The following is a 121,896-nucleotide window of genomic DNA, read 5'->3' as shown; positions in this document are numbered from 1 at the left end:
AGCGCCAACATTTAGGAAAGCATCTTTTATATACAGTCTATGATTTTACCCCCAGCCAGACTCTGAGGTCTGATTTTTGGCGTTATGATCGAATAATAGACCTAAATTATCACCAAAGACAGACCGCGCCGTTTCGTTTTCCTGCTCCTTTCTGTGCAGTAATGAAACCCTGTGCGTCGGGGCCTCGTCGCACGTTTTACGGCATCTGAACCGGAGCCTGCAGAAGGCGTCAAACTCAAACAAGCCGTCTCAGCACAGGAAGGACGTTAAGTTATGAATTAATAATGAGAATTAAACGAGCTCCACGAAAACACAAAACTGGCATGAAAGACAAACTTCAGCTTCATCAGAAATACTCCATGTTTACTCACATTTTACTTTTATGATTCACAATTTAAGTCTCTGCAGGTTGAAGAAATCAAAACACAATTTTTTCATTCAGCTTAAAAAACCAAACAAACCAAAAAAGCCCCCAAAACCCACTGCGGTGAGGAGACAGACACCTGCGCGTGTAAACGTGAAAAATCCAACAAACACAAAACATTTAACGTTAAATCGGTCAAAATATACTGTTTGTGTATGCAGAGTATACAGAGAGGCGTATAAGTACAAACAGGAAATAAAAGGATCTGAGCATCAACTCTGCTCCCAGCGTATGTACAGGTCAAGGCTTACAAAGCTCATAAGTTCAGGGATGAAATCACACGGCGACAGTGAGCTCTCGCTCCCATCGGTTCCCTCCTTCATCTCTCCCTCCTCCTCGTCACGTGGGCGTACCTCTCGGTGATGCCAGTCTCTTGTTTTTTTTAAAAAGCTTCTCTTTTGTGCTTCACTCCATCTTGGACATCTCAAACTTGGTCGTCATCGTTTCCTGCAACAGAAAACACAGCAGCACGTTTATAGTTTCAGGAGCTTTAACCCACAGACTGTTGAAGCGTCCACCTTAGAGCAGACGCACGGCCTCAGAGCTCCTGAAAATCATCTATATCATATCTTACAGAAAGACAGATTTAGGAAGGATTTACATCCTTTTGACTCGACGCTGGAATATCGTCTGCAGGCTGTTCCACTCCTGCACGGCCACACGGGGAATTTTGTGTTTTTGTTAAAATTACTGGAGTTGACCTCACTGAAATTTGCACCTTTTGCAGACTCAGCCCGGCGAGCTGAACTGGACCCTCTGGTGGTTCTGGTCCCACGTGACCCCTGCTTTACATTCTCAAGCAGTCAAAATGTTTCCACAGCAGGACAGTGGAGCTCAGCGTGGACGTAAACAGCGATGGTCCTGAGTGGATCTACAGCCTAAACCTTCTGCTCAGAACCGGCCTTTCTGACAGCTCGGTGCACTCTCTGAGCGACAACCTGCAGAGGTCAGCACCATTTACAAATATTAAAAAGCTCTTTTACATCAGGTTATTTCAGGCTCGGGGATTAAGGAAGGTCAGAGAGCAGCTTCTGTCTTCACCTCCGTGTTTTCATGAGAGACACTGAGGAGCGTTTCAAACAAAGCAGGAATCTTCACACGCCGGCTCAGCTGCCAGAATCCAGGTTAACAGGATTTATTCAGGTAGCAAAACAACACAAAGCGTCGGGGTGACGGCAGGTGAGGCAGAATTTCCTCCTCGATCGTGATGAATTGCGTAATTTACCATAACAGGCAGGTTGGGTTCAGATTCAGCCCTCGTTTATCTCTTAAATAACAAGAACGCGTTACATAATCTACCAAAAGGAGGTGACGAGCAGGGAGTTAAAGGCATTATTTCCCCTTAATTTAACCCTTTGATGAGCCGGCTTCGTTACGTACACGTCCATTATCCTCGCTGGCAGAACGAAGCCCGCTCGCCCTGCGGGGAACAGAGCGTGTGCACACTTCATATCTTCTGTGGGTTTTAATACCCCTCTGCGTTCATATGGCCGCTTATGTAAGAAATTGATTTTACATAAGAGGCACTTTGTTGATTGCCGGACGCCTTAAAGAGGCTCGGTTTGGAGACGAGAGAGTACATAATTTGGAAAATGGTTTGAATGAACAGCCAACAGAGGACACGAGGAAAAACACAGACGGATATTAAAACGAGCGCGGCGTCTGCTGGACGTCAGTCTGAGGCCACGGGAGCATTTTTACTGATCACACAAACAATGATGAGAAAAAATACAAATTTGTTTTTATTCAGAGGATCATTAACAGCTGCAGCACACACACGCACACACACACACACACACACACACACACACACGCACGCGCATCTGTCGCGTCACATCTTTCTGCTCACCATGACAACATAGAGGACGATAAACAACAGTATGACGTAACCAGCAGCACAGGGTGTCTACTGTGGATCTGCTGCCCCCTGCTGCTCGTAAGCTGTGTGTGTGTGTGTGTGTGTGTGTACCTGTCTAGAGATCTTTGTGGGGACCAAAAATTGGAACATTACTAAACTTACGAGGACAAAAGTGGCCGTCCTCACGAGACTGAGGGCATTTTTGAGACTCAAAATGTGGTTTTAGAGTCATGGTTACAGTTAGGTTATAGCTATGGTTCAGGCTGATGGTTAGGGTTAGCAGCTAGGGAAAGCATTATGTAAATTAGATGTCCTCACAAACAAAACATGAAAACGAGAATGTGTGTGTGTGTTTCTCAATAAGTTCGAGTTCGTTCACTGAGCTCTCCGAGTAAACTCAGTAAGACTGCAGGTGAGAACAGTTTGACGCTCTGTGGTCTCCAGAGGGAGATCCATCCAAACCACCACAGCTTTACTTCACAAATGAATATAAAGTGATAATGATGATAACGTGGAGTTTCAGGGTGAATCACAGAAATGAAAACACTATTTAAACCCTGCAGCTTCGTTCCACTGGTTCAGTTTCTCTTTTAAATGCAAATATATTTAATATGTTAAAGTTGATTTTTTTAGCCCTCTATAACAGAAACATAGTTTATAATAGAAACATCTGCTTGACTTTGCACCTGATCCCAGAGGAGTTGGGCACCTTGTCCTCTAAAGCATAAAAGATGTGACCTTTAAAAATGATATATTCCTGTGGATTTCAAAGTTTTACAGACTTCAGAATTTCAATTAACTGGAAAAGAAACAGTTTATTGACATTAAATGAGCTCTGATGGCTCAAATGCGATACCTCGCAGCCCATGAGGGGACCCCACACTCTCTGGGGACCTTTCGGGACTTCTCATGTCCAGAGACACTTCCTGCATTTCTCTTTAACGCAGATAAACAGACTCAGGTGATAAAGCTGCGTGCTGCTTGATTTTGTCGTTGTTACCTGCAGGTTATTGTCAGTAACGATGACGATCTCATTTATTATTTATCTGTTAGCGGCCTCAAACACAATTTTCAAACTGTGATAAAGTTTAAACTTTAATAACTAAACCATCAGCTGGTCAGATCCCAGTGAGTCTACTCCGGGTACCATTTGTGCCTTTGTGCTCTAAATTCTCCACAGTGTTTCAAAGTTTCATTTTACGTTTGAAGTGATGTCAATTTTTTCCAGTGAAGTGAAAGTTTACCTCGTCAGAGTCCAGCAGGGGCGGCAGGGCGCTGCGAGGAAGGGAAAACACGTTCAGTGTCACGTTTGTGATTTACAATAATCAGCAGATTCACACTGATTAACGCTCGTCACGACTTACACATCTGCAATAGATGACGGGATGTTCTCCTCAACCCACTTCAGGTCCTCATCCTAAGGAGATTAAACATGAGGGATCATGCTGCATGATGCAAATAGAAGATTTTCCTTTGAACACTAAACATGGGTTCATCAGCTGTTACAGAAACTGTGACTGAATGCAGTAAAATAAGCAGCTACCACGACTGAACAATAATCAGTTTAGTAAAAACTTTAGTGAGTAAAGTTAAAAAAAGGATAGAAAAAAAGAAAAATAAGTTTTAGTTTCTAATCCATTCAACGGATCCAAAAAAATTAAGATAACGCTGGAGCACCAAAAGCTGCAGTTCCTCTGACGTCCACCGGAGGCTCCAGCTGCTGACAGTCATGTTAAAACGTTACAGCACAAATGAAGCACGTTTACAGCCTGATACAAAGAAATACGCTTTTGTCTCCTCCTTTATTACTGTAATTTTTTTAAATAAATCATTAGTTCACATTTTATTATTTTATTTTTGTATTTCCTTCATATATCTGTACCTGAGCTGAGGTGACGCAAAAATTTCCCCGTTGTGGGATCAATAAAGTCTTATCTTATCTTATTGAGCAACTTTTCTGGACTGTGTTTGTGCTGTTGGTGCCTTTAGGACCATTTTAATGCCACAATCTGACCAGTAACACGGCTGCTGCGAGGTTCCTGTACAAACCACTAACACGGGCTGATGTCTGGCGGTGTTCAGATTCCTCTGACTCACCACTTTGTTAGCTTTGGCTGAGCCGTTGGCCTCATTCTTCACGCCCCTCATCTTCATCCCCTCTGGAGACACAAAGGAGTGAAAAACAAACAAACCGTGAGAAAAATAATAAAACGTAGATGATCGTTTACCAGAGGTACCTCACACATGTGCAGCATGGCTCCTGTTTCAATGATGGAAACGTATTTAACATCGTTAACGTGTTAAAAATGAGTTTCTAATAATGAGGTCACAGCTGCTCCTCAAAGCTCTTGTTAATGAGGGGCATCCAATCAGAAGAAGGCTGGTTTAAAGGGCTAAAAGCTAAAACGGCTCGCCCTAGACGGAGGATGGACTGAGTATCAGATAACGGATTATTATGAAGAGTGAATCATGGAGCTGAAGAATAAACCGAACGAATCCACTTTAATGGATTCATTTCATCTCAGGCTAAACAGAAAGAGGAGAGAAGTGAGGCGGGTGTGCATTCTGACCAAAAGCCTCGTTCATCATGGGCTCCTTCTCCTCTTCATCGCTCTCTTCATCCACCAGAGGACTGAAGGCGTACCTGTTACAGACACAGAGGACACGGCTTTACTTTACAGACACAAACTGGAGACTGGGGATTAAAAAACCCCAAAACAACATCCCACCTCTGGTTATTGGCTGACGGTCGCCATAGAAACATAATGACCAATAGGATGATGGAGAACAAGAAACGCCAGAAAGCGTCATCTATCCACAGCTCCCTCCAGTCCTGCAGAGAGAGAGAGATTCAGCAGTGAGGAAGAAAAAACAAACTCGGTTCAGAGAATAAATCGAATTAATCGTAATTCTTCTCATTTTTGCAGTTAAATATTCTCCAATGAAATTTACCAACCAAATGAAAGCAAGAAATGAAAGAGAGAGAAGCTGGAGAGCAGCTTTAACTGAATCCAAGCGCTGAAGCACTTACAGACTGACATTTGGACATCCTGAAGGTCTTCGTGGTCCAGATGATGAAGATGACCGACGCTGAAAAGCACACAAACATCCTTAAAACAAGGACATGAAAATAAAATGTTAAACACAAAGAGAACTTTGAATACCTATGACAGCAAAGATGAGCGTGTTGGTGAAGTGTCTGTAGAGCAAGAGCTTCACCACGTTCCTCCTGAGGCGCAGCAGCTTCATCGTCTGAATCAGGCTCACAAAGATGTGACGACACGGTCAAGGAACTTCACCAAGAGGAAGGCTGAAACTTGTCATGCAACATTCACTTCACACGCAGGACAATTTAATACTTTAACTCTGTCCCACTCAGCTAACATCCACTCCCTCCCTGCCACTGCACAGGTAGGAACAACCCAACAGCAGACGCACCTGTCGGATTTTCTCTGTGCCGATCATGCTTTGAGTTCTCCTGGTGCTTCAGGGTAACTCTCAAAACGGACCCTCTGATGTTTAAGGACACCTCTGATTCAAGGGTCCATGTATCAGTTAGCTCTGGCTAAATATGTAACAAAGCAGCAAGGTAGAAACAAGTGAAAAAGAAAGGGAGAGAAAGCCAAACTTTCACTAGAAAGGGGGGAAGGTGCAGCGGCGGATATCCACCAGCAGAGGGTAGAGTCGAGCACAGCCAGAGGAATAGCAGCCAGGAGCACTACATCATCTTCAGCCTGGAGAGGGAAAGACAGGAGAAGACACGGAGGATGAGGCGAAGGAGACAAAATGAAGAGGAAGAGGAGGGACGCAAGAAAGCAGGAAGGGAAGGAAAAGAACGGAGGAAGTAAACAGAAAAGAGAAGGGTGAGAGGAAGAAGAGAAATGCACACACAGCCCACCCACACGCAGCACAGCGAACAGCTTCTGTTCAGTCTAAAAGGTTTGTTTTGCTCATCAGGGTGCAGCAGGTGGGTGGAGTTTATTCAGCATCCCTCATGTCGCTCCATCATTGGATATTTTAGTGGGTCGGATGCATTTACATCCCCCAGCAGGGAAAAACAAACAGGAAGAGACAAACAAGAGGACCCGGTGTGTTCAGAGATGTATCGCCCTCTGGTGGCTGCAGCTGAAACAGCCGCTTCGTTTGGACTTTAAATTTAGACTTAAATGTGTCATAAAATATTAAGTCAGTTGAATTCTGTGGTTTTTTTGCTTTGCTGAATTTTTTATTATAAATTCAGTTTTTACTTTAATTTATGCTTATTTTAGTTTATTGGATGGTCCATTTTTACCTCATTGACGTTTTCATTTTGCTTATTGTTATTTTTATCTGACTGGACTCGTTTCAGCTATTTCTTATACATCCGGTGTGTTTTACTTCATTTTGACTGCTGTAACTTTCCCCCCCACAGTCGAAGACTTTTGGTGACCTGCCACTGACGAGGGCTCAGGCTTCTAAATAAAATAAAATCTTGTAAGCAATGTGTTTGTCCAAGAAAAGGCATGAAACAGGAAAAAGAAACCTTCACTGCCGATGCTCCCTGGATGCATTTGACACCTAGTTTAGGTCCGTGTAGCTCAAATGTGCAGAGCAGAAACATTTGGGGCTCAGCTTTAAGCCTGCAGAGATTTACAGGACCGAACCAAACCTTTGGCACGGAGCTCGCAGCTTTAAGCCGTCCACTCAAACCAATTATGCACGGACACCTCGCTCTGGCATTTCAAATAAATTAACGCCCCTAATGGAAGCTAACACAGCCACAACAGGTGCAAAAGAGACTCTTGTCTGCATTAAATTAAGAAAAACCCTCGGTATGATTCATTTCAATACTCTCCTCCCAAAACGATGACTCTGAGAGGAAAACCCCTACAAACACAAAAAGATGCCTCCCCACGCCGATGCCTCTTTATTAAATCCTGACAGTGTGGTCATTAATACATTCTTCAGTGATTTATGTGCACTTATGTGTGACGGATTTTATTTAGTTTTCAAAAGATTAATTAAGCGTGAGAGGATGATTCTCTTAATACATGTTAAAGGATATCCACCAGACAATACAGGAATCAGTGAAGGCCAGCACTATGTCACACAAAACTCTACTGCTGGTGTCCCCTCGATCCTGCAGAGAAAAACATGTCAGACACACACACACACACACACACAGTACTGCAGCGCTCTTGGGACTCACAGCGTTGACTCTTAAGAGTCCCTCGATGATGGAGAAGATCAGGTAGAGCAGACCAACGCCAACGACTCTGTGCAGCAGAGCGCCGAGTCTCGGCCTGCGGGAGAGAAACGAGAAACGTCACTCTGTGTGTGTGAACTGTACCTGGAGATAATGACCGCTATATAAAATGAGTTGGATCAGGTGGCAAGGGATGGCGCTGGACAGACCTGTCACGCTAAAATGTATAGTGAGGGTGTGTTGGTAACGCCTAGCAGAGGCCCAGTCCGCGAGATCTTCAGCTTCAACAGCATTCTGAGGGAGACTGGGGACATTGAGTCCGGATGGACCATGTTCAGCATCTCCACTGTCGAAGCCGCTGCACTGAGCTGCGGCCGCAAGGTGGTTGGTGCCTGTCGTGGTGGTAACCCCCGCACCAAATGGTGGACACCAGATGTGAAGGAGCCACCAAGCTCTGATAGGAGTATGAATGCATCGGAGAGCAAGTGGGGAGCAAGTGTATTCGGCATGCAGACAGGAGCCAGGGATTGAACCACCAACCGATCAACAGATGACCTGCTCTACCTCCTGAGCTACCCCAGTTGTATTCCAACTACAGGGGGAATCACACTCCTCGGCCTCCCTGGGAAAGTCAGGGTGCTGGAAAGGAGAGTTAGTCCATTAGTCGAACCTCGGATACAGGAGGAACAATGCGGTTTTCATCCTGGTCATAGATCACTGGACCAGCCCTTTACCCTCACAAGGATACTTGCGGGTGCATGGGAGTTTGCCCACCAATCTACATGTGTTTTATGGACTTGGAGAAGGCATTCGACCGTGTCCCTCGGGGGGTCCTGTGGGGGGTGCTCAGGGAGTATGGGGTGTCTGGCCCATTGCTACGGCCATTCAGTCCCTATACAACTATTGCAAGAGATTGGTCCACATATCGGCAATAAGTCAGACTTGATCGGGAGATCGACAGACGGACTGGGCAGCGGCCGCAGTGATGCAGATGCTCAATTTCCCGGTTGATCTACGTCCCTACCCTCAACTATGGTCACGAGCTGTGGGTAGTGACCGAAAGAACGAGGTTGCCGATACAAGTGGCAGAAATGAGCTTCCTCTGAAGGGTGGCTGGCCTCTCCCTTAGAGATAGGGTGAGTACGGCCATCCAGGAGGGGCTCAGAGTAGAGCCACTGCCCCTTCACATCAAAAGGAGCCAGTTGAGGTGTTTCGAGCATCTGACAGAGATGCCTCCTGGGTGCCTCGTTCCGTGCATGTCCCACCGGGATGAGGCCCCGAGGCAGACCCAGGACACACTGGAGAGATTATATCTCTTGGCTGGCCTGGGAACGCCTTGGTCTTCCCCCACACAAGCTGGAGGAGGTGGCTGGATGGAATCAGAAACACTTTCAGTGGATCTCAAAGTTCTTTCAGTTCGCCGCTTGACTGCATTTCCACAGTGGTGATATTAATAGAAATCTATGGGAGGATTCCCCATCTGCAAACATGGCGGTTATCCCTTAAACCGCGAAACACAAGCAAGTTCTGGGATCTGCTACAGAGACTCTTATCTTCCTCCTTGTTTAAAGCTGGAATCAAACTTTTTTTGTTTAGTGAATGAAATTTTAAAAATGCAAAGAGTATGCTTTTGACATGACATCGATTCTGAGCCAGGTAAACAAACAAAAACCTGTAACCCAATCAGGTAGCCGCACTGATCTGAGGATGGAGTTGTGCGCCATTTCTTTTTGGGTTTTCTAACTTTCCTTGATGCATGATATAAATTTTAATGGAGTCCGTTCAGTCCTCTGGTTGGATCAGCAGAACTGACGATAGCATCAGCGGTCTGCATTTAAAAGTAATGTCATGTGACGCTGCACAGAACAGAAAAGGGAGGAAATCGTATTTTTGAGCAAAGTCAGCAAAATGTTTTGATTATTTTATGAGACTTGACTGGAGACTCGACACAAGCAATTTTTATATCCTATTATTATGTAACTAAAGGTAAGACTTTCTCCTTTATGTCGAGGATTCAAAATAATACGAAGCACTCTGGACCCATCCAGGACTTCATAGATGTAGTTTCAGGGCTGAAAAGTGACACCACTAAAGACCAGCAGGGGGCTCCTCTGGTTCCAAAGACTTCTGATTACATAGAACAGCGTTTCCCAACGTTTTGGAGCCACAGCCAGTGTTGGGACTAACGCGTTATTAAGTAACGCGTTACAGTAACTACGTTATTATTGTGGTAACGAGCACGGTAACTAGTTATTATGCCAAAATCAGGAACGCGTTAGTCGTTACTGGGATTTAGATAGGCTCGTTACTCGTTACTTCGTGTGGTGGCATCGCAGAGCTTCCACAGATTCAGTAACATTAGCAAGTGGTGGAGGCCAGCAGGTGGATGATGGAAAGGGGACACAGAAGGAAAAGAGACCCGAGGCGGCCGCTGGTCCAAGTGTGAACTGAACTTCAGGTAAGAAGTTATGACCTGCAGTCTCTCTGGGTCAGATATGAACCAAGCTTAGGTGGAGTTTATTTTCGTTATTCTGACTTTTTCCGTACTGCGTGCTAGCTAGCATGACGGAGTTTCTATACAGCTGGGTGGGTGCTATGTTACTGATGTTGAACTTTATTTTGTTCATAAGTTATTAGAGTTGCCAACCGTCCCGTCTGGTATTCAGAGAAAATATTACGCGTTTCTTATTGAGGTGAAAAGGAACAGTTTGTCCCGTAATTCAGTTACAATGAAAAAGACACAAAGCTGGAGTTATTCTGTTTTTGCTGCACAGCTGCCTCTTCTTCTCTCATTCTCTCCCCTCCCTCTCCCGTTTCTACTTCAATCATGAAACTGATCGATGATCAGCTGATCGGCTTTTCTCTCTTGTTTGTTTATCGCTCACTTTGCGCCGAAAGAGGAAACCAGCGGATGTCGCGCTAAACAACAGCAGCACGTTTAAGCTTGATCAGCTGTTGTTAGAATTTATTTAATATTAATTTCTAGTATCAGCTGATGTTTGCTGGAGCCACAGCTGCAAAGCTGCTGGTCATGATGTCGGTTTGGATATGTGGTGAGAGGGAAACATGAGGATGAAACCAGGAGATGTCCTTACTGGATCATCAGAGCTGAACAGGTGATGGAGAAACAGGTTTACCTTTTAGGTGACATGAATGAGTTGAAGGGAAGTTATGAACTGTTTCTGAGAGACAAATAACACCAGGATCCTTTTTTATGTAGCTGACAGCTGGTAACTGTGCAGGTGCGGGTCTAGCAAAGTGTTGCCAGGGGGGCAGGTAGGGCATTAACAGGGAGAGGGGGGCACAAAGAAATACTTTTCTTTCTTATTCTCATTTAAAATGTCTCGCTTTTAAAAAATAATTATCTGAATCTTACAACAAACGATTGATAGATTGATGCATATATACCATCAGAACAGTGAACATCACTGTCATAGCAGTGTTTATTTTCATTCAAAGGCTTTATGATTTTTCCTATATTGGTGGGCCGCTCTCTAGTCAAAATGCCTGGGCCAATTTTCTGTCCCAGTCCAGCCCTGTATGCAGCTCATCTGCAGTCTGGTGTTACCTACATCTTCCTATTCAGAAGGCAGAATTTCCGAGTTCTGAGTACAATCGAAAGCACCACGACTGCAGTTTTTGTGTTGGATGTAAAAGGCGCACATGACGCTGTGACGTAGGCTAGAATCATGGCAGCAGTCAATGACGGTCCAGGCGTGGGATTTCTCTCGTGGAAATGTGCACATTATCTTTTCCTTTCTATTGGTAGGTGGCACAGTGCACTGTGGCAAGTAAGCAAGCTAGAAGACTGGCAAAGTTATGGAAGCAACACATTAACAAGAGAAGTCTGAGTAAAACCAAAGTTACTTTCCCTAGTAACTAGTTACTTTGAAAGTAACGAGTAACTTGAAGTAACTGAGTTACTTTTGAGAGAACTAGTAATGTAACTAAGTTACTATTTTAAAGTAATTTACCCAACACTGGCCACAGCACATATTTCACATTAGTAAAATCACATAGGACACCACCAGACAAAAATGTCACAAAAAGCATTTTTGTTTCCCAGTACACCTTTTTTGCAACAACAACAAAACAATTTCCAGGCCTAAATTAACATTTATGGTATTTTTCTACGATGATGCTGGGCTACAGCTCCATCTGGTGGCAAACGGGTGCATAACATTACCGGCACTAGGCTCGTAAATCTGCTAACTGGCTTCAGCTAAGCTGCTGGGTTTTTAACTGCACAGCTGGAGGTTTTCAGACACATCAGCCTCAGAGTCGGTCCTTCCTTCTACTACAGAGGAGGTTCTCACAGTGGAAACATATAAAGCACCTGCCAGCCGTCAGTAACAGCTGTGAAACTCACTTGACGATGCCGTATCCCAGACTGGCGATGATGACCAGCACTCTGGCCAGAGTTCTCTTCACTGCAGAGAGCACCTCAGCAAACACCACCGCCCCGGTGACTGCAGGAGGACACGTGACACAGGATATTCATCACAGCTCTGTCACGAACCACGTGGGCCACCACCTGTGTGCGTCTTTGTCTACCTGACACGCCTTCATATCTGAGGCTCTGGAACTCGGCATAGTAAACGGCTTTCTCCAACATGCCCAGGAAGATGACACCTCCGATCCAGAACTGAATCCGGAGCAGGTCCCTCCAGTAACACGCGGACAGAACCAACCAGAGCACGGCGAGCAGCACGTACACGATGCACATCACCATGTAGAACTGGAAGAAAGGAGCGACAGGAAGTAAATGACTTATTGCTGCATTTTAAATACCAGAGCAAATAAATATCATTTTAATTTCTCTGCGTGCACGTGTTTGCTCTTACCATCATTAGAGGCCATTCGGACGCCGATATAAAGCCATGTGGACCCTTCATACTGATCTCGACTGCAAATGCAAACAGAGTGGGTATCAGACGGTGACTAAAAGCATTATATAAAGTAGCCTCTGCTCACTGAACATCAGAGCAGACCATCCAACTCCTCTCAACATAGCTCCATGTTATAGTCCTCTACTCGACCAATCAGCCTCCTTTAGCAAATGCTAGCTTTAAACACAAACAAACAAACAAACAAACAAAACCCCAAAAAAACAGGCAGAATCAGCCTCACTCTAAAACAAACTGAAGGACATGAAAGTCATTTTATTTCAGTTTGGACGTGTTATGGATGCTGGATTTGAGAAAAACCAAATCAAAGATGTTCTTTTGTTGTACAGAAGCAGGTTTAAATGGTTGTTTTTCACCAGTTTAGTTTCATTTACACCAGGGGTGTCCAACTCCAGGCCTCGAGGGCCGGTGTCCTGCTGGGTTTAGATGCGTCCTTGATCCAGGATGTGGATTTAGATGTGATTCAGGAGTGTTGACCCAGGGTGAGATCTAAAACTTGCAGGACACCGGCCCTTGAGGCCTGGAGTTGGACACCCCTGATTTACGCCTTTGATTGAGGACCAGCTCTCGAGCGCCCCCTGCAGCAACACCAGGTGAACTGCAGTTGATGTTTCTCAAATTCGCTCTGATTAGACTTCACTGACACGCTGGTTGAAATGTTTTATTTAAAAAGCCTGTTATTGTGATTTTGAATGATTTCATTATGAGACACAGACTTAACATATTTTAATTACAATTGTAAATCTCATTGATTGTTAACTAATCCTGAGACTAATGCAGACAGCTGTCTGTGTTTGTGTTTTATGTATGCGCGTGCACTGACGCTTCAGGTTCCATGGATTTTTGGCACTAGACTGCTGGTTCTTGTCTTCGATTTTGAGGATGAACATGTAGGGTCCGTCATCCCAGCTCTGAGCCACCGCATCGAAACCAGGATTCCCAGCCTGAGCAACAGCGGAGAGAGAGCAGCTTTTACATCAATTTAAAGAAGCCTCCACCTGGATGTCCTGGGATCACAAGATAATCTTTCAGGAATAGCAGCTGACCTGTTTTTGATCTTTGACGGTGTCGTTCGTCTTTGCTGACTGTGAGACAAAGAAGAACAACATTAGTTAAACTGACTCAAACACTCGACTTCGTCCCATGAAGCGTTTCGTAATTTGGTCCAAAACATGCACAACAATGACATCATTTCCTATTCTTCCATTAACTGAAGACAACAGATAAGCAAACACACAAATCAGAACATCACAAAGCTTTGTTTGCTGCCACAGCAGAGAAAGTAAAGGTACTTTCAGCTGCTCCCACAATTATTTAAATTTATTATCAACATAATTTCCTTAAATGTTAAGGAGCCCTGGTTCCAGACCGGGCGGAGACAGAAGCCCAGGCTCAGAGGGGCACAAACTAGTGTAGCTCTCATACTGATCCTAGATGAGGAACAGGAGCGTGGGGTTATAAAGGGCGTGAGGTAGGGTGCACAATCTGTGGAGGGTGAAGCTGAGAGCAGCAGCTGTTTTTACGAGCGTGGAAAGAGCTTATCTCAGCTTCTGCTGTTCGTTATTTTACACATTAACGCCCTGAAATTCAACTGTTGGTCTGACACTGTGTATTTATGCAGGCATGCAATTACATTTTCTGCATGCTCCCCTTTATGCTCAGTGAATGCGCATTCATATCTTTGTGGGGACCAAAATCCTTGTCCCCACAAGATATGAATACCCAACGCGTGTGCATGATGTGCTCACCTGTGGCTTTGGAGCCTCTCTCTTTCGTCTCCCTGAAGCGTTTCCTGTGCTTGGCTGAAATACAAACAGCAGCTTAAACCAACCGGACAAACCAGAAAAGGTGTGTGAGCAAAGCGGCCATGATGATTCTCATCAGACACGCAGAGCATGTAAAACACGCGCAGTCTGAGACACACCTCTAAGGGTCAAACTGGGAGTACAGTCAGTACACAGAGCTGAAGCTAGCTGCCGAGACAAAGGGCCGTAGTGCTTCGGGTGTTTGGCTTTTTTGATTGTGAAGAACAGAAGGAAAAAGCTCACCTGTGCCTGCAGTGGTTTCAGTGGATGTATCGCCTCCGATTGATTCAGGTTGAACTGAGTCATAAAACAAACACGCCCGTCTTAGCGTTCAATCACCACACAGACACTTCATTCAGTATTTGCACTGTATGTGCGCGTGTGTGTGTTCACCTTGGGGTTCTGATGGTCACAGTGGATTATATCATACGTGTGTGAAGAATAGGACCCAGTTCCTCCTTCTCTCTTGACGCTCTCGGACACGGAGTACCCTTTTGCCAGCTCTTCCTGCAGATGGCACACATGTGATCATTTGACATGTTGGATCCTGAGACGAGACTCAGTGTTGTCACACTTATAGCAGTCCGAGGATTATGAATTTAAAAAAACAATTAAAACTGTGATTGTTGTTATTGCATTCAGTGGGAAAGCAACTAGATGACAGAAAAAAGAAAATGAAACGTGAAAACTGAATCCTGATTGTTTGGGAACGCTCCTGTGTGGAGTGTAAACAGAAGGAGGACAGACGCAGCGAGGCCCAAAGGTTTGGGGAAGGGCCGCCATCTTTGTAGTCTTTACCCGCAGACCATCAGATTACACGTATATGTGGGGTGTGTGTGTCAACTCAAGCATATCAACATTCTCTGAGGTTTGCAACACTTCCTGTTGGAGAAGTGTTGCATCAACTCGTCTGCAGCAGAGCCAAAGTTTTACTGCCCTTCAAAAAAAGCATTGTGTTTGTATTTTAAAATATTAATGCAAATTAACTAATAGAATATATAATTTCACTTTAAGTCAGAATGTTATGACATCCTGGAAAGAAATATGGTCTTATGCACCCCATGCCCACCTTTAGATTCACCCCTGCTTCTTGCAGGTATCACTGCCGTAGACAGTTTATCATATCAGAAGAGGTTTACAGCTCATCTGCATATTTTAATGCAGCTTCTTTTTTCTCTGTGTGGATGAAGCATCTACAGAGTTCTCCTTCCTTCACGCTGAAGCTTGTGGATCAGGTGCTTTGCTTTAAAGGTGACTAGAGGAACAAGCACCGCTCGCTTGGATCACCTCTGCTTCCTCGCTGTGTTCCTGTGTGTGTGGACAGACTCCACATTAACCTGCTTGCTGATAGGAGGTCATATAATTGGTGGGTTTTTCTCTGTACATATTACTGTAGGGTCGACCTTAAAATATAAAGCGCCTTGAGGCGACTGTTGTTGTGATTTGGTGCTATATGACAACATCATCCTCACTGCTGATGTTGTGTTATCAGTGTTGCTGTTAAGAAACTGGAGCCTGTGTGGTCAGAGCCGTAAATAAAGCACAAAAAATGTGCATTGAAGATCCTTTTTTTTAAAAGTCAAGTTATACATCACCTCCTTACTGATCCTGTCCCGTTATTTGTATTATTCAATGAATAATGGTTGGAGTTAATACGTCTGTTAAACCCTTAAAGCTGAACGTCTGCACTTCACGTGACTGTCTGACTCGGGCTAGTGCACAAAGGCAAAACTGTCCACAAACTTCCAACCCTAACTGTTAATCAGTAATGATGTTCGGACTCTGTGTTTTTGAGCGTCTGTGTGCGACAAAGTTACAGGTTAAAAGAAAATACTCAGATCATCTGTAGAAGTTTGCAGAAGTCCAAAACATGGAAGTAGTGAATACTCCAAATAAGCAGTTTCCAGAGAAGAAAGCAGAGCGTCTTACGTTCAGGTTGAAGACTTCGTCGCTGCAGCGCGAGCTCCTCAGATACCAGGAAATGTTCAGGATCGGGTGAGAGGTGGTGCAGTCTTTTGATACAACTGCACACACAAACAAACCAAATTAACTCACTTCTAGGCCGCAATGCTGTTCCACTTGTTATTTTCTTTATTTCACTTCATAATTTTAACCTGACCCAGTGTTTCTAAACCAATGCTCAAAGTCAGCTTTCTTCTGATTGGCTATCCTTCATTAACAAAACGTTTGAAGAGTGGGTGGGTGGAGCTTCTGTCCTCTCAGACAGACACACAGGTAAACCTGAAAGTGTCTGCCTACATTTAATATGAACACGTGATATGTTCTGTAAAATAAAGTTTAATAAGTCCACTTTAAGTAAGCTTTTTCTTTCAGAATGTGAGACATTAGTTTCTGCTTCTGCCTGCACAGCAAACATAAACTGGACTTTTTGGACAAACCCAAACGTTATTATCCAACTCTGTAAAATAAAGATTTAAGAAAGAAGAAACATCTGCTTACATTTGATACTGATAAAGCTGTTATTGAACAGAGTTTTACTGTAGAAGAAGTACGTCTGGTCCTTCAGGACAGCCTGAAACAAACAAAGAAAATCCATTTTTATTCTCTGACAGTTAATTAAGTCACAACTAGGGCTGCCACAAACGATTATTCTGATAGTCGACTAGTCAGATCATCATCCATTGGACGTACAGCTTATTGCACCAGCAGCATCTGCTCTTATATAACTATCATTAGCTTACAGCTTTAAGTGTTTAAGGTCTGTGCTAACTAACAATAAAGACAAGATGATGGTTTATTAAACTTTTAATGACATTTGCAGATTGTCTCAGTGGAGTTTAATAAATTTGTCCGTCTGTTCTTTCTATCTAAATATAACAGGACACAGGAGTAAACTCTCGACCGTCTCACACTTCTGTTTAATCAGTTTTCTGTTTGACGTTTATTCAGCTGTGTGAAAATTAGAACTTTAATCTCAGCCAAACAATAATATTTTTAAGTTATCTAAGTGACTTCTATATCATGTTTGAGTAGGCACAGATCTGAAAACCATGTGCCGGGATGTCGCTGTTCTCGCCGGCTCTAGTGAGGCTTGAACCTGAGCTAGCTACGAGCTGGTGGCTAACAGACGTCTCCGTGTGTTTCGTGGACGTTGTCGTGTTTGTCGGGGAGAAAACTTACAAACTTACAGTACAGCACTACAGAGTCACACTGCTGGTGATTGATGTACTGTACAGGAGAGACGGCACGGAGGAGATCGACAACGATCTACAGCCGATCGGGACGCACAACACAACCTCACAGCTAACACAAGGTGGGCTTTGTTTTTACATGACTTGTAAAATGTGTTGATTAATTATGATCTTTACTCATCTCCTGGGAGACTAAAGCCTGTAACCTGCAGGCTTATTGTTTGTAAGCGGTCCCAGTCCGATATTTCCAGCTGCCCACACAAACACAGTGCCCTCCATCCAGCCGTGGTCCCTCCCGAAAGTCGATAAATTCAGGGTTTTTCTGCATACAAGTTCCACCAAAGGAAAATCACCAGGACTGTGATAAAACTATTTCGCTATACTCCTAAAAACACTCATTTGCAGCCCCGTGTGTGAAGCATTAAAGGAAATACAAATTTCAGCCCCTGAGCTGGGAGATGCCTGTTATCGTGTTACTCTGTGTTAACCGATGATCTGAGGCCTTCGCTTTGGCAGTTGATAACAACATCAGTGGTTCATGTTCCTGTTTTTGGAAAGGTGGCTTACAGTGTTCGGGAACTTTGTGTATTTAATTCCACACCACTGCTGGTTGTGCAGATTAAAAACAGTGGTACAGTGTCAAGGCTCGCAAAATTTCTAAATCCCTGGCAGCCCTTTGGGCCGGCACTCTGCAGTTTTTAGTAAAAATAAATTCAAGTAGCCCGAATAAAAAAAGAGCATTTTTTTAATGTTTTGTTTCCCGTTTTGTTTCCGTTGTAACAGAAACAAAAATTAATCAAAAAATTGTTACAATATAAATCACAACAACTGTATAAAAATGACAAACATCAACTCAAATACTTGGCTCTCATTGAACAGAAATTTCTATGAACTTGTAAGAACTGCGTAGGACATGAATCTGACATTTCCACTGGAGTCACTGGTAAGAGGCAAGTGGAACCAACATCTAGGACGTTTGCTTTTTGAAGTTTGCTAAATCTGGCCAGTGGTAGGTCACTCTTTGCTACACAGCACGCGGCTCTAAACAGCTTTGTCAGGACTTCTTCTTGTGCTCGGTTCATTTTTAGAATGTTTTTTGCAATTGCTGTTTGTTCTGGGAAAGATACTGCAGACTGGGCAATAATGCATTTCTTGCATTTGTCATGGGTTCTAATGGGGTCTTTCTTAAAATTACTGGTCCCAGTAACAAAGGCGCTTGTCGACTCACAACACACCTGCAGAACATCATGTTATTTAGCTCGTCATGTTCCAGCCACAGAAATTATTTTGTCCATGAAACCATAAAGCTGCACTTTCTTTTTGCCTTATAGTCTGATTTGTCATAACTTCTCTGTTTTGTGGTAAGCTTTTCTTTGGCTGTCACTTCTTCACCCTGACCTGTCTTATTTGGCTCAGCAGAACTGAAATACCGGCTTGAATCCTGCTGCTTTTACACACGCACTCACATAACGCTCAGCGATTCTCTGCGCGATCAACCTCTCACATGTTTAAGCTGCGGGAGATTTCACTTGTCATGTTTGCGTAGTAAGCTAATGAGTGATAAGACGATGTCAGAGGAATTGGTGCACAATTAATCGTCACTCACCAATCAGTGCTGTCGCTCTCTACACGCCGTTCGCGCAATCGCAAAGTGAAAGCAAAAAACAAGCGCAAATTCAAACGCGATTTCAATATGTCACATAGTGACAGTGGCTCACCGATGCCAATGACATAATTACTCAGATACATTTTCCAAAGAATGCAAAAGCACTGACATTTTCCTATGATAGGCCGGGACGTCGGGCTAGCGATTTTGCGAGCCCTGACAGTGCTGTCTTTGTGCATCAGCTTTGATATTTAACCCGCAGCATTGATGACTCTGGTTTATCATTAACCTTCATACTGTAAGTCTGGGTTTCCAGTGCACAGTCACAGCTTTACAGTCTTCTGCAGACTAATGCATGTAACAGGTGGACAGACTGTGCTTACAGCCCAACCAATGCAGGATCTCAGACCCACAGCGATTAAAAATCTGATCTATCAGCAGATATTGTTTCCTTTAAGACACACAAAACTTCGTCTCCTCAGACATGTCCAACATCCTCTCATACTTCTCTGTCACCTCCTCATTCAGGTCTTCTGCATCTGCTTTTCTGGCTCCACAGACTCAAACATCACATGTGTGGAGCTGTTTCTCAGCATGAAGCCATACTGCTGCTCGCTGATTATCACCTCTCTTTAACCTGCTCACGACTCTTTCCCACACTTTTTATTGGTTTGCTCATCAGCTGTATTCCACTGTAGTTACTGCAGCTCTGTACATCGCGCTTGTCCTTGAAAAGTACCAGCACCGCTTCTGCATTGCTCAGGCATCTTCTCATCCTACAGGACTGTGTTGAACAGTCCGGTTAAAAAGCCTGCTGGCCTCCACGTGTGTCATCTGAAGCGTCCACTTGCAGTCTTCAAAGCTGCCGTCACTGTCTTTCTTACCAATCCTCTTCCTGATTCACCAACTGTCCTCCAGTCTCTCTTCATTCACGATAACTCAAAGTACTCCTTCTGTCCTCTCAGCAGTATTTTTTTTGCCTGTCCCGTTTGGCTCTTTTGCCATCAGAATTATTGTCTAAAGGCAAAGAAAGATGCCCAACGGATTTCTCAGCAGAATCTTTAAACAAGGCTTCAGCATCAGACGAGCGGCTGGTATCGGCCTGTTTCACATATACGCGAGTAACTGGTGATTTTATTGATATCAAACGTCTTCATGGCGCAGCTGGTTATCACAGGATCGTTCGTGTTGAGTGACGCGCCACTTGAATACTTTCACTTTAGCTAACGTTAGCGGCGTAACGATTATGGCGCAGGGCAAACAGAGCGGTATTTTAGCGGCTGCTTCGCAGCTGAAACACGTTTTATCTGCTCAAAGCTCCTCTCCGCTCCAACCCGTCCATCACAGAACCTAAACGAACCATCACAGAATCACAGCGGGAGGTACGAGCAGGAAACTCACGCTATTGATGTCCAGGTCCCACTTCCCCGGTTCCGACACGGCCGCCACCGGCCAGCTCGCTTCCGCCAGCATCAGCAGGACCAGAGCCCAGCACCAGAGTCCCGGACCCGTGAAGCTCGCCATTTGAGCCAACAGGAAGACGAGACCGACAACAGCAGCAAAGCCTCCACGACAACTCACAAGCTCCTGAACACTTCCTGCTTCCGGGTGACGTACACGTAGCGCAATGACTCTTCAGGGGAGACTTAATAAAATAAACTTAAATAAAATAAAATAAAATACATTTGCATTGTTTCTTTTCAAGAACGCGTTGTTGTTTAGGACAGGGAGAGATATTTTTTTTACTTATCCGAGAACATTATTTATGAAATCGTAATAAAATTAATTAATTAAAAGTTAGAAATTAAGAGAAATGACTACAAGAGAACGTAAAACATCCCAACTAACTGGTAGCGACGAGCACTACAGGGCAGCCTCAGGCATTGTTGCTGTTGCTGTCTTACACGTGCAGTTCTTTACTTTCACCACTGGAGGGCAGTGAAAGCTCTTTCATTACCGTTTTGTTAAACAGCCGATTGGTTCATTTCCCTTACAGACACTGGATTGCCCAATCAGATCTCTATAATTCGCTGTGCGCTCAGCAACTTGTAGACAAAGTTTGGTGTGGAAAAAGTTGTGAGAAGGTGGAGCTGAAAGCTAAGAGCAAACAATACAAAGAAACTAAAAATAGATGCAGTAAAATGTGTCAAATTAACGACACGTTAGCTGTCGGTGCGGCTGCACCCTGAACAGCAGTACCAACAACAACCAGTAACTGATGGCAACCAGGCCTCCCAGTGACAAGAGGCTGGAGCTGCACCGGCTCTGGAGAAGCGAGAAACATCCGGTTATACCGCATGAAGAAATCATTTATGCGAGGTTTACACTTCATGTTATCACCGCCAAAGGATACAGACATAGTTTTAAACGCACAATCATAAAAATGAAGAAAATAAATGTGATAAAACATAATCAATTTATTAATTAAACAGAAAATACAATTAAATAAATAAAATGCTATTTTCTGCTAAACTTCCTCCTTAAAAACCACAAACTTAGATAAAATAAAACAAATGCAATCAACTATCAACAATACAATAATATAAAATAAATATTTATAAAATACAAACACAAAGTAAAATAATACAAAATAATTAAATTATAAATGCATTAAAAATTAATAACTAAAGTCAAATGAAAAGAACAAAAATAAATCAAATCATAAAACCTTATAAAATACATAAACAGCAGAGGATTCATCTAAAGAACTGTAGAATAATTCAGTGCAAGTTATTCCAATCCACACTTCTCTGCTTCAGAGTAAATAATGATAGTGATGCCTTTAATAATGTCTCTGTAAACGTGTGTTTATGAGGAAGTCTTTGTCACGATGTCAGCTGTAGTAACATCAGTAATGATGTGATCTTCAGTTCTCGAAGCTGAGACACAAGCTGAGCTCCACAGAGAGGCTGGAGCTGTCAGAGGAGGCGTTTAAAGGTGGGAGACGTAAAACAGGTCAGCCAGCTCTTTAACAGACACACCCACTGAAACAGGAAAGATGGAACATATCTGAAATATTTCTGGCAGTAATCAGCTGATGGATCAGTGGCTAGAATGTTCCTTTTACGTCCCACCTTGTCCAACATGATCTTTTTCCTGAAATCTGAAAAGTTCCAGGTCTGAAGTCTGTGAGTCAAAAGAAACGCAGACAACATTTACCAGGTTATCAGAGGATAATAAACCACCCACATCATTTCACATCACGTCGAATATAAAAACATTAACGTGTTCATCTGCCCCGGGCAGGAAAGGCTGACCATGTCCACAGCAACACTCAGGTAAGCTGTGGACGATGCTCAGTTGGACCCAAAGTGTGTCAGGATAATATCCCCCACACCACCAGCAGCCTGACGTGCGTTTACAGACAGGCTGAATCCACGCTTCCAAACTCTGATCGTTGAAACTCATCAGAACAGCTAATATGAGGTGAGGTCTCCTCTGTTGGTGATGAGTCATTTGACCTGTGGGCCCCTGAACGCACCACGTATTTGAACTCTAGAGGGCGCTATGATCTGGCGGCCTGCCCGTGCATATGTGCGTGTGTTTGGGGAGGGGTTGATGACGCATTGAAAAAGAACGCTGTCAGTGGGCTCGCCCTGCAGTTCCTCCGTGTCCGTGTTCCCCGCAGTCCGTGATCGTCTCTGTCGCCGGCTCCGCGGTCTCTGCCTCCGTCTGTCCTCAGCTGAAGCTTCTGTAAGTACCACAAAGCTCCTCTGTGTCCTGTGTGCTGGCTTTGCCTCAGCTGTGTAAAAGTGCAGAATTGTGCATGCTGTCCCACCCACCCGGTGGAAATTTACAAAACAAGGTTAAAGTGGAGAAAACAACCCAGCGCGGCCAGAACACGGAGGCATGGAAAGATTACCGAGGGTGAGATAAGACAGGAGCTGTGAGCCTTCAGTACCGACGGAGCCTCCTCCCGCCGCTGACGCTGCGCTTTATTTAAGAAAACATGGCACAAAATGGACAAGTGTGTGTGTGTGTGTGTGTGTGAGCGTTACTAATATGTTTAATACTCTTGTTTGAATGAATCCAAATACACTTAAAGTACAAGTATAATCGTTACTACTACATAAAAGTTACTACATGAATTACTGATTCATTCATATTTGATTATCGGTTAATTTGGTCAGATTACTCAGACTGGAAAATTGTGAGTTCCCTTTAAAAAGAAGAAAAATGTCTTTTACATTTGATCAATGAGCTGTGAGTTTAATTCGTCTGAGAAAGCTGAATAAAGCGAATCCAGCGGTGGGAGGGATGCTGGGCTGAATGGAACCTGAGAACTGTTCCAGACACAATCATTTCATTTGAATAATAATCGTTGAGTTTGTTGTTTTAATAATCTCTGAGAGCCAAAATGAGCTCAGTGGATAAACTACATTTACTCATGAACTGCTCCAGCTTCAGGTATAATAATAATAATAAGCACTGTGTCTTTGCAAGAGTCAGCAAAATAAGAAGTAACAGAAGCTTTAAAGTAGAATAACATAGAAATACTTGAGTGAAGTACACTAAAATATTAGATCAGTAAAATGCTTGAGTACATGTACTTGGTTAGATTCCAGCACAGGTCGTATTCGTAAGACTGACAGTAGCGTTTCATGTTGAGTTCATATTCATATTTCAGGAGGGGTGGTGCCACCACGTGTCCCCTCTCTGGACACGGCCCTGCCTCTGAATGCAGTTTGGAGCCTGATGAGTTAGTTGAAAATATTTAAAGCATGTAGTTTAATGAATCAGTGTTTGTTCTCTTTATATGATTATTTCTCCATGATGATGTTATTAATATGAAAACGGGCTATTATCAGAAGTATATAATCATATTATCATATTATTATTATTATAATAGTTATTATCTATGACATCATACTGATCAAAGAGTATAAAAACGTTAACTTTAATGAAACGTTCGTTAAACTTCTGCGTGAGTTCGTCTGCAGTCGGCGGTTTCTGTCTCGACCTTGGTGTTCAGGTCATTTACAGCCAGTATGGTGAAAAACCTCCCGCAGATTTCACGTATCAGTGTCGATTAAATCTTCGGTCTTTTTCAGATCGACGCCAAAATGTTTCTGTTGAAAGGAGTGATCGGGAGCGTCATCAAATCTGTGACGTGAGCACACTTTTTCTATCAGTTTCTACTCGAGTGTTTATGCTGAGCTAGGCTAACCGAGCCTGTGATTTCTTCCCCACAGCGACATCGACCCGTCTCAGTTCATGCCGTCAGACCCTGTAAGTACTCTGTAAAGTCTGTCCTAATGCAGCCTCCAACATTTCTAATGAAAGCACAGGTAGATTTGCGTCAATGAGAAACGGGAAAAATAGATCCCAGATCAAATTTCTGCTTGTGTGCAGCACCTGAATGTCGATGAACAAGTTTTAATATTTAATGTAGCAGAAACAGAAAGATTTTTTGTCTTGTTCCTGTTAACAACTGATGACACACAGTGGATAACTCTGAGCTTATGTGCATCGCTTGAACCTTGAACTGTGTGACTGAAGCGACGCCCTCTCAGTGGAAGATTTTATGTGCAAACAAACACACAAACTGTCCAAACACAGTTGGAGGGAGGATGTGTGTGAGTGTGTGACCTAACAGAAGCTTCTTCTGTGTGCAGCCTCCTCCCCGCAGACCTCTGCAGTTCGCTGAGGCCAATGAGAGCGAAGAGGAGAAACAGTTTCGGAGGGTTTTCAAACAGCTGGCTGGAGATGTGAGTGCACCTGTGTCCTGATGCTCTTCTCTTTAAACCAGGCTTAAAGCATTATTGGGGGCGTGGCCTCTTTCACTAAACTTTTAAAGTCACTGGGGTGTCTGCAGAAAGATCAGCGGCCCCTTAAATCAGCTTGTTCTGGTGGGTAGAAAGTGTATTTAGGCTCATCTGCATAGACTGGGTAACACCTGTGCACTCTGTGTTTGTGCTCTGGTGCCTGTTTGGAGCATTTTTAGTAGAAACGGTGAAGGAGGACCTGCAGAGGGTTGGCGTGACAGAGGAGGACGGTAAAGATGGAGCAGATGCTCTGCTGTGGTGACCCCTCATAGAAGGCGTAGAAAACCTGAAGGGTGAAGTATAAGTAGTCAAGGTGAGAAAATGGACAGGGGACCGGACAGACGGGATGAGGGTTGGAGTATGAAAAGCAGGCAGACAGGTGTGGTGAGGTGTGATGGCTCAGGTGAAGCACAGACACTGACTGAGAGAGAGAGAGAGGGCCTACAGCTGCCGACTGTGCACAGCTGTATGTTTAGCATCTGTGCTAGCAGCATGCTACAGTACGATGCGCTGCTTGCTGTGAACCAGGAAGAGCTCCTGTGTATTTTTACTGGCTTGTAAAGCTGTGAAGCAGCCTTGTTGACAGCGGTGTGAGAAAAAGTGTGACTTTCAGAGCTTGTTCTGTTCATAAATATCTCATAACATTGTAGAAAGGCCTTTTCTGGATATCGGACCTTTAACAGAAAAATAAAAACTGTGCGCAACGAGCTCGAACCAGCTCAGCAGCTCTGGAGTTTCCACAGCAGTGAACTAACTGTCAGTTTGCACTTCTAAACTTCAACCGCCTGTTTTTGACCCGTGAAACGAGAAACTCCTGTAGCAGGGCGCGGCTGTACGCTCAAGTATCATCCCTCACAATAAGGACAGACATGGTTTCTGTGTGCTCTGCAGGTCGTATACAATAGAAGGATGTGTGTAGATGGGTGCATGCTTTATCTGTGCATTTACACTAGAAAATACTAAATGCACTTACAGTGCTTCCATCTGTATTGCTGACTAGAGGGTGCAGTATAGAAGCAGGAAAACTACAATATCAGGAATCAATTGTGTGTCGTGTAAATCTGCAGTCACAGAGTCCAAAGATAAAAACACAGAGCTGGAAATCAGGAGCTTTAAAGAGTCGCAATTTGGTCGTCTCAGGAGCACAAGGGGAAGCCGACTCTGTGCGGTTGGTTGTGTGTGAGTCCCCGAGTCATGTGGGCCCCTGACTGTAAACCAGGCGCAGATGTGCTTGGATGTTACAGCTGCAGGTTGAAGCCCTGAGCCACAGAGTGCAGCGCTGAGACGTCCTCGCACCATTACAGCCAACCGGGAAAGATCGTTATTGGTCAGATAATGTCATTAAAAATGCTCCAACAGCACAAACACAGTGCAGCTCAGGGACTCCAACTAGCAGACAGACAGCAGCTACCTGTGCCGCCATCCACCTGTCAGAGGCCACGCCCCTAATAATGCACACTTTAAGCCTTAATACAGTTTAAATGGGTGAACTCTAAATACATTCAGCCCCTGTACCTGAGGGGGAAATTATCTGTGGAGACCAAAACTTCCAAACCAAAGAATCAAAGATGACTGAAAAAATAAAGAGAGCTGGAGGAAACTGAATTACCCTTAACATCAGTGACTTCAACGTGATGAGGTGAAGAGTGTTTCCTACTTTTTTATCGAAGCGAATGTGTGTGTTGGTGTGTTTCCAGCCACTGACCTCACCGTATCCATGTCAGAGAGCCTTAAATATGATTTGGAGGTTTGTAAATGAAGTTAGTGAGAGCAGAGAAAGCTCCAGAGCTGTTCTTATTGTGCACTAGTGATTGTCTTTAATGTGCTTCTTCCTGGCCCTGCTGTACAGTCTACACTTCCACTCTGAGATGTGCTTTCTTTGGTTATCATAATTTTGCTGTATTATATTTTAATCACAGTGGAGTGAAAGCTCCCTCTGGGACTGGATCAGGAAATGCCACCGGTGTAAAATTCAGCCAAATCAAACATGGAGCCGCACTCTGTGGAAGGCCTGGTGAATAAAGGAGCAGCTTTTTCCTGCTTTTTAATTATAGCGTGCGGTTCTGTCGCAGACATAAACAGTGAACTCGTTCGGTGAATCCTCTGACAAACATGTGGAAACTGCAGTTCGCTGCAGGGCGTGTTACACAGAGAACTCCCTCTCTGCATTCCTGCCATTGTCTGGCACAGCCGCAGTCATGCTGTGTGTGTGTGTTTCTTCTACTCATCTGATGGGCGTGCGCACCAGTTAGACCAGAACACAGCCGGTTCTCGGCTAAACCAACAGCAGTGATAACTGCTGTGACAGAGGCTTGTAGTAAAGTATGCTCCTCCCATTTGCTTCAGGCGGGTGGAGTCAGGAGGCTGTGAAAGGTGAGTACTTTGTGGAAATTTCCAGGAGTTTAGTTTACCCTTAACATCACTAAGGGGAGCCCGTCAGGTGACCGGGGCTGATGCTGTCGATGAGTTTGCAAAGCATGAAAACTTTGAGAACAGGCCTGGTTGTATCTGAAGAGGAGGAAGACCTCGACTCAGAAAGGAAACGGAAGAAAGGATTTCTGTTCTGAAGCTTAACGTTGGGCCCAGATGTGATGAACACCTGCAGCTTTGTTAGGTCTGCAGGGCCACCTTATAAGGCCCAGTATACTTGCTGTAACACATACTGGGCCCACCTAGTTATCTTTGGCTCACAGAACAGTTTTTAGTGCCATAAATGCTCCTTATTCAGTACAGTGTTTGTCACGTGTGGCTTCTTCGTACTTTTTTACAGTTAGATGTAAATAGTGGAAAAATGAAGTAAAAAGAAGAAGGAAAAGAGATTGAAGTGACTCAAGTGGCCGTGACTAAGAGTTTAGAGCTTCAGAGAAAGCTCGGGAAACATCCCAGCTCACTGCCGGATGAACATTTGATTCGAAGTCGAGGTTTGTGAGCCGATCGGCCAGCATGTGAAAATAAATCTTTCCCGCTCACCCCGTGGCCTTGGAGCCCAGCTCACAGCTACAGGCTTTCATCGCGTGAAGAAAAAAAAGAGTTTTTGAGGAAGCCGCGTCCGGAACTTTTAGCGCTGCTTCTGTGTTTTGGTTGCGTGTTGTTGGCAACAGTGACTGCAGTGAGTCAGACGCTCGATCGAAGGCTTTGGTTTGAGTCATTCTGTGAGGCTGTGAGTAACTCAGGGGACTTCCTGTGTGGAGAACTAATACGCTGTGTGTGTGTGTGTGTGTGTGTGTGTGTGTGTGTGTGTGTGTGTGTGTGTGTGTGTGTGTGTGTGTGTGTGTGTGTGTGTGTGTGTGTGTGTGTGTGTGTGTGTGTGTGTGTGTGTGTGTGTGTCTGTCTCCAGGACATGGAGGTGAGTCCCAATGAACTGATGAACATCTTGAATAAAGTGGTCTGCAAACGTGAGTCCGGTTTCCTTCTGCAGCTCATTAAATCGTTCTTATTGTTATTTTCTAGTTTCAGTGTTTTGTGTGTTTGCAGTAAATTTGTATTTTAACTAAGCTGAACTGAAGTTGTGGATCTGTCGTTCAGATGGGAAGCTGAAGACCGACGGCTTCAGCAGTGAGTCCTGCAGGAGTATGGTTGCTGTGATGGACGTATCCTTCCACAAAACATAGTGCAGACTGAACACAGTAATCTCAGTGGTTGCAGAATTAGTAGCAGCAGATCAGAAAATCAACCGTCACGGTTCTCAGTGAGTTCTGCTTGTGTTGCTGAGTTTGACCTTTGACCTGGCTCCCATCAGAGTGACAGCACAGGAAAACTGGGCTTCCACGAGTTCAAGTACCTCTGGAATAACATCAAGAGATGGCAGGTCGGTCGGGAGCAGCCGTGCAGACGCACTCTGACGGTTTCCACGCTGGTTTTATGTTTGTGTTGTTTATTATTTGTTGTCTTGTTTTCAGGGCATCTACATTAACTATGACACCGATAACTCAGGTGTGATCAGCGCTAGCGAGGTGCCTGGTGCCTTCAAGGCTGCAGGTAAGAAATGCTGCTCTGTGTGTGTGTGTGTGTGTGTGTGTGTGTGTGTGTGTGTGTGTGTGTTCATACATTTGTTGGGACCAAAACCTGGACGTTCACTGTACTTGTGGGAACCAAAGACGTTTGAGTGTGTGTAGTTTCATACTAAGTGTGTGTGTGTGTGTTTTGCAGGCTTCCCGCTGAATGACCAGCTCTACAAGATGATTATCCGTCGCTATAGTGATGAGAACGGCGATATGGACTTTGACAATTTCATTGGCTGCCTGGTGCGACTGGACGCCATGTGCAGTGAGTCTCTCTTCACCCTGTGATTTCAGATATGCGTGCACTCGGCTGTCCGACCGTCTTATTTTCAGCTTTACGTTTCTGAACACGTAAAGTTTGTATAATGATGTGTTTAACTTTCCTCACCTGTGAACAGCTGTATTGATTGATTGATTGATTGATTGATTGGTAATTTATTTCAACATGTGAACAATATACAAGTACATTTAGAAAAGAAATGAGAGAAAAAAAAAATATACTATACAAATTACATACAAAAAAACATTCTGATTAATTTACATGTTGAAAGGGAGTGGGAAGAAGTACATGCTGTACATGACGTGTTGTCCCTACTTCTTTGTCTCTCTTATGCATAATAGAAGTAGTTAGTGTATCTCCAGTGTGTTGCCGCGTGGGGTGTGGTGAACCCATTTGCACGAGTCTATTCTCAGAGGAGAGACAAACCCAGCCTCAGGGGGTCAAAGCTATTGTAGCTAGTGGACCAATCCCAAGCCCAGATAAACAGGAGGGCTGTGTTAAAGTTCAAATCTGTGCTACACCAAAACATGTGGATCCGTCCACTGTGGCAATCCCCTGGGAAACAAGGGACCAGCCTGAAGCACCTAGTTCATCTCTAACCTACACCAAACTCCTCCTCCCTCCTCATCCACCCAAGAAACAAAAAGCACAGAAGAAAATTTTTATATCAATTTAAAATGCACAACGTGTGTGTGTGTGTGTGTGTGTGTGTGTGTGTGTGTGTGTTGCAGGAGCGTTCAAGACGCTGGATAAGGACAACAGCGGCACCATCGATCTGGACGTCAAGGAGGTAAAACCCAGACTGGTTCACTTCAGAATGTTTTCTAATTCTCTCGATTCTGAAGTTTAGACACTGAGTGGACGAGTGTGGTAAAAGTAGGAACGTGTGTGTCAGCTCACAGGGGAAAAGATCCAAACACAGGAGACGAGGGTGCATCAAATTCATCAAGGGGCAGGCAAGCAAAATGGGTGGGGGTCGGGTCAAAGGCCAAAGACGAGAACGAGATTAGAAATGCACGGAAACAGTCTGAAGTAGGAAAAGAAAACATGATTAATATTTTGCAATGATATGGAGCAGAAAAAACATGAGGTGGAGACGGATTTACTGACTGTGAACCACAGGAAAAAAACAACTAGTGCCTTAAATCTGTATTTTTTCTAATATCCACTAGGGGGCAACATTTCTTCTTCTTCATTGACTGCGTTATGGTCTCAATCCCTAGTTTCAAGTCTTTTTGAGCAAAGCATCCTTTGATTTCGTAATTCTGGCCTGATGATGAGTGCACAGTCTCCCTCAGTCAGAAATGCTCAGCTCGAGGCTCAGCGAGCAGTAATGGCCACATCGTTCTTTTCTATACAGTCTGGTCTGGTTGGAAATGAACTTGAATCGCACAGAAGTCTGTAGGAAAACATCGGTCAGCTCCTGGGGTGACAATCAAACTGAAACTATAAAACCGAGGAGGACAGAGGACGGCTTGTGGTCACATGTAAACACTGACGGTCTCTTTCTTCCTCACAGTGGCTTCAGCTCACGATGTATTCGTGAGGCGACGGAGGGAAGCCTCTCCACAGCTTCTCACTTCTCACACCTTCTCCTTCCTCTCACTCAACCCGCGATGCGCAGTTATCGTCTTCATCTCTGTAACGGGACCAAAACGCCGGCACTGAGCAGACACGAAGGGAAAGCTCGTGCTGCCGTTGCACTCTCCGGCGCTGCGGCATCTCTGTGTTAAAGATTTCTGTTCTTTTGTCTCTAAATGAATTTTATTAGGCTGAAAGTTTGATGACTCTGAATGTTTGAAAGAATAAACTGACACAGCTGATGCTACAGTTGTCCTTTTCTCTGAGTTTTCATGCACGCTTTGTCCTTGTTCATGCACGTGACCACATGTGATGTTACACTCATTCGTCTGATCAGGAATATTTTTTACTGCATCAAATTTCAAAGCTCAACTTCAGCCTGCCGAGGTTCTTCTGCAGCCCCAAACCTTTAGTGGCAGCTCTGCTCGTCTCGCAAGTGAAAGATGAAATATTGCTTTTACGTTTTCATTCATTCATTTTGACTTTTAAAGACACTTTACAACACCTTACTTGTTGAGCTTGATTCTTTTATCTGAATGTGAGACATGAGACAGGCTTAAAATCATGGCTGTTTTATTCTTTCCCTTAAACTGTGAAGATTTTTGGAAAATTTTAAGCGAAGTTACAAAACCTGAGTTGAAATGTCCTTCAGAAAATGTGTTGACGAATCCTAAAAGATTTTATTGTACAGAAACCAAAAGGATGATCGGCTTATGGATCCTAATGGTGTAACTTATCCTGCAAGTTTAACCTGTGAGATGCAAAACATTCAAAAGGTTTGACATTTTCTCTTCAGCTTATTTGTTACCCAGTGCAGTACCGTCAGGGCCCACCAGGGGGCTTCAGTTCATAAGCGGTCACACCAGGCATGAGCGGCTGAGAGCGCCTCTGGCAGATGTCTGAAAAACAAAAGCTTAATGAAAACTGTTTTTACACAGTCTTCAACTTCAGTTTGAATTTGGTTAAAAGTGGAGGGTCGTCTCTGTCCTCGACACCTGAGGTCCGCACACCTCGTTAGGAAACGATGAATTTGATGTTCAAAGAAACACCATGTGAACCAGACAAAAACTGGTTCACCCAAAAGGCAAAACGCCAAAACACAGACTTAACAATGTGGTGTATGCTGTACAGTGTAGCGAGGAATGCCCAGACCTCTACATTGGAGAGACCAAACAGCCACTTCACAAGCGCATGGCACAACACAGAAGAGCCACCTCCACAGGACAAGACTCAGCAGTCCATCTGCATCTTAAGGATAAAGGACACTCTTTCGAGGATGCCAATGTTCACATTTTGGACAGAGAGGACAGATGGTTTGAAAGAGGAGTGAAAGAAGCCATCTATGTCCACTGTGAGCGACCATCTTTGAACAGAGGCGGGGGTTTACGACACCAACTCTCTGCCATCTATAATCCAGTTTTGAGATCCTTCCCAGACGCCTTAACGCCCACTCACATCCTGGGCCATCTGACCTCAGGACATCACATGATAAGGTGGGGCCAGGTTTCACAATGAACACACCCGTAACTCTGGCTGATTGTGACCCACACCCAGTTTCCCACCTTGGCTCAGGCGGTTAGAGGATCATCGGGGGTCCTTTTGTCCCTCTGTGGGGGGTCAATCCCACTAGGTTTATATCTGGGACTCTCCACCATTTGACCTTAGAACTGAAGAAGCTTCTCGGATGAGAGGTGAAACGTCTTCAAGCAACTTAAAGAAGTCCAGACGCTTTTCTTTGCAAGCTCCTTTGACTACGATGACCTGGATGACTGAGAACCTTCACAGACACCATGTGACTGACATTTAGACAAGTATAAAGACTTTTTCGGTCATGTTTAAAAAATGATGAGCGCCTGTGTGGCTGTTTGATCACAACTATTTTACAAACATGTCATTTAAAAAAAGTCAAATGTTTGACACACCGCTCAAACCACTGAACGTGATATACGTGTCTGCTAAACTTTCACCTTCTAAACCACCTTCATCCCAGTTTTAGGCTTCAGTCATGTCCAGTGTGCCATTTAGACACCTTTGGACAGGGTTTCAAATGCTTTGTTCAGCGGATAAACGGATAAATGAGAAAACCACCATCACTATGACGTCACTAAGAGAGCATTAACACATGTGTTTGACAAACGCAGGAAAGATGCAGATTTCATGGCGGCAGCTTCAAAACAATCAAAGCAGGATTCAAACTGTTAATTATGAAAATATTTTTTTGTAAAGTTTGCTAAACTGTCAGGATGCGAGCAGAGCTTCCTGCTGACCAGCGCTGAAAACACGCCCATCGTTTACCCTTAAACATGTCGCTGGTTCCTCCACCTTCAGCTGCGTCCTTGGGTGGAGAGAGGCGTTCAAAGCCGCTGCTCTCTGACGTCACGCTCAGGAAGAAAGTTTGGGTTGCTGTTTGTTGGGGGGCGGGGCCTGTGCGGAGGAGGGGAGCGGTGATGCTGAGGAGGAGTAACCGAGGAAGAGCAACAGGTTTCAGTGTGCTGATGGGTTCACGAGGACAGAGCACGAGCGTATGAAGAGGACCGGATGAAAGGTACGGAACACAGGTTCGTATGGACGTCATCTCTGAAAAGAGGCAGCTTCAAAAAAACTGTTTTTATTTCAAATGTAAAAGTTGGTCATCAGAGTGACCCAGAGGTGGGAAGTAACGAAGTAGAATTACCAGGTATCTCTATTTAACTCGAGCGTTTATTTTTCTTGTTACTTTTTACTTTTACTCCCCACATTTTTAAACAAATATCTCTACTTTTACTCTTTACGTTTTAAAACAGACCCGTTACTTTAAGTTCATTCATATTGTGTGTGCTCGGTGTTAAACAGGGCCGGTGTTCCAGATTAACTGGTGTCACAGGTTAACTGGTGACGGTCAAACAGGCAATAAAAAAATAAATATTTCATCTGTGAGACTCCGTCTTTTTGCTCTTGAACAATCAAATACTAAAAACTGTCGCGAGTGTACCTGGTGATATTCTCACGCACGAGTTGACCGCGAAAACGGCAAACAAATATACGTCACCACGCCGATTCACAGGGCAGCACGATGAGGAGAATCCTGTCTTTGTTATCATCCCCATCACTCCGTGTCAGCCTCACAGCTGAGGCTGCAGTTTCACTCGTGTACACGTAAATGAACTGCCATAGCCTGTGACCAGGTGAGCCTGTGACGCACACCTGCACCTGCTGTCACTACAGAACCAGAGGTAGCCAAGAAATCACAATGCGGTCAAAAAACAGTAGAGGAACAAAAGACAGCATGGTACCCGGATGTTTGATTTAAAAAAAAAAAATATCCAAAGAGCATTTTTGTGGTAAACTTACAAGAGTGATGTCACTATACGACGGAAGTAGCTGCTCAGAACAGGTTGTACCATATGAAAAGTCTCCTTTTACCTAAATTTGATCCCAGGCTCATCTTCTAAAATAATTTTCTAACGTGGTCGTGAAAAAGATTTTGAATTGATATTAATGCTCTAAACTGACCAGAACAAACAGTCGTAATGAAGAAAAGAAGATTTGGCTTTAAATTGTGACACTTGGAGTGGGTGTAAAACAGATTTCAAGTTTTCTACAGATCCTGAAACTGTCACACGACTATCTCATCTACATAAAAGTTGTAAATGGTCAAAAATGTTGGGAATAATAATTAAAAAACATTAAATTTCAGCCCGCCTCTGTCCTCTGAAGGCTGTTAATGCAGAAATTATGAAGGTAAAGTCTTTCATGGCTTCATTAAACATGTTAAAGCTGATTGTGACGGGGTGAGGTGGGCAGCACTGAAGAGCCAATATTTAAGGAGGAATAATTCGTTTAGTGTCGAAAACAGATTTTCAGACTCATCTGGAGCCCAGGACAAAAACAGATTTACCACATGAAAAAAGATCTGTGCTAAATTTCAGTTTTCCAAAGTGGTAAAACAAATATTTAGACTCTTTAGTAAAATTCACAATCCCCCTTTAAATAATAGTAAAAAGTTGTAATATGAAAATATGGATCATAGTTGTGGATTTGAGCTGGAGAAGATTTTAATGACTTGTATAGTGCAGGTATCTATCTATAGTAGTACTGTGTAGTACATTAATACATCATATTTTGGGGGATGTGCCATGTGATGCCCCGCCCACTTTTGGGCACTCCTGAACATGAATGCTCATTATTATGCCTGTGATTAGGAAGCAGTGCCAAAGCCTGCATGTTTGTGTGTGTTGGTTATTTGTCTCTGGTCACTCTTAGCTAAGCGTGCATCACTTTAACGTGACAGCTGGAGGAGATACTGGTGATGATGTCAAGCTAAAGGAGGTGACTCTTTTCTATACAGTCTGGTCTGTTACAGAAGTGTTACAGAAAATCTAGTTTACAGTCAACCTGATGAACATCGGCCTTTAAAAGCCGAACACAGTCGTTTTCTTCTCTGTGTTGTGTCCCAGACTGAATACCTCTGTCTATTTTAGCAGTTTCATTTTGTAGACTAAAAGATTTATCAGTTTATGGTGCATAATATTTAAAACTGATTTTTTTAATATCAAGAACATCGTGGCTCATTTGTTCTTTTCTTCTTTCTTGTTGTTCCTCTTCTTTATTCCAACAGGTGGTGATTAGTGGTTGGGGCTAATTATGATGCTGCAGCCTGATCACACAAAGAGAAGTGTGTGTGTGTGTGTGTGTGTGTGTGTGTGTGTGTGTGTGTGTGTGTGTGTGTGTGTGTGTGTGTGTGTGTGAGGACTCAACACCTGGTTAGAAGCTGACATTGTGTGGACTCCTAATTACAGAGGAGGCAGTTGTTGTAAGAGTGAGGAGGGATTCGTTTTAGGCGCTTGTGAGAGCCGACGGCCGCACTGCATTCATGCAGATACTGTAACACTTTATAACTGAATTGTGGTCTTTTCTAAAGAGCCTTTGTGGGAGTTGTGCGAAGACCGTGTGTCTTGCCATCACAAGAATAACATCCAGTGAAAGAGGACGAAAATTCCTACCATTTCATATTTGAATGATATATGCAGAGAGAACGATCTGAGCAGGAAACAACGGGAAAGCAGGTTAAAAAGAATATGTGTGTGATGTCATCACTCTGCAGGGCAAACTGAAACTGGAGGTAAAAAACAGAGATTCACTCATATGAGCTTTGTTTTAGATGAAAATAATTTTGACTTGATATTAATGCTCAAACTAAGTCGTGCTTAAGAAAAGCAGATTCAGAGTGGGTGTAAAACTGAGCACTTAAACCTGAAAATGTTGTGTGAATATATCTCCTCTTCTTCAAAAGTTAGAAGAGCTCCAAAGGCTGAAAATATAACTAAAAAGCAGCCAGTTTCACACCCACCCCTGTGCCCTATAAGGGCCTGTATCTGTGGATATATAAGTGAGTAATGACTCTGATTAACCCCCGGATTAATCGGAGATGGTGGCTGGGGAAAGGGCGGTCTGGGTGTCTCTGCTCAGACCTGCGTGATTTGGACCTGGATCAGCAGCAGAAACTATGGATGAATTTAAGAAGAATGACGACAGGGACAAGAAGGAACCCGACAGTGTGCTTCAGTGCTTTTTACTGGCACACATTAAATGACTTATTCAGACTAAGCTAACCTGAGAGTTCATCCTTCTTCCTGTTTGGCCATTTGAATTGCTTGTGGTTTTAGCTGAAGATGATTTTAGTGTAATTTAGTGTGTTAGGTGTTTATGAAGAGCAGTGAATCACAAATAAGCTAGCCTTTAAGGCTGGAGGAAGGAGCTAAGAGAGCTTGTTTTAGACAAGAGACGCTGTATCAAAGCCCGTGCTAGACAAAGAAGGATTATTCTGAACTGTGGATGTTTCAGAACTATTCTTTTGATAGGAAATGAGTATTATGGGTCCCCTTGACCTTGAAGTATCACATTCATGTGTGCAAAAGGCTGCTGCAGCTGATGTTTTGAGTGCTAACTGGATGACCGTTGACAGTTACAGTAACTGCCATTAAAACGAAACAGTCTGTTGGATATAAAAGTAACTGCTTCTTAAAAAATAAATGTGGTTATCCTGAAGCGTGTTTGTGTAAGAGCCTGTGCTGCGTGTCTGCCTGCCTGGCGTCTATTGTCAGTCATGAAAAATAATCATGGCCTCGCTCTCACCCTCTCCAGCTGTTAAAGACACCTGATGCTGCAGTCTGATCCGCTCACCTGGGACTGAACACACACACAAACAAACATGGCTGCTAACGCACGTTCAGACCCGCCCATCCTCACAGAGCAGGAGGAGTTACAGAGAAGAGCCAATCAGGTCACAGATGAGGTAAGAGGATTATGATGGTAAATAAGTGTTTTATTAATTATTAACAACCACACATAGAAATGGCCGTTTACTTGTTACCCTTGTATCCAGTGCACATTAACCTGATAACAGCCGTTGACTCACCTGTTTGTGTAATTTACCTACTTTTCTCATGCCTAAAACCCTCCTGTGATTTAAACCGTCAACGACGGTCCTTCACCATTTTCAGTCTTAAGCCTTTTCTCCCTGACTGAAAGAAGATTTTTGGTCATCTCACCACGTCCTTAGTTTCCTTTGACTGGACAAAACATGTGCTGCAGACATGAAATATACTTCCCTCTTGTAAACGTTACTTACAAATTTGTGCCATCTCAAAAAAATTTCACAATTCATGTCCATGAGCATGAACAAATAAACAATATATCTCACGACCCGGCTGTAAATCCAGGAGCAGGAAGTCAACAAACGTGACAACATAAATGAAGGTTTGGAGGAAAATGGAAGCGTTTGGAATTCTGGAATTTTGTTGTTTATAAAAAGTGAAATAATTTCTTGATATCTTTTAACCTCTTTTGTCCCAACGTAAAAAGTTGTTGTATAAGAACTAAAGGACCAAACAAAGTTGTTCTAGTTGTGTCTGTGTAGCATATGGCTAAAACACAACCATATCTGTGAAGTGTATAACTCGAGCTGTGGTCTCTCTGTGGAGGCGAAAGGACTTCCTCAGCTCCACTAACCTCTAAATGTGGACACAGATTAGTTCGTATGAGACGGCACATCTGAAACATCAGGTTCAAGGACATGAAATTCATTTCCAGAATCACAAATGAATAAATTGGATGTTTGGAGTATTTCATAGACTGCCTTGAATCAGCAGGGGGATTTAAGTGATTCTACTTAAAAATAAAAACGTATTATTTCTTTTTTATATAGTGAATTTTATCAGGGATGCCAAATATTTCCTTTCAGTGCAGCCCACCATAGGGAGAGCAAAAACTGCGAATAAAGAGGGGCTATAATACACTTTACACTGTATTTTGCTTAAGGAAACATTATGTTGCAAGTCATTAATAATGAATCAGACTGCATACCATGACCAGTTATGGAGTATGGAGCTCCATACTGAGCCTGGGCTGTCTTTGGGCTCTAGGCTGGCTTCAGAAAAAGAAAAAGTTTGAATAATACATACAGAGAAAAACCCAACAATCATATGAACCCTGTGAGCAAGCACTTTGGCGACAGTGGGAAGGAAAAACTCCCTTTTAACAGGAAGAAACGTCCAGCAGAACCAGGCTCAGGCCATAAAAAGACATGGATAAAGACATGCTGTGGAAGAGAGCCTGAGATTAATAACAAGTATGATTCAATGCAGAGAGGTCTGTTAGCACATAGTGAGTGAAGAACAAACACCCAGTGCATCATGGGAAATTCCCCAGCAGCCTACACCTATCCGGTTGTTCAGTGATGACGTGACGAATCCTACTTCCGGGCCTAAAGTAGTCTGCGTTTAATATGGCTTTTGTGTTGTTAACATGTTTAATGTTTTGTATTTTCTTCTATTTGATCTCAAAAAGCTCCTAAAACAGTCAGTGATCACTGTTGACCTCCCTCGGCTTTTATTACCGCTAATCATTTATTTAAGCTCAGTTTTTAAAACCTTAGGATGTAACTACAGCCCAGCCCGTGCAGCAGTATATGAATGACTAACCTCGTATTGTGGATGGATTATCTCAGTTGTTCTCCTGGATGAAGTTTGGTCCTTTTACAGCATCCTGCCATGCGATTACATTTGTTCCTGACCACCGACAACACTCACGTTAACTTTTATCGAGTGGAAAAAAAGTTAGCTTGTTTATATTATGCTAACATAGCTGTGTCGCTAGCGGTCACGTAGCACATCATTATATACCAGCTAGCCCAACTTCAGTAACCCTACAAACGTCACTGCTTTTTAGTTTTCTGTCTTCATTTATGTTGGAAGTGATAACAGAGCTGTACGTTTTAATTTGTTTCCAAAACCCCGCAGTCAGGACATGCTATATTGTATTTAGATAGAAGCTAGCGAGCTAACTTCCTGCTAACTTCTAACTCCGTTAAATGTCATAAATTCTGTTTTCATGGATGCCTGGATGTTAAACTCAATTGTTACACCTGGTAGAGCAGAACGCTGATCATTTTATTAAAGATGAAAGACTTTAGACAGTTTTTCAACTCAGTAATGCCATAGTGATCGTTTGATATATGGACCTGCAGCGGAGTTTAGGTCCAGACACGGCTAGTGACGTCAGACTGAACAACTGGATTGCAGCATAACTAAGGGAGGATTCAGGGTCACCTGATTCAGCCCTAACTATATGCTTTAGCAAAAAGGAAAGTTTTAGGTCTAATCCAACACGTTCTCATCCCAAAGCGTAACATTTTACGCTAGGTGACAAATCGTCAACATATTACGTTTTCGGCCACCCAACGCGTTCCTAAATGACGACATTAGCAAAATGAGGAAATATGAGAACTGTTTGGACACAATCTACACATGTTTGTTCATTTTCTTAAAAACGCTTCGGAAAACACCATTTCACGTCATTAAACTACTGGTTAAGGTTAGGGAGAAGGTTAGATTTATGGATTTCATCCATAACCCGGCACGTAGCATTAGAACGCGGAAGGTCTCCTTTTGCGTTCCTCAGGAACACCGCAGGATGTGACAAAACGTCGGCATGTTACGCTTCGGGAGTGAAAACGGTCTGTCTAATCTTAAAAGCAGAGATAGTTTTCAACAGTTACCTCACGGAGCATTTTGTTGCACGACCTTCCAATCCTACACTATATCATCATGACTACAAGTAACAGACTCTGAATTCCCAGTTCCAGATGTTATAGCTCCTCCCCTTTAAGGCCATCTTCCCTTTCTTCTGACTGGCTGCTCCTGTAAACAGAAAACGGGAGGAGGATATTGGGCCATATCCACTTATCCCCCGTCTGCAGTAGAAAAACGATGTGAAACTAAGCCAAGCCTGAATGTTCGGCACATGGGAATTACGCGGATTCATCTTCTCCTTTGACACTTTTGCCATGTTTCATATGAACATGGTTTTACATGTTCGTTACCCTTCAGCTAACTCGGCCTAAAGAACGGATTGTGAAAGTGTCAGACCAGAACAGTGTAGTCGGGTATTTCCTTTGCCAACACATTTTTGAGGCTGGCAAGGAGCAGAGAAAAATACAATCTAACAGTGGTGATATGGACGGGAGCGAGTCACAGCAGTATCCTCAGCTTATACCCCGGAGAGCGTGTCACACTCTGTGTGTCAGTCAGAGAAACCTAATGAGGATAATTATAATTAGAGCATCTCAGCAATAAAACCAAGAATTCATAATAAACAAACTGGCAAGAAGAGTGACGCAAACTACTACACAACCTGCTGAGCCACAGAGGACACAGCCCTGCCTGAGGGGAGGGCCTCTTCAAGGGCACCTGGCTCACCTGGTTGCCTTGGAGACAGCTGGTCTCCATGTGCAACTGTCTGGCACAGATGAGCTCACAACACACACAGACACACACACACGCACACACACACACACACACTCCCTGGTGTTTAAAGGCTACTGCAGGTCAGAGACATGTGTCACCCCATCATCCCATCAGTGGGGAAATCCCAGAGGACTGACATGATATTTACACAACACACACACACACACACACACACACACACACACACACACACACACACACACAGACCTAGGGGTAGATAAACAGGCAGCTAGCAGTTTCTGCACATAACTGATGTAGACTGTATCCTCCTACTATAACCTATAATAACTCCTTAATGACACAAAGACGATTTTGATGGAAAGTTAAAAGTTCTTTTAACTAGAAATGACTTTCTAAACACATCAGATATCTTACTTGTTCCTGCTCCCATGTGTCACCCTTTACATTTGGAGCTGAAACTATAACACATTCCACAATACTGATGCTCAGAGATGGTTACTGAACAATAGTGAGGAGCGAGAACAAGTTGTAGTTTTAGATTTTCACACTTGGTGCGAGTGTAAAATGAGTTTGACTGCATTTTTGACAGAGCTTAAATGTGTTTTTACACCCTCAAGCTTAATATTAAAATGTAGAATATTAACTTACTACCAGCTGCTGTCATTGTTCAGATGATGATAAGAAATTGCATCAATATCTGGTATAATGGAGGACGAGGTCTATCTCGCCCCTGTAGGCGGCCACGGGTGCGCACGGACCGGTTTAGGTCCGACAGTATTTTCACGGACTGGCCTTTAAGGTGTCCCGGATAAATACAACAAAATAAAACCAGTGCTGGTACCAAAAAGAAATAAGATTTAGTCATAACACACGGGAAAAGACCCAGAGAAACGAGTTAACGATAAAAACCTGGTACCAAACGACTCATGGACCGGTACCGGTCTGTGGCCCAGGGGTTGGGGACCACTGCCCTACCAGAGGCCTGGAAGCTTGAGCTTCCTGTGTAGTGTGTGTTTAAGGTGGTGATCCACACCACTGACAGGACCATTAAGACCACCCTCCCCACTTTGCAGGACAGCTACATGAAATGATTCACCTGCATCGTCTGCTGAATGAGGAGCAGCTTCTGACCTCACACCATCACACTGCTAAATCAGACTGAAAGACCTCCAAGACTCAGAGTCACTCTTGCACTTCTGTTACTGTCGCACCGTTTCTTATGTTGGTTGGATGCATTTAATGTATTTCTTTAACTTATGTGTAGCTGCAGAGGGGAATTTAAAGACTTCACTGTAGGTTGTACTAAACTTTAACTGTTTGTATAACTAAGAACAAAATTAAAGCTACAAAAATGACTTAATGGGCACGCAGTTCACAAGCTCATGTAATGTGTTGAATGTTAAATATTGAAGCAGTGATTTTGTGTCTTTCAGTCACTGGAGAGCACGCGGCGGATGGTTCAGTTGGTTGAGGAGGTACACACACACACACACACACACACACACACACACACACACACACACACACACACACACACACACACACACAATATAATCTAACAAAGACCCCCACAGTGATGGAGTGATAAAGCACAAACCTCACTGTGAACTTTGTCATCATCATCTGTAAATTAGCCTGCTGTGTTTCCACATGAGGAAATGGCCAGAGATCCATGTCAGGATGACTCTAACAAAGACGGATGCAGTGTTATGATTAAGTTTAAGCTCCTGGAAAATGATTTTGGACAAATGACGGCCGGGAGAGCAGAACAGTGAGGAAAGCAGGAAAGGATGTTTTTTCATTACTCCATAATGCACAGCATTCATGTCAAGTGCTCATACGTCCTTTATCCATAACAGCCATTTGTTTACTTTTAGTCACTGTGATCAGGATCGAGGTCATGTGATCTTACTGCAGATAAACAGTTCAAGCAGTCTTACCTTGTTGGCTTTTTACCATAAATCTAAAATAGAAAGAATTTAAAGAAGTGAGCATGAGCTCAGTGGATCGCCACGTGGCGTCTGCAGCAAACGTCTTTAAATCGATTTCCATATGTGCAATAAGAACCTGTTTGGAAACGTCGCTGGGGCTCCTGTCAGTAACGGGTTGTTATGTGTTCCATCCTCCAGAGTAAAGATGTTGGGATCAGGACTGTGGTGATGTTGGATGAACAAGGAGGTAAACAGGTTTTTCTTGGCTTAAATGTAAAGACTTGTCTTGACCATGAAATTTGAAATTTGCTGGGTTTTTTTGTTCCTCAGAAATTTGTGTTTATTCTTAAATTTCTCATTGTATCAAGTTTTTTTCTCATAATTTAGCCTTTTTGTGTAAATATCTCTGATTTGAGCTTTTGGTTTGGAAGCCTTGCCAGTACACATTGTGTAAACATGCCCATCTCTGTATTGATCTCTGCTCCTGCTGTGGCAACACCATAAAACTCCCGTTCAAACAGAGCAGTTGGAGCGTATTGAGGAGGGTATGGACTCCATCAACAGGGACATGAGAGAGGCAGAGAAGAATCTGACAGACATGGCCCAGTGCTGTGGCCTTTGTATCTGGCCACTCAGGAAGTAGGTCCAGGAACCTGCGTCTTTATCCAAACAGGCCCTAAAAAGCCCCGTACTGGTGCCCAGTTCCATTAAATGTGTTGCAGTGTTTATCAAATGTGATTAGATTATCAGACTCCTTCAGCAACGATAATCGTAATCAGTCGTCATCATCATAATAATCAGGGGCTTAAATTACTCGATAAGCCATCCTGACTGAATGATGTCACTCTCTGCTCGTTTCCTTTTGCCCAAGTATTAAACTCAAAGTTTTTTTTTATTTAATAATTAGTTTTAATTGATCCATTAAGAATAAAATAATCCCAAAATACAAAGAATGCATGTTTTTACTAGTAGATGTTCAGTGAATCAAGATCTGAATGATATATATGAACAAACTATTTGGTAAAAGCCTTCAGGATGTGAATAACTACACGTTTGCTGTTTCTGAAGTAGAGATTTTTTGGCTTGAAGGATCAGAAAAATCTAATTTATAGACAAAGGCCTGTAAAAATGAACTCGATATAACAGATAAGCTCTGCATCTCTTGCATCTGATGTCTGTTTATAGCAGAACGGTGACAATGAAGAGTTTTCTAACTGCATGTGACTAAAAATACCTAAATTTGGATTTAGAAGACATATTTGTATAAATGTTCCTTAAAATCTTCTTTAAAAGAAGCACAGATGCAGAAACATCCTTCGTACATAGCCCGAGAGAAGAAAACAGAATGGAAGTGGGCACCGAGGTCAAAGGTCGTTGGCTCTGCACCGTTTGGTCCAGTGTGCTGTTAGCATTTAGCGCAGCGTGGTGGTGTTCTGTTTCATGTTTCTGGTGGCTGGTTTTTCAGTTCATAGTGCAGCCGCGTGGAAATACTTTGTGATTTTTTTCTTTTATTCCACCTCCCTCCTCCTCTTTCTGCCTCCATTCTTCTCGTTACGTTCCTGCTTTCTTTCACCTTTGCTCTTCCTTCATCCTGCTCCGCTGCATCCTCTCATAGAGCAGTTGGAGCGAATAGAGGAGGGCTTGGATCAGATCAACTCTGATATGAAGGAGGCAGAGAAAAACCTGACTGACCTGGGCAAGTGCTGTGGTCTCTGCTCCTGTGATAAGTAGGTGGAGATGTGTGTGGCGTGTGTGTGAGTGTGTGTTTGTCTGTAAACATTATCCAGAGGTAAGTATGTGAGATGTAGTCATAAGAATCTATTTGTAAAAACCTAAATTATACCTGATTCACAGCCCTGGGCCACGTTTACTGCAGCGGCTTCACCACAAACCTCAGATTTATACAAAAGGCACTTTTCCACCATATCAAAGCGATCTGTCAGCTCGGTCCTGTTATTATAATGTTAATAGAGTTGAATTGGTCCTGTAAGGTCAGGCTGCAACATTCAAACACCATCACAATGAGCAGCCATCTTATTCACCAGTTTTTTCTGGCGATTTCACACTTTCAGGGCTCGGCGTTGGTGTTATGGCTGCTGCCGTGTTGGAAGTGACCATATTTGTAGTTTTTGGCACTTCTATGCCCAGACGTTACTCACAAAGACAGAAAACCAAACATAGCAGGAAAGCTAAACTGAGTGTTCTTCTTAAAGAAACCACTCTGAAGTGCAGATCTAAATGTGATATAGTTCTTGTTCTTCCCCAAACGCACTGATCAGGATGATCCCAGTGATACCAGTGAGCACTGGAGGTAAAATAGATGTTTCCAGTAAGGTGCTTTAACATACAGTGCGATGCTGACAAGGAGCAAATAGCCTCGTGAGATTTAAACATGAGAAAACTCTTCAGATTTGGTTCATTAGTTGCTTTTAGCTTTTGCTGTCGGCTTGCTTTGCTGCTCTGATTTGCTCTGAAGTCGTCCAGCGCCATGTTTGTCGTGTTTTATGGTATAAATGGACCCTTGGTGTACCCGTACTGTAGCTGCAGGAGCAGTATGGGTACGCTGTGGTTCTCACGTTTCACGTTTAACAGACTTATTAAATTGACATCCATGGGGTCATCACTCTTTCTCTTCCAGACTAAAGGCTTTTGAGGAGAGTGGGGCATACAAGGCAGTTTGGGGCAGAGCCTCAAGCCAGGATGGCGTTGTAGCCAATCAGCCGCCGTCATCTCGGGTCGTGGATGAGAGAGAACAGATGATTATGAGTGGAGGATACATACGAAGGTAGGGAGAGAGTGACACACAGAGTTTAGTGGAGTGTGTTATTGTGTGAGCTGAGAGACGGCAGCTGCATACACGGTTTGTGTGTGTGTGTGTGTGTGTGTGTGTGTGTGTGTGTGTGTGTGTGTGTGTGTGTGTGTGTGTGTGTGTGTGTGTGTGTGTGTTTGCTCTTCTTTACAGCAAACTGACATCTAATACTTAAGCCATCGCACACAGGCAGCTGGTCAAACACAAACACAAAAACTTGCACACATCTTTGCAGCATTAATGTTTTCCTGCTTTATTCCTGCCCGTGTCAGGGCGACCGGCGACGCCCGCGAGGACGAGATGGAGGAGAACCTGGCACATGTGGGCAGCATCGTCGGAAATCTGAAGAGCATGGCCCTGGACATTGGCAACGAGCTGGAAACACAGAATTCCCAAATCGACCGCATACAGGGAAAGGTACCGCCGTCCTGTTCTGCATGTACACCTCAGTGTGTACTAATCAAATAAAATTCATTTCACCAGACTCTGTTAAATGTAACAATTTAAACCCCTGGAGGGTCTTAGAAAAATGCATACACTATCGGTCTTAGAGCCACAAATCGACCACGCCCAAAAAAGTGCTATAAAAAATTTATATATTAATATTTTATTCCACTTTAAATTAGCCAATCTTTTAGACCTACTTCTCCTTGAAATATTCATGTCAAGTTTTAATTACATTTCGCGGATTTTAACCCTTTATATCCCGGTTTCGTCACATGAGCGCACTGCTTTTTTTGCCCCAAAAACATAAAACATAAAACATAAAATATTTTCCAAAAAAAACATTTGAAGTAATATTTTATTGTTATTATAATTAGGCCTTTAGATGGACAAAAGATTGGCACCAACATTAATTTCGATCCGGTTTTAATTTTTTTTCCAGAAGCCAAAAATGTCCCCAGGCGGCGCTGCTGCTCCTGCTCCCCCGGGGAGGAGTGCCTCTGCCGCGGGTGTGTTTCGCGCAGCGCCGGAGCATATGGTTCGGTTCCCGTGTCTGCAGCACACACTTCCGCTACCACGTGAAAACAAATACGTCATTTCCTGTTGATTAAAAAAAATTAATGCACCCTCAAATGATCCTAAGGTCAGAAAATGGTCCGGAACGAGCAGCGGGCCAAGCTGCTGCTGCACGCGGGAAATTAGTCTGCCTTTTCCGGGTATCTGTCTCGAGCAGGCCGCTGGAGAACATGTGTATGTTCCAGCAGGCGTCACATGTGGAGCAAGGGCGCCACCCGGTGGACAAATAAAAAAATTACAACTCTAAGGCCAGTACTGCAAGCGGAAGCGGAAACATAACCGATCACGATCGATTTGACCGTAATTTTTTTGCCGTGAAAAATAGCGTTTATAATGGGTTTCAATGGGGCACAAATCGACCACTAGGACCAATAGCGTAAGTTTATCGCTAGCTTAGCCACTGAAGCTAATTTCCGGAAGTCATACTGAAATTTTAACAGTAAATGTGACCGAACTTTTTTTTGCAGACTTTCGCTATATTCCATTCAACACTGTGCAAATGGCAGGTAATCAAAATTTGAAAATAGCCACAAATCGACCCAAGACTCTCCAGGGGTTTTAAGGGTGCTGGTTTAGCTCGCTGGGATGAACGTGCAACCATATGCCGGGTTTGAATCCGACCTGTAGCCTTTGCCGCATGCCTTCCCCTCTGCTTTCATGTCACTCTTTGATATATCGCTCAAATAAAGCCAGATAAAGAGTAAATAGTCGATGATTACTTTTACAAGATTCTCAAAGCACCTTGTAGTAAACTCAGGTAGGGATTCGGAAGAGTAGGAGGCCAAGGAAGACATTAAGCGCTTAACTCCCACCAGGTCAGGGTTAGAGTTGGATTTTGTTTTAGCCACATGATGAATACACACATTTTACAAAACTGGAGGACTTTACATAAAAGCTTTTCCTTTGACATGTTCTAGACCGGTGAAACTCTGTGAAAACAGCCACACCTAGAACATGCCAGCAAACCTCAGACTCCTGTATCTGGTTTTGCATCCAGTTCTCCAAGAACCCAGTTAAAAAAATAGCATGGAGCTCATGTAAAAGACAGCGTTATAAAGAGAAGAAGCACTAACAATGGTAAACAGTCAAACAAAAGAGCAATAGCTTCTCAAGACTATACCTGAATAAAAGCAACTGAAAATAGGTTCATCTTCAAAGTTGATTTCACAGGTTCTTATGTAGGAGGGCCGACTATTCCAGAGTCTGGAAGCAATGAGAGCGTGGCCTGGTCACCGTTAGGAGAGAATTCCCAGAAGTTGTTGGGATAATGATGGAGGCAAAATAAGCAGTTAACAGACCTGAGCAGCCATAAACAGGAGTGACGTGCTGTCTTTTCTTTGTACCAGTTAAAAGTCAAGCTGCTGTACACTGAACTATGTGAAATAGAGAGTGAGAGTGGAATTAGGCAATCTTATATACAGAGTTGCAGTAGACCAGCTGAGAGGTAGGTAAGGGGGGGAGAGCTGTTTCCAGATCCTTTAGTCAGACGGAGTTCCGTGAGTTTCACACGGATCCATCTGGGATCTTAGTGAGGAGAGAAATGAGGAATTATGGCAGTTCATCTCAGGCTTGTGCCCAGAGAGGGAGATGAATGAAATCAATAATGTGGCTTCTTACCTGACAGAAGCAGTTTGTGCTCTTCCCTTTGAGTCAGAGATGAAAGCAGCACAGGAACTTGTGCTAACAGCACTAAAGCTAAGAATTCTTATCTATGAACAGTTCCTTCTGAGCAGGAGGTGTTTGATTATATTCACCCTACTGTGTGTTGTTGGACTGTAGAGCTTGCCGAGCTCTACAGCCTTCCTTTGATTAACCAGTGCAATTAAGCAAACCTGAAAGTGAAAGATAGATGGAGAGCACAGCTGTTTGTGCCTGCCTACCACATTCTTGTTAACACTTCCTTGTTCTTTCTTTTTTCCCATCCTCTGCAGGCTAATCTCAACGTTACCCGAATCAGCGCTGCCAACCAGAAGGCTACCAACCTCATGAAACGATAGAAGTGCTCTTCCAGTCTTTTTCTATTAAACTGTGCTTTTGCGTGCCGTGCCAATATGCTGACCCTGTTATTTTAAACCTCCCATTTCTCACTTTTGACAGTGAAATGTGCTGTAAAACTCATCTAGAGGCCGTAAGGGGTTTAAAGTGGAGCTCTTTATTCCGTAACCCGTATTTTAACATTCCTGTTTGTTCCCCAAATATCATAATAGAAAGTCGTAGTTTTGTTTATTTGTATAAAATGTGACCTATGATTATTATAAGTCAGTTTGCAGTGCAATGTACGCTCTGTTTTACCCCTCAGCGTGGCCTCCTTTAGCTCTTGGGAACCTTTAATGGTCCCTGTGGGGAAAAAATGGGTCACTCCAGCAGCACCATCACTGCCAGCAGTAGCAGTAGAGAGCACAATCACACAAATACGTCAATTTGTGTGAAGAGCGGCTGTCCCTGCTGTGGTGTTATGAAACATGAGCCCATACGTCGCCTTTTCCATCTGCCGGACGGACAGGGGAATAACGGCATCTGTGCAGCAAAATGTTCTGAAAAGCAACCAGTAACCAAATTACACAACCCTGTAATTCCACTTTCTCCAAAATCTGCCACTGTGGATGAAACACGTATGTGACGGCGCCCTCTGTCGGCCCAGTCGGGTATTGCCCAGAAGAAGGAAATACGTATTTCCCCACAATGGAGGATCTCTGGCGACACCAAGCGGACGCAAGCGGAACATGCATTCTTCCTGGCCTCTCCCATCTTCCTTCTGTCTCCATGTTGATAGAAAATGGTGGTGACACCAAGTGACGTTGTTGCTGATTTTACGACCCTGTCTCTCAGTCGTGCACATCAAAGGTTTGCTGACAATGCCAAAAGTCACCATATCCTAAATGATTTGTACTTGATGTCTGTGTTTGTAATGTTAGCCAATCAGGGAGATCCTTAAGTAAACTATGCTGTCTTTTTATTAGCTGCTAGGTTTGAAATCGTCCATTGGGTAGAAGCTGTTTTTTTGTTTAATTATGTACTGATGAGTAATATAGTACAAATCATAGAAGTGTAGATGATGCTGACCTATGTTGACCTTAAAAGGCCTTCATGTGCGTAACTACAAGGTAACTACTACAGCTGAGGCTCACTTGTGTGTTTGCTACGATGAAATGTTGAAATGTGAACGTAATGAATAAAAAAATGTGCGCAGGAATATAGCGTACGTGATTTTGGGACTAATTAATTATGTGAGGCGGGAGGAGGGGCTGTGAGGGTGATGGTAGTCATTAAATATTCACCGTGTGGCTGAACGTGCAGACTTCGTGAGTTTGGTGACTGGTGTGTTGGGAATGGGAGTGACTGGTGCATACGCTTCTGCGGCACATGGGGGCGCGCAGCGGCCTGAAAATGTTGCGCGTTCGAGGAAGAAGAAGGAAAAAAACCACACGCGCTGCGTGAATAGAGTCTGCGCAATTCGCTTGTTCTCGTCACTCCGAACTTTCGGGAGAACCACGAAGGAAGGAGGGGAGAACAGCGCCATTTGCCTGGTAATTATTTACAGCATATGCGGCCTTTTAAAAAACACTGCACGTCACGCGGAATCCGCAATAGCAGCCCGCACGGGCGGCGTTTTCGCGCAAAGCGTACGAACGTGCTACAGTGCGAAATAAAAGCGTATCGCCGAGCTAGCAGGCGTCTCCTCCAGCTCTGACACCGACAGTTGGAGCGCAAAGACACTGCACAGCTCCGCTTGTAATGTTCGCGATAATCCGGCTCGTGGTTACGGAAATTCGCAGGATTCGCACGTTTCGTCGTTTTCACGCAGCACCGGTTCAGCCCCGCGTAGCTAACAGACGCGGAGGAGTCTGGTGGGCAGCTCCCCGTGTGAACCATCAGGCACGAGCTCAACAAAGACACAGCACGGTCGCAGCTGATTGGTTCGCTTAGGTCACGTGGCCTGGTAGAACGCAATGTTTATCAGGTATTTAATGAGATCTGGAACATTAGTACGCTCTCGTGGATGTTTACAGCCAGCCAATCAGCGCCGGTCCGAACTCCGTGACGTAAACAGAATTCAACAGATTAACTAAAAGAAACAAAGTAACTAATAAAAGCTGCACTGACATGGTTACTTACTTTGTAACTGCTTGATATATGGATACACACATACATGTGTATGTAGAGGAATTTCCTACACACACGTGTGGGTGTCTTTAGGTTTCCTCAGAAAGTAGAAAAAGAATAATTTCTGAAAGACAGGAAAACAGTCATCTATCAGTGTTCGTGTATGTTAAAGTCCAGCCAGGAGGGGGCAGTATGGGGACACGAGCTGAAGGAAAAACGAGATGTTCTCGTCCACAGCCATGAAAGCGGCCCCTGTCCAACACTGCAGGTGGTTTTCCTGAAATCTGCACTGGCTGTTTATGGTTCAGTCACCCTGAAAACAGTCCACAGTCTGCTACGCATGCAGCACTTTTTGTCTGTGTTGCTAATTAAAATTAAGTTTTCACAACATAAAATCCAGTTCTCAGAAGTCTTGTGTGTCAAAGGAGGAGACGTAGGTTCAGTTCAGCTGCACAGCTGTGGCTCAGGTGATAACATCTGTGAAGTCCAGTTTTATATGAATTCGTCGCAGTCGCTAAATTTGTATTTTTTTTTTTGAAAGTATGTAGAAGGATTTTTGAGAACATAATTTTGTAACCTTTAAATTGTGAGCTGCGGGTACATTTAAAAGTGCCAGTGGATGACTGGACTACCTGCTTCTGCAGTCATTTTTAAAATTGGGAACATACTTGAAACATGCATGAAATATTTATGAAACTGTATGAAGAAAGTTTTGTCTCACAACTTGTAAAAAGAAAATGCCAAATTCTATATTCATCACTTCAAATATATTTGTTTCAGTGGATCAGTTAGTGCCGCTGGGACCAGAAAATTGGTCCAGTGAATAAAAATGTTTTGATTTTTTTCTTTTGTCTGAAGAAATTTAATGGCTTCACAGACTTAGAAGAAACAACAGCTCACAATAGGGGAAAAAAACAATATTGCTCAGATTCCTACAGAAACTACTCACTCCACAGCTTGGTAGCTTGTAATATGAACGTATTAGGTGTACCAGTGCTCTAAATGCTCACTCTAAACTTAAGTTTAGAGTGAGCCGATGGCGCGATATGGCAGCCTCGCTTCTGTCAGTCTGCCCCAGGGCAGCTGTGGCTACAACTGTAGCTCCCTCCACCAGTGTATGAATGTGAGAGTGAATGAATAGTGGTATTGTAAAGCGCTTTGGGTGCCTTGAAAAGCGCTATATAAATCCAATCCATTATTATTATTATTATTATAAACTTGAGTGGGCAGATATACTTGGCTGGCCATTAACATACAAAGCTTGGAGGAATGGGACTGCTATCACTTCCCGTGATCCAAGACAGTAGATACGCCTCTTTTCCGCTGGTATCTACTCGTCTTAACTCTGTTGTTAGGTTTTTCCATTAGGTAGTAGTACCTGGTACTGGTTACTGTTTTAGTACCTGTTCAGTGGGGGTTGCAAGTAGGGTTGGGTTTAAAAAATAGATTTTCCGATTCAAATCGATTTCAGTTTGAATAATGCGATATGGATTCATTAAATCCTGAGTCGACTTAAATATAAATGTATTTTTCCAGAAATGCCAGAATCTCAGGTTAAAGCTAACGAAACTATTTCAACAACCACCAACAGCTAAAACCGCAAACGATTAAAAAGCAGGTAATCCGATAAAGACGTGAACCCGACGGCACGCACAATTCACTGAACCAGCAACAAAGGAAGATCAAAACCGCTTCACGTTTAGAAACATCGTCATGGATACACTCTTGTTTTGGCAGTTTTGCTTCCACCACGATAAAATTACACTTCCTGCACAGCTCTCTCTCTCTCTCTCTCTCTCTCTCTCTCTCTCTCTCTCTCTCTCTCTCTCTCTGTACTCAGAGACCAGTTTAGCATCAAAAATCTGTTTTCTGGATTATTCGCTAGCTTACTACACACCAGTCTACCGTTGTGTACAGCGCTGTCTGCCACACGTGACCTCCGACAAGAAGCCTCGTTTGTGTTCGATCCTAAAGAAATGTAAACTTTTACAAATGATGTCAAATTGCAAAACCCTCAGTTGTGTCTCTCATCAAACCTCTGTAACTTTGCTCTGCTTCACTTCAGCAGCATCAGGTCATGTTCAGATGTTGATTCATGGTTTTCTTCAGTTTTTTTTTCTACTGCAGAATATTTTAAGGTTTTCTGCTATAAAAAGCCAGGACAGGAAAATCTGCTTCATGTTTTTGTGTTTTATCCTCAGTTACTTTGACACAAAGGCATCTGCTCACACCTCTGATGAAGTCTCACAGTGTCAGCCTTGTTTTTATACATAGATATAAAATATGGATGTACGGATAAATGATCAGAATTATAATATTTCTGACTGTCTGAGTCAAAATCAAATTGAATCATATCGGCACCTTGTGAATCAGAATTGAATCGGTCATGGAAATCCTTGACGATAACCAGCCCTAGTTGCAAAAATGTGACGTCGACAGACTGCATGCTGGTGACTGGCCAGGCTGTGGCGTTGCTCGCTGAGTCATGAGATTGTCTCCTTCAAAGAAATCAAAACTGCTATTTTTGAATCTCGGCCACAAATAGCCACACAACATCCAACACTCTGGTCCCCGAGTCTGACAGAAAGCCAGAGACTGAGCAGCAGGTGTAGCATCACCTCGAAATCCTCTTTTTGTGTTTGTGTCATATAAACATGGTATCACAAGACTTTCAGCCACGTTACTTTGATGACCACATGCACATTTAGGTGGTGCTCGTTTGCAGTGTAAATCTGATCAGTCAAATCGAGTCATGGAGTCCATCCGACCCAGGCCTGCATCACAGCATGGGAAAATATGAGACAGGAAGCAGCACAACTAGCTGATTAGCAATGACTGAATTTTCAGAATAAGAGCGAGGGTTAGGAGACTGTTGAGTGTAACTCAATGATGTTATTATCTTACATGGATTAAATCTCACATTAGTCAAAATGTACTCATCTGTTTATGCTGAAATTTAAAGTTATTTTGTATAAAATGAAAAGATAAACTTTGATCTGCACAAAAGCTTATTAAGGAGCTTATTTAGAGCAATAATAAGGAATAGTTTTTAAACAGAGGGAAATATTTTGTATGCTTATGAAGCAGAGATGCTATTTCTGCCTGCTTATAATTCATTTTATCCTCCATATTTCTTTTCTTTCATCGTTTTTTCCTTTGTGTTTTTTCTGCAGGTCCTGTGCAGTCAGCCAGGCGTGTCTAGTCCCGACTGGCAGCTGGATCAGGATCAGCTAGTCGTGGAGGGCGGTGAATTTGGACTCGGTCTCTGTTTTAGTGGGCCGTCCGAGGCAGCGGTGGAGCCATGTCAGCCACGTGGCGTGAGGACGATGAGGAACTGAGGGTGGGAGGAGTAAAAGGAGCATTGAAAGCCAAAACGAGGTTCTCCTTCACTGAGGTCAAGCTGCTGCTGGAGGCGGTGAAGAGGAACAGATACATCATCCTCAGTGAGTAGGAATAAAAAAGTAGATTAGTTCTTTTCTATTTAGGAGGAAAGTCTTTGAGGAGCTGTTCGTAATAAAACGTGTGCCGTTGAGGCCATTCTGGTACGACCTACTGACCGTCCTGTTGGTCGTGTTTATCATGCGAGTGTTGAGCTCCTCAAATCTCTCATCACATAGGCTGATGGATGCCAGCTTCGCCACCTTGGGCTGCATTTGGTGACAGTGATCTGTATTCTGCTGCAAAATGCACTCCAGCCGACTGGCAGCAGGTGGAGAGCTGCTTCTGATGCTCCTCTGTCGTCCTGCTCAGAGAGGCTGCAGTCAGAATCCCTCCATCCTTTTGTTTTTGTCATCACGGCGTTTGGGCAGTTAAAACACAGAGGGACATTTTTTAATATTGTTTAGTTCAGGAACCCCTGACACCACTGATACAATCAGTCAGATGTCAAACATAACATTTGATTTTATTGTGAAGTTACAGGATGTTTTACTGGTCAGTCTGCCCTCTCTCTGTTTTTAGTGCACTGTGCTTTTAAAGATCCTTACCAGCAGAGGGAGCACGTGGGTCACCTTTTACAGCACTGCTGTGATTTAATACTTGAGACTGATTCGTTCTCTCTGTAGGGAAGTTTAACCAAGGTGTGTCGGCTGAAACGAAGAAACAGACGTGGGTCGAGATCACCAATCAGATCAACGGTCTGGGAGAGAATCACAGAGAGGTTTGTTTTACATCATTCTCAGCTCCAGAAAGTCCTTCGAAAGATGATTTGTGAAGTTGGCACAGTTCAGAGAAGCCCTGATCTGTCCTTCAACGTTTTGTTTTTCTGCATTACGTTATTAATTTATTCAAAGTCATGTAAAAAGAATCAGTTCTCCCAGATGAGCGAATTAATAGATAAGGCCATTCAGTCCTGCCACACCATGCTGCCCTCTGCTGTTTGAACACAAAGGCTGTATAAAACCTTTGCAGTTATACTCATACCAAACTTAACAATCACATAAGCTGAAAGTCTTCACTTCAGGATGCGATAGATTTATTTTTTTTATCGTTTGTGCTTCATAAACGACCGGCGGATTGTCGACAGTAGTTTAAGAACTTGCAGCAGTTGCAGGCAGTGTGATGGATGCGATATGTCACTCAGCACTCCTCAAAGGTTTTGTTTCCACTCAGGTGCGTCAGATCATGAAGAAATGGGCAGACCTCAAATGTGATGGGAAGCGACGCATTGCAGCGCTGCGGGGTCCCAACGGCACAACCCTGAGGAAGAAGAAACTGGGCCCCGTGGAGAGGATGGTCCATAAGATACTGATGATGAGTCCTAGAGGAGGTGAGGCGAGGCATAGAGCAACACAGGGTTTTTTCAGATTGTCCATTTTCTTTCTTGGGAAGGTTTCTAAGTGAGTGAAGTGACCCAGAAGTATCAGAGTTTCAGCCACAATAACAGCTGTTCAACTCTCCAAATCCGAAGGAAAGGCGCTTCACTGCTGCCTCCTTTCGCAAAGGATGCACTAAAATCCATCCTTTAGGAAAGGAAACAAGATGATGCCATCCAGCCCGTGATGAAAACACGTGTTAGTTTAGTTTCACTTCACTGCTTTATAAATTCTTTAATGTAATAGTCCTTTTTACCTCATAAAAGGCTGATGTTCTTCAGAGATTAGTCTCACCCCAAGCTGCCGTCATGTCACTGCACGCGTTGGCGTTTCAACCAGACCTCATTTTTGTTTGTTTTTCAGAAGTTTGTCTCGACTTCACAGGTTTCTCCTGGTTTTTCTCACTGTGCCACTCAGCTGTCAGTGACCCAGCACCTGCTAGTGAGGTGATCTGTTGTTCGACAGCTTCACGGCGCATTAACGCCACCTTCTGGCAGCAGAGATGCTCTGCATCCTGCTAGGTGGCTGTAAAAACTGGTCTAAATTCGTACAGCTGATTTTACAACTGACTCGAGTTACAGCGTCGTGCATCACTGACACTGGTGTATATTTCATATTGCTGTGGCTTCAGTGTGTGTGTTCTGTTGTTTATTTTATTACAGATTTAATGTGCTGTGTACACAAACTGTGGTTAGAAAGTGTTTTTATCAGCCTGCCGGGGGCTGTGTACTTCCTGGGTCAAGTGCTGAAAGTCTAGAGAAGCGTTGTACTCAGCACTGCCCCTAGAGGCTAAGGAAAACACTGCATGCACAAACTGACTTCCTGAACTAAGTAATCTGTCTGATGTATTCTTTGCTGCTGCAGCTGGAAGCTGATCACATTACTGGCAGCCAATCAGCAGATGCGCTCTGTCCGCTGCCTCTCAAAGGCATTTCACTTTGCAGGATGGTGCTGCATTGTTAGCGTGGTCAGTGTAAAACTGAGAGAGGAGGTTACAGTGATATTTAAAAAAAGGCATCAGATATATCTATGAGGATCCGTCCAGTCAGAGTATCAGAATTTACTCAGATTTCATGTGTTGGTTTTCAGACGGCGACAGCGACCTGGACCTGGGAGAAGACGACGACTTCTCAAAGATGTGCAGTAAAGGGCTACCCTCCAGCAGTTCCCCCTACTCCTACCTCAGTCTGACAGACGGCACTCACACTTTATCAGGAGGACCCTCTTTTGAAATTTCACCTCTCTCCTCACCTGAAAAAGAACTTGGTGGTGAGTAAAGAAAAAGCTCTGGCAGCTCGATCGAGGGTTATTTGGACCAGACTCTGAGGTGTAAACCATGGAGCTTCAGGGTCCTGTTTTACATTTAATATAAATATGAAACGGTTGGTTGTGAGACTGATCTCCCATCGTCACCGACGTACAAATCGATTGTTTAAGAAGAGAAAAAAAAGTTCTTATATCCAGTTCAGATGTCAAAGCCTTCTTGAGGCCTTCTTGGACATTTTCATGACGTTCTCATGTTTTTGCAGGAGATCCTTTCCACTCCTCGTCTGACTTTGACCTGGGTGACGATGGAGGTAAGGACACTGTTGATACTTATTTTTTAAACCATGCAGTCCAACGTTTGGCTGCAAGTGTTAAAAATCATACATAATGTGCATTAAATGAATATGAATCAGGCATGACGTGGGTGTTTGAAAATGTTGTGAGGTCCTGTAAACTTCCTGCTTTCATTTGGCACAAGCATGAATGTCATACCTGAGCCTCGGCCATAAGCTGATGGAGGCAGTGAAGTGAGGAATAAGAAATGAAAACCCTGAACATTCATCTTCTAGATTTGTGCGTTTCTTAGAAATTCCTGTAAAATGTGGAGAAACAAAGATGGTTTACTGCGTGTAGAAACACGATGTAAACATCTCAACGGTGCGGTTTCTTCTGTCCTCGTTTTAATCTGGTGACAGCATCAATGACAGTAATGAGAGTTTGCATCACCCTGCATGTTTCAGTGCTGCTCCTTTAAAGAATAAACTGATCCTCCTGTGGCGTTTGTCCTTCACAGAACAAATGATGGATTTTGATGAAAACGACGACTCCATGTTCTCCTACCCTTCCTCCGTCCGGCCACCCCCCACCTCCCTCGATCCTCTGCCCGATAACGCCCTGATGAGGGTGAAGCCCGTCTACACGTACTCCCGAAGCAGCAACGGCCAGAGCCAAACCATCCAGAACTCCTCCTCCTCCAGCAGACCTCCACCCGGACCTTCCTCCTCCTCAGTGGCTTCCACGTCCTCTGGCTTTCCTTTGGCTTCTGATTCAGAAGCTGCTTCATCCTCTGCTGTCCCCCCACCATCACGGTCCCCCAGCACCTCCAACAGACCTGGCTCCGCCCTCCCTGCTCCCTCTTCATTCCCTCCTCCATCATCTTCCTCTGCACCTGCTGCAGCCAATGGTGCTTCCTCTCACCCTCGACCTTCTACCTCAATTCCACCACCTGAAGCTTCCTCCGCGTTCTCAACAGTCACCTCTGCCACTATTTCCTCTTCTTCTCGAAGCCAGCCTCCTCCCTCCTCCTCCATCTTTCCACGCAGTGCTCCCACCTCAGGCTCAAGCCTATCGGACCCTCTCCCAGCTGGAGCGTCCTCACGCAGGGCACACGAGCAGGTCGCCCAGGTGGCGTCTCAAAGCCTGCAGCAGCAGCGGGCCAGCAGGATGCTCCTGACCTCGGTGTCTCAGTCTCTGGAGACGTTGGCTCAATCGGTCCAGCTGCTCGTGGAGAGCCAGCATGAGTTCGTGCAGGAGTCCCTGCAGCTCCAGCGGGAGACCGTGGACATCCTGAGGGATTTCTCCAACACTGCACTAACCATGCTGAGAGACAAGGCCAGCAGCGGGCAGCTGGCCCACCATCACCACCGACATCATCCCGCCTCGCACTTCTGAAACCCAGAGGGAGAAAGGACAGGTTTGAGCAGTGCGAGGAGCTTCTCATCAGTCGGGAGTCTTTCTGGTGGGTGTTCCTGTTTGCTGCACACAAAAGCTGCTTTCCACTGGTGACTCGAGCACACGCAGATTTAGGCCCAGAGCTCAATTTTATTTATGTGCCTAAATCCTGTTTTGTTGTTTTCCCTTTTTCTAGTTTTATTTGTGTCAAATTCTAAAAGTTTTCCACACTGTAATAATCAGCATTTCTAAAGGTGCTGAGCTGCTGTAGTCTCACAACCGCCGTGAACATTTCCACACAAACCCAGAGTGACCGAGCGCATTTACAGGAGATGATACACTACGTGGTGCAAGGACACGATCTGCAGTTTGATAATTCTGCTTCCTGTGTGGACATGAGAGGAGAACACTAACCCTGCATCTGATCTCCAGAGCCAGGCTCAAGAGTCACGGCGCTCTTAAACTCAGACTGGCTCCATTTCAGTTTCCTGAAACACCAGAGGAGCAACACCTGGGGACAGGTGGGACAGGTGCTTCATGTCTGTAGTAAATTAGGATAAATTGTTGAGCAGAAGGAACCTTTTTTTGGGGGTTACTGCTGAATTTCGCTGCTGCTGATGAAACTTTAGCTGTAATTGACCAATAGATGAACTGAATCTCTTTCCCTCATTAAAAACAAACAGTTCTCTTTTGGTAATCTGTGTAATCTGCTTACAGAATGCATTCATGCACAAAATCAGATAAACTTCACTGTAGACACAAACAACACACCCAGAGCGTGCAGCATAATAAAGTACCTAAAACAGGAGGCAGCAGATATTAACGACTGATTCACAAACTGGTTCCCTTTAACCCAGTCAGGGTCTAAGCAGCCGTGCAGTTTTCAATAGAAGCTCCGCCTTTTATTGAACAAAGCTATAAAATTGCAAATGTGCAACCCAACAGTATCCAAAGTTTCCTGACTGTAAACCATTACAGGAGGATTAACTGCTGCAGGTGACCGTGACACCGCATCATAATGTAAATGGGAAAAACAAATGTGAGCTGACAGAGTCTCTTATATCTTTATAAATGTACTTTTGCAGCCTGGGCACCTTCTTTGTGTGCTTCCTGAAACTAACATAAATCAGATATTGTAGCTCTGTAACTTGTGCTGTGGCTCACACGTGAATCTTTAACTTATTTGCCTGTTTTAAGGACGGAGAAAAGCAAAGTTTCACAAAACGTTAAGAAGTCCAGTCGCTTTTCTTTCGAGGCTCTTTAGAGTACCGTGCCTTGCACTTAGGGAGGAACACCCTTCGACTGGAGTATGAAAATCAAGAATCAAGGAAACTAGCAGATTATAGAAACCATCTCCGTTTCCACCTAAGATGCACACAAAGCAGACTTATTTCCAAGAGTTTGCACCTTGGATCCACGGTGAGGCGACACAGAATGGCGTTGTTTCTGTGGAGAGCACAAAACCAACTTCTAGGTGAAAGGATGGGACGGGTCACTATAGATGCACTCCACAACAAGATCAGATTCTGCAGGAACTCAAACCCATACTCTCTCCTATGTTAGAAGACATTTTTGGGTTTGTGGACAAGGCTAAGCTCACATTTAAGGAAAAGTAAGACAACTCCAAAAATTCCATACTTCCCTAACACAAACTTATATTTCCCAGTCTAGACAATACAAACAAGAACAGGAAGACGTCACAGCCGAGGACAGTCAGGAAAAATGGGTGACGAACTTTTCAGGCAGGACTCTCACTGAAGCTGAACAGGAGATGCCAGCCAAACGACTCAGTTTTTGCCATTTCTCCACAACAGCTGCCCGTAGTGGATGACATCACAGCCACGGAAACCGCCATAAGGATTAATAAAGTAACAACCCGAAGCAGCGAATCAGGGTGAAGGTTTCACCCACCCTCTCCACTACAAAAGTTCCTCCATCTAACCTCACGATACAAGAAAAGAAGGCCGTCGCTGAGCAAAGATCAACTTCAAGAAACTTTAAGAAATCCAGTCACTTTTCTTTCCAAGCTGCTTAAAGTCTGTTTTCTAAATGCTGGGTGTCCCCTCTGTAAACCTGCACCAGGACGTGGCTGTAGTCCATTTATATTTATAACTGCTTATAACAAGCAGAAGTGGGCTGAGGACAGAACCCTGTGGAACACCTGTCAGAGGTTACTTTTCATTATTGGAGAACAACATCACGTTTCCCAATTAGATACGATTTAAACTTATTTTTTCTAATAAAATCCTGCAGTAAGCTTAGAAAGTTCATGTCATGGTTTAATGTGTCAGATGCCTTTTTAAGACGGAGAAAAACCAACACACGATTGAAGTTGTTCAATCAGAAGTGACCGTCTCTGTGGAATAATGAGCTTTCTGATTATTCCACTGATTCCCACTTTAGATGCAAAGGTTAGGAAGTTGCAAAAAGGAAGGCTTTACTTCCTGTGTCAGGGCACGTTAACGCTGTAGAGACGGTGCCCACAGTGTTTTCGCTGTGGGGTGGTTCTCACCTTTACCTGTCATTTAAAAGGTGGAACTGGGAGGCATCAGCAGCACAGCTGCAGCTTAAACAGGGGAGAACTTGAGCCTCCTCGTGCCAAAGCTCACTTCCTGTTAGACGTCTACTATCAACTATTCTTCTAGCCCAGATTTAATTTAGATAACAGCGCAGTGTCAGTCGTGCCCAGTATTTAGATGTTTCCTATGGAGTTATTGTGGATTTAAATCCCAGCTACAAAGATTTAAACGTCTGAATGTCTGCATTTCCAGCCGGTTGTTGGCAGGTGCTGTAAATCTTATTTAATGTAGTTCAAAATCCTGCTTTCTTTAAACTTTGCATTCCCAGGGACTGTTGAAACCTTTACTCGATTTTCTCCTTGACATAAACCAGTGAATAGAGTTGAGTTGATAAACAATATTAATAAACTGTCTTGTAGCAGTATTATTACTCTTCCATTTTCTGGAAAATAAAGACCGAGCTTCCACCTTAACCATCACTTTAAAGGCTCAGTCACACATCAGCACTGAATCAATGCTTGATGAATGTTCCAGGCAGTCAAACATCTCTGCTAAATTTCTCGTCAGCCGTCGTGGCCTTTGCACGAAGAAGTGATTCTCTCTTCTGCAAGAGTTTATTCCACTAACACCAAACTTCTTTGCTTATACTGGTTTTCATTCTCCGTGTGATTATAGTTTATTCTGGTGTCCACTCAGTTTTTCAAACTGCTGCTGTACCAGAACAAAACACCTACTGCGGCTTTTTAAGTGGTATAGATGTAAAATAATGTCGGCCACAAGTAGAGTTGATGGACCAAAAAATCCAAAATGAATGAAAGCAAAGAACAAACAAAACAAGAAATTCAAGAAACATCCAACAGAACCAGGTCAATAAAATAAAATCTATAAATGAGTAAAAAAAATTGCTCGTTAAACGTTAACATGTTAAAATATTTAACTTTACAGCAGAAATAAATATTTACAGCCAACTATAGAAAACAGCTTTTATTTTTTAAATAGGTGACGTACAGCTGGCTCTGCAGAGGAGACCGACTGAGACGTCTGCTTCAGTTTCAGTCGGTGAAATTCTTGCATTTTGTAATTCTGTTGCTCATCACTAATCAGCTGGTGTTTGTCTTTGCATTCTCCAAAACAACAAATCTTGAAAATGTGGAGATCAGAAAGCAGCGAGCGTGGATGTGACTGTCCTGAATATTCAGTCTGTAGCAGGACATCAAACTTGTTTTACACTGTGGGCCACATGAAGCCCAATTTGATCTAATCTGGCTTAATAACCTGTAAAAAAAGATTAAGGATGAAATTTGTAGAACTACAGAAAAATCCCAGTCAGCTCGTTGCCCAAAACACAACTTCTCTCAATTTTTTTTTATAATACTGTGGACCAGCTGCAAGAAATAGAGGCTTTATTATTTAATGAAATATTGTCAATAAAAAAACAAACAAAAGAACTCTATCATATAATGACTTGTCTTTTACTTTAGTGTATGGCAGGCTATCATCTTTGTCAGTAAGACGATTTAAAACTAACCGAACTTTATCACCTTCTTTGGAATTTTAGTTTTTTGGCAGCTTCCAGGCGGGCAGATGAGGCCCTGTGCTGGTCTGGTACTGTGTGTTTGACATCCATGTCTACAGTATGCAGCACAAAGTTCAAGCAAAAAGTTTTTAAGGACGAAGTTGTTGAACTAGAGAAGATTTAACAGATGATCCGGGCAGAGGGAGTGGGAGGAAGAAGAACAGCAGAGAGTCTGAAGCAGAAATAAAAAGAAACACATGGACTCATCACTGAACTACAATAAAACTCGAGCGGTAGTCTTTTAGTTTTCAGGCTGTGTTCAGTACGATCTCACCTGGATGTCACCAGATTACAGACGGCAACAACGTCAGGTGTTTGAAATCAATTATGCTGAACCGTTTATTTTGACCTTTGTTTCTTTGCATTATAAGTGTGGACCACTGCTGTCCTTGTATTTATTCATCAGAGATCTGTCTGTTAGAGCCTGAATATTCAAATCAGTTCAGACCCTACAGTAATGCAGAGAAAACTGACCCTCCACGTGTCAACAGTGGGAAGGAAAACCTCCGTCAGAACCAGGATCGAGGCGAGGAGGCCATCTGCAAAAATCTGCCTTGATATAAGAAGGAAATAAGTTCTAACAGTGACCAGAAGAAAACCACTCCTCTCACACTGGAGTTATGCTACACAAGAATTGATCTTTTCCAGGTGGATTAGTGGGCTGGGAGTGGGAAGCCCAGGACACCACGGAGTTATCAGATCAGCTTGGTTATAGACGAGAAAAGGTGGGTCACTCAGAGGAATGACATCATCAGTCTTGCATCTTGTTAAGAAAAAGTTTTCAACCACTGTAACACTCCGCTAACACAAGGCCCAGCGTTAGCGGGGAGAGACCTTCCTCCTGGGAATGTTCCTCCTCTCCAGGTCCTCCATGCTTCCACCAGGCTGGCTGCTTCCTAATTGCACAGTGAGCTTTTCCTTCTGAGACCCACACAGAAACAGGTTCCCAGTGCACACATGACCTGATTAAAAATGGATCCTCCTTCCAATGATGAGTAGATTATTTTAAAAAAACAGAAGCAGTGAGTCTCAACACCGGTTTCCTGTTTCCCCTTTCTAGAGAAGGGCCGCAAACCCACAACATTCATCTACCCCGGTACTCGACTCCAAATAGCTAGCAGCTGGATTAGAGGAGAATTTTAACTCCCACATATCTGAAAACACGGATCCAGTGTTTTGTAGGAGATTGGGAGATGGCTTAGTGGGTCAGCATTCAGCAGTGATGGAGCACTGGTACCAGTACAGACCTTACTGCACGCATCGGTAAATGGCAGATGTGACTGCTGTAACCACAGATTCAGTTTTCAGTCAGTGAACATTCATATATTCTCAAACAGTTTTTAATTTTCAGGGAGGTCCTTACAGAGTGTGTACAGACATGCAGCACGTTAGCTTCTTTTCCCGATAATAAATCAATGTGCACAAAAGCGCAGGTGAATGATCAATCAGCTTCCTCTGAAACATTTGTAGAAGATTCTACGGAGCTCAATTGGATAATGAAAGGGTTTCTACAGAAGCCAAAAACAGTTGCTGTGAAAATAATTGTTAAAACTGCATCCACTTAAACCTACAGACCAGTCAGTGACCCTGGCAACCACTGGTTGCTGGGTATCAGTAGAGTTAAACTGGCTGTTGACAGGTTGCTGTGCTTTTATGTCTTGTCTGCAAATACTTGCAAACTACTCACCAAGTGTTAGTGAAACTGTGAAAAGTACAACTCAAACAGGAAATGGAGAGTGTGACCTTCAAAGTAAAAGCTGTGTCCTCTGGATCATGTTAGATTAGATTAGATAAAACTTTATTAATCCCTCGGGTGGGTTCCTCTGGGAAATTTGGTTTCCAATAGCACAGCACCGACAGAAGTTACAGAATGTGAGCAGAAATATACCATATATACACATATGTAACTACAGAGACATATATAAATACAGTGTACAAAAGGAAAATAGAATAAATAGGAGTAAGAATACAAGGGAATTGCACATTTCAAGTATTGTGAGTCTATTGCATCGTTAGATATTAAAAAGTATTCCACAGTGAAGAGGCACTACAGCTTAGTTGTTCCCCCCTCCTTTGTCCTCCTGTCTCCCCTCCCTCTCCCCTCCAGAGAGGAGTTAAACAGTCTGATGGCGTGTGGGACAAAGGAGTTTTTAAGTCTGTTGGTTCTTGTCTTTGTGAGAAGCAACCTGTCACTGAACAGACTCCTCTGGTTGTTTATGGCCGTGTGCAGAGGATGCCCAGCATTGTTCATAATGTCCAGCAGTTTCTTTAGTGTCCTTTTCTCTGCCACTGTCACCAGAGTGTCCAGCTTCATGCCGACCACAGAGCTAGCCTTCCTGATTAGTTTTTCCAGCCTGGATGAGTCCTTCTTTAGTTTGTTAGTTGTTAGTTTTACATTGAAGGCGAACGCTCTCCATTTCTTGTTTGAATTGTAGTTTCTTGGCGAGCAGTTGGAGAGTGTTTGTAGACAAGTCAACATCTTCCATACAAACCACAGGTGACGATGACTGTTTGCTATTGACCACACCAGTCAAAGAGGGTTTCTGTGTAGCAACCAGTTAAGGTTATTATTCCCTAGTGACCAGTGGTTACCAAGCAGCACCTAGGCTTGTGACACTGAGGCCTTAAATTAGGGGTGAGGGAACTCCAGGCCTCAAGGGCTGGTGTCCTGCAGGTTTCAGATGTGTCCTAATAGTGTGAATGCCTCACATTCTTGAGGCCTGGGGTTCTCCACCCCTGCCTTAGCTGTTGGATTTGGGAGGGAGGATGTAGTTACCATTTTATTTAGTGGATTCGCTGAAAAAATACTAATACCCCCATGGTTGTATTTTAATCTTTTGCCTTAATTACTGCTAAAAGTAGTTGAGCAGTCAAACAAGAGCACTGGGGACCCGACCCTGTAGAATCAGTACCATCAGAGTGGGGCGCCTTTGTTGACCATAATTTCAGAATTTATACAGGAGATAGTTTTAAAGGATGCATCATTGTAAGGAATCCCAAAGGGCATCAGAGAGAAATAACCTTATAAACCCGAGGCTGTACTGGATTAGAACTAGATTCTTTTCCTTTGATGCAAAAACTTGATGTATTACTGATTTGATTGGGGAAAAGTGTAGGAAAGTGGTCCAAGTACGTAGTTCTTCTCTTTAAACTTGGTGACAGATTCTGTTTCTTCTTTGCTCTTTTCTGCAAAGTTGTTCAAATGAGTTCCCTGCAGATGAGTATTTTTGGAAAATTGGGGGGAAATAGGGACCCAGAAGTCAGTACTGGGGATATGAGTGTTGAGGCAGATGAACAGAAAAGTGCTTTAGTAGCAGCTTTTCCCAGTACGAGCGGTTAGATATTACTTTTCCTTCAGGAGGCACACAGCGGTCGAGATAACAAGGCAGATTGATGCTCGTGTAGAAGGGTCAGCATATCTTTCATCATGGGTCCCATTTCAGTGCCCGAGGAAGCTGTCGAGAGCAAAGAGGCGTTAGCCGGGGCTGAGAAGGAAGATTGTTTTATTCCTGAAATGAATAACTCTAATTTGGGTGGTTGGAGCTTCAGAGGAAACCTGCAGTAGGTGTTTATTGAGAAATAAGAGCCCCGAGACACATGGATGCTCCTCCGGCTGTTCGGGAGTGTCAGAGGCAGCAGATGGGGAGTCTCTTTCTTCCAAGTACTGATCCAGTTGGAATGAGGGCTCATCTGGTGGCTCAACCACACCTGCTGAAGTGTGATAGAGCTGTACTGATTAAACATGCATCTACACACATTTCTGTCAGAAATCTGGTTTTGTGTTAACGTAAAAAAGCAAACAGGGCAGGAAACTGTGTGGCTAGGGTTGTGAGGAACATGCATGAGTTTGTGCAGCTTGCTAGCTAACAGCAAACCACAGGCTGTAACTTTTAAAAGTTCTTAGCAAGACCGCCGTTATTGTTCTCACACTCGAGATAAAGAACCCAAGCAGAGAAGAAGCACTGTGTGTCCTGTATGTGAGGTCAGCCTCGCCCACCTCCCTGCCTGAACGGGGACCCAGTGTGGGCCGGGCCGTCGGTCTTTAATCCGCAGAAGATTATAAACAAGATGAATCAATGGCTCTGTCTGAAGATGCCCTCTCAGCTACTCAGTGACTGTGTTAAAGTTTTGAACCACACAGGGACAAATCTTACATATCCTCAACCAAATCCTCCCTTTTTAAAATCATCAATCAAATATCTAAGGTTCATATTAAACATGGCCACAGTTTCAAACGATGGTGTCAGTGTATGTTCCAGTAATCCCAGTGAAACGACTGCTCAGGCTGCGGCACTTTTTTCTAGTCTTGGCTCTGTATGACGCAGCAGCCCGTCCACCATGTGCCAAACCTGCTTGTTATGGGCTGATCCAGTGAAAGCTAGCTTACAGAAGCAGCTAATGTTTATATAATAAAGATTACAGCGGGTTTTGTTGGATTTGTAGTGCACATATGTAACATTTTTGCACTCATGTTATAAGGCCCTCACTATGTGCCTGTGATTCTGTTCATGTGGACGTAGCGTTTTCAGTGGGAAAAACGTCACTGACAGAGGCCCCTCCTCCATTCAGAGATGGTCTTTCCCTTTTCACGTAAATGGCCTCCTTGACTCCGCCCTCAAACCAGCGTTCCTCCCTGTCCAGGATGTGTACATCCTCATCATTGAAAGAGTGTCCACTGGCCTGTAGGTGTGAATAGACTGCAGAGTCCTGGCCTCATGAAGTGGCTCTTCCGTGTTGTGTCATCCGCTTCGCCAGAGGTTGATTGGTTTCCCCGATGTATAAAACCTGCCTGTGACACTAACTTTAACTGTGTTATTTATTGTAGGCTGTATTCTCCCAGTGATGAACAGAATCAACGTTCTCGGACTATTTTTCTTCTGTATCCTGCAGCTCACCTGGTTGTCCACCCGCCGGCGGCTTCAAGTCAAGCTCGCTCACAGAGACTGCAGCCTTTCTTGCCATAAAACTGGATCAGAACCTAAGACTTGAGTCGAATACATCAAAAATTGTTTTGGCTAAAAAAACCAACCCAAACATTAAATTTTCATGCAAATTGGAAATGGTCCATCAGAACATTTTCTTTGATTCGCGGTGGAATGACACATCTTTGTCCTTCATGTACACAATGTGTAAAACGTATGTTGGACTAATCTACCCTCGGATCTCTCGCTCTCCCCGTCTCCTGCCTTTCAACCTTTTGTGTTCATTTTCATTTGGAAAATCCGATAAAACCAACAGTCATCGTTTCCCTTCTTCTAAAACACATAACTCAGATTTTGTGAATTTAAGGCATTCATAAACTTGCCTCATCGGACTCTGATAAACCTTTTCTTTCGACAGAAATGCTAATAATCAATCGCTCCACCACTCTCTCCCTCTCAGGGTCTCTCTGCTCCAAACAGTGATAAAGTCTCCTGCTACTTTCCTTTGAAATGTTCAGAAAACCAAATGTTCCTCTTGAATTCTTCACAGGCTCGCTGACAGACTCCATGTTTTAATAATTCACTTTGTTTCTTTATCTTCCTCCAGCCTCCATTTGTTCCTTATTGTCTTCATTTTCTGTATTTGGTGGAGACAGAAAAGACGAAATGAGATTTCTTTTCTTTAAATCTGTCATTTCCGCCTGTGACACCTCCCTCAACAAACCGCTGATAATACAAAATTAAACCAAATTATGATGCTCATTCAAAGCTGGTGAGTAACTTGTGTCCTTTGTGGGTTTTTGATAACACTACTTTACAACATATCAAATAACTATCTGGATTATTTTTCTGTTCAAAGTCAATACGCTGTATGACGTTTACAAAATTGTTCTCCAGCTGGATCTTGAACAGAAGACGCTGAATTTTACAGTCATTCCCAAAAATCTGTCGCAATAACGCACAACTCTCAATGCAGCACCCTGTGCACTAGTGTGGAATAATGAAAATAGCCCAGCATGTCTGCGGTATTATAACTGATCTAACTGACCACTCAGAGACTGAAAGCCACATTCAAGTGTTCTAACCATTCATGGCCAATAACTGGGTTTCCTGGGAGGAGCTGTCTGGAAGATTTCTGCGTCTATATTCAGACAAACATGAGGTTTTTGTACTAGAAGACCACGTTTTCCCTATAATGACTTTTCTGCATTGGCTCCCTGTTAAATCCAGATTTGGATTCATAATCCTTCTCCTCACATGCAAACGCTTTAATAATCAGGTCCGGTCATAACTTAACATCCATTACCTCGCTGTTGCACTCCCCTGGAGTATTTAAAAGTAGAATGGGAGGCAGAGCCTTCAGTTTTCAGGCCCCTCTTCTGTGGAACCAGCTTCCAGTTTGGATTCAGGAGACAGACACTATCTCTACTTTCAAGATTAGGCTTCAAACTTTCCTTTTTGCTAAAGCATATAGTTAGGGCTGGACCAGGTGACCCTGAATCCTCCCTTAGTTATGCTGCAATAGACGTAGGCTGCTGGGGATTCCCATGATGCATTGAGTTTTTCCTTTCCAGTCACCTTTCTCACTCACTATGTGTTAACAGACCTCTCTGCATTGAATCATATCTGTTATTAACCTCTGTCTCTCTTCCACAGCATGTCTTTATCCTGCCTTCCTTCTCTCACCCCAACCAATCACAGCAGATGGCCCCGCCCCTCCCTGAGCCTGGTTCTGCCGGAGGTTTCTTCCTGTCTTCCTATTTTTATTACAAATTATATCAGTAAGGAAGCTGACTAAATATTCACTGATAATTTATGGCAAAGGGGTGGGATTAAATAAGTGTATACTTCTTCCCACTCCCTTTCAACATGTAAATTAATCAGAATGTTTTTTTGTATGTAATTTGTATAGTATTTTTTTTCTCTCTTATTTCTTTTCTAAATGTACTTGTATATTGTTCACATGTTGAAATAAATTACCAATCAATCTCAAAAGGGAGTTTTTCCTTCCCACTGTCGCCAAAGTGCTGCTCATAGGGGGTCATATGATTGTTGGGTTTTTCTCTGTATCTATGAAGCGCCTTGAGGCGACTTGTGTTGTGATTTGGCGCTATATAAATAAAATTGAATTGAATTGTGCAGAAAAAGTGAATGTATTGTCCATATCCACACTGCAGACTGCGCCACTATTTTCCTCTTCCAGGCACACAAACTGAGGAAGGCAAAGAGAGGAGGTGAACCCAACTGGTTTTCCTGGGTCATGGAGAACAAATTACACCCAAACATTCCTGATGATCTGTCCAGGTGCATCAAGATGATGTATGTTCAAAGAAATGAGCACTGATGATGAAAGACACACGCACACAGATTGTGGATATTTATTCAATTCCCTTAGGCTGAATGTTTGCATACACAACTTGTCTCTCTCTCCCTGTGTGTGTGTGTGTGTGTGTGTGTGTGTGTGTGTGTGTGTGTGTGTGTGTGTGTGTGTGTGTGTGTGTTGGATTGCCACTAAACAAACAACAATCAGCTAGCAGGTTGTTGCCTGCAGGCAGCTTGTTGTAAAGTCAATACCTGTGAAATTGAGAGTCATCATTTTGCTGCAAGTATTTTATCTCCACTGACACAAAGAAACAAAATGACTTCATAATGTGTGTACAAGGCAAAACACACACACACACACACACACACACACACACACACACACACACACACACACACACGACAAAGTTTGTTGCTTAAAGCTGAATAAAATCAAAAGTATGTGCACTTGTTAAAACTACACACTGGAGTTGTTTATATTTTTTGCCAGCTTCACTGATTGTGTTTTTTTCCTTCTGCTTTACATGGATCTATTATAAGGTTCATTTAACTGAACTTAATTACTTTTGCATTGTTTTACTTGGATTGGAGGCGCGCGTTTCTCTCCTTGTGTTTGTGTTGTTTTTGTTTCAGTCTTATTTCCTAATTTTGTTATGACAGATAGAAATGTAATTATTAGCATTCCGCTTTAAGGAAACACATGTGCTGCTCTCAAGTATTTGTTGGGAGAGCACATTATAGATGCTTTCACATAAGAAAATATGAGGAGTTAAGCTGAGTCAAATCTGTCCTTTTCCACATGGCCCACCGCAGGAGAGTGTTCGTATCAGACGAGGTCACACTAGTGGAAATAAATGAGGATGCTACGTCTGTTGAACTTGCAGAAGGAAGGAACCAGACAGAAACCCTCTGAGCTGAGAAATGAAGCCAGCAGGGAAGTGGCAAAAGCTGCAGTTCTTCTAATGTCCACTTCAACTGAATGCAAGAGTGAGTCCGTCCCTACAGACTCTCGTGCATAAACACCTATAAAAGCAGATTTGGCCTGACGGTTTGCACCTTCGTTACAGCTGAGCAAGGTCAGATGTTTTTATGACTCACCCATGTGACGCTGTAGTTTTGACTGATGGGTTTTCTGAGAAACACCTGAGAGTGTGTTTGTTCTCTTTTTTGATAATTTATTCAATTTTAGTTTCTGTTATGACCATTAGAGCCATTTAGATGTTATTAACACTTACAGTTAGGTCCATATATATCTGGACACTGACACAACTTTTATTTTTTTTGCTTGTTTACTGAAACATATTCCAGTTATAGTTATATAATGGACATGAACGTAATGTGCAGACTCTCAGCTTTTATTTGAGGGTGTCCACACTCAAATAGGATGAAGGGTTAGAAGTTTCAGCTCCTTAACATGTGCCACCATCTTTTTAAAGTGAACAAAAGTAATTAGAAAATTGACTCAAAGACTATTTCATGGGCTTTTGTTATGTTATTATAGATTAAGCAGATAAAAAGCCTCATTTCCACACTAATAAGAAACCCTTTCACAACACCAGGAGGAAGGTGTATCGATATCCAAGTCTACAGGAAATAGAAGACTGCATGAAAGTAGATGCAGAGAGTTCAGTGCAAGATGCAAACCACTCATAAGCCTCAAGAACAGAAAGGCTAGATTGGCTAATAAACATCCAAAGAAGTCGGCATAGTTCTAGTAAAACATGCTTTGGACAGATGAAACTGAGATCAACCTCTACCAGAAGACAAAGGTATGGTGAAGGCGTGGAACAGCTCATGATCCCAAGCATACACATCATCTGTAAAGCACGGCGGAGGCAGTGTGATGGCTGCCGTGGCACCGGGACACTAGTGTTTATTGATGACACAGGACAGAAGCAGCCGAACAAAGTCAGAGGTGTTTGGAGACATCACATCCAGGTAAACGTACAGTGGTAACATAAAGAACCAAAAAAGAACCAAAATGATGACTCTGTTCCCTCTGCTCTAAATCTCATTCATGCGACCTGAATCCTTTCACATCTCCACCCAATCAAAGACCCTCATCCAAGTCTCCACCTGCTTCATCTCTACAGCCACCAGCCCGTGCTACTTCCTGTCATTGTTGGGGTCCACCTTGATACACAGCGTCGTTGGACCTATCGGGCTAATTGCTGCAGTTATCACTCAAACTGCACTTTAGAGCTCAGGTCTTGCAAATGCTCTCTCTTTAGTGGAATACAGTAGTTACAAAGCTGTGCTGACTGAAAGGAAAGCTATTCGTGCCATGTACCCATAAAAAGGAGGTTATTGATATTTTGCCATGTGAGTGAACTGGGTGCTGTAACAGGTTAGAATAAGCATGATCAAGAAATATATACTTTACATAACCATTTAATGAGTCCTTACTGCACTGCTTCACAGTGTTATACAGCTTCGTGCATGTGGTCCGATGAAGGAAGAGAGGGAAATGAAACTGAGGAAAAAGTGACTCAGATCAGAAAAAAGGGGGAGGAGAGAAAGAGAGGCGCACTCGATCTATAACCAGACACCGTACACATCACTACTGAGCTGTGACTCCACATGAACCTCTGCTTTTCTTCCACATAATTGGCTTCTAAAACAAAGCAGAGGTCTGGAGGTCATCTAAGATCATTTATTATACAAGCAGATGCAGACTCTCTGGATATTCACTTTGTGTTTTCAAACTGGTATTCAAGACATCAGAGAGCAGAGAGAATGAGTTTGCATCTCTCTGCAGGATAGCTGTTATCTGTTTGTGTGTTGTTGTTTGGGGGGCAGAGTTCCTGCATTATGCAAGAGGTGGGTGATGAACCCTCACGAGAGGGCGGCTGAGACTCCGTGACACGTTTTAGGAGAGCATGCATTATACAGCACCGGTCCTCCGACTTCTTCTCTTGTCTAAGCTGCTGCAGTGCTGAAAACATCTTTTAAAAAAGTGTCTGTCACTGGGGAATCAGTCCAACCCTCAGCTGTTGTACTGCTGTACTCCCCCACTCATGTCCTAAAATACTCACTTCAGTCACAACAACTCATCCAGAAAGCTGTCTCGTCTGCTGCCTCCCCAACATTCTCCTGTGTCTCCCAGTTGTCCTAAACTCCCCTCTCCTGGCTCACTGTAAAACCTCGTGTCAAATCTGAAAAGCTAATGTTGGTCACGCCTCACATACGTTCTGCAGATTCAAGCTTCACCACATTTAATAAGAGTGTCTCTTTTATTCAAAAATGAGAACAGAGGCACAAAAATAAAATGGGAGAAAACCAGAAGTGTTTATATGTAAGAAATCTAGAAGCAAGCACTAACATTTAATTTTAACTTGTTATAACTTAACTTTTTTTAGCTGCTGTTGAGCTGCAGAAGTTCCTGCCCTGGCAAGGTTGGAGTTCGAATTCACTTCGTCAAATTCAAACTTCCAGACTGACAGAACTTTGCTAATGGTTGATTTGTGGAACCACATTTTTGCAGATCAGAATGTAAACTGGGAGCATGTAGCGCGGTAACTTTGAGGCTTTCACTGTGATAAAGGTTCACGTCTTACTGTGGTACATTGCCACGGTAACTCAAAGATGCTGGACTTGCTTTGTAGTTTGGTTGAATAAAGCTGCTGTGCTCACAGGCAGAGCCGTGTACCACAATTAGAGACACGCCCCCTCCCTACGTATCAAGAGTAGAACAAAAACACCTTAAACTGATATCTACAGCAGGAGTGGGAACTCCAGGCCTCAATGGCCGGCGTCCTGCAGGTTTCAGATACGACCCTGGGTCAACACACCTGACAGAATATAAGACAGCATCTTCTGAGTTTCTGGAGGAACTGATTTTGAAGAACACAAAGGTGTCACTGAGGACAAAACACCTCCAGTTTAGGTAACTTGATTAATATTTGGTGAAGCCATAAACATCAGCTAATGCCTGCCTGGCCTTTTTAACCAATCTGACAGAATTTAAAGTGTATCCTGATATAATCCCTTTAGAAATCCTTCCTCGCTGTCACCTTGGCTCTTTTCTAATTTTAAAAGTCGTCTTTGTTGTTACTCCTCTTTCCTAGTTCACTCAGAGGTTGCTCACATCACTGCTGGTTTACTGAGATAATGACTTACTGAATATATTTAGCCTTTGCGTGACCAGACATGCCTTTCTGAGTCTGAGGGTCCATCCATCTCAGCCAGGTTCAATGATATTTTATATGAATATGACTGTGCGATGTCTATTTTGGCCTGTCAGCAACACAGATGCTTTTCCTAAAACACACATAAATCAAACAGGCAGCCAGGAAAAGTTGAAGAGCCCTGCCAGCTTCATACAGTGATGTGTCAAAAGTGCATGTGCCAGGATGAAGATGAGCTGAAATATATTGGCAGCTTTTGGTTTTATGTTTGGATAATACGAAAACGTGTGCCACCCTTAGCTAATAGCATCAGTCCATATCTGCCTGCACACTTCTCACTCTTCCTCAGACCATCGTGATCTCTGAGGGCTCACAGTCGAGGCCTCCCTCCTCATTCATCCAGCATCCTGACATACAGGATGTTACACAGCACTACTGCACGATCCCTTCATCTGATTTACATCACTTTACAACCTAGGTTTAATTTGCAGAAGCTGGGTAACAGAAATCGTACATGTGATTTGGTTTCATAACCTCCAACATTTGAATATTTGGCCATATTTAGATTTTCCTTTTCATGTCTTCTGTTTAAAATGGTCAGACTAAACTGGTAACACGAGCAGCAGGTACACAAGCACTGGCTGAACTTTGAAAGGAAGACCAGAATCCTACCTCTTCTATTATCTTGTATCCTCCGAAGTCATGACACAAATCATCAAGAGAAGATGTCGTTTTTATGTCTTCTAAAGACGTTTGTCGCCTCTTACCACAAGAGAGATTCATGTCAGGGAGGAAAAAGTGATGTTTTCATGATTGACAGATAGACCGTCCTGTGGAGGGATCATCCTCTCCCCAGCCACCACCTTTAGCTCTTCTGAGGTGTATGTAAGGCAGGTATGACTCAGGTTCTCCTCTCAGGCCGGCTGAACTGGCTCCCTTCGATGGACCCTCCTGAATGACTCGAGTTCCTGACCCCATCTCTGAGCCTACACAGCCTTCTGCAGAAGCTCATTTCCTGCGCTTGTATTGGTGAGACAGACCCTGAGTCCAATGATGGAATAGCCTGCAACAGTGGTGTCGATACCCAGCACTCACGAAGAGCCAGCCACGGGAGAACCTGCAGCTGAGTCCAAAATGTACCAGAAAGAAAGACTAAACAAGCTGGAGATTAGTCAGATGATCTAAAACAATCCTTACTTTGCTCTCGCTTTATTAATATCTGCAGTTAGCTAGTCTGCCAGCTAAATTACACAATAACAGTTAAATTGAGCAAAAATCTTTGCTCATATTTTAAATGCACGTGTTTTGTCATTTAGCACATCTACTAAAAGCTAAGACTAAAAGAAATTAAGATTTTATTATGATGTCCAATAAAGAATTTTAAATCGAACAAAATTTGAATGCTTCCCTGTTATTTTTTCTTCATCACTTCTTTGGTCAAAGGTCAAAGCAGATAATTGTTAAATTGGTCTGATTATCTCTTTTCCTCCAGCTTGTTCACTTCCTACCAGGCATCAGCTAATGGAGCCCAGAATGAGGTTTTTGTGATACTTTGTAACACACACACAAAATACACAGATCTGTAACAGATTTGGAGAGAAACCGCGCTTTCCTCCAACCAGACTAACTCCTCCATTTATCTCTGTCTGGAGGCCACTCCAGTTAATGATGCAGGACGTTTCCTAACGAGGTGCTTTAATGAGCTGACCTAACAATGAGGCATCCCTTCAGTCTGATGGCCTCGGCTCTGCTCTGTCGGGCCTGACGTCATTTCTCGTCTTCGCGTCAGAAAGCAACATAGCGTGCAGTCCAGTCATCCTTCAGTCTCTGTGGGCAGGACTGATGACTTTTCGTCTCGCTGACCGGCACAGAATCGTTCCAACGTGTCAGCGCTGTGACCTTAGAGCTCAAAGAGGTGTGCATGGGACGGAGCAGTCACTGGTTTAAAGTGGATAAATCTGAGCAACTTTGTGTGTCTGTTGTGTCTCTGCACGAAGCCCCGAGTGAACCCTATGCTTACACTAAAACCTTGCTGCCTTCGACAGAAATACAAGCCTGTTAACCAGTCATATTTTATTAAGGCACTGTTGCAGCTGATGGTTGTAAGCAACCTGGACGAGATGAAGCTGCTCTCTCGTACGGGAAGAGGCAAGGGTTTAGCTCTGCACTGAGGACAGATCTGACAGTTTGGCCAAGTGTGTAATCATCTGTAGATTAGTCACATTCCCATCCCACATTTGAATTTTCTGGACACAGCGGTGTTTCTGTTCAGAGGAATAATAACTGTAAGGGTCTGAGTGTGCGCGTTTGGTCAGGGCAGGGCACTGGAAGCTAAAAAACAGACATCAGTTCAAACCTAACACAGTGAACGCAATCCCTCTCCTCCTGTCTTAAGGCACCGGTCAACCCACCAGGATGATCGCTTTGCTCACCGCCATCTTGTCTCACAGCCACTTGTGTTTTTTAACGCCATAAAGGTGCAGGAAGCGGCGGCAGTATTCTCCTGAACGATAGGCGTCACCACTCAGAAAACATTACCACATAAGTGCTGATGTAGGAGAAGAAGAAATCAAAACCAAAAGACAAGACTTTGAAATCTCCTTCTGTACATCTGGATGTCTCTGTATTGTACACTTGAATCATACAGTCCTTACTTTGTTATGATGAGGCTATTGTAGACCTGTGTCAACTTAGCTGGGGCAACCACAGCGCACCAGAGCGCACCACACGCCACCAAGGCTGTGCAACACATGATGTGACATGAGAGCATAATGGCTCCATCCTATCAGGCAGCATCATTAGAAGACATAGCATACATTTTCAGCTCTATCTGTCCATGAAGCCAGATAACACACACCAATGAGTTAAACTGCAGGAATGTCTTAAAGACATAAAGACCTGGATGGCTGCTAACTTTCTGCTTCTTAATTCAGATCAAACTGAGGTTATTGTACTCGGCCCTGAAAAGCCTAGAAATATGGTATCTAAGCAGATTCTTCCTCTGGATGGCATTACCTTGGCCTCCAGTAACGCTGTGAGGAACCTTGGAGTCATTTTTGACCAGGACATGTCCTTCAACGCACATATTAAACAAATATGTCAGACTGCTTTCTTCCATTTGTGCAACATCTCTAAAGTTAGAAATATCCTGTCTCAGAGTGACGCTGAAAAACTAGTTCATGCATTTATTACTTCCAGGCTGGACGACTGTAATTCATTATTATCAGGAAGTCCTAAAAACTCCCTGAAAAGCCTTCAGCTAATCCAAAATGCTGCAGCAAGAGTCCTGACAGGGACTAGAAAGAGAGAGCAGATTTCTCCTGTTTTGGCTTCCTGTTAACTCCAGAATTCAAAATCCTGCTCCTCACATACAAGGTCTTAAATAATCAGGCCCCATCTTATCTTAATGACCTTGTAGTACCATATCACCCTATTAGAGCACTTCGCTCTCGCTCTGCAGGCCTACTTGTTGTTCCTAGAGTATTTAAAAGTAGAATGGGAGGCAGAGCCTTCAGTTTTCAGGCCCCTCTTCTGTGGAACCAGCTTCCAGTTTGGATTCAGGAGACAGACACTATCTCTACTTTCAAGATTAGGCTTCAAACTTTCCTTTTTGCTAAAGCATATAGTTAGGGCTGGACCAGGTGACCCTGAATCCTCCCTTAGTTATGCTGCAATAGACGTAGGCTGCCGGGGATTCCCATGATGCAAAGTGCTTGCTCATAGGGGGTCATATGATTGTTGGGTTTTTCTCTGTATGTATTATTGTAGGATATACTGTGCAATATAAAGCGCCTTGAGGCGACTGTTGTTGTGATTTGGCACTGTATAAATAAAATTGAATTGAATGATCAGCATCCTGTCCAGTAACGGCTCTCCTGTTGCTCATTTGCATCATTTTTGTAAATTCTGCCATCTTCTGGCTGCAGGTGGCGCCTGTCTCTGTGAGCGAGCTTGACTTGAATCTACAACTTTTTTTTACTTTCCTTGCTCCATTAACAACAGCTAGACCTGTGAAGCTGAGAGGAAAGCTACTTTCTTTGGTTGTCATTCTCACCGTTAACCCGAGGTCTCTGACCGAACACTGATGGGAGAAGGAGCATGCTGCGGTCACTCTGCAAACATATGACTTTATAAATATGATGCATTACATCAGATTACAGCAGAAATATTCATCTATTTATCACTGATGGACATTTTTCTGAAGAATAATTTGTTTTTAGGTATTTAAATAAACATTGCTACTAGTACGCAGCAGTTAGGTGTACTGCTGGTTTCTTAAAGAAAGGGTTCTAGAAATTCCTCCACTGCTGGCAACGTTTTGATGATGAGATAAAACATCTATGAAACAAATCCAAACAGGAGGGAGAACAGAAAGCTGAAGATGTGCAGGAGACGTGGAAATCATGAAACACCATGTTTTAGTCTCAGACTGAATTATTTCTGCTTGCTCTTCTGAAAAAAATCCAATCATCCATATTACGAGTTCTTGTTAGCACGGCACACTTATTGCTGGCTGTGATCTAGTGTCACTAAATCTACTATAGTTTATAAAATGAACCAATGAGACAGCCCCGTTCTTATCACTTCATTTGAAGTATGAGCTAAAGGTAAATCACGGCATTGTTAGATGTCACTGACAACATAAACAACAGATTAATTTGCCTGCCTTTGTGTTCTGGAGCTGTCCAATGAGCAGTTTTTACAGTCAAATGCTGTTCCTGGCTTTAAGAGCTCCAAGCTCTAAATAACACACTGTCAGAGCACATTACCGAGAGCAAAGCAGATGAGGTGTATAAGAGAGTGCCCGCCCTATGGAAGACATCCTGCATCGTCCCGGTCCCTAAAAGGAACCGGCCCAATGAGCTGAATGACTTCCGACCGGTGGCACTGACGTCACATCTTATGAAGACTCTAGAGCGGCTCTTCCTCAACTTCCTCCGACCACAGGTACAACATGCCCAGGACCCACTACAGTTTGCATACAAGGCGGGTGTTGGAGTGGAGGATGCTATCCTGTACCTCCTACACAGAGCCCACTCACACCTGGATGGGGGAAAAGGCACGGTCAGGATCCTGTTTCTTGACTTTTCCAGTGCCTTTAATACCATCCGGCCCTGTATGCTTCAGGAAAAACTGAACAGGATGGAGGTGGACCCCTGCCTGGTGGCTTGGATCTCCGACTACCTCACCGACAGACCACAGTACATCAGGCTGAAGGACATCACGTCTGACACAGTGGTCAGCAGCACAGGAGCACCACAGGGAACTGTGCTGTCCCCTCTTCTCTTCACCCTGTACACCTCTGACTTCTGCTACAACTCTGAATTATGCCACATTCAGAAGTTTGCAGACGACACAGCCATCATGGGGTGTATCTGGGATGATCAAGAAGAGGAGTACAGAAGTCTGGTGAGGAACTTTGTCGCATGGAGTCACACAAACCACCTGCAACTCAACACCTCAAAGACTAAGGAACTGGTTGTGGACTTCGGGAGGTCCAGAGCAGGTCCACTGCCGGTTCAGATAGAGGGGGAGGAGGTGGAGGTGGTCAACAAGTACAAGTACCTCGGGCTGTGGGTGGACAATAAACTGGACTGGTCATGCAACACAGAGCACCTGTATAAAAAAGCCCAAAGCCGACTGTACTTCCTCAGGAGGCTGAGGTCTTTTAACATCTGCAGGAAGCTCCTGAGGATGTTTTACCAGTCGGTGGTTGCTGGAGTACTTTTCTATGCTGTGGTGTGCTGGGGGAGCAGCACAGCAAAGGAGGACTCATCCAGGCTGGAGAAACTGATCAGGAGGGCTAGCTCTGTGGTCGGCATGAAGCTGGACACTCTGGTGACAGTGGCAGAGAAAAGGACATTAAAGAAACTGATGGACATTATGAACAATGCTGGGCATCCTCTGCACACGGCCATAAACAACCAGAAGAGTCTGTTCAGTGACAGGTTGCTTCTCCCCAAGACAAGAACTAACAGACTTAAAAACTCCTTTGTCCCACACGCCATCAGACTGTTTAACTCCTCTCTGGAGGGGAGAGGGAGGGGAAACAGGAGGACAAAGGAGGGGAGAACAACTAAGCTGTAGTGCCTCTGCACCTCACTGTACAATACCTTGTGCAATACTTTTTGTAAATAGTCAACAGTGCAATAGACTCAATACTTGAAATGTGCAATTCACTTGTATTTTTATTTTTTATTCCTATTTATTCTATTTATCCCCTTTGTATATTTTATTTATATTGTCTCTGTATTTATATATATGTGTGTGTGTGTGTGTGTGTGTGTGTGTGTGTGTGTGTGTGTGTATATATATATAAAAAAAAAAAAAAACACCCAGCACGCCCCTGCGGGCGGTTTATCCTTCAAGCTCGGGTCCTCTACCAGAGGCCTGGGAGCTTGAGGGTCCTGCGCAGTATCTTAGCTGTTCCCAGGACTGCGCTCTTCTGGACAGAGATCTCCGATGTTGTTCCCGGGATCTGCTGGAGCCACTCGCCTAGCTTGGGAGTCACCGCACCTAGTGCTCCGAATATATATATATATATATATATATATATATATATATATATATATATATATAACAATTCTGTAACTGTAACTTCGGTCGTTGCTGTGCTTTTTGGAAGTCGAATTTCCCAGAGGAACCCACCCGAGGGATTAATAAAGTTCTATCTTATCTTATCTTATCTTATAAGTGAAACAATACCCGGATATGAGGATTTATTAGGGGAAAATGATTTGGAGATGACCGAAAACCAAAGCTGCCATCAACAGTGAAAAAGAATCTGTGACTCTGAGTTAATGGAGCCATTTACAGCACATATGGTCGGTCAATAAAAGCCTCGCAGTAAGCAGCAGAGAGCCAGCACGACATATGGCTTTAAATAGCTGGTTAGCTAGTTAGCCAACAAGGTTGTATTATGACAGATGGTTTGGTTAAAGCACAGTAGCCCTGCGGCTCGTTGGCTGAAGAGAGCTTTACAATTCCAGTTTCTCCACTGAATCTGTTTTTTCTTCACGTTGTGTCTCCTTTGTTTTCCATCTAAGACACATGATGGACATTCCTGAGTGAACGTAAAGAATCAGTCTGTTCATGGTTTTTCTGCTCTTTGTTTACAACAGTCAAACGTTTTTACTCTTTCATTTTTGTCTCTCTTAACTTTCCTCATGAGTACACGCTGCTGCCCTTTGGCCAAGCTCCTGTGGGATTGTACCAAATGGGCTAGGGAAGAGGGGGAAATGTTTGGAAGATTCAAATTCAATTCAATAAAACTTTATTGATCCCGAAGGTTGACTCTGAAGGAAATTGGGTGGGAAGATATGTTTCTTTGAGTAATTTGAGATGGTGTAAACTCTTTTGGATGTATATAACAACCGAGCCATAACAGGAATCCAGCTCTCTCCTTTTTAAGGCGTGGCTGAGCTCACCCTCACTGTGCTACAGCCCTGTCACACACAGATCCAGGTCAAAATGTTTGCTTGTCCCAAAGTAAACAGTTGGTCCAAATACTGCATGAAAAAGTAAGAAAAACTTTTTCATCTTTGAAAATTTCAGCTCAGTAAACTTGACTGAGAAATGCATCACTCGTGTGTGACATCAAGTTTGAGCTTTTGCAGCGCACAGAAGCATTTATATAACACCGCATCCATTTTTCAGTAGTTTGTCTGAGAGGTCATGTGGACGACGTACTCGTGCTGACGTTTTCAGGAGAGTGTCACAAAAAATGGCCGAAAAGCTGAGAGCTGCATTTTTTATAAAGCGAAAGACATTAAATGTTCATTATTGTCACAAACATGTTGCAGCCACAAAATGTTTGGGTAGTCGATTGTTAGAAATTCATTTGAATTAAACATAAAAGCATATATATGTTATATATTTTCTTAAAGGTCAAGTCAAGTGGCTTTACTGTCGTTCCAACCATGTGCAGCGGTACAGTACACAGAGAAACGAGACAACGTACCTCTGAGACCATGGTGCTACATATGACAGACCAACACAGGACTACATGAAGTGCAAGTGTGCAAAAAAAGAAAACAAAGACAAAGCAATACGACATTTTTGGACAGCTTTATAGTTGTGCAGGATAAATGTGTCAAAGCTGTAATGAAAATGCAAACTTAAAGTAGAAAACAATCAGAAATAGTCGGTGAGAGTCACGTGTGGCAAAAGATTTCATTGTTTATACACATTAGTAATGTTGGTCGGCTCGTTTAAACTTATAGTAAAGAGACCAACTAAAATATTTATTAAGTTTATTAAATTATGTATTTAACAAAAAATGAATCAAAATGAAAATTGCGTTCAAAAAACTAAGCACACCCTCGGTGTCAGTAGCAGGCAGGTGCTGCTATAATGAAACTAACACTAACTGTGTGAGCACTTCTATGGAGGTAGAAGAACTCTGGTCTGAAGTTTTTAGGTGAGATTTAACACAAGTCAGGACATCAGCTGAGAAGCAACCGTGCATCAGCCTGGGAAAGGTTATGAGGGCATTTTTCTACAGTGAAAAACATGATTTACACGTAGAAAACATTGAAGAGAACAGCTAATCTTCCCACGAGTGGATGTCCCAACAATTTCTCCCCAAGCTCCCACTCTGGGATGCATCAGCTGCAGCTGTCAGCACAGCAGTGGAGGGGAACACTGCAGTCAGTGATGGGACCATCAAGCTTGGACCAAACTGGGTCATCAACAGGACAGCACAGCAGACAACTAATTGGACCATTGCAGCAAATTAATTCTTTCCTTTTTCAGCCAAAGTCCAGACCTCAGGTTAAATAAGATGATGCGATGGGACCTTCAAAGAACTGTGCATAAATCAGTGCATGCAAATGCAATGAACTGAAGGAACGCTGTCAAGAACAGCGGGCCAGAACTCCACCAGAAAGATGTGAGAGGCTGATGAAGTCATTCAGGAAACCATCGCTGCTGCTAAAGGAGGTTCTAAAGATGCTGGTACAGCAGAGTGCATCTTCACTTAGAGTTTGTCATGACACAGTGGACTTCATCATGTTGGTCATCTCAGGTTGTATTTATCTCATTTTAAGACCTGCTGACTCTTTTAATAGAAAAACAACCCCTGAGACTGACCCACAGATGATGCACTTATATTTAACTCAACATCTTCAGGATGCACTGATGTGGTGATAATGAGCTCCACAAATACAGATGATAAGACACGAGGGTGTGAAGCCGATGAATGTATTGTGTGTTTAAAGCCACTGTTGTGTCTTCAGATATGCAACACTGGCACGATGAGCTGTGTTGAGAATAGATTCCTGAATATACATCAGAGTCAAAGAGAATATCGTTTGGGATTGCTTGCAACATTATAATATTGCGGGTGTAAGAATACAAAATAGAAAATAGGTCTGGAATGGGAACAAAGAACTGGGGTGCAGGACAGGAGGGGCAGACAAAGGGCAAACGGACACTACCTTAAAAGGAGATGGGGGGAGGAGACCAGAGGTTCTTTAGATCAGCCTTTAGCATGGACGCAGTGTGCTGATCTCCAGATGCATCTGTAAGAATAATGTGTAATAAAAGGATTGAGTGAAACATGGAAACATCTCAGCGTGATCTCCACCAGGACCAAAAGAATCGCAGAGACCGCCGTTGTCTCTACAGCTGTTTGTCACAGTTTTGATAAAACGTGGATTAGCCTGTCCGCTTAGACAGAAATCCAGTTAGCTTTTTTGTCTTTTTAGACATGTGGTGAAAGTGTCATAAGGAAGTAATCCCTCAAAAGTGTGACAGTGACGTCTTCTAATTTAGGCGGTCATTGGTTGGTTAATTTTAAAACGTGATTTGATGTAATTAAAAGTGGCACATGCTGTAAAGGAAGCTAGGTGAAGACTGCGATATATGCAAACGGCCTATTACAGATATGACAAATTAGACTATTATCCTGATTATCAAGTACACGCGAGGCTTCACAGCACGAGTGTGTATTGTACGAGTACACGAGTGCGCATAAATCAAGTCGTCTTCCGCTTTACTGTGTTTGTGTGTGTCTGTCTTGCTTCTTCCATCCTGTTAGCATCAGTCCCGTCAACAGATGATGTGTGTTGTCAATCACACAAAGCTTTTTACACGGTTTACACAAACCCACGTAACTGAGCCGTGTCATCGGCAGTTGTCGCGTGAAGCCATGCGTGCACGTTAATAACATCTGGAAGACAGCCAACACTAAATGTTTCTGTTATGCAAATACCCCACAGAGTACGTTTCATTCGTTTCTAAGACGTGTGAAAGGCTAATCTGGATTTCACGTCATGTTTCTGTGCGATGAATGACGGCACGCGTGTATGCTGCATATGGATCGCTGATTATTTTCACTTCCTCAGACTGTGGGTGACAGACACAGGCATGACACGTCTCTCACCAGGACTTGCTCATTAGTGGCTGATGGAGGGACTCCTCTTCCACGCATGAAGGTATGAAGGTTTGGCACATGCGACACACACACACACACACACACACACACACACACACACACACACACACACACACACACACTGCAAAGAGTTCAACCCAATTAGAGTTTCAATTACGATCCGCTTCGGGGTCATCGTCACTTTGTAAATCTCATTACATCTAGCTGCTGTTCACCATCCAAAACAAGTGAGCAGGTACTTCATTTCTGCTGCATGTGGGTGAATAACGTCCCTTTCCTATAAACTCTTGTTTAACTTGCTTCATTCACACTGCAAAATGGCAGCAGGGCTGTCAGCCCAATGTGTTCCCTTTCCTTTTTTCCATTCGAGGTGTTCTTCAGCACAGCGCTGAGGTTTTTCCGTTTTGGTCAGCACTTTTCTCTCCAAGCGGCTGCACTGTGCCAACAGCTTTTCTCATCGTGAAGCTCGAGTTTTTATCACCAAACACCGGGAAGAATCAGCAGCTCGCAGGATTCACCTGCTGCCACCCGCAACCTGGAGACAGCAGGGACATCCGGGACACTTTGACACGTCTGAGGAAAAACAAACTTGGAGTCTTTTTGCGTGGTTAATGTGTTTGAGCAAAGATGAGAACGCAATTATCACACCTACAGGTTACTGCAGCAGTTTCACACACAGGTGTCGCAGCTCTATGTCTTTATCTAATGTGTGAATAGAGCAGAAAATAGGTGGGATGGAGGATGTAAGCACAGGAGACCCCAGCTGGCAGCCGGATACTCAAATCTTATTGGCTTATTTTTAGGAAAAGGTTGTGGTTTGGTTTAAATATTCACAACATGAAGCCTGCACAATGAAAAACGTTTTAAACATGATGCCTTCGGGTCCTTTAAAAATGTCTCATTACCGCCTGACGTGTCCCAGCACTGATGCCAAAGGATACCTTGTGCATATATGAGACATCGGCAGTTTTGACACTTGCAGCATGAGAGGCAGCTGAAGCTCCCTGCAGGAAAAATCAGATCTCAAACTTACCCACAGTTTTTGTGGGAGCTACTTTATTCTCTACATCCCACTTGTAATACATTTGATTATCTTTCATTTTTATGCATTTCTGTTAAACAGAATATTAACGTCAGACAAAGCAAACAGATGAAACGCAGCTGCTGCTTGCTGTGCATCCTTCAACACCGTCGAGGTGTGGAGCGCACGGAGGAAAAGCAGAGCAGTACACGACACAGTGGCACACTTTTCTCATATATTCAATAAAACCACGTTTGACTTAATGTTTTATGAAGGCGAGGAGGAGAATCAAGACCTTAATAAATGTTGTATCTGCTGCTCATGATCAGGAAAACACAAGCTGAGTCTTCTTTGCTCTGCTGCTGTGACTACTAGCACTTTTGCATGCTTTGTGCACTCTTTGCCCCTTGAGCTGCTGCATGTGTGGAAGCTGTGGAGGCTCGTGCATCATGGACATGATGGAAACCGCTGTGACTTCATGTGTCTCCTGGTCCACACAGATGTATGGGAGCTTTAGCTCTCTGCTGACTTTATTATGTTCTTGCATGCATTTCATACTCAGCTGATCTTTTCACATTTTCTGTAAAGTCCTACATTAGGCAGCTGTACCAAACATTGCATTGTCTTCAAAAGTGAGTCGCAACAGACAGACCAATCTCCAACTTTACAGCAGAAATAAACATGTTTAGCTTGCCACTAAAAGTTTTGGCCTCTGCAGCTGTTTTTGTCCTTCGTAACAGCTGCACGGGTTCAGGTGGACACTGATGAAGCTTAAAGTTGGGGGTGTGGCAGCTTCAACTAACAGATAGCTTCTAGCCGGGGCTTCACCTCCTCTAACTGGAGCCCCTGAGCTGGACCTCTGGTGCTCCGTGCTGTTGGAGGCTTCTGGAGCATTTTTGATGCAATTATTTGACAAATCCTATGACTGCTGTGTGATTAATTGCACAAACAGACTATCCAATTAGTCTGTGCACCAGTTTTGTTCAGGTAAATGTGCAGATACCTTACACTTAACCCTGCTATGTAATTATGGTGCTTCTTGCTCCAAAAGCAGAAATGGCTGCAGTGAAAATGCTGAGAACCGGTGCTTAAGAATGAGATGCTGTGCTGTTTGTCTAATACATGCAGTGTGTGGTTGTGTGCGTGGCTGCAGCAGTGGACAGAATGTCAACTACGGCTATTTCATTTAGAAAAATGTGTGGTGTAAACCGCAGGGGGCTAACGGTCATCCTCGTGGAGCATCTTTATCAAAATTTTAGACACGTGATTTGCAGTCATCAGTGGCAACAGTTAATGGACTCTAATCATCTCATTAATGACACTCGAGATCAGAATGGCCCCTAACTGTTGCTCACTCATTCACGATGAGCACAGTTCCACCCTTTTCCTCCTCTTTCCATCTTATGCAAACACGACAGAGACGCTTGATTTTTATATAGCTGCATGTTTGTGTAAAAGAAGATGAATTATCATTAGGGCTGAATTTGCTGGAGGCAAAATAATAATGAAAATGAACAGAGGAAAGCAACATGACTCTCTGACCTCTGAGAACCACTTTGTTTGTTAGGTTATAGAACAATGAAGACAATATTCAGGATTAACACCCAGGTGTGTATGTGCAGGTTCACTCTGTGCCAGGAAAGACGCCGGTGCCTCAAGATTAAAAACGACCGCGCACACCTCGGGGAGTAAAGACATGTGTGGCTCTCCAGCCTGAGCTTTACTTAAAATGCTTCTCAACAGGACAGTTCTGGGGGCTCTCTAATGATAACCGCCCCCTGGGGTGCTGCCTGGTAATGACATACCTTTAAAGGGAGTGTAATTAGATTTTCTCATGCTGTTAGTACACTTTCCACCACTAGGTGGCAGTGTTTTATCAGAAATTGTCAGTGTAGTTGCCCCTGTAGTTATAAACAGTAAAATGAGATATTTGCCCTGATGCTGGGCAGCGGTTAGCACCCTCTTCTTACTGCAGGAAGCTTCTGATTTTAGACTTCCTGTGCAGGTTGGACGTTCTCCCACAGGACAAAGACATCGTTGTATGTAACTGGAGAGTCTGAGTTGGCCATATGTGTGCCTGTGTGAAGGTCCTTTGATGGACCGGAGCCCAGGCTCTCACTCTGTGACAGCTGGGATAGAGTTCAGCTCTAAAGCGATTAAGAAGATTGATGGTCTAAAATCCTCCAGTGGACAGTTTGGGAGATGGCTAAGAAGTGCTAATCACACACGGCAACTGTATCGTTACTTTTGTACGTTAACCCCGCACAATCTAAGCACTGGGGATCTTTTAATAGACAAGAACTACAACCTTTAATGAAAGGCTACTGTTGAATTTATTACATGGTATTATATTCTTCCCCCCAAAAAATAATAAATATTTGACAAGAATGGAACCTCGTGGAAAATTTACTATAGGCGGTTTTACCCTTTGAGCTGATGTCTGTCCACTTGTGTCCAATAATTAATCACAAGTTAATCAGGGACAAATGATGGAGCATTATTAGCTACCAACTTGTCATTAGCCGATGCTGTATGATATTGTATGACCCAATATGAGTGCATGAGGAAAGTGTTCACTAAGGTCAGGCCCGAGGGGCTTTTTCTTTTTTCCATAGGACCTGAAGTCATGTTGTCACAGGTATCGCCCCCTGGTGACCAAAAAAAAAAAGGTAGGATGGAGGTTTAAGGTATCTGGATGCTGACTTGATGTGTCAGACCTGGAAGCTACAGCTGCCCTAACATTTCCTCTACCTCTCCTGATGAACCACTGACTCTCACCATCCAGTGGTACAAAATCCTCTCATAATAATGTCACAGCGGTTGTGTCCTTACATTCTGTTGATAGCATGCTTCATCAGGAAGGCTTTAAACGCTTTATTTACCTTTACAGGCTTTTTTTGGTTAAATTTGCACTGCCAACAGGAACTCTGACCAGCTGGCAGCTTGAATTGCTAATGCCAACATCATGGAGGACGATATGATCAAACTGCTTGTTGCCTGTTGTGCGAGTTGCAAAGGAGAAATGATTGCTATTTTCTTTATACGCCGAGTATACGAGAAACTGCCATCGGCTGACCAACACGTTGTTTATTTCAGCCTCAGACAGTAACAGTGCTGCGAGCACTAAATACTGCATTTCGTACTGAAACTTAACACATACTTTGGCAACAATAGTCTTGCTCTACCAAAGTCACAGGTAAGCTAGAAGTAACCTAGAAGCTGAGGAGGACTGAAGGAGGAGGAAAAGTCAATTTGCAGCTGGTTGATGATTAAATTTAGGTTCCAATAAAGGTAACTGGCTTGAAGATTACTTGATATATGAAATGTCAAACTCCAAACTGAAAAATGTCCGCGTGGATCTGGTGGAAATGATGACAAATTTACCAGCAAACTACTTTTTGGATCTCTGAGTGTGAATAATGATTGCTTTATACTTCTGGACTTTTTGCATGATGGATAACTGTGCAAAATCCACACCACCCACACCTTCCCCAAAGTTGGAGAGGCTGTGTCTGTGTCCCACAATCTGATTGGCCAGCTGTGTGAAAGACATTGTTCCTCTCGCACTTTTCTCATTTGCTGCACGTCCCTTTGTGTCACTTGTGTTGGAACATTCTTTGATTTCCAGCATCAATATGTTGTGAAAGCCCATAAACCCGCCCCAATGCTAACTATAAACCAAAGTGGGGAATAGATGCATGAATCAGCACATGAAAAAAATCTAACTAGAAGAAGTGCACTTCACACAATGACAGCAGAGCACCAAACATGCAGGGCTGTTTGGAGAACTTTTTTAGCAGCCCCCTGAGGAAAATGCCCAGTAGAGAAGTCTCCTGAGAACTACATGCATTTTTATTTTTGCATTTGCATTGTTAATGGTTCAGTCACACCAGGGTCAAAATAGGAAAGAAACCTCCACTTGTCTCCAAACAACTGTGATGTGATTCGGATTAACTGCAGTCGCTCTCAGACGGGCTGGAGGAGGTCTGCAAATAACTGCAGCCTAATCTATAAATACAGACAGATGGGCAACTTGTTGCAATTGTGAGTGCAGTTTGTCTGTGACGCTTCTCTTGGCAGGAGGGGATTGGACTTAACTGGCTGTATTCTGGTTGTATTTTTATAGACAAACAGGGCTATGAGCCCCAGAGTCGCTTTGCAGTGAAATCAGTCCTGTATGTCACGATTTGGGAGGTCAAGGTCAAGTTTATTTATATAGCACATTACCAAAAGTCCATGCTGCACAAGGTGCTTAACAATGTGAAATGCCACTAAAATAAATAAAATGCACAACAATGATCCAGTAAAGACAGTTAAAACTAAAATGTTTAGATCGATGTGTTTTAAAAGCCAGACCAAAAAATGTAACAATTTTAAATGTTCGAGTGTTTGTGCAGATCCAATATTAAGAGGAAGACTAGTGTAGAGTCTGCCACAGAGCGGCTCTGTGGCCACAAGGCTTAAGTTTAGTCCGTGGAGTAGTTAAGGTTAGTTTTGACCTGGACCTCACAATTCTTTCTGGAGCATAAACAAATAGGAGCTCAGACGGGTAAGAAGGGGCTCGACCGTTAAGTCATTTATGAACAAAAAGTAAGATTTTAAACTGGATCCTGTAAGGAACAGGACGCCAGTGTAGAGAAGCCAAGCCTGGGGTAATATGCGCCTTCAGTTTTGTGCCAGCAGCTGCATTTTGGACCAACAGTAGACGATGCAGAGAGGCCTGGTCCAAACCAAAGTACAGACCAGCAGTAGTCCAGTCTGCGAGTCAGGAACAGATGAATGACATGGGAGGAATTTCTGTTTATATAGACATAAACAGATTTGCAGATTTTGTTCATTTCTCACCAACAGGAGTAAGTACAGTAATTGACAACCTGACCCCATAACATGCAGACTGATAGTGTTGTGAGCTGAAAATCTTTAAGGAGGACACTGATTTAATTGTATTTTATTTTTGGGCACAGTGAATTATTAGAGTTTTACTGTTTCCGGGAGGTTAGAGTTCTGACTGGCTCATGATGTCATCAGTAAGCACAAAAAGAAAACAAACAACAAACAGTGCGAGACGAGAGAGTATAGGCATTGATGGGATGCTACGTGTAGTGGCGATTCCTTTTGTTTGACCAACCAAACATCCAAAAATTTAAATTTCACAAGCCACTGCTGCACTGAGATAATATTTTGTACGCAGGTAAAAGAAGTCCACTGTCCAAACTTGAAAATTGCGCTTTATGGTGTATTTATCCAGTTTGGTAAGCAACAACAAGATCTGGTAAAAAACCATAGGCCCACCCCAGTGCATGCTGGTCCTATACCAGTCGCTTTATTTATAGAAAAATGGCCTCACAGTTCTTCCTGACTGACTTAACAAGATAAACAACAAAACAAAACAATGAAACAAGTATTACCTACAAATATAACTTGTGAATAACCCCCAAAATATAAGTAAACCAACAACAACAAACTTTAACAAATTTCAAAATAATAAAAAGAAAGAACAAATAGCTCCAACACTGTGCTTCATGTAAACTCCAAACCTGAACTGAGGAAAATAGAAAAAAGTTGCCAAAAGCAGAATGGAGTCCTGTCTCTGAGGGTGCAACAACAGCAGACTGATGGCAAACTAAAACCACCGTTAAACTCACAAAAAGGAATAAAGACTCTGAAAGTAAGACGTGAACGAGCTTCACTGCGTCATGCTACTCACTGATTAATCTTCTTCCCTTTGCAGAACAATTACATGCATGCATAATCTTCAGTGCCACGCGCTGCTATTTTAGAAGTCCCCTAAGGATAGTTTAACGTTGTTGCTATTTCAGATTCAGAGAGAAAGTCTTCATCGTATGCTGATGTTCACCCTCACTTTTGTCTTTAAGAAGGGCAGCTCTGCACATTAAAAGGCTCCATGATCCATGTGAAACAAACAAAAACAGCCGTGCCAAGATCGCCCTCTTTCCTCATAAAGAGCCCCAGGAGAGGTTTGGCAGGATTCACAACCCAAAACATGACTCATTTAAACTCTGCACATTCCCGATGGATGTTGGACTTCTAGGTGCAGACGTGGAAAGAAAGCGGCCATATTTGTTGGTCTCAGGATCTCATCAAGCAACGACCTCCAGCTTTCAGAGGCTGGATAGTTGGGTGAGAATGAACAAATAGGCGAGTGTCTGTCCCAGGTTGGCGGATGACTTACTGCCCTGAGTGAAGGAGTTCAAATATCTTATAGTATCTCTTGTTCACAAGTCGGGGGAGAAGAATTGGCAGGCAGGCTGGTGCAGCGTCTGATGTAATGGCTACAGTACAGGTCTGCTGTAGACTCTCCTGGTGATTTTTGTGATCTGTATTCTTATGCTTATCTATGGCCACGAGCTGTTACTGTGACTGAAAGAACGAGATCGCAAAAACAAGAAGCAGAGACAAGTTTCTGTAAAAGGATGTACCAAAGACACGGTGAGGAGCAGGACCATTCAGGAGAATCTAAGAACAGAGCCACTCCTCTACATGAAAGGAGGTACATCTTGATGGATGCCTCCTGGTTGTGGTGTTTTGTGCTTGTCTGACTGGGGGACACTCCAGGGCAGATGCGGGACATGCTCATGTCTCACAGTTTGCTTGGAGACATCTCGATGTCCCCCAGTCAGAAGCCACTGGTTAGCTCTGCAACCCTAACCCGGATAAACAGGTGAAAATGTACAGATGGAGTATTTTTGGCAGCAGGGATGCTAAAACACCTAAACACGCAGGTGTTCAGTCAATTTAAAGCATGTAACAATATGTACTGATGTACAGATTTGACTAATACATCACTTAGCAGACTGGTGGCTCCAATGAAGCTGAGCAGTAGGACAGATGCCCCCACAGTTTAGATGCTGGTGGGTGAGCAGATGGCAGGTGGAGACTTGAATGAGGGTCTCTGAACATCCAGGATAAACTGGAGAACGTTAAAGAAATGAGAGTCTGAGAGGCAGAACGAAAGCATGGCAGTGAATTTTAATCAGTGGAGCTAAACAGGTGGCCCCTGATCAGATTTGTCAGTTTAATTTGCTGATGGCTGCTCATGATGAAGCTGCAGCGATGAGCTCAGATCTGACTCATCAGTGGATAAAACAGGGAACTCTATTTGTGTTTTTATTCCTGGTGACACAGCTGTGGAAAAGCTGCAGGTAGTGGGAGAAACGGGGGTGAGAAGGTGAGATTTTGGTCATTTAAAAAAAGGAGAGGAAGTTAATTAAAGACATAGGGGTGGAGGAAGGGTGAGGGGCATGTGGAGAGGACAGAGGTGGTGAAGGAGCGGAGATGGAAGGGAGGGGTGCTAATGAAGACAGGGAGGAGAAAAGAATTTTCTAATTAACACTCCTCCAGTTTGATTCAACAGGAATTCTCCCTCCAGGCATCCTGATGTTTCTCCGCATCCACCCCTCTATCATCTCTCCTCGTAGCTTTTAGCTTAGCCTTGATCTTTTTCCCTCTGCATCTGTCCATCTCCTTTTCTCCACCATTTTGCCCTTTCACTAGAATCGCCTCTACTTTGTGACATATTTCCATTCCTACCTTGACTTTTTAAACCGCCTGCCTCCACCTCTACCTTTTTCTTCCTTCTATTATTCCTCCCTCAAGCCCCCATCTTTCTTGCATCCTTTCATTCTCTCTCCTTTCCTTCCTCCCTCCTGCTCTTTCTCCTCCAGGAGATGACAGGCTGAAGCAGGTTGTTATTAATCCAGCCCGTTCTCCGTGGGTTTGTACAAGCAGACTGACAGGAGGAGTCTCCAGGAGAAGGCAAACACTCCCAGCACTGACATACTGGGCGAAGAGGAGAGGCAGAGAGAGTTAAGGAAGGAGGAAAGGTGAGGAGGTAGGAAAGAGTTATTTGGATCCCAGGTGGAAAAGGGACAAAGGAGTTGAAAGAAGGATAGCAAGAAGGAAGAAAACTGGTAAAAACAAGACCAGGAAAGAATGATGATTGTTCGACAAGTATCTTTAATTTTAGGCATTTATGAGTTTCAGGTATGAAACTAAGCCTTTACTAAACACCGGCAAGCAGAGTATAGCAAGAGCAATGCAAGGTTTCAGCCTCTCTGTTTGCATGTGTAAATCAAAGATTGGTTATGGACACCTGTGCATCACTTCATGTCACACTGATCCTACATTATGGAGTGTACTTGCACTGATATATCACCTTGTACTACTTTAAACGCCGACAGAAAAACTTCTCATGGTGGGCATCAAATAAAGCTGCTGCCCTTTGGGAGATGCACTCAAGACATGCTTTGGTGTCGGAGCTGCAGCGTTATTAGAGAGTGTTATGGCGCTACAAAGGCCCTCTGTGATTTTCCCCTTGTGGGTGTGGCTTTACTAGCAGCTAACTGCATTCATTAGCTAAAGACTACTTAAGGTTGGGGAGCAGAGAGCTCTGAGGCCAGCAGGGAGTGAACCGTGTGTTTGTGGCTACTGGCTCCTTAAGAATAGGAGCATATTTTGGGTTAAGCCCAGTTTATGGTTCCCACATTGGTTGCTGTACATGCAACAAAGGACCTTAACTGTCAATACTTTTGCTTCAGGTGCACCGGACTCACTGAAGTCTTGAACGCTTGGTGTTGCAGCTCATCAGAGCAGAAGAAATCAAAACAGGAAGCAAAGCGTTTGAGGATTTTTATCCAGAATGTCTCGTCTTTTCAGGCTGCAGCGTCTGCCTGTCTGCGATCTGGGAATCTCTGAGCTCCAATTTATCTATCAATTTAGTCACTTTAGTATAGTAAGAGCGCTCCTGTCACCAGTTTGTATGCTTGTGGAATGTGATTACAAGTGGGGCCCAGGTTTTATGGCACCTTCACAGCAGACTCATTTTCCTCTTGAGGGCTCTGGACATCCTGTTGTAAAGGAGGTGACGGTTGGTCGTCTGTGTCTGCGTATATAAGATGTAAGGGCGGTGGCCACAATTCAGAGATCATCCTAGTGTTTGGCTGGAGTCATTTCAAAAATCATTTCAAAACGCTCAGTGGGTGTGTTGCAGATTATTGTTAAAATTTCCATAACAAAACTCATGCATCAGGTTCCAAAAATCGGGAGTTGCATGACGTGCAAAACGACACCAACGTGCGGTCAGCAGTTGTGACATCACTTTTGGCGTACGGGAAACAAGGGCAGCGTAAACGGGCTGTTTCTCACTTTGGTTTGGTGACCGAGTGTTTCTGTGTCTCTAACGTAATAATAATGGTTTTTTGGTTGCTTTTAGTTCAATTATCTGTAAAAGCCTTTAATGATAAAAATAAAAGTCGACCTGGAAACTTTTACTGTTACTTCCCAGAATCTCCTGATTTTCTGGGAAATGCAAAATGCTTATGTGGGATGAAAAAGGAGGCGAGCGAGGAGGGTAGTATTGCGGCAGGTTGACAGTTTTCTTTGTTTCTTTCCTTTATATTAACTCCATGTGTGGTGAGCTGGAGGTCGTTTCACCAAAGCAACAATGAGTGCAAATAGTGCCGACGTCTCATTTCACCAGGAGCCGACACTCAAACTGCACTTTCACTTCTAAAGTGTTTCCCCGATGAGATTAACACAAAAGAAGGTGATCTCCCATTTCAAGTTACAACTTGCATGTTGAAAATGTATGAAATGATTTGAAATAGAGATCTCAGAAACAGCTTCTCTCTGAAGCAACTCAGCGTTTAGTAAAATCTTTCCAACAGTTTCATTGTTTTCTTCTGCAACATCTGAGTTTCTACATTCTGTCACGTGTTTGGTGTCACGAACTTTCAGTGATACAGACAGTTTGAGTCTCCTCTGTTCTTTTCTTCATTCATGCAGAATCCTCCTTTATTGCTCACAGTGTCAAACATTAGTTAGACTCAAAGCTTAATGCTTTTAAATCCTTCTTTAAAGACCTGGTTTAACCTCTCGAAATAAAAATGTGTTGCGGGCATACCACACAGTCGAAGCCTCTCCAGCTGAAAGGAGTCAGCAATGTGTTTCACGTGGCCTTGTTTTGCTCCGACACCTAAACAAAGCGGAGCACCTTGGTTTTCTTTAAGAATCTATTTGGTTGCTTTCTGAAAAGCGCTCAGATGAATGTTTAAAACACGTCAGAAAATCCATTCTGACAATTTCTGCAGTGAAACTGTCAGAAAGCAAATTTTATTTTCTTTAAGATACTTTTAACGTGGACGTGAAGGTTGCCCTGATCACCTTGTTAGACTTGTCCATGAACTGTTTTCTACTGTCTCTGTCATTATTCCTCAATAGTAAGAATGAGAAGGAAAAAACCCTCATTGGTTATAACCTCTGGCCTTTGGTGCTACTTCCTCTCCTACTGAGCCAACTGTCATCATTGTTGTACTTTTATGAGTGAAGCATTTTGTTAGTTCTGCTACTTTGGTCTGTTTTGATGCAAAGAGAGCTGAGCTGGACGGTGAACCTTTCAGTTTGCGCTGGATAATCTGCTCCCTACTATCACCCAGCACAAGCTGTAGGGACTGAAAGGAAAAGATCACAGATAGAACTGAAGGGTACGGTGGCCCTGAGAGCTCAAACACTCTGCAACTTAGGAAAACACGAGCAAAGAGAAACACAATGCAAAAGATGAATAAAATACAACAAAAGTAGAAAAACACAAATCTCACCAAACACAATGAAAGTCTAACAGCTGCTAACAGTAAACAGCTAATAGTAAAGCTTCTGTTTTGTTCTGGAAGGATCTCTGGGCTGTGCTGAGAGTAGATCCACTGAACCCCAACACTGACAGAAGCCAGCTGAGGGGATCTGGGAAAATGCCTCCTGTGGTTCAGAGGTGAGGAGTGTTGGACATGTCCTGAAGGAGGAGGAGACCGTGGGGTGGACCCAGGAAACACTGGAGAGATGATCTCCTGTGGCTGGCTTGAGAACACCTGTGTGTCACTGGGAGAGCTGGGGGAGGCGGCTCCACCAATTTGTCATCTTTCTTGGTTAGAAACCAGACAGACGGCTGTTTAAGTCCAGTAAAAATAATCCTTTTTACCTCCATTTATCTAAATGTAATTTTTACTATTCATACTCAGGGCTTACCTTTACCTTTAATGGAATGAATATTGTGTCTCATGTTTTTTGATGGTAAGAACAAAAGAAAAGAGGACGAGTTACACTGAAGACGGGCTGTAAACTGTTTCCTTGTGACGCAGAGGAGCCTCGCAGCTCCTCACCCTTTTTCTCCCAAGGCCTCTCTTCTGCTGACACAAACAAAGGGAAAGATATGAGGATGGTTAATGGGGTCCAGGTGCCACATGTTGTTATTGGGCTTCTCCTGTCCTGCTGGACACAGAGGTCTCTGGTGTGAAGCTGAGACTATATGAAATAAAACCAGAAGCCAGAGAGTGAAAGGGCTGAATCAAAGCTCTTTATTAGCTCTGACAGTCTTTCAATAATCAGTCTTCCAGTTTCTGGAATAAAAGCACCACATCACCCTCTGTATTCACCTGACAAAGTGAATTTCCTCTAAGTCTTTATAAAAAAAACCCCAAACAACAAATGTCTCTGAAGCTGCGTGAGCTGAGCGTGAACCTCGAGGACGTTTCTTTGTACTGTGAATGTGATGGGAAGGAGGGCAACGGCAGAGCAAAGCAGCTCATTCGTTACCTCAAACTTTGGTGCAGGGTGCCAATTTATCTGCTTAATTCAAGATTGAAGACATTTAATAAGCTTTTGTAATTTCTTAGAGGTGCAGATGAGAAGGAGAATCCAAGCAGAGCAACAGAAAAAAAACTACTCAACAAATCAAACGTCCTCCCAAATATCACCGTCAGGTTTTGGAAACTCTCACAGACTTTAGAAAACAAATCTTCCACCACATGGAGCAGAAGTACATATTCATATTGATATACTGTACCTGTACATTGGATCCAAAATGCAAGAACAGATGTGATTACACGTCTATTTTGCATTAATTTGTGGATGTAATGCTATTTCATTAGAAATGGTAATATGTAGTAGTCTAATACTCCTTTAATCTCAGGACAAAGTGACAGCATGTTCAGTGTGTCTGAAGGTTCTCAGTCGTCCAGGTCATCGTAGTCTAATGAAACCATCTCGACTTCTTTATGTTTCTTGAAGATGTTTCGTCTGAGAAACTTCTTCAGTTCTAAGAGCAACTGGTGGAGAGTCCCAGATTTTAAGTCCTATGGGAGTGTCCCCAAGAGGGTCATGAACCCCCAGTTGATCCTCTACCTAATCACATGAGCCAAGGTGTGAAAACGGGTGTAGGTCACACTCAGCCAAGGTTTCAGGTGAGCTCATTGTGAACCCTAGCCCCACCCTATCATGTGATTTACGGAGGTCAAGTGGCCCCGGATGTGAGTGGGCGTCTCAGACGGATCTCAAAGCCAGATTAAAGATGGCAGACAGTTGGTGTCGTAAACCACCGCCTCTGTTCAAAGATGGTCGTTCACAATGGACATAAATGGCTTCTTTCACTCCTCTGTCTTCTCTGTCCAAAACGTGAATGCTGGTATCCTCGAAAGAGTGACCTTTGACCTTTAGATGCAGATGGACAGCCGAGTCTCGTCCCGTTGAGGTAGGTTGATGGGGGGTGGGGCTTAGACAGTGTGTTCTGTGCAGAAACCTTTGGCTTCACACCGTTTTGAATGGTGGGAAGTGCAGACAGTCAGCATTGCTTGGTCTTCTGTGATCTTCGGGTAGATTATTATTTAGTTAGTATCATCAATACATAATACAAACAATAGATGCACAGCACACTGGAGTCAGGGCAGAGAAACAGGACAGGAGAACAGAAGAAGAGTTAACAAAAAGAAAAGAACAGCGGTGGGTGGGAATGAAAAAGTGACACTGAGTAGGATGGATAAGTGGCCCAAATGAGTCGAGAGGAATGCGGCCAAGTTTTAGTCAGAGAGCAAATGTTAATTTATGCTGTGTTCAGAGATTCTTTCAGGAGGGCAGAGCTGCTGCAGATTAGACAAAACTCAGTAACAAAGGGAGTATAAGCACTCCATGAAAGATCTCCTTTCAGCAAACAGCCGGCTTTTTAAAAATTAGGACAGTGTTTCAAGAGTAGAGAAGCTTTGTGCTTTCTTTTGTTTAATCCCAAATTGTCAACTCTGTGTTCCTTAAATAAGCTGCTTTACCGTTCACACTTTTCCTCTTCAGTATGAAGATGCTGTTAGAAACGAATGAGTTGCGCACAGCATCACCTACATCAAAATGCAATATGTCTGCCCAGCACCTCACTATTTGCTTTCTATTGTACCTTTTAAATGTCTTTGCTGCTTCTGAAAACACTTGGCAGGGTCTAGAAATTCATGCATCCAGACGCCCGGACATGCTCGGGGTGGTACGACCACAAGCACACCACTGTGAATTTGCATGATGCTGATATGTGATTGTCCTGATGTCAGGTTGTATTTTGGTGTATTTTAACTCACTCAGCTTAAATTTTATGTAATATTTAATTGCAAATTTTATTCTTATGAATTCTATTTCATTTTTAAATGTTACTTTATTTTATATCTTTGTATGTTTCTTCTTTTTTATATGTGTATTTATTTTCTGGTCTTAGCAAAGTTTTAAAACTTTGCAGAGTAATTTTTAATAAAAAATAAAGTCAGAAAGTAGGCTGCTGTATGTGTCTCTGACTGTGCCTTTAAATTTTAATGATGGATTCAGAGCATGAGGGAGCTGACAGGTTCTGCAGGGAGAAGAGGGACGCCTGCTGAGAAGGGCTACGGTGTGTGTGTGTGTGTGTGTGTGTGTGTGTGTGTGTGTGTGTGTGTGTGTGTGTGTGTGTGTGTGTGTGTGTGTGTGTGTGTGTGTGTGTGTGTGTGTGAGCTGCATGTAGACGTAGACACTCTGGCAAACATACACACGACACTTGGATGCACTCAGAAACAGACTCATACGCAGATACACGACACATAATCTGACATGCCTGAAAGTTAAGCATTAGCTAACCGCCCTACCAGCCTTTCATCTACGCGCATGTTTCAGTCTTGCTTTCTAACTTTTCATCTTTATGTGTCTCCCTCTAAACTAATTAATCTTTATCTCTTTAGATGGCTGTAATTGTGCTGCTTTTTTTTTAAAGTGATCTTCGTTAGCCTGTTAGCACATCAGATCCAAAAGGCGTCTGCTCCTCTGAATGACATCTGTCTGAGAACGACCTGCTGGGTGTTCCTGCGGGCAGGGCGAAAGTCTCCGGCAGGATGTGAGAAAGAGGGAAAATCGCAACATGACATGCTCATTTCACACGTGGTGTGTGTTTAAAACAAATAGCAGGGTGTCTTTTTATCCATACGTTTATGCTCACAGCAAAACTGTCTCAAGCAGAGATCAGTACTCTGAATGAACAGTCACTATGGCAGGAATAAGCAAACAAAAGATGGAAGGTTAATAAAGTCAACCTACAGATTCAGAAATGATGCTGCTGGGAACGTAAACGTTTTCAGGCGTCAGTGTTGAATCTGCACAATGTTTTTAGACTTTAGACACAAACTGAAGACAGTACGTGGCCTTCATGATGACATGCTAGATGTCAGCGGAACACCCATACATCCTTCTAGATATAGATATATCTAATTTTCACAGATAAAAATCACAAAATGCTTCACAATAAAACAAGAAGTATAATGTATCACAACAATGTAAAGCAGCAGAATAAAGTGAGTGGAGTCTGTACAGCGTAAAGAGAAGTTTTTACGAGTGAGTGAGGCCAGTGGCCAGCTTTCTGACCCGATGACCTGCGAGCTCGGGAAGAAGAACGAGGTTTCAGCAGGTGAGAGGTGTACAGGGGAGCCTGACCATGTAGGGCCCTAAAAGTTCAAACTACAATTTTAAAGTGAAACCTAAAATTTACTTGTGAAAGAAGGCTAAAGGGTATGCGATCTTCTGTTGGTGCTAGTTAAGTCTTGCTGCAGTATTCTGCACAGTCTGAAGGCCATCCAAAGCTGGCTTGTTAAAACAAGTCAGAAGATCACAGCAGTAATCCAGACGGGAAACGATAAAAGCATGAATAATCATCTCAGTTCGGCCTTTTGAAATACCTCTATGATTGAAAATGATTTAAAAATCTTCTAGTTCACGTCTATATTTTACCCTGAAGTTTCTCTCAGGTTTTCACAATTTTCTATCCCAGGACAAACGTGAGTCGCCCGGCAGCTGTTAGTAGCTCCAAACACTAGACTGGCTTTTTCAGTCCTTTCTTTCACACTTACAGCTCTGAAACTCTGGGACAGCCTACCTCTCCATTGGGGGCCTGCAGTAACCAGTGAGTTCAACGTACCCACGCTCTCTTTGCACTGTGCACGTACCCCTGAGGACACTGAGGATAAGCAGTCTGATGGTTAACAGCTTGCTGAGCAAACCCAGGGTTCAATTTAGCTACAACTGAGTTCACGTGAAAGGGACAATGTTTGCAACAAAATAAAACTAGACGACGTAAAACACATAATACCGACTGAAGAAACACAGCTGCTGCAGTCAGGGTGTGTGTGAGAGGAAAAGTGCTGTACAGCAGTGCGATATTAAGAGTGCTGTATGAATGTGTGTGTGTGCTTAAAACACTTTGTTAACATAGCTGCGCTTTACCAAAGTCTAGTCTATATGAAACCAAGAAGAAAGCCGGCAAACATGCCGACTGTATGAGTTAACGGACTTTTCAATATCACAACTCTATCGTTACGAAACGGGAGAATCTGAGGGATTATAACTGATATTCTACTGAATTAATGTTTATGTGTGTGAGACAGTTTTTAGTGCCTGAGCTGCAGTCCGGTGGTTTTTAAGCGCTCGACAATGAAGAGAAAGTAGAAAAAAAGAAGTCCACAATAACTGTCACGTGTGTGGCAGGCAGGAAGTGGACCCAAATGCAGGACTCAAACACAAAAAGGTAAACTGAGAACAGAAGCTTTAGTCACTGGGAAAAAACCCTGAGTAAGAAACTAAGAACAAAACACTTGGAGACTAGAAGCGTGGGACTAAGAAAGAAACAGAAACACGAGACCTACAGTGGTACAAAACCACAAAGGGCAAATGGAAACACAAGACTTAAATACACAAGGGAGTGACAGAAGGGAAGCACAGCTGGGACTAATCAGACATAACGAGAGGTGGAGGAAGCAAAACGGAATACACTGAACACAGGACAAGGAACTATCAAAACCATTCACAAAGATGTGGACCTTACACTGAGACAGAGACATGTGAATCACTAACTTGTGAGACAGAGGGACAAGAGGGCCTAGACGAGGAACACGGCGAAGGCAGAGCAACAGAAACCTAAAGTAAGAATATAACACAAGCAGAAAACAAAGGGAACCAAAACCATGAATCAGAGAATAAAAATGATCAAAAAACCACAAACACTGAGTCAGCAGACTCAAGACCATGACAATAACAAATACGTGCTCTATTTTAGGAAAGTATTTTAATGCTTATAGGAGAGAAATAACGGGAAAAACCAATAAAAGACTAAATCTGGATCTGAGAGTGAATGTTAGATAGAATTCCACTGAATAAAACCTGTAAATGTCTCAATGACTGTGCACGTGTGACTTTTCAGACTGTGCTAATAAATCACCATCTGTTGGCTGACTGATGAAACAGCCTGCAGCAGTGTGGCTTTTACATCAGCAGATCAGAGCTCCCCCATTGGCTGGCTCTCTGTTTGTGTCCTTTGAGCTTCCTCAGTTGTGTTCCCTGCAGGCTGAAATCCCAGTGAGTTGGACCACAGAGACCTGTGTTTCACCCAGATCATCCCCCAGCACACTGATTCTGGGTTTTTCTATCATGGGTTTCTTCTCATGAAATCTGCTTTAAGTCAGCTTCAGGTTTCCTTCAGTTCAGATCTGTCCACCTTGGTAAGTCTGTTCCCTTTCGCTGAGGATCGTATTGGGATTATTTAGTTAGTGTAGTTTGAAAGGGAAGGTAGACGGCTGTGATGGTGTATGAATGCTGCAAAAAAGTTGGATCTACCCACTGTTGTATCACAAATTATGTGGAACGACTGAGAAAATCCTAAAAGTTTAAACCATTGAGTTGTAAAAATGTTTTTCGAGGGGCATTCCCTTTGAGAAAATAAGAAAAAACTGAAATAAAATACAGTAATCTTCAATTACCCAGTTTACTTTTTCCAAGGATATTTTTTGAATCAATGCTGGCAGTTTGCAGCTACAACAAACAATGTGAGGAAAAGCACAGCTGGGTTCAAAGTCTTTTTCTGGCAGGTTTATCCATGACTGCCTTCCAGATTATACTAGCAGACCAAAGACATCTGGTGGGCTGTCACTGAAGGACACAAACTCGTCTGATACAATTGCGGTCAAATCAGAATTGGAGTTTGTAAGAGAGCCATCTGATGGTCAGAAAGTTGCATCGCAGGTGACGGTCAATATGCATGACATTAAAGGCAGAGTAAGGGAAAAACTAATTGTGCACATTATATGGGATGTTCCGGCTAAAACGGTGCATGGTGGCAACCCTTCTTATATCAGACATTAAAAAAACTAATAAAAATCTGTTTCTTTGATCAGATTTCTTAGTTTGTTATCAGAGAAATTGAATCTGTAAGTTCTGTCAAAGTTTAATACTTTACCTCTACTGGACTCGTCTTTAACTCCGTCTGCATCTGAGTCCAGCTAATGCCACCAGAGGTCTGAGTGTAGTAAGAACGAGAGCTTGGAGAAGTAGCAAAGGAATTATTAGCTCACTTCTTACAATAGGATCAGGTTGGGGTACTGTGGGCAAGCTGCTGAACAGGCAGATGAGTAGGCTGGCAAGGCAAGGTGATCCAGGTAAATGATGCTATAGGAAAGGAACTTGCTGACAGTGAAGCCAGAGGTATCCTGACTGTGGTTCTTCTAATAACTCTTTATTAAGATTCTGCAGAAATTAGACAAAAAGAGAGAAAGAAAAGAGGGAGGGAGAAAGAAGATTGACCCCCAGAGATGGTGACAGTAAGAAAAAGAAGGGCTGATGTTGGTCTGGCATTAAATGTAAATGTAAAACTGATACAGCAGCTGAAAACATTGGACTTTTCTTGTGGTTGGACTTTAGGACAGATTTCTGTTGGTGTTCTTTCTTATATCCCAGAAGTGAAAAAACTTATTTCATACATTTGATTCTATTGATTTAAAAACAACTAATAATTAGATTTTCATGATCTTGGGCTTGAGCCATTGCTGGGATGTTTGCGGGCAGTGTTGACTCACTGACTATGAAACACACATGTCGTAGATGGTAACCGTTTCTCCACCCAAAAGCCATCAACAGACTTCTCTGCAGACCTGCTCTGGACTTTTAGAAGAACGAAGCTCCAAATATAAAAAACTGCTTCACACTTGGTCATGACTGAAAAGTTATTTGTCCAGTGTGCACCGATGAAGCACGAGAGCATTAACTTCCTGCTGTGTTCTTCACTACCTGAGCAACCACTTAACCTGACAGCAGTGTGAAGGTGAGTAAAAGAAGCACGAGGCTGGAAGCTAAAGTTAGCAGGAGGTGGTGGCCTTTCATGTATTATAGATACAACATTTGGTAACCGGCACACAGAAAAACAAAGCTTGACACTTTGAAAAACACGACTCTTTAAGTGAGTGTCTGAATGAAGCTGGACAAATGGAGAGAAATGACTGTTTCTCATTTATGCAGCCAAACACAGTATAGATTGTTTTAACCTTAATCCTCAAAACCTGCTTCATGACCAGAGTGGGTCCTGTTCACCTGATCTTGGAGTCCCTTTCCAAACCCGAGCAGTCATGTACTCTCCAGCTCCTACACCTACACTTGTTCAGGAGTACCCATGCTTGCAGTGGTGGTGTAAATGGTGCCAGGTGTGGTGATGTCACTGTTTGCACATGACACCGTTGGTGTGGCCATAAAGGGCCCTTTAGAGCTTTGGTTTAGTGCATGTGTTAATGCTTTAGAGCCAGAAATCGCCTTATATGCATAAAAACATGTCGTGAGTAATGCACTTGCTTCAGCTCATTAATAAACAGCATGGGTGTAACTCTCAACCCAACTGGTAGTGGCAGATGGCCGCCCCTCCCTGAGCCTGGTCCTGCTGGAGGTGTCCTCCTGTTAAAAGAGATGTCATGGTCCTCCGGTTTTGCCGGGGGTTGCTGTTTTCCCCTCCTCCCGCCAGGGCAGCATCTGGTTTTCTGGCCTTCTGCTGTTCTCCACACCTGAGACTCATCATTCCTGATTATTCCAGCCTGTTTTTAAGAATGTTCCTTGCTGGATCATTGTACTTACTGTACCTCAGGTGGTGTAGCCAGGCTCTCCTCAATGAATTCCCTTGTGTTCCTTGGTTTCCTTCTAATGGTTGTTTCTCCTTCTCCTTGTACAGACCCCCGGGGGCCCTTGCCCGTTTCCCTTGGACCCTCCTTGGATGAGCGTGAGTGAGTCACTACATGAAGTATATCAGATCACTGTATATATGTATGTATTTCACTTGGTATTGTAAATAAAGTCCTGCCTCCCCCCAAGGCAGTTTTTCCTTCCCACTGTCACCAAAATGCGCACTCATAGGGGTCATATGATTGTTGGGTTTTTCTCTGCATGTATTGTTGTAGTGTCTACCTTACAATATAAAGTGCCTTGAGGCGACTGTTGTTGTGCTTTGGCGCTGTATAAATAAAATTGAATTGACTTGAAGTAGTGATAAGTAACATCCAAATAAAATCCTAGAATTTCACACACAAAACTGGAGCCCAGACTTCTTGGCCGGTCTGTTAGTGTAACTACCTGCACAACAAGTTGAATTATTTGTCAGATAATCTATTAAAAATGCTCCAAATCCAGTTCAATGATCCAGAAGTGGTGGATGAAGTCTAGCAGACAGCGACGGCGCGTCCATGTTGGGACAAACGCCAGTCAATGTAACAGCGACCCAACCTGTAGTACCCAGGTGGAAGAGTTATAAGAAAATTCCCCTGAATAGGATTGTTATGAAAGCAAAGCTATCCAAACGGCCTTTTGCAGGCGGCTGTAAATATGCTTTATTTCTGTGGTGAAGTTGGACATTTAACACCTATGCAGACCGACTCCAGGCTCATGTGGACATTAGAGGAAATGCAGATTTTGGAACTTAAAGAATTGCTTCATTTTCAGCTCCAATCGTTGCCCCTCGGTTAAAGTGCATGTGTGCATGCTTCAGCATCCTATGTGAATAAAAAGGTCTTTACAGTGTCCACAATTATCACACACATCAGTATGATTGAGAGTCATTCACTGATAGGCTTCTGAAGCTGTACCTTAAAGCAGACACCTAACCAGCACACGCACTTTCTCAGCACTGGACATGAGCCCAGGGTAAAGCAGCTGAAGCCACATGGACGGCTCTGAGGCAATTACACCATCTACACTGTCTTCTGTCAGGGAAGGAGACAGAAGGCCGTGAACTCTTCAACCCACCTGTTGTGTATTTTGGGTTATAACAGGATCCGTAGTGGGCTTGCCCCGATGCATTAGGGGAAATGATGCTTTTCGGCTGTTGCTCGGGCTAGCTCCATGTTAAGTTGCTCCGTTATAATAAATACCGCAAGTTACGTCGTGGTCCGAGTATCATTGTTATACTAGTAACCCGGAGTGAAGATATAACAAAAGTGGCGACGAGGACGTCTGGACCGACGCTGCAGTCCGCTTTGGAGTTTTACATTTTTTTTCCTGCTGATGCCTCGCGCTAACCTGGTGTTAGACGGCGCCGGAGGTAGGACGACGCTACCGGTGTGCGAAGGTGGATGCCGTTTTTTTTTTTCTCCTCAGCGAAACGGGGAGGAATGTACAGCGGACAGGACAACGAGGGCAGACTCCGTAAGTGACGTTAACCAAAACATAAACGGATAAAAGAGACGTTACGAAAAGGAACAGTTGTGAGGGGAAGAGTGCCATTCAACCAGGAGCCGAGTAATGGCTGGAGTTACTGGCCCTATCGGTCCCTTCGACGAAAGCACGGAGCAATGGAGCTCATATACGGAGCGTTTTGGATATTTCGTTGCGGCTAACGACATACAGGATGCTAAACTGGTGCCCATTTTTTTGAGTGTGATAGGCCCAAAGACTTTTACCCTGCTAAGGAGCCTGCTACAGCCAGCAAAGCCAGGCAGTAAAAGTTTCACAGAGATCGTGGACACACTGACCAAACACTTCTCGCCCAAGCCCCTCGTGATCGCTGAACGGTTCAAGTTTCACAAGCGAAACCAAGAAGAGGGTGAGTCTGTCACAATGTTCGTTGCATCGTTACGCAAATTAGCTGAACACTGTGAGTTTAAAGATGTTTTAAATGACACATTAAGAGACAGACTCGTGTGTGGTTTAAGAAATGAAGCTGCACAGAAGAAATTGCTCACGGAAAGTGATTTGACTCTTGAGAAGGCAATTAATATCAGTGTGACCATGGAAATGGCATCAAAAGAAGCCCATGCGCTACATGCTACAGACAGAGTACACAAACTAGACAGTGGTAAAGCAAATGCACAGGGACCATGCTTCCGCTGTGGCAAGTTAGGACACCTTGCTAGTGATTGCTGGTGCAAAGAAATGGATTGCAACAACTGTGGAAAAAAAGGTCATGTAGCACGGGCATGCAGGAACAAAAGGTGCAAGGATAAGGGCTCAAAGCCTGGGAATAAAAGAGGCACTGCAAGATTCAAAAAAGAAAGACATGTTCACACAGTTAAGCTTCATGAGGATAGAGCAAATGACTCCTCAGATGAAGAAGTGTTGTCTGCAATAAATACTGTGCGAATACTGAAGGTGGACGAAACCTCAGACGGCTTTTGGGTCACGCCCAAACTGGAGGGACATGTTGTAAAAATGCAGATTGACACTGGGTCAAAAGCATCACTAGTGTCATATAATGTCTATAGGACATGTCTGAAGCACCTTCCACTCAAACCCTCCGACACAGTATTTAAAGGATATACTGGACATCGAGTGCCTATGAAAGGAATGGCAGAGGTGACTGTTCAATACAATGGCCAAACTGCTAAGCTGCCTGTGTATGTTACGCAGAAGAACTGCCCTGCTATAATGGGACGTGTGTGGCTCAAAACAATCAGACTCAACTGGCAAGAGGTGAGAAAGCTGTCGCATGGTTCCTCTCAGCTACAGGCCATACTGGGAAAACACCAGGAGGTTTTTCGTGAGGAGCTGGGCAGCATGAAAAAAATTACAGTGAAGCTGCATCTCAAGCCTGACTCCAAGCCAGTCTTTATGAAGGCTAGACCTGTGCCGTACGCCATTCGGCCCAAGGTGGAGTCTAATTTAGACGCATTGGTCAAGAATGGTGTTCTGGAGCTGGTTACGACCAGCGAGTGGGCCACGCCCATCGTTCCAGTTCCCAAAAAGGACGGCGGAATCCGGATCTGCGGAGACTTCAAGGTATCCGTGAATCCTGTATTAACAGCAGAGCAGTATCCCCTTCCACTGATTGATGACTTATTTGCTGGTCTGAGTGGAGGACAAAAGTTCAGCAAAATAGATCTCAACCAAGCTTACCTGCAAATGCACGTTGAAGAGCAGTCACGTGACATGTTGACTATTAAGACACATAAGGGACTTTTCAGATTTTGCAGGTTGCCTTTTGGCATCACATCAGCTCCAGCATTGTTTCAACGAGCGATTGATCAAATCCTGAGCGGATTACCTGGTGTGCAATGCTATCTGGATGATATCCTGTGTACGGGAGCAGATGATGAAGAGCATCTGCGCAACTTGGATGCGACCCTTCAGAGGCTGAAGGAATACGGATTGAGAGTCCGTAAGGAGAAATGTGACTTTTTCCAGTCATCTGTGGAATATCTAGGGCACGTGATTGATGCAAATGGACTTCACACTGCACCTTCGAAGATCACAGCAATCGTGGATGCACCCCCACCACGAAATGTCAGTCAGTTAAAGTCTTTCTTAGGGCTGTTGAACTACTACGGACGGTTCATACCCAACTTGGCATCACTCCTGAAACCACTGCACAACCTGCTACGCAAGGAAGAAGCATGGGAGTGGACAGCAAGCGGCCAAGACGCCTTTCAAAAGGCAAAGGATTCACTGACTGCATCTGAGGTGCTAACCCACTTCAATCCCAAGTTCCCAATTCAGCTTGCTTGTGATGCTTCTCCCTATGGGGTGGGGGCAGTGATTTCCCACATTCTCCCAAATGGCGAAGAAAGGCCAATTGCATTCGCATCAAGGACATTAAACACAGCAGAGTCCAACTATGCTCAGCTGGAACGAGAGGCGCTGAGCATTGTATTCGGTGTTCGGAAATTCCACCAGTACCTGTACGGTAGGAAGTTTACACTGTTTACTGACCATAGGCCTCTCACAACCATCCTGGGACCCTATACAGGGATTCCATCTCTTGCTGCTTCACGTCTCCAGAGGTGGGCGTTGATATTGTCAGGACATTCTTATGACATCAAGTATCGCAAATCGGAGTCTCATTGCAATGCAGATGGGTTGTCCAGGTTACCCCTTCCTGTTAAAAAACCCGTCTCTGACACAGTTGAGATCCTCTACTTCAGGGAGGTAGAGACAGCACCTGTTTCGGCTGTGCAGGTGAAAAAGGCGTCCAGAAATGACCCTGTGTTGGCAGCAGTGCTGGACTGGATCATTAAGGGTCTGCCTGCAAGTAAGGGTGTAGACCTGAAGGCTTTCCTGGGAAAGCGGGCGGAGCTTTCTGTTCAGGCGGGATGTTTGCTGTGGGGGAGGAGAGTCATCATTCCCATGTCACTGCGACCAAAACTGTTGAAGCAACTGCATGCAGGACATAGTGGAATAGTGAGAATGAAGGAAATAGCGAGAAGCTATTTTTGGTGGCCAAATATGGACAAACAGATCGAGGAGATTGCTAAGAACTGCTCTTCGTGTCAGATGGTCCGGAACAACCCACCACTTGCTCCTCTTCATCCCTGGGAGTTCCCACAGGAGCCATGGCATCGGGTACACATTGACTTTGCAGGTCCATACGAGGACAAAATGTTTCTTGTAGCTGTTGATGCACACAGTAAATGGCCTGAAGTGACCATCATGAAATCAGCCACCACTGAAAAGACCATAGAAGCTCTAGGAGAAATGTGCAGTAGGTTTGGATCTCCTACTCAGATAGTCTCTGACAATGGACCTCAACTGGTTTCACAGGAAATGGAGGCTTTCCTACAGGCTAATGGAGTGCAGCACATTACGTCAGCTCCATACCATCCTGCAACGAATGGTCTTGCAGAAAGGTTTGTTCAGACAATGAAACATGCACTGAAAACATCACAAGGCCAAGGAACACTGCATCAGAGACTGCACAAGTTTCTGCTTAACTACCGGAATAGTCCACATGCGACCACAAGGACATCTCCTGCCAACGCAATGTTCAAAAGAGATCTGCGCACTACCTTTGATCTTTTGAAACCCTCAACTGTGAAGGACACTGTACAAAAACAACAAGAGAAACAAATCATGTACAGGGGTCAAAAGGTCAAGGGCAGAGTCTTCAGCACCGGCGAGTCAGTGCAGGCCAGGAACTACCGAGGAGTACACAAGTGGGTTCCTGCAACTGTCATTGCTCAAACTGGTCCAGTTTCATATACAGTTCAGGTGGCCGATGGAGTCTGGAGAAGACACGTGGATCAGCTACTCCGGTCCGCACCAGTGTCTGCAGAAGGGTCTTGCGGAGATCTTGAAAATGCACTCATCGACTCGTCAGCCCCTTCACACACACAAGTAGAGAACTCCACCACATCAGGAACAGTGGTTCCACCTGTAAAGGAGACTGTAAGAGAGACTGAGACATCTTCGGTGTCAGGAACAAAGGCTCCACAAGAGAGCACACAGACTGACGTTACCACAGACCGCCGATACCCCAATAGAGAGCGGCGGCCTCCTGTTCGTCTGAGTTATTAGATGGCACCTGACCCAAATGAACGGGGCAGAATAATCCCCATGGGTCATGGGGGAGGTTGAGGTAGTCCACCCTCACTCCCCAAGATAGCAATTAAAAGAGTTGGTGTTGTAACCTTACAGTTAATAAGAGGTGAAATGTTTGTGAGGCTATTACTGTCATGTGCCAGTGAAGACTGAAGTTTGTGAGTAGATCACCTGTTTATTTCATAGTACATCCTTTGTAAGAGGGGAGGAGATGTTGTGTATTTTGGGTTATAACAGGATCCGTAGTGGGCTTGCCCCGATGCATTAGGGGAAATGATGCTTTTCGGCTGTTGCTCGGGCTAGCTCCATGTTAAGTTGCTCCGTTATAATAAATACCGCAAGTTACGTCGTGGTCCGAGTATCATTGTTATACTAGTAACCCGGAGTGAAGATATAACACCACCTCTCCACTTTGATTTAAAAAAAAGAAAGAAAAAACAAGACAAATGTATGGGTGACGTGAGAATTGTTAAAATTTAATAAAGCTCCTGAAATCCAGCCTTGGAATATCAAAAGTATTGTGACAGGAGGAAAGCAGACACAACACGGAAAACATTCAGAGACTAGACAGCCCTGGTGCTTTTGAAAGCAGCACTCCTTTTACAAAAGCTGATTTTAAATCTGAGAGGTGGATACTGCTTAATCCAAAGGGCCGACTAACAGTGAATTAGAAATGTGGAACCTTTTGGTGTTGTGCTGTAATGAGATTTTATTCTTATCCGGATCCATCAGTCATGTTCTCACCTCATCTTAAACCAGAGGTCTCACACTCATTTTACTTTTTACACTTCAGTCCAATTTAATCTCAAGTGGGCTGAAACAGCAAAGCCAGTGCATAATAACTCACTGGTTTTTTTTTTACATTTATCCCAAGATGTCTTTAAAATACATGTTTTTTCTACATCAGTGTGCTGTCATGTGGATTATAATCTGAGTACACAGGAAAGCTGGAAAAACCCTCACGTGTAGAGAATTTGGGGTCTAAACAGCAACCTTGCTTTACTTCCTTATGATGGAAAGGCATTAACTGTCCATACTTCCCATGACTGAGAATAGCAGTGAATGTGCTGGAAAGAAGACCCCTGAATAATTAATGACTTTTCTACAATTTTCATTCTCTGTAGAGCCATCCAACAAGCAGGACTGAACCCTTCTGTGGGCCTGTTGCTGCAAAAGAAATGTGTCCAGTTGGCAGTATTAATAAAGCAGTCGCTCATTCTGAAGGTTTCTCTGCTCAGGTTTCATTTCCTGCTTTGCTCTTTTATTGTGGCTGTCATGCCGGAAAAGTGAACCACAAATCTTTGAACTTGCACTTTTTGGAGTTAATATAGGTTATAGGCTTTATATAAAAGATGGACCTATACTTGCTGATGTCACCCTCTGATATGTGAACTACAGTTTTTAGGGGTGACCATATCCAGCAGCATCCAAGTCACATACGATGTCCCTTTTTCATGCTGACAGACTTCTTGGATGTGCGGTTTGTGCAATTAACTTCATAACAAGCTGCAGTGTGTCTGAAAAAGCTGCATTAAAATGCTTCAACAGCACAAACACAGCTGGATGTTTCAGTTCTCTGATTGCACCATTGCCATGAAGCATGCTGTTAGCAATGGAGACCATCACAGTTTTTGCATCAGGCTGTAAACATGTGTATTTCTGCAGTAAAATTCGACATTTTAACATGGGAGTTTATGGGGACTTACTCAGTTTTCGAGCCAGCCTCTTGTGGCCACTGATGGAACTGCAGTTTTTAAAAAAAAAAAATTTAAATTTTTTTTTTTTACCTTTAACCTTGTTTTTATTCATCTTTGTCTCATTCTTTCAGAAGTCCATCTCACCACCAGAGCTGCATCTGCTGTTGAAATACAACCCTCTAAGCACCTTCCTTATATTTCTATGACTTAAATGATGTATTGGTATTCTTTATTTCTGAAGCATCGGATTTTGTAGCTTTTCAGGAGAAAACTTTTCGAAGGTGACCATTGCACAAGTTACAAGTGTCAGTTTTTAATTAAATTTTTGAAATCTTGTTTTGGCCTTGTGATGGAGACACGGATTTATCTGCAGCGTCTCTCATCCAAAGGGACCAAGGATACCGATTGAATTTGGAGATGTTTTTCTAAAGTGGAAATTTCAAAACATGTTGTAACTCAGGGGCTCACGGGATCAACTTGTTAGATAATTAGATAAAAAGTGCACAGCTTTCACCTCTTTGTCCTTCTTCTGCCGTTTTTTTAGAACAACATGCACTGATGTGACAACATTTACCGAGAAAGCTGCTTGGAGGTTTAGGGCATGAGTGCAGACAGTAGAGGTGCTGAGTGGTACAGATACTAACATTGGGTGTTTTTGGTTAATTTACCTCATTTTACCTTTTTAATTTTGTATATCCTTAATAGATCTATCACCACTGAAAAAAGTGTCTCTTCTCGCCTGTGTAGGAACTGTAAATGATAACACTGGGTCAGGTAAAAACAAAAACAAAAAAAAAAACACACACATGGGGGCTTCTGGGCGCCATGACAGGTGTCCTCCAAATGGACCCTGAGGTCACCTGGATCCAATGTGGCTGTCTGTGATGGACCATTATATTCTGTAGGGGCAACACACTCCCCATGCCTAACATGTCCTTAGATGGCACAACACCCATCCATCTCTGCAGGTTCCGAATGAGTCTTCCAAGCTCATTTGCTCAAGGTGCTCCATGTGGAGGCAGGTCCTGCCATGAAAACCTTCATGAAGTGTGACCGTTTCACCCTAGCTGCTATCTTTGCGCCTCTGGGTACCCAACTCGGGAGAAATGCTTTCTCAAGGTAAAAAAGTAGATCTAGGATCTTTGCAAATACTGGAAGTGGAAGTGCAGAATTCCCAGTTCCAAAGAGACATACCAGGGCTACTCTCCAGTCTGACTTGCAAAGGCTCATCTGCCCAACAATCAGCTTCATCCTCAGTCATGCTATAATGATGGCTACAGATCCAATAATTAACATGTCTGCAAAAACTTATCGCTGATGCAGGAGTTTAACCTTTTCATTACCAAACTGTAGGTTTTAATTGTATTTACGGTTATGAAAGTATATTCTCGCTATCAGAAATTGTAAACAATGACACATTTACATTTTAATATCAAACCCTCTTAGTTTATATTGTTGACTGACAATTATGAGACAATGTGTTTCAGGTCATTTTACGGATAAATGTTACTTCTGATTAAGTGACATACGGCATTACTTTTAAGAAAGAGTTCTGTGTAATATGTATAATTACTACTGAGTAATGACCCCAAACAAAGAGGAGAAATGCCTCCAACATGTGCAAACATTTGAGCACACAGCGTGGAATTATTCTCCATGAATGCAGATTAAGATTGAGATGGTTAGTGATGGTGGTGACTCTCAAAGTGGAGCCAGTGAGAACCCAATGAGAGCCAAGAAGAGAACTGATAATGGAATCAGATTCCATTAGTTCTTATCAATCCTCTCGCAGAGGAAGGAGGATCTTTTATGAAGAGAATTAGCCATAAATGCGCAACAGCCTTACACAAGCCTGGACCTTTCAATATTACGCTACACGATCAAACACCGAAGAAGCTCGCTGACTGTCCTGAAGTCACTGTTTGACTGACAGGCAATTTACTGGAAATCCAGCACAGAATGTCGCCAGCAATGAATCCTCTACAAAAGTACTTCAGTGAAATAGAAGTCCACAATGTCGAAGTTTAACTGTACTGAAATGGAGCGAGTGTACTGGTATCTTGTGCTTAGTAGTGTGTGAGTGATTCTTTACATGGAAAAGAGCTGAACAAAGACTTCACACATGCAGATCGATAAATAGGAGAGTGATGAAAACGTGTCGTTGAGCAGATTTCTTCTAAATTAAAAAAGAAGAACATTTGCACGAGTGTTTCCTTCTTTTCTTGTGTGTCGGGAGCTTTTGTAGATTTCTTTCAGTGATATATATTGCATGGCATTCTGGAAGTGCAGCTTTCTAAACAACTTGTTCTTTTCCTGAGTTTAAAATTCAGCCCTCAGGCAACAATTTACTTCAGCTGTAATTTCAGCACCGCAGACAGAAACACGCTAATCACCACTTTCCCTCAAGAGTCTCTCCTGCAGCACGGACAGCAGAGTCTCGCTGCACTAAGCTGCTTTATGTTTTCATCCAACTGCTGAAGTGAAGTTTATACATTGCATACTGGTGAAGTGTTTTTGTTACATAATCCTTGTCATTGCAAGTACTTCAGTTCTCTTAAAGGCCAAGTCCTGCATTTCCCATGTTGGGTTTTATTCTAATAATTGTCCACTCTGGTCTTGCCAAGTTTGCATAAGCCACTCAGACATCAGCAAACACTGACCTTGGCAGATCCTCGCAGCTACCTAACAGCAAATCCATCTGCCCGGTTGTTTACCTGTATTTACTTTAGGTCGTACTTGGTAAAAGTATTGGTAAAAATGAAAAGCCAAAAGTTTTAGAAGGTATGAATGATTGCCCAGGTACACGTTGTTTTGGTAGAGTTTGCATTTTTCCAAATCTCTTGGCGACAAATCTGGAGTGAAGGCCCTCCGGCAGAATGTGGTGGGAAACAGTACAACTAGAATTTATGTACCACAGAATAAGTGGAAAACAACCTGTAGCTTCAGTGCAGCTCTACCTTATTTTTTAACCCAGCTTTTATTTCTTTATAAGTTCCTTTTATATATTAATAATAATATTTCACAAAGAGAATAACTAAAACCAAAGCACATTGCGTAATTACAGGATGCATAGGTCTTGGTTAATTTGTGATAGTTTCTTGAGAACATGGAGGGAGTTTTGCAATGTTTGCAGTCTTGTAAAAAATTAAACGCACACTAACTATTAGGCCTTTTTTTTCTCAAGGTCCAGGTCCTCAGGTGGGAGCGGCAGAGGTCCGGCCAGTCCCTGCACCTAGACCAGTTCCCTGGGTAAGGGCAACCAGGAGCCAGTTTTTCCCTGCACTCGTACCAGTTCCTCGGGTGGGGGCGGCTGGTGTTCGGCCAGTCCTAGCACCTGCACCTGCTCCTCGGAGAAAAGCAACCAAGCTTCAGCCACAGTCACAGCCGGAGTCGAGCCCTGCGCAGCCTCAGTCAGAACGTTGTTCACCCGCTGGGGGTTCAAGAAAGCCCGCCCAGCAGTTCCCTGTGTAAGCTGGGGGTTCTTTTGAGGTCCTGCTTGCCCCAAACAGCAACATATGACAACTTTAACGTGCTAACTGAGACCTGTAGAATCACAGACGTAGCTCTTGGGGTTTTTGCAGTTGCTGGGATGTTGACTCCTGGGAAGACTGCCTTGAATGTTTTCCACTCGGGAATAATCTTTCTCACTGCAGAATGATGGATTTTAAGTGGTTCCCAGACTCACAGGCAGCAGTATTTGCTTCATGAAGACCAGTGCTGATGTTTTTCCTCCTCATTGTGTTAACACACACCTGAATGATCCAGATCAACAAAATGCCAGAACTTCAGCTTTAATGGAGGCGGACATGTGACACCTGGCTGCTACTTTCCCACTTGCTTGCCATGGAAGTAAGGCATACTTAGTGCATCTGTATTTTGGCTTAATTTTATTCAAATATATTATATGTGGTTGTTCATCATAAACTCCCAAAGATAAAGGTCAGCGTCACACTGAAACAAGGCTCACATCAAGTTTTTTTTTTTTTTTTTTAGCTATTCTGCAAACAAACAAACCAAATCAGTCACATAATGTCCTTGGTGGAGGCAACAGGTGAGCTTCAAATATTGGTGTTGGTGTATTCGCTCTTTTTGCGTTGTGCCCTCATTGCAAGTGTTAAATGACCCTTTCAGAAATTTTTAGAAGGTAAAAAAAAGTCAGAAACTTCATTTTAGTTTTACTTGAATAGGTAGTTTTTCTCCAACACTTTTAATACTGCAGGAAGACCGAATGGTGAAGCCAGTGATTATAATGGCCTATCCCAGGCCCCAAAGACATACAGATAACTAAATGGCCCGTCGGCGTCCAGATTTCCCCATTAGACTCAAGACGAGCTACCAGGCAGGAGCAGAGCGAGCAGTGCCTCTGGGTACAGGGATACATTATGTACTCCTAGTTTGGTGACATAATAGGCTCTGTTGCAGAGACATCCATCCCTCAGGACTGTCTGTACATCTGCCAATGGGTCTCTCCTACCTGCTGCTTTGATGTAACAGCTAGTATTGCTTTTGTAGTGATGATGTTCATAGCCCTCTGTCTGTGTACTGTAAAACACCCCGAAGAATAATCCTGCATGAAATTACACATCTTTATTCACCTCACAGGTTTGTGTGGAAGGAAGAAGACCAGAAGTACATCAAATATATTCTTATCAAATAGACCGACTGTTGGATACCAGTGCATTTCTATCAAACATGCTTCCATTATTAATAAGATCATTTAATGACTTGGTTCAGATCTGAACAAAACTCAAGACAGACAAGACCAAAGCAGAGAGTTCTGGCCATAACGCACATCACCGGGTTTGGAAAAATAATCAAGATATTAAATCATGATGTGTATTTAGTTTCTAATAGGACTGAAAATGTTCGTTCTGAGATGACTGTAACTGGACCGGACAAACACAACGCTTCCTCTCCCAGTCCCGTCACTCAGCCCTGAGGCCAGAAAAAACCAAACATGAGCCTCTACTGCATTTTGAGTTCTTTATTTCTGATACCTTCACTAATAGTTTCTGTGAAAAACAGTCTAGTGACAGTTTGCATAATAGTAATGACTTCCAATCTGTTGATTCATGCACAGTACACACAATGAATGTGTCTGTACTTTTACAGGGCAAAAAAAGTCCATATTTAGTGAAGTGAATCATTTTGCCACTCAGTTTTGAGTTGTACACATCACATGTTTTCATACTTATTTGGTTCAGTACGGTGGCCCTGAGAGGCCAAAACGGACTGCAACTTAAGAACCAGCAATAAGAAAAACAAAACAAACGGAAATAGGAAAAAGCAGATTTCCAAAAGCACAGGGGAAGTGTTTCTGGGGAGACAATAACCTGAGGGACCAGTTGCAGGAACCCAAAACATGGTAGGTGTGTTTTATCATGATTCATACTGGATTTTTAGGCTAATAGTTAGGCTAACACACTTATCTCTCATCTTTTCTTTCCTCACAAAAACGATTGATCCTGCACTTCTTTTAAGTGTCTCCCGGCGCAATTCTTAGCATATTTTGGTTCCTGCAACTGGTCCGTCGGGTTATTGTCTCCCCAGAAACACTTCCCTTGTGCTTTTGGAAATCCGTTTTTTCCTATTTCCGTTGTGTTTCGTGTGCTTTTGCGGCGTTTCTCTTATTGCTGATGTTTTCTTTAGTTGCAGTCCGTTTGGCCTCTCAGGGCTACCGTGGTTCAGGCATTAAAACCACTGTGTTATGTTTAGAGAAATGTAATATCATGTTATCTTGGTTAAAACGTTTCAGAAGCTGATGATGTCCTAAAGTCAGATGGACAGACACGGACTCACCCCGGAAACGTCTGTCAGTCTAAAGTCGCTGAAGTTAAAACCACCCAATAAGCACAGGAGGTCCACTTCATTTCAAGGTGAGAGGAAGAATAAGCAGCGGAACAGCGGTTTATATGGATCACATGTGTAATATCCAGGATATCCACGCGGTCTGTCACGTGATCGAAGCAGCTGCAGTAATGTTTCCAGGAAAATGTAAAAGTTCAACCATCAGTGCACAAATGTAAGTCATGGAGGCAGAGTCGAGGTTTTCAAGCTGTTTCCAAACAGATGATCTAAAATGTAACACCACTTTACAGCCCAGCAGAGTCCAGTTTTAGGCTCCTATACATCTTCTGAACAACAAAAATACTTAAGACAAGCTGAATAAGAGGCCAAGTGAGAAGGCACTTAAATATAAATCTTTAAGGCTCTTTTGATGTTAAGTCAATATAAACTAAAGTTCACAGAAAGATAAACAGCACAAGTGTTAATGTGGGCCTTGGCAGGAGTCTGAATTAAATCAGGAGATGGTTACCCTTCCTAGAAAATCCTGCAAGAGCAAAGAAACTCTTATCGGTCTATCGCAGTCTGAGTTCAGCTGATATCTCAAGTGTCTGAGAGACTGTGGTGATCGATACGGTGGGACTGCTAATATATTCCTATTCAATAACATTATTTTAATCACATATTATTAAAGAAATGTGGCCTTGCTCCAGCTCTGCTTTGCTTCAGTCTCTCGCTTTATTTCGGGTTCAGTGAAGCACAGATGTTGGGCAGAAGCACACGTGGAGCCCACAGTGAAGCTTTCTGTAGAGCACAGGAAGGCTCCCGACTGCAGGCGTGGAAGCGAGTCACAATAAGCGCTGTGCGTAAGTAATGGCACCCGTGTTTCCATGGTGTGAGACTTTATCCTTCTCCTGTATCATGGGCTTTAACTCCTCTACCATCTTCTGCTCATTGAACAAAAGAACAGTTTTATGTTCTCATTTAACTTCAAACTTTGATTCTTTGCTGTTTTTAACTTGAAGCAAACACTTTTCTTCTGTGTCAGAAGTGTTAATGTTCAGTTACACGCACACGCGTGTTAAGAAGGATGCTCAGGATGGCTGCTGTGCTCTGTTATTTAATTCTCCGAAGGCCTGCGCCGCTTTCAGACTTCTCATCTGTTTCGTCCTTTAGCTCTTTGTGTGTCTCCTTCACTTTCTTGTTTTCTCATTACTAGATTTGTTCTCTTGTTAGCTCAGCTTATCGCTCTTTTTGTGAAACTTTTTTTTCCTTCAGGTCTCTTTAAAAAGAAAAAAAAGAGGCTAGATTAGCACGGCTTTATTATGACTCTTGCAGGGAAAAAAGGAGGGAGATTGAGTGTCGGGGTGGTGAATAAAGTTTTTGCTCTGGCGTCCCTCTGAGATTTGCATGAATTACAAAGGACCCAGTTATACAAGTGCTTGATTTTAAAGGCTGCACTGAAGAAAGGAGTAAAAACATGGATGGAAAATGTGCAACACCTAAAAGTTTTTACAATTTGATGCCATTTGGGAACTGAAGCCCGTAAAAATACAGCGATACAGGAAAAGAAACCAGTGTGAAATCCAGAGGAGGTTTCCAAGAACATTTTACTTCCTCTTGGAAAAGCTTCTTTTGTGGCTTTGAGTGTCTCCTTTGCCTTGAACTCGGCTGTTTTGAACAATAGCTGGATTAGTGAATCAACTGCTGCACATAAGGGTTAATGAGAAATCTGCTGTGGCACACTTGCTGCTCTTTCATTGGCCCTCTCACATAAACATCTTTAATAGTCACATTTCATCATGACTTAGTGCAAATGATTAAAGTGATCGACTTTATTATGTTGCTGAGTAATTAAAATTGTCCCATTAGCTTCAGCAGGTAATTCTTCCCCTCATCACTGTTTCTCAACTGAACTTTATTAGCAGTCAGCGTTTATTTGTCCACACGGGACACGGGACATGTTTATTACCAGAGTTAATGTCAAGTATTAGTAATATCATTTATCCTTTACAGCTGACATCAGCAAGAGAAGGTTGGAGGACATCATGTCTGAACATTCTGAACAAAATTATCAGGACATCAAAGAACAAAGCCTGAAAAACGACAATGGAACGAACACACACACACACACACACACACACACACACACACACACACACACACACACACACACACACACACACACACACACAACGAGAGATTTCTGGTGATGTTATCAAGACACCGATGACTATCTGTGACCTCAGCAAAGACTTTATGTGAGTTTAGTGAGTGATGTCATGAGCAACAGACGATGAAGATGAATCAATATTTTTTACATGGATATTTGTGGCTTCCATTAAAGTGGAACTATTCAGCTTTTCCTTATTTTCTATCATGGATCTGCTGTTCTATTGGTGGATGTTCATATTAAATATGGCAGAATAAAGGTCAGTATATGTACAACTAAACACTTTAAGCCTCTAGACTGCTTTAAACACTCAGTTTTACACAGTTTTTTCTTCTCTTGGCTCTGCGTAGAGCACAGAGAGAGGAAATCGGAGGGGGGAGACTAAATGACTCATTTCAGACAGATTATGAAGTTGAGGCTGGAAACAGCCCCAGATTAAGACAAGATTATTCTGAACTGTGAATCATACAAAGCTACTCCAGTAGAGTCAAAGTCTGAGAATGAGCAGCATAGCTGCCTCCTCCCGGCATCTTTATTTACATATGTTTAATAAAGGTGCAACAGGGAAAAAGACACACTACACAAAGGAAAGTGATAGGAAGGACAACAAAAACAAGCAAACAAGAGGCTCGAGGGAGCAATAAAGAGAAAGGCGAGGGGAGTAAGACACGAATATAGATTGTGATTGTGGTGATTTATGAGCGAGGACTCATTCAGCCAAACCCCAGAAACCCAATTATGTCTGAAAAGCCTTTAATGTCCTCTATTACACCGCGGGCGATGCCGTCATTCAACTCATTTCTCCAACACGTTGTGAATATCAGCCGCGGCTCCGTAACACCGAGCGACTATCAATGTCCCTACACAGCAGAAATGTTCCGTCGCCCTTCTGTTCCTCAGAGAGCCCAGAGTTTGATGGATGAGTGGCCATTATACAGTTATTCTAAGTCTGGAACGACACAAGAATGGAGACAAGAATGACAGTCAGCTATTTGTCAGACAGGGCTCACATGGCTGTCTGGACAGCTGCTGTTTTAGCCTGAAAGAGGTCAGGAGCCACTAAAACAGGTCCTGCAATGATTTATGTGACTTAGAGTTTCATGTGCTAATTGCTAATGAAGAGATTCACTGGAGTAAATGGCGTCTTGTCACTCCACACAGGTTCATTTTTATCACTGGCTACAGTAACATGCACACACTTTTTAAAATGAGCACCTGACGTGTGATGTGACTGCACCGTTTATTGTCATTTATGCAAATGAATCAAATTTTGGGGCCTCAGATCAAAAAGTGGTAAAGTTTGCACAGGAGTGGTGAAAATGAATCACTTTATTGCTTTATGCACACAGAGGGTGCACAGTGTCTCCATCAAATTTCAGCAGCCCTGCTGCTGTGTATGAAATTTGGTACACACCTGTAACGTCCAACAATCCTTTTTTAACCTCGTTCATGTAATTTTGAGTACATTTAGTTTGATGTATATTAATCTCAGCAGCACCATGCAAGTGATACATCCTGCATTTGTTTCCCTCACTGTCTAGAGCAGGGGTGAGAACTCCAGGCCTCGAGGGCCAGCATCCTGCTTGTTTTAAATACCTGGGTCAGCACACCTGAATCAAATGATTGGTTCATTAGCAGGCCTCTGGAGAACTTCAGGACATGTTGAGGAGGTCGTTTAGCCATTTAAATCAGCTGTGTTGGATCAAGGACACGTCTAAAACCTGCAGGACACGGCTATGTAATGTTTGTTCAGTGCAGTCATTGCTCTGTGGCGCTTTTTCTTTTAGGAATTTCAATAAAAAAAAACAATTTTTCCGCAGAGGACCCGTCCTGTACTCGAAGTCTTAACAAAATTCAAATTGTTGTATTATTTTTCTAAAAGATAAACCCCCTGTACAGCTGTCATGAAGGTAGAAACTATGCACCAATGCCAAAAACATTTCTATTTCAAACATGGATCCTCATGGAGACTGAGTCGCTTGGAGTCGGCTTAAAGTGGACAATTAGGTGAAAAACAGTTTTTCATCATGTTTTTGCTGCTTATCGGGCTCAAAGGCTGGTGTGTGGTTATTTTACACAACAGGAATTTTGGTGGACTTGTCATAATTTAGTAGCCAAGAGGATGTAAATGCAGACACAGGGTCTAACCACCATTTAAGTGTTTTATTTTACAGTGGCACAGGAACAGCACACTAAGGGCAATGTTCACCAAGAACAGGTTTCAAGCTGAGACTGGAGAGTGTGCAGGCAGTACTTTGTGAGGTAGAATCTGTATTTCCTGGTCTGAAGAAAAGCTCCAGACAGGTAGAGAGATTCCAATCCAGCCTCTGGGATATCCAGAGATGCATCCTGGGATATTTGGAGGAGAGCTGGTGATGTAGTAAAAACTATTTACCAAAAACAAATAGAAATTCCACAATTCTCCTGCACAGGCTGGAGTGTCGGCCTCTGAGTCTGGGCTTGCGTTTGAAGGAAACTTGGAGCAGGATAATACAGCGTGTCAAAAATGAGAAGTTTCACTAGAACTAGTTTGATGAAAATGACAG

General features: G+C 43.3%; 4 protein-coding genes across 7 annotated transcripts; 3 read left to right on the top strand and 1 right to left on the bottom strand.

Annotated features, from left to right (window-relative positions):
* Positions 1–342: 342 nt before the first annotated feature.
* On the bottom strand, positions 343–20,543 carry LOC146654734 (Golgi-pH regulating cation channel). The gene is made up of 21 exons (XM_085379449.1): positions 20,339–20,543; positions 16,640–16,712; positions 16,109–16,203; positions 14,573–14,686; positions 14,423–14,476; positions 14,123–14,176; positions 13,421–13,459; positions 13,198–13,318; positions 12,312–12,373; positions 12,022–12,205; positions 11,837–11,936; positions 7,471–7,564; positions 7,327–7,401; positions 5,447–5,555; positions 5,314–5,372; positions 5,012–5,115; positions 4,853–4,926; positions 4,380–4,441; positions 3,647–3,699; positions 3,527–3,557; positions 343–871 (listed from the first exon to the last, which is right to left on the bottom strand). The coding sequence occupies exons 1-21, from the start codon at positions 20,459–20,461 to the stop codon at positions 830–832; spliced, it is 1,722 nt and encodes a 573-aa protein (XP_085235575.1). The 5' UTR covers positions 20,462–20,543; the 3' UTR covers positions 343–829.
* Positions 20,544–22,483: 1,940 nt separating this feature from the next.
* On the top strand, positions 22,484–30,806 carry LOC146654733 (calpain small subunit 1-like). 2 transcript variants are annotated; one of them, XM_085380055.1, is made up of 11 exons: positions 22,484–22,630; positions 23,989–24,047; positions 24,130–24,166; positions 24,553–24,645; positions 28,040–28,097; positions 28,228–28,292; positions 28,442–28,510; positions 28,602–28,680; positions 28,852–28,968; positions 29,715–29,773; positions 30,503–30,806. In XM_085380055.1, exons 2-11 carry the CDS (start codon positions 24,001–24,003, stop codon positions 30,527–30,529), a joined length of 651 nt encoding a protein of 216 aa, XP_085236181.1. In that variant the 5' UTR covers positions 22,484–22,630; positions 23,989–24,000; the 3' UTR covers positions 30,530–30,806. The 2 variants fall into 2 exon arrangements, with proteins under 2 accessions (XP_085236181.1, XP_085236180.1); XM_085380054.1 differs by lacking the exon at positions 22,484–22,630 and adding an exon at positions 22,786–22,804.
* Positions 30,807–33,014: 2,208 nt separating this feature from the next.
* On the top strand, positions 33,015–49,275 carry LOC146654732 (synaptosomal-associated protein 25). Of its 2 annotated transcripts, none has more exons than XM_085380473.1 (8): positions 33,015–33,109; positions 36,688–36,838; positions 41,744–41,785; positions 42,440–42,488; positions 43,857–43,968; positions 44,880–45,026; positions 45,323–45,467; positions 48,002–49,275. In XM_085380473.1, the coding sequence occupies exons 2-8, from the start codon at positions 36,755–36,757 to the stop codon at positions 48,065–48,067; spliced, it is 645 nt and encodes a 214-aa protein (XP_085236599.1). In that variant the 5' UTR covers positions 33,015–33,109; positions 36,688–36,754; the 3' UTR covers positions 48,068–49,275. The 2 variants fall into 2 exon arrangements, with proteins under 2 accessions (XP_085236599.1, XP_085236598.1); XM_085380472.1 differs by having other exon boundaries at positions 33,033–33,122.
* A 167-nt stretch (positions 49,276–49,442) lies between these two features.
* Positions 49,443–58,622, top strand: LOC146654731 (uncharacterized). Of its 2 annotated transcripts, XM_085379809.1 has the most exons (7): positions 49,443–49,597; positions 53,348–53,617; positions 54,239–54,333; positions 54,786–54,942; positions 56,078–56,257; positions 56,518–56,565; positions 57,048–58,622. In XM_085379809.1, exons 2-7 carry the CDS (start codon positions 53,476–53,478, stop codon positions 57,923–57,925), a joined length of 1,500 nt encoding a protein of 499 aa, XP_085235935.1. In that variant the 5' UTR covers positions 49,443–49,597; positions 53,348–53,475; the 3' UTR covers positions 57,926–58,622. The 2 variants fall into 2 exon arrangements, with proteins under 2 accessions (XP_085235935.1, XP_085235936.1); XM_085379810.1 differs by lacking the exons at positions 49,443–49,597; positions 54,239–54,333 and having other exon boundaries at positions 53,482–53,617.
* The last annotated feature ends 63,274 nt before the right edge of the window (positions 58,623–121,896 follow it).

The sequence above is a fragment of the Rhamphochromis longiceps genome, linkage group LG14 (genome assembly GCF_057381845.1).
Source record: "Rhamphochromis longiceps isolate RC_006_pf linkage group LG14, R_longiceps_female_GT1.1, whole genome shotgun sequence".
Taxonomy (NCBI): domain Eukaryota; kingdom Metazoa; phylum Chordata; class Actinopteri; order Cichliformes; family Cichlidae; genus Rhamphochromis; species Rhamphochromis longiceps.
Note: the sequence above shows the minus strand (reverse complement) of the source record. Positions and strands in the feature narration are given on the sequence as shown.

Coding starts and splice junctions, on each gene's coding strand:
- LOC146654731 (XM_085379809.1), top strand. CDS start 53,476: ATGTCAGCCACGTGGCGTGAGGACGATGAGGAACTGAGGGTGGGAGGA. Junction 54,334..54,785: donor TGGGAGAGAATCACAGAGAG/GTTTGTTTTACA, acceptor GTTTCCACTCAG/GTGCGTCAGATCATGAAGAA. Junction 56,258..56,517: donor ACCTGAAAAAGAACTTGGTG/GTGAGTAAAGAA, acceptor ATGTTTTTGCAG/GAGATCCTTTCCACTCCTCG.
- LOC146654734 (XM_085379449.1), bottom strand. CDS start 20,461: ATGGCGAGCTTCACGGGTCCGGGACTCTGGTGCTGGGCTCTGGTCCTG. Junction 7,565..11,836: donor CTGGGATACGGCATCGTCAA/GTGAGTTTCACA, acceptor TCTCTCCCGCAG/GCCGAGACTCGGCGCTCTGC. Junction 4,442..4,852: donor CATGATGAACGAGGCTTTTG/GTCAGAATGCAC, acceptor TTGTGTCTCCAG/AGGGGATGAAGATGAGGGGC.
- LOC146654732 (XM_085380473.1), top strand. CDS start 36,755: ATGGCTGCTAACGCACGTTCAGACCCGCCCATCCTCACAGAGCAGGAG. Junction 41,786..42,439: donor TGGTTCAGTTGGTTGAGGAG/GTACACACACAC, acceptor TCCATCCTCCAG/AGTAAAGATGTTGGGATCAG. Junction 42,489..43,856: donor GATGTTGGATGAACAAGGAG/GTAAACAGGTTT, acceptor ATCCTCTCATAG/AGCAGTTGGAGCGAATAGAG.
- LOC146654733 (XM_085380054.1), top strand. Junction 28,293..28,441: donor GTATGGTTGCTGTGATGGAC/GTATCCTTCCAC, acceptor GGCTCCCATCAG/AGTGACAGCACAGGAAAACT. Junction 28,969..29,714: donor GCGACTGGACGCCATGTGCA/GTGAGTCTCTCT, acceptor TGTGTGTTGCAG/GAGCGTTCAAGACGCTGGAT.